The sequence below is a fragment of the Megalobrama amblycephala genome, linkage group LG2 (genome assembly GCF_018812025.1).
Source record: "Megalobrama amblycephala isolate DHTTF-2021 linkage group LG2, ASM1881202v1, whole genome shotgun sequence".
NCBI classification, from domain to species: Eukaryota; Metazoa; Chordata; class Actinopteri; order Cypriniformes; family Xenocyprididae; genus Megalobrama; species Megalobrama amblycephala.
The window spans coordinates 41,727,383-41,871,561 of NC_063045.1; the positions used below are offsets into that span (position 1 = coordinate 41,727,383).

At 36.3% G+C, this 144,179-nt stretch overlaps 3 protein-coding genes across 14 annotated transcripts in view; 2 read left to right on the plus strand and 1 right to left on the minus strand.

Annotated features, from left to right (window-relative positions):
- The window catches only part of arhgef3 (Rho guanine nucleotide exchange factor (GEF) 3), a 162,871-nt gene extending 134,654 nt beyond the window's left edge, over nucleotides 1–28,217 (plus strand). For 4 of the 7 annotated variants that reach the window (XM_048176146.1, XM_048176137.1, XM_048176164.1 and 1 more), the window contains 9 exons: nucleotides 15,411–15,518; nucleotides 16,784–16,954; nucleotides 18,647–18,709; nucleotides 19,423–19,519; nucleotides 20,857–20,933; nucleotides 22,170–22,427; nucleotides 22,765–22,935; nucleotides 26,329–26,515; nucleotides 26,652–28,217. In XM_048176146.1, the coding sequence (XP_048032103.1) occupies nucleotides 15,411–15,518; nucleotides 16,784–16,954; nucleotides 18,647–18,709; nucleotides 19,423–19,519; nucleotides 20,857–20,933; nucleotides 22,170–22,427; nucleotides 22,765–22,935; nucleotides 26,329–26,515; nucleotides 26,652–26,920 (1,401 nt within the window). In that variant the 3' untranslated portion in view covers nucleotides 26,921–28,217. Of the gene's footprint in view, nucleotides 1–1,506; nucleotides 1,557–6,819; nucleotides 7,641–15,410; nucleotides 15,519–16,783; nucleotides 16,955–18,646; nucleotides 18,710–19,422; nucleotides 19,520–20,856; nucleotides 20,934–22,169; nucleotides 22,428–22,764; nucleotides 22,936–26,328; nucleotides 26,516–26,651 lie in introns of those variants that run through there. The other 3 variants (XM_048176121.1, XM_048176130.1, XM_048176155.1) reach the window with 2 other exon arrangements.
- A 12,544-nt stretch (nucleotides 28,218–40,761) lies between these two features.
- tasora (transcription activation suppressor a) lies at nucleotides 40,762–89,796 on the plus strand. 2 transcript variants are annotated; one of them, XM_048176246.1, is made up of 23 exons: nucleotides 40,762–41,161; nucleotides 58,622–58,767; nucleotides 62,116–62,208; nucleotides 62,387–62,459; nucleotides 63,555–63,646; nucleotides 63,737–63,868; nucleotides 63,994–64,127; nucleotides 64,207–64,235; nucleotides 66,421–66,526; nucleotides 66,625–66,728; nucleotides 73,261–73,364; nucleotides 73,449–73,521; nucleotides 73,603–73,680; nucleotides 75,318–75,899; nucleotides 77,152–77,528; nucleotides 77,763–77,889; nucleotides 78,461–79,515; nucleotides 79,816–79,938; nucleotides 80,052–80,211; nucleotides 80,302–80,410; nucleotides 81,255–81,433; nucleotides 83,211–83,366; nucleotides 88,305–89,796. In XM_048176246.1, the coding sequence occupies exons 1-23, from the start codon at nucleotides 40,933–40,935 to the stop codon at nucleotides 89,516–89,518; spliced, it is 5,475 nt and encodes a 1,824-aa protein (XP_048032203.1). In that variant the 5' UTR covers nucleotides 40,762–40,932; the 3' UTR covers nucleotides 89,519–89,796. The 2 variants fall into 2 exon arrangements, with proteins under 2 accessions (XP_048032203.1, XP_048032212.1); XM_048176255.1 differs by having other exon boundaries at nucleotides 77,155–77,528.
- Nucleotides 89,797–90,005: 209 nt separating this feature from the next.
- Nucleotides 90,006–112,321, minus strand: ccdc66 (coiled-coil domain containing 66). Of its 5 annotated transcripts, none has more exons than XM_048176269.1 (19): nucleotides 112,185–112,321; nucleotides 111,712–111,770; nucleotides 110,478–110,518; nucleotides 109,173–109,509; nucleotides 108,965–109,079; nucleotides 108,056–108,162; nucleotides 107,611–107,711; nucleotides 104,690–104,800; nucleotides 104,421–104,552; nucleotides 103,477–103,697; nucleotides 101,938–102,022; nucleotides 101,684–101,845; nucleotides 98,017–98,179; nucleotides 97,825–97,944; nucleotides 96,068–96,537; nucleotides 95,418–95,458; nucleotides 91,894–92,096; nucleotides 90,457–90,566; nucleotides 90,006–90,241 (listed from the first exon to the last, which is right to left on the minus strand). In XM_048176269.1, the coding sequence occupies exons 1-19, from the start codon at nucleotides 112,304–112,306 to the stop codon at nucleotides 90,146–90,148; spliced, it is 2,796 nt and encodes a 931-aa protein (XP_048032226.1). In that variant the 5' UTR covers nucleotides 112,307–112,321; the 3' UTR covers nucleotides 90,006–90,145. The 5 variants fall into 5 exon arrangements, 4 of the variants coding, with proteins under 4 accessions (XP_048032226.1, XP_048032234.1, XP_048032219.1 ...); XM_048176277.1 differs by having other exon boundaries at nucleotides 91,894–92,093; nucleotides 108,965–109,082; XM_048176262.1 differs by having other exon boundaries at nucleotides 108,965–109,082.
- Nucleotides 112,322–144,179: the final 31,858 nt, after the last annotated feature.

The following is a 144,179-nucleotide window of genomic DNA, read 5'->3' on the forward strand; positions in this document are numbered from 1 at the left end:
AATGCTTAAAAAATACATTTTTGTATTTATTTAGGATGCAGTAAATAATTTTTGCAATCAAAAACTATTAAGTGTAACGACTCGGTCCATAGATGATCCATTTGCAGTTTATTCAGAAACAGGGGCAGTACAGGAATCATAAACCAGAATACAGGCAAAGGGTCGTGGCAGGCGGCAGACAGGGTAAACGGGGACAGGCAGAGGTTCGAGGCAGGCGGCAGACAGGGATAAACGATAACAGGCAGTTCAATAGGCAGGCAGCAAGAATCACAGTCCAGAATAACAGTCCAATCGGTAACAGGCAGACAATCAGTATTAAACACTCAGAAATGATAACCGTGGCTGATCAAGACATCGCAATGAACTTCTTCTTCTTCTTCTTCTTCTTCCCTTTTTTGGCAGATCGCACCAATTTTGTGCATTACCGCCACCTACTGTGTACTCGATCCAGAGGCTCTAACCACTACCCCAATTCCCCAAAACTCTATACTAAAGCCAGCGCTGCGTGTTCAGCTCCTCCGGCTAAAAAAAATAAATAAATAAATAAATAAATAAATAAATATTATTCATATCCTATTAATTAAATCTGTGTTCTCCAAATATTTCATTAACGCTGCTCTGTTATTACTTTTCTGTTCTGGGTTTAACAGATATCTCAAATGTATTTCCATATCCTCTTTCCTCTGAACCTCTTCTAATAACTTTCCTCTATCATCTTTATACTTTTCACAATACATGATAACATGTTCTACCGTTTCATTTTCTCCACACTTTCCTGTTGGATGCTTGGACATTAATTTCATTGTTTTATTAAGTCCTGTATGTCCTATTCTCAGTCTGGATAAAATATTTTCCTCTCTTCTACTTCCACCTGAGTACCTACTTTTCCCCACTTTTGGTTGTATTTCATACATATGTCTACCTTTATTTCCTGTTTCCCACATTTGTTGCCATCTTTGAATTATTTGTTTTTTAACTATAGTTTTAATTTCATATCTACTGTATGGTATTTCCATTTCTATTCTAGTGTTCTTTAAAGCTTGCTTTGCCAATTTGTCTGCTGCTTCGTTCCCTTTCACCCCCACGTGAGCAGGAACCCACATGAATATTATACTCACCCTTTTCTGCTGTAATGTATATAATTCTTGCAGGATTTCCACTAATAAATTCTGTCTAGTGTCTGACTGTTGTGCTTCAATGCACATGAGAGCAGAACTGGAGTCTGAACAAACCAACAAATTCTTTAATCCTGCCTCATTTATCCATCTTAATGCCATCATTATTGCTATTAATTCGCCTGAAAAAAACTGATAACTTATTTGAGATCCTTACCTTTCTAGATATTTGCATTTTTGGAATGACAAATGCTATCCCAACTTGTTCATTATCTGGATTTTTTGATGCGTCTGTATATACTTGTGTTTTATGCCCATACTTTAACCACAGGTATTCCCTTACCTGGATTTCCTCGAACTCACTCTGCCCTTCTTTTTCCCTCTGTTCCAGCATTCTTAAATCAACTAAAGGCTGTGGCAAAATCCACAAAGGGACTGCTGGTAACGCCACTCTTGGAGTAATATTTAACTCTTTAATATCCAATTCCTTTACTAAATTTCCAACTGTCCATCCAAAACTATTACACTCCTTTTTCGCATACTCCCAGCACTGCTCTAATACCCTTAAAGTGGGATGTGACTTGTCTTGCCCCCTAAGATTTGCCCAATATACTGCAGCTAATTGCTGTCTTCTCAATTTGAGAGGCATGTCGCCTACTTCTACTTGTAATGCTGATACTGGCGATGATTGATATGCCCCGCAACAAATCTTTAAAGCCTTTGCTTGAATTCGCTCTAATTTATCTAGATGAGTTTTTGCTGCTGATCCATATACTATGCTTCCATAGTCCATTACTGATCTAATTAATGTTATGTAAATAGTTTTCAGTGCCAGCCTGTCTGCCCCCCAGCCTTGCCCAGCCACACATCTCATTATATTCAACACTCTTTTACATTTCTCTTCCATTTTCTCAATATGTCCTTTCCATGTAAGTCTGCTGTCTAACCATATTCCAAGAAATCTTATTTTGGATACCCGATCTAGATTGTGATTGTATAGATTTAATTTGATTTCATCATCTATTCTTTTATTAGTGAAAAATACTACCTGAGTCTTTTCCACTGAATCGCAATGAACTGTAGTGAGAGTGCGTGTAAGTAGTGTGTGGTAATGAGGTGATTGGCGGCAGGTGCAGGCGTGATCAGTCCCAGGTATGTGGGTGCATGGGAAATGTAGTCCGAATGAAACTAATACTCCGGTGAGGGCTCCCTCTGGCGACCCGAGAGATCTGGTGCAGAGGACCCAATCGTAACATTAAGTCTGATTCATTTGAAATATTATTTGTGTGATCAAGTGTTTGACTGCTGGACATTTTACTTTTAAATTAAATTCATAATCTATTTGGAATTCAACAACCTGTCACATTTAAAAAGAACTCAGGTACACTGAAAAAAATGTACTTATTGTTTCTTTTGCAAGTTTTTGCATGCATATTTTTAGGTAAATTTCACATATGGAATTAAGTAAACTCTACTTAACTAAGTAAAGTAAAATTAACAAAGAAAATAAGTTATTTTAACTTATAAGTAGGCTAAAAGGTTGAGTAATTTCTACCTAGTTGAAGTTTCCTTTGCAATATATTTTACTCAAAACAATATAACACTGAATTAAACCACGATTTTAAAGTGTATGCTTTACTTAGAAATATCTAAGTAAATAATACAATAGATATTGTGTAGACACCATATCTACATATTAGAAGTAATGCAGCATCTGAACACAGAGACCTCAATAATTGGTACACAATACACAATGACAGTAACATTCGATGGATTGTTTTTGAGTATGAATTTGCCATTTTGAGTAGAAAATTAACTCCAAATGTCACAAAATGGCAAAAAAGTTACTAAACCTAACCACAAAAGCAATGATAAAGCAGTGTAAATACAGCTGGAAAAAACAGTGAAAAATCAACCTCATTAATTATTCAAGGCCCAGTGCATGATGGGAACACCGAAAACAGAAAAGTTGAGTAGTTTTACTTAATTTTATAATGTTGATATTTACGCTTTAATTTCTACAAGCTTGAATTGAGTACTAATATTGAATTTACATGTAGAAATTACGTTTGTTTTTTTCTACTTCACTATAAAATCATTTTTATCAGTGTAGGCTATATCTTCTCTACAAACAATGGTAACATTAAAACGTAATGTTAAACATGAATTAAAATGTTTAAAATATTACTTATAGGCCTAATGTTTAATAGCTGGTTTGCTGCTCATATCCGCCATTAAAATGTTTGAGTGTTGGCTGTTGCATGACGACAGTTTCATCTATTTCACAAACTCACATGTTTATCAAAAGGTGGAATTCAGTTAGTTAATAGCTGGCGCTTTCTGATCTATCTTGATTAACATGATGCTTCCATAAAGTGTCTGTATCCATAGCGTTGTCCCCATAACAGAGAGCACTGTTTCAAATGGCGCATAAAATATAATAGTTTGGCTTGGCTTGACCCACAGTCTAATGGTCCAAATCTACATATTAAACATCTTTTTAGTGTACCAATGTTTAAGAACCCTATACTTCCTAATCTAAGCCAATGCAGGACAAGACCGCCCACGATTGTAAAGCAAAAAGTGATTGGTTGTAGCGAGAACGTGCCGCGATTAGTCAGCGGCTTGAATAGACGGTGGGTGGAGCTGACCTGTGGATTTGTTTGCAGTCTTGACTAGAACTGTTTCAGAATCCACAAATGCATGAGGTGATTCACAAATGCGCAGAAATTGATTCACAAATGTACAGGTGGTGATTCATAAATGAATGCCAGGCAGAATTGTGCTTGTGACATAAAAACATATTTGTGAATGTAATTCATTTTTGTGAAATTCCTGACATATATTTGTGAATCTCTTTAAATTTATTTGTGGATCATAATCTATTTATCTGGAATATTGGAATGATTCTATCTCCATACTGCCAGGTTTGCTGAGAGACCCTGCTCACCAAAAGTGTGTGTCATTACCCCACACATTTAAATAAACAGCTTGAGATTTTTCCTTTTACTGTCATCCCCGTCATCAGCTATGCTGGAAAACACAGTGGAAATGGAGCATGATTGTTTAGTTTATCAGATGAAGCAAAATAAGTGTGATGATGGCTGGATGATGACTGTGTGCTGTGATGTTGTGTGACTGTGACTGCTGTTAACATGGTAAACTCAAGACATTCATGGAGTCAGTAAAACACCTGGAGGAACTTAAGAAACATTCATATGGACAGGAACCACTTGAAAGACTGTAAAGATTAAAAGATTGAAGTTTTCTCTTGAAGTCTTACCACATGATATTTTCTCTATAATGTTTTTTTATAAAGTGTACTATACCTCTGATCAATCTACTAGAAGTTTACTTGTAAGTGTACTATAATTCTGATCAATCTACTAGTAGTTTACTTGTAAGTGTACTATACTTCTGATCAATCTACTAGTAATATCCTTGTAAATGTACTATACTAGATGAAATTGGCCCTCTTTGTAGTTTCTAAAAGTATACTTTTATGTAGTTTTTCTTTTGCATTTCAAATACTGTGAACTATTCTACAAGTGAATGTATAGGTATACACTGAAACAAATTGGTGAAGGATTTACTTTGAAATATTTTACTGTGAAATTGCTATACATTTCACAAATTAATTACAAAGAAATGGAAGTAGAAAGACTGAAATAGTATTTTCTTGTAAAACAATAACAATTTGTTTCACATACAACTTCGAAAAATCATTTTTATGGTGTACTGTTAATTTACTTTATATTTCTGGACAGTTTTTAGATTAAGAAAGTACACTTTATTAAACCATTAACTTTACAATATTTTTATTTTATTATTCGGTGCAAAGATGACTGAGAGATTACTGCTGACCATCTTATTCTCAGTGCATCGCTGAGAGACGGTTTTCAGGAAACTGAAGAAGTAATGCAGCTTGTTTACAATATTTTAAGTAGACTTGAAGTTAACTTCTCTGTTAACTACCAGTGGATTATGCCAAAGATTTATGTATTGAGACTGGCACCTTTTTGCTTTATTTAGGTGTCGTGGTGAGATTTAAAATAATTAATCTGGTAATAGCTTATATGAATCAAGTCTGTTAAATACTCTCACATCTCGGAAGAATTGCCATAAAATTGCTGATTCTGTGTGGGTTAATAGAACTGTGTACAAAAAAGATCAGATTGTTACCACATCAACAATTATAAACAGATGATTGTTTCTGCAAGAAATGTGATATGTGATCCCTGCACAAACTCAGTGTTGTACACAGAATTTTAAAGACTGTCAGAAGGATGATGGCAAATGCTGTGTTTGGATTTTTTTTCATTTTTTTTTTCATGATGGTCAGCCATTTCCTTTCTGAAACATTAAATAAGACTCATTTCAGGAAGTTAAAGTATTAACATATTAAACCCTCAGCCTGTTTTTTTTTTCTGTCTTTCTTTCTTTCTTTAATTAGGTCTGCAAAAACTAGGTCACTTCATTTATGACTGACAACTTCATAAATGACAGCTGTCGTAGCCACAGAATTCAGCTTTTGTTCTCGAGCATGTTCAGTCTACTTGGCATGTGCATAAATTGTTGTGGACTCATGAATTGCACATGTCCAGAGGTCAGAAGGAGGGGTCATCCACCACCATTTAGGTGCTGTTTGGGCTTATTTGAGTGGCACCTTGTTGAGTGAATGTTAAAGGCTTCTGTTTGTTTACCGTCAGTGCCTTGGCTGCGGTTCAGCTGAGCGGTTGCTGCACTTCCACATGACTGATAGCTGCACAATTGCAGGAACCTCGCACACAGGGCTGAACAAAACCTGTGAATTTGGGCCTGATTTCCCCCAAATATAATCATACTAAAAATTAAAAAAACAGATATGTATATTCATGTACAAAGACCCAATTTATTAATAATTATAAATATACATAAAATATTATTTGGTAAATATTTAGCTTTCATTACATATTTTTTCTCACTACTGTACTGTTCTTTTAGATGTATTAATTTAAATACATAAATAATTTAAATAAATTTTATTTTTTTTTCTATTTATTTATTTATTTTGATCAAATTTATTGTTTATTTAATTTAATCTTATTTTTAATTATTTGGAAAATATTTAGTTTCTATTACATTACTTTTTTCCTACTCCCTGGCTTCTTTGCTGTTAGATTTTCTTATTTATTTATTAACGTATTTACATTTTTATTACTTATTTGAATAAAAAAATATTTGTTTATTTAGTTTAATCGGTTTTAACAACTTTTCCCCACACCCCAGTTTGAAATTTAAAAATTAAGGCTACGTCCACACGAAGCCGGAGCTTACCCTAAACCGATATTTTTTTTTCCTCGTCTCAAAAAATATCTGCGTCCACACGAAACCACTGAAACGACTCAAAACGATGTAGTATACATGCCAGACCATTATGTGGCGCTGTAATTCTGCCGCAGAAATGCACTTAAAGCAGCGAAGAAGACTTGGAGCATGCGCATAAACCTTGCGCGCTGAATACAAACTTTAGCAAAGCTTAGAAATAACACTTTATTTTGGTTCAGTAGCTTCTGCAGCATGAACGCAAGCATGTAGAGTCTGCTATTGCTGTTGTTGGTGCTGTTTTGTGGTGTTAGCGCGTCTGACTAGGGGTCGACACGTGGGGTGATGACATCATCGTTTCAGAAAATATACGGATTGCCCCGTCCACATGACAACGCCAAGCCGGCGTTTTCAAATTTTTCCACTCTGGGACCCGGTTTCACCTTTCGAAAACGCCGGATCCGTGTGGACGAAACGCCTATCCGATAAAAAATTTGTGCGGTTTCACTGAAACGCGTCTCCGTGTGGACGGGGCCTAAAGTATGAGAATCCCCCAGGCCACTGACCTCATGTTCAGCATTCAAAAATATAGCAGCCAATGAAAAAATGATAATATTTGTGTGCAGCATTATGACTGGTCTTTATCAAAGTTAAAGATCTGCGTTTATTAATTATCTAGTTTATATTATATTAGAAAAGTCTCACTCAGCTCAACTCACTCAAATACCTGCTGGCTGCCTATATGTTTAGATTTATTTCATTGTTAGGCTACCTAATATTACATAGTTATCTAATACCTAATATTGTTTGCAGTTAACGTTAATGGAGAAAAAGATGAATTCCCAGTCGTTTATTAAGCTCATTGGGCAGTAGTTTATCAGCTCCCTGCATGAGTCGGATGCGGTTTGAGTGAAATCGTTCTCTCCGTGCGCGTTCATGCTGCGCGCCTAGCTGGAGTGGAACATTACCTGCGCGCACCCGCGTGCTCTCAACTCTCAACTCAAGCGTTCGCAGCTAACAGACGTGCGTTCGAGAATGCCGCTGTAGTCCGCAAAGCTGGCAGGCGTCGCGTGCGACATTCCCCTCGTTATTCCCTCCGCCACAGACCACAGCGTCAGCATGGTGGCGAAGGATTACCCGATATACTTGCTGATCAAACGAGCCAACTGCAGCCTGGACGAGCCGAGCAGCCGCGGCTGTAACTCTGGGAGAGAGCTGGAGGTGAGATTCGCCCAGCTATTAAACTGCACTATGAGGATAGAGTTATTAAACGCAATAAAAACAGTACATGACTCAAGTGGATAAGTATTATTATTGCTGCTGTTATTATTATTATTATTATAAATATAAATTCAATAATAATAAAGTAATAAGTATCTACTTATTTGTAACTCTAATAATAATATTATTGAGCAAGCATTTTTTGTTCAGCGTGAATAATAAAACTTGACCAATAGTTTGCTACTGTTTGCATTGTTGTGGATATTTAAAAGGTGTATTTGTTTACATGTTCTTCTTTAAGAACATTATGTGAATTGTTTTGATTATTACTGTTTAGTCACCAATTGGCTTGTGTTTTATTGTTAACAAACTGACCATGTGTGTGATGCAGCTAACAAAATGTTTTTCTAACTTTCCAATTAAGTTATGAAATGTTATTTATCTCTAAATGTTCTCTGCACATCCTTCAAAACATCCAGTATTAAAATGTTGTAAAAAAAACTTTTGAGACCGTTTGAGAAAAACTTCGGTAAAGTTGGTTTTATATTCGCACATTCGGACTTCTGATAAATTCCGACTTTCCAATAAATGTGCAATAAATTAATGTTTGCGAATTTTAAGCAGCGACATTGGCAACCAACGATTGTCAACTTACAACATTTTTCACAGTCGATCAAAATAAGCAAGTATTGTTTTAATGGCATATTTACTTGTGAATGTCCACTGAATGTCCAATGTAGTGTGATTAACAAGGCTATTGAATACGAATGTGCGGATATAAAACCAACTTTACCCAAGTTTGAGAAAACATTAAGGGGACTGTCCATTTTATCATTTTGCAAACATCATGGTAACATTACTGTGATCTCTGAACATTCTGAAACAAGTAGTATCATTTAAAAAGTTAGACTAACATATAATTAAAATGTTTCAGAAAAAACCATGAATGATGTAATACTGTATAAATAATGTTTTTTTGTGCTAACGTTTTGTTAAATTTCAATTTAACATTTAAGAAGATTTGTTCATGTTGTTGAGATGAGAACCTTGCCAAAGTTCTAAGAACGTTCTGTGTTAGTGGGTTTGTCCATGCTTGCCTAAAATCCTGAAATCGCTGTTCTTGATGATCAGTTTGATTTGGTTGTAGTCTTGATCAAAGTACCTTGAAATACTAGACTGATATTTGAATTTGTAACTTCATTCTCAGAGAAGCAAATGTCAGATTGAGTTGAGTTTCATCCCAGGGCTCAGTATGGTGGAATGTATGACAGCTGTCAGTCTGTGGTGTTTGGCTTCTTCTGATGTGGTTTCTGCATCTGTAGGTCAGTGCTGGGTTTTATAATTTTTTTTTGCTGTGTTGTGTGCCCAGAAGCATCAGCAAAGTGCAATCGTAATGTCATTTAGAAATCACAATATGTGTGCTGTATGCTGATATATTTTTATCCTTCCCTCCGGTTGTTTGTAGTTTGATTTTGAGTTATAGTAACTTTGATTATAGTGTGAAGTCGGCTAAACATCTATAGTGACCCAAAGAACTGATAGAGAGTCTGGTTTTGATAAGAATGACTGGACAAAAAGCCTTGGCTTATGGTCATTGATGACAATGAAAGTACATATCTGTTGCCCTGCTGACTGCTCATACATACAGTGCAATGTGCTGTCTTTTTTATTAATGGATCGCTCAGTTTGTGTGATTTACTTTTTGTAATAAATCTTTTGACTGGTTGGTGAATCAGACTGAATTGCAGTCTTAAGTCTGAATCATAGACTGAATCAGTCAAACAACTCATTCAACTCAGTGAATCAGTGCAGAAACAAAGTGCTATATAGAAAACATTGGGAAATGTTTGCATATTAAATATATATTGCAATGGCTCTTTTATCCTGATCAGTGTCTATACAGGAATGTCAGCTCTGGATCACACAATGGACTGCACTGAGTTTGACGAACAGGCAAATGATGCTTTAAAATCATCTGCTTAGAAGCTTAATGTCAGAGATGAAGGGTGCACACACAATATGGTTTTGTGTGTTTGTCTGACTTGGGGAACTTGAGCTGTATGTTAACATTTGCATTCATCACAATGGCAGTTGCTCAGCTCACCCTGGAAACAGGCCTGGATGCTGCCGTTTTGGCTTTGTGGGTGCTCTATAATCATTTTATAGATATAAGCATTTAAAATTCACAGGAAATGCATCAACACAGGGGAAAAAACAGCATAGAATAATGAATGGATGAGTAGGGTGACCAGTCCCACTTTCATGAGGTGTAAATATGCCAAAGTTTCAGCTGTGAATAGGATGATTGACTGCAGAAAAGGAAAGCTGTTTTACTGATACATCCATGATGTGAAATTGCGAGGTAGTTTTTTTTTTTTTTCTTTCAAATTTTATTTTCTGTCACTTTCAGAAATAAATCATATATTATAGATCAAATTCAGTCGGTTAAGACAAGCAGCAAAAACAAACCATAAAGAAAATAATCCATAGAAAAACAGACAATGTCCTGTCAGAAAAGTTTAAAACAGTAAAATGCGATGCGTAATGCAAAATGAGAGTAAAACACCTGTGAAAACTCAACTCAATACAGAAAATTATATTAAATTATATTAACACGGAACTTTGAGCCCTATTTTTATGAACTTTTCTTTGAGAATTATATTTTACTTTTAAAGTCATTAGTATTGTTATGAATGCTTCATGTTAAACCTCTTCAGAATTACAAACTTATTTGTACTTTTAAAAAATTCCCAGAGCAGGACATCTCTCAGGACATATATAGCAGCTGCTGATTCTCCTATGATACGTGTGAAAATATATTTTTTCCTTGACTTTTGGGATACCCAGGGAATAATTGCAGTTTTGGTGGCTTTCCACCCTGATCAGTGAGAGAAGCACACTTTCTCACAGAAGCGAGTCCCTCTCAGCAGAGCACATCAAAAGACATGTCTAACCATCACTCCTCATGCTTTCATCTTAATTACAGTAGTTGTAGTTCAGACCTCTCCTCTGAACACATCTGCAGCTTTACTTTGATTGCAGCATAGACACTTTGACCTGATTCTGGACATCCCATTCTATAATGGACTTATCTGAACTTCTGCTGGTATCCATGAGAACTGCTTTTAGTTTTTATGGATGCAGTAATATTTGTTCCTCATGTCATTTGCTTTGTTCGAAAAACCTAGTGCGCTGCCTTCATAGAAAGTGTTATACGGCGTCATGGGCGCACTCTAGACAGACAGCAAAGGAAAGCAAGGTATGCTGCCTTCTAAGATTTGTCATTTTTGCCAACTTCTAAAGGTGCGGTCACATTACCAAAATTTTACAAGGAATAAAGGTCCATTGTCAGTAGTGAAATGATGTATGAAGTAATTTTCACCACAAGCAGTTTTTGTTTTTGTTTTTTTGTTTTTTACGTAACCAACTTGAACTCAATGTAAAATTCTATTCAAGTTTATTTGTATAGCACTTCATTTTAGGAAGTATTCAGTTATGGTGAACTTATTTTAACCAAGTACAACCTGTTGCTGGATCAGCACCTTTGTTGATCCATGGAACAACATTCTATTCAACCTATCAGATTTGAGGTAATTTCCATATGATAGTAATAAAAAGGTATAAGATTATCAAGTTATGTGGATAGTTAACATCATTGTTCAGTTAAGCAGACATAGCAAACAATAATTACAGCTTGTGACTATAAGGATTACAATGTAAGGATAATATTTAATAGTTTTGTATGTTGATCCAAAGTTGGTATATACTCTGGTATAAGTCTTCACAAAGACTGGACCATCTGCATAGGGAAGTCTTTCTCCTCACATGAAATTCCGGATTGTGTAGATTCCTTTTAAAATGGCTGGATTTTGCCAGGAGGAGTCAATCCCAGAAAGCATCACAATGAGTTCACTGATATGTTTATTTACAGAATGAGTCTAGAGAAATAGGCTTATATTTCATTTAAAGGTGCCCTCGAATGAAAAATTGAATTTATCTTGGCATAGTTAAATAACAAGAGTTCAGTACATGGAAATGACATACAGTGAGTCTCAAACTCCATTGTTTCCTCCTTTTTATATAAATCTCATTTGTTTAAAAGACCTCCGAAGAACAGGCGAATCTCAACATAACACCGACTGTTACGTAACAGTCGGGGTGTACGCCCCCAATATTTGCATATGCCAGCCCACGTTTCCAACATTATAAAAGGCATTAGACAAGGGCAGCCAGTATTAACGTCTGGATCTGTGCACAACCAAATCATCAGACTAGGTAAGCAAGCAAGAACAATAGCGAAAAATGGCAGATGGAGCAATAATAACTGACATGATCCATGATAACATGATATTTTTAGTGATATTTGTAAACTGTCTTTCTAAATGTTTCGTTAGCACGTTGCTAATGTACTGTTAAATGTGGTTAAAGTTACCATCGTTTATTACTGTATTCACGGAGACAAGACTGTCGTTATTTTCATTTTTTAAACACTTGCAGTCTGCATAATTCATAAACACAACTTCATTCTTTATAAATCTCTCCAACAGTGTGTAATGTTAGCTTTAGCCATGGAGCATACTGTCAAACTCATTCAGAATCAAATGTAAACATCCAAATAAATACCATACTTACGCGATTAGACATGCTGCATGACGAACACTTTGTAAAGATCCATTTTGAGGGTTATATTAGCTGTGTAAACTTTAAGGCACTGTTCAAGGCAAGCGCGAGCTCTGTGGGCGTGGACCACGGGATTTAAAGGGGCCGCAGCATAAAATTGGCGCGTTTATAATGATGCCCCAAAATAGGCAGTTAAAAAAATTAATAAAAAAAAATCTATGGGGTATTTTGATCTGAAACTTCACAGACACATTCAGGGGACACCTTAGACTTATATTACATCTTTTAAAAACATAATCTAGGGCACCTTTAATGGCAAAAATAGCTTCCAGGCTAATTCATAAATGGACTATATTACCTATGTTTTAGGATGCTTCCTGACCATATAAAGCAAGGCAGCTCTCTATGGTTTGGGACAGAAATTTAGAGAACAATCACTGGGCTCCACAAACGAAAAGGTTTCTTTGCTTCTATTAAAATTTGTAATGTTGTCATTCCTTTTGGCGCTGGTTTGTTTGGTTCATAGTATAGAACACTTAATTTGATGCATTTTTGAAATGGAGAAAATAACTTCAGCACTAAATTTGGCTGTAAATGTGGGTGATCACTGTTTATTTTTCGGTATTGTACATCTTACATGTTTGTGTTGGTTTTAACAGAACTTATTGAACTTATTTTAACAGAACTTCTTTCTGTTTGCTGACTCACACAGGTTAACCACTCAACCAAGTGCGGCTTGGTGTTTTGTGTTATGTAAGCTTTATTTTGGGAAATCTGTTGGTTTGCTGGCCAACAGTGAGATAGGAAATTAGAAGAAGTCAAATGTCAAGATTTAACAAAGAAACACTGCATACTACAATCATTACTGACAAGCAGTAATATGAACAGTTTGTTAGTTTAAAAGGTTTCCTGCTACAGCATAGAATATACAACTTACTAGGGAAAAATTCATGCACCACCGTATAATCACCTAATGAAGCATGACACATGGACATTGATCCTGTACAAATCCAGGCCACACATCTGGGAGGCACGATGAGATCTGCATAAGCAAATATTGAACAATCGCATACTTGTGTTTATTTATACATATACTGTATTTGGTGCATAGAAAGCATGAAATATTATAGTGCAGGGATGCGCCAATACCCATATCTACATGCATCTGGTCAAATAAGGAATTGAAACAATACTTTACATCAAAAATATTTAGTATATTTAGTATTCTAAAAAAAAAAAAAACTATAGTTTAAACTGGTTAATGACAGGCGTATCAGCCAGGCCAAATAATAGGCAACATGTTGCTATTTTGAGATTACGATCACTGTTCACTGGTGTATCATGTGTGGTAGATCTCCCCTACGCACCGGACTTAAGTTAACTTGGGGCGTCTCCTAATCTACACTTACAAAAAACCCTATTAAGCCCAAAATGCATGTGATGTGAATTTCGTCATCAGAAGAGTATGTGCGTACTGTACGCACAGCCGGATTTTTGTAACTGCGCGTACTTGTGAGACATACAGTAAATAAGTGTGTGTATGGCTTTAGTTAACAACAGCTTAGGGACAAAATTGTCTCCAGACTTTAGATAGTTCTGACAGAACCTTTCTTTGGGGACATCTGAGGACATCTTCAATTCAGCAAAAAAAAAAAAAAAGCTAATTAATAAATAAAATGTATGTTTTCTTAAAAAAAAGTGCATGCGTGCGCGTTCTCCAGACTCTGATATGACTGTCCTACATAGATATAAGGCACAGTGCTGATTGTGATGGATTGTCAATGAACACACACTGAAAGCTTTAAAATGATAACAGTTTGACTGTCTTCATGTTTTGCTTGTTCTACATCATTTCAGTCCTGAATCTTGATAGTTTGTGTCATGAGAGTTGAGATTATAAGGAATAAACATTAGGCTAAAACCACCAGTTGTTTTCTTTTTGTGCATGCAGAACATTTCATGGTTGAGTCTTTTTTTAACAGGGACAGGAAAGCGTGAGAGAGTGCAATGGTTTGAAATTCCCCTCAGTTTTGGGTTGATTATCTCTAGTGAGAGTTCTGATAGGAAGCTACAATTTTCACAGATATAATTGCATTTTGAAAATACAAATGCATTTTACAGTATATGTTTTTTACAGGTTTAAAACAGTGATTCTCGACCAGGACTTGTGGACCATTATAGGGGGCCTCTGCAATCTGACCTAATAAGTCTTAAATTATTTAAATTACTCCGTTTAGGCTGATATTTGAAGGCCCTTATTATTTTAAGAATATGTACCTTTTTTGCTTTTATTGTAATAAAAATAAATAAAATACTGCATATGATGTCAGTTTAATGTTGTACATCTTTATTTTTTAACCCTAACCCTCTGTCAATATCTGTTTTAGGGTTCTCTTGTTTATAGTGGGTGTCTAGATCTTATAGAGTAAACTGTGAATATTTAACCTGTGAATATTCAACCTCCTATGCTACATCGCCATTATGGATGGATGCATGGATGCATGGATGATAGATGGATGATAGATGGATGGATGGATGGATGGATAGATTACAGATGGATGGATGGATAGATAGATTACAGGTGGATGGATGGATGGATGGATGGATGGATGGATGGATGGATGGATTATAGACGGATGGATGGATGGATTAAAGATAGATAGCCGGATGGATGGATAGAAATAAATAAGTAAATTTTACAAAATATTTCCTCAAAATCTAAAACATTTGAAAACAGAAAATGTTTATAAATCTGAAATGTAAAGGAGGACCACAAAATCTGGCAGGGTTATAGGCCAATTCTGTTAATCTCGAAATGGTGAAATATCAGCTGATCAGCCTTTGATCACTGCTTTGTAACACAACTACATGTGAAATCATGTTCCTCTAGCTAGAAGCATTTATTTTCACAAACTTGCACAGACAGTTTGTTTCAACCCTAACATGTGTCTTAATGCTGATGTCATAGTGAATCAGAGACATCTACTCCCGGTAAGGCAAAAACTTGCAGAAACCTTTTAATCACAACCTTGACAGCGTATGCCTCACAGTCAGCCAGACTGAAGCCTCATGGCCTCAGGGCAGCAGGTGTGATCACTTCAATAGCTGCAGTTGTGAGGTGTTCATCTGTTATGTGTGTGTGATCTACAGGAGCCCAGCACCAAGCGGGTGAAGCCTCTGTCTCGAGTGACGTCGCTGGCGAGTCTCATCCCTCCAGTTAAAGCTGCTCCACTCAAACGCATCGGACAGACGCTGCAGGTACAGGCCTGAATGCAGTGCTGAATCTACTCCATTAACTCGATGTGCTAGAGTTTTATCCATTCTGCTCTGAAGGCATAATGGTTAATTTAATATTATCTAGGATATGTGCTATTGTATTAAAAATAAATAAAATGCTACATATGATGTCAGTTTAACATTGTACATCTTTATTTTTTGTACATGTTTACTGCAACTTAAAGGTGGCTTGTTAATGCTTATTGTGTTTAAATTGAGTTGTGGTTTCAGATGTTTCAAATGTTTGATGATTGATTCAAGTAAATACTCAAAAAAATTACATGGATTTTCAGAGATTTAGTCGATAATTGTATGATATTTTGCTGAGCGTGTTTTTGTGCTGGTCTTAATGAGTTGAGCCATTAATTTAAATGATTCATTCAAATGAGTGATTGACAATATTGTGTCTAAAGTAACTCAAAATGTTTATTGAACTGTTTTATAAAATCAATGTGACACTTTTACTCATATTGCTTAACTAAATCTAAAGAGTATAAAATAGCAAAAAATGGCCCGGGGTCATTTTAACAGCATTAAAACAGGCTACATCAGGCAGTGAATGCGTTCACACTCAATGTGTGTTTTGTTTGGTTTTTGCAAAGCAAGTGACCTACTGGGTAATGTCAGCTTCCACTACTCTAAAATTATAATCAGGATATTATCGTAGAAAAAATATACACCCCTACAAGAAATAGAACACAAAATATAGCACATCAAAAGGTCTTTTCCAATTTAAACTAGTTATCCCTGGGTCATTCTAAACCCTGGGTTAACAAAATTATCTAGATGGTTATCTAGCTTCACGTTTCATAATATTATTATTTACCCGATGTTAACAATTAATCCTGATTATTCATAATCTGATGTTTCACACTGTACATTCCTAAACCCTGGGTTAACGTTCTTATTTGCATATTTGTTGTGTCCGCATTTACATTAAGGCTACTAGTACTAGTATTGTGCATTCTCATATTATATATTGTCAACTGTTGGATCAAAATTATACAAATTTATACTGACAGGGTTAAAAGCAGGGTTTAGAATGAAGATAACCCAGGGTTAAGCACAAGCCCCAATGTAAAAAGCTCTCATGACTATTAATTGGCATTTAATTTACATTTATGCATTTATATATTAGCAGATGCTTTTATCCAAAGTGACTTACAAAAGAGGAACAAAAACAAAAGCAGAGTAATCGTCAGTATTCAACTATATTCTCAGTTTTTCTTATTCTCCTTCCTCTTCAGCGTTCCATTAGTTTCCGTAGTGACTGCAGACCAGAGATCATGGCACCTCGGCCGTGGGGCCGGCAGATCCCGCCAGCCATCACCAAACGCCGCGACAGCAAGCTGTGGAGCGAGACATTTGATTTAGGCCTGGGTCATATGCTGTCCTCCAAAGAGATCAAGAGACAAGAGGTGACTTCACTACAGTCAAATCCCACACTCAACTCTGACTGGTCAGTGCTGTATTTTGGTACATTGTATTTCTCACAGTATTTGAGCTGAAAGACTGGTTCAGAAAACCGTATTCGGCTGAAATCGAAGAATCTTTTATAAAACCAAAATCTCTTGAATGTTGAATATACCTCATTCTAGGCTTTCATTATGAGTGAAATTTCACAATTCTTGTTACAGTCCTTTATATAAAAGTTAATATAAATATAGACAAATTGCATGTAGCCTTTAGGTACTTCTTAATTAAGTAAACCTATAATTATCCTAATAACTGAATTAAATAGTCAATAATAATGAAAAATATGGCTGCCCACTGCTCTGGGTGTGTGTTCACAGTGTGTGAGTTCAATACTTACTACTGTGTGTGTACACTCGGATGGGTGAAATGCAGAGCAAAAATTCTGAGTATGAGTTCAAAAACCAAATGACAAGCATCAGAGTAAATTAAAACAACATAACATGGATACTAATTAAGTAAACAGCTTTTCCTGAAATCTAGCAGCATTATCAAGTAAAAATTAAAATGTTTACAAAAAGATATAGTAATAGCAATGCAAATTCAAAGTTCTTACAATATTACAGAAAGTACAAATGACTGCAAACTCAACACACATTTACACATTTATGTGTCTATGATGTCATTCATTTTTGACAGTTCAGACACTATTTGTTTAAACAACTAAAAATTAAACATCTTGTTTATAGACTAGCCAATTCTAGCCACTTACTGGCCAATTCAATTAAAAATAACAGTCTTTTGGGGAGATCGGGGTCATTTTTGTAGTACATTAAATATTTTTCAGTTGTCTTTGTCACGGGTGGCTTGATACTGAAAGATGCTAAAGCTTTTTATCAAAAAAGCTACATGAGCAAATAAGCTATTTGTTCATGTACACATACCGGATACTGTGCTAAGAAACAGATCAAACAGAGATCAGGATGGATATATCCGAGATTAAGGATGTCTATGATGTAAATGTACAATATCTAATTAATAGAATATTAAACATAAATATTCCACTATTCACATATATATAGCTGCTGTGGTGAAGCACGCTGCATGGATTAAGCGCAGTGTGAGAGTTTTGAATGCACATTCTTTTCTCACAAACATCGCTGAAAAGTTTGTAGTTAAATTCAGATATTTCAGTAGCACAGAAAGTAAGTTCACTCACTCAACACACAATCATGATTTGACTTAAAACTAAATCGTATATGTAAGTGAAAACATAAACTGTTACATTATTTATGTACAACAAGTGGATCCCTTTGTTATTACGTGAAAACGTCATGTGATATACCGCTGCATTGGAGCACCTCTAAATGTGCACTGTTCTATTAAATGAAAGATAAAATACAATAGAACAATAGACATAATAAGCCATTAAAATGACTAAAGGAACAATCTATTTACTAAACAAATATAGCTAATTAATATGATTCTTTTAGTTTTTCTACCCAATATTTTTTTTATAAAAATTGCAAATGCAGTGAAAATACTGGTATTCTGTATCACAAGTACATTTTAAACTTTTAAATTTACTTATAAATGGGTAAATAACCAGAATATCTGCAAGATGCATGTGATTTTTCGTATCTTTCATTGAAGTTCCTCTTTCCTTTGTTGTTGCTTTTCTGTCATCTTTTTGTCAGGCCATCTTTGAGCTGTCTCAGGGAGAACAGGACCTGATTGAGGACTTGAAGCTGGCTAAGAAGGTACACTCTTCTTTTCCCATTACTTCATACAGCATAAAAACTCTCCAGCTTTACCCCTGGATCTTTGTTTCTCCAGCACGGGGTTCCCAAACTTTTCTTTTTCTTTTTTTTTCTCAGCTCAACACCTTTGACATAAAATATTTTCTTGAAGTACCTCCTAGTTAAAGGGATAGTTCACCCAAAAATGAAAATTCTGTCATCATTTACTCACCCTCAAATTGTTCCAAACCTGTATAAATTTCTTTGTTCTGCTGAATGCAAAGGAAGATATTTTGAAGAATGTTGGTAACCAAACATTTTTCCATACTATGAAAGTCATTGGTGCCCCACAACTGTTTGGTTACCAACAATTTTCAAAATATCTTGCGTTCAGAATAACAAAGAAATTTATACAGGTTTGGAACAACTTGAGGGTAAGTAAATGATGACAGAATTTTCATTTTTGGGTGAACTATCCCTTTTAATAATAATCCATAATTTAACACATTCTACATTACTCTATTTAAAAAATAATTAGCTTTTAATCAAATCACGAACCCCCATTTGGGAAACCCTGCTCTAGCACATGAGATTATTTGGCGTTTGTTTCTACATTCTGTTCTCAGCTTGTTCTTAATATTTTTCAGTAAGATTTGCAAATACTTACTCAGTTCTGCTCGAGTAGATTTGAATGTTTGAGTGTTTTTTTGTCTGATTGTGTTATTTCATCATAGGCGTATCATGACCCCATGCTGAAGCTGTCGATTATGATGGAACATGAACTCAATCAAATCTTCGGCACACTGGACTCCCTTATTCCACTGCATGAAGGTGAGCAGATGCGTTCTCTCATCTCTGTGTGTTCCTGCGTGTCTTAACCCGGTGCAATACAACACATTTACTGCTGGATCCATTTATCCAAAGTGTAAATGCGATCTGACACAATAACAGCAAATCAGAACACAAGTAATGGAAATTGTACAGTAATGATACCACTCATTACATGACTGCTTAAATAAGTAAATGAGATAAATTGTTATTATGCAAGACAGCACAGAAGATCACACAAATAAATGCCAGAGCATCTCAAATCAGATCAGCACCTTGTTTCCATCCAAAGTTGTGAATTTAACTTGCGAAAATTGGAATATTGCATGAAACATTTGTGAATAAAGCAGTGCTTCCGTTCCATGTGTTCAAGAGAATAAAACTTCCTGGGAAATTGGCGCAAAATATCTAATGACAGGCTTTGGCTCAGGCATTTCAGATTGGTCCACTATGCTGAGGCCAAGTCACGTTTTTCGAGGGATTTATTTGGTAAATGTTTCCATCGTATGTCTTCTTATTGGTTAAAAAAAGATCCACCACAATTGAGAGCATAAGTATTTTATGCACATTTTTAGAATTTATGCGCGTCTTGGTATTTCTATAGACCGCTTTTTTTTTTAATGCGATATCCCAAAATGCACATAAAAATAGGTGGATGGAAACTAATGAGGCACAAAGTCGTTTTCCAGAACCTTCACCTTCTCTGCTCCTCTCTGATGGAATGAGCTGCCTTCCTCTACCTGAACTGCTGAAACCATCACAACTTTCAGGAAGCAGCTGAAAACCTAAATGTAGATCAAATCACATAAATAAGTTGACAAAAATCACCTCATATAAAGACTGTCATTTCCCTGAATCACTAAAAACAATACTTTATTGAAATATGAAAATATATGATATAGTATAGACCAATATACTACATACTGGACTTATGATAGCAACCTAAATTGTAACAAAGCACTGTTCGCCAGAGGAGAACTGGCCCCCTGACTAAGCCTGGTTTCTCCCAAGGTTTTTTTTCTCCATTTTAACACCTTTTTGCCACTTGTTTGCTACCTGATGCCACCTGTTGGAGTTTGGGTTCCTTGCCGCTGTTGCCTTTGGCTTGCTTAGTTGGGGACACTTGACATTTGACTTGACATTTGAAAATCAACAGTGCTTTGATCTGCCTGCATTGACACTATTCTTTAAGAGCTGCTGTGCAGCCAAAATAATGTACCAGTTATGCACAATCTACATTGTAAAAAGCGCTATATAAATAAAGGTGACTTGACTAATACTTTGTCAGTTATGTCACACATGGAAGAGATGGAAAAAAGTGTTTCTCTGTGATCTTGTAGATTTGCTGAGTCGACTGCGAGAGGCCAGGAAGCCGGATGGCTTGACCGATAATGTGGGCCATATTCTAGTAGACTGGGTAAGCCATGGTTTATTTTCAGCCATGTTTTGCACCAATTTACAGTCTGGACGACTCTACACTAGTTGCTGAAAGATTTCAGACTTGACCATGGGACCTTACCTCACTGATCACCTCACTGGTTCTGATATTTTCAGACAGAACATTAGTTCAAGGGTTAGTTCACCCAAAAATGAAAATTCTGTCATTAATTACTCTCCCTTATATCGTTTCTAAACCCGTAAGACTTTCATTCATTTTCGGAACACAAATGATGATATTTTTAACAAAATCTGAGCGATTTCTGTCCCTCCATTGACAGTTACGCAACTAACACTTTGATGCTTCAAAAGTTCACAAAGAGATGGTAAAACTAATCCGTATGAATTGTGTGGTTTAGTCCAAATTTTCTGAAGAGACACAATCACTTTATATGATGAACAGATTGAATTTAGGCTTTTATTCACATATAAACATTCATCAATGCACACATTAGTTATGATAAACAGGAGAACCAATAAGGTTCATTCTTGTTTATTATGCAGCACTTTTGAGCTTCCACAAGAATCAATGAGATTTGTTCTCGCTGGAAATAATGACTTTATTCAACAATTTCTTCTCATCCATGTCAGTCTGCTACGCAAGTTGACGTTGTACACACAGTGCAGTGCTTCCAGGTTGTACGCCAGAATGCCGGCTCGTTATTGGCTAGCTCCTGCATCAGCATTACATGCATGTGTCGTGGTGCTCACGTGAACAGAATCGGCCAATACCAGAGCCAGCATTCTTTTTGTTTTTTGTGCACACATATTCTCATCACTTAATAACATTAAGGTTGAACCACTGTAGTCACATGGACTATTTTAACGATGTCTTTAATACCTTTCTGGGCCTTGAAAGTGGTAATTGTGTTGCAGTCTATCGGAGGCCAGATAGCTCATGGATTTCATCAAAAAAAAAATCATAATTTGTGTTCCGAAAATGAACAAAGGCCTTATGGGTTTTGAGTGACATGAGGGTGAGTAATTAATGACGGAGTTTTCATTTTTGGGTGATCTAACCCTTTAAGTTAAACTTATGTCAAGCTAGCTTGTGAAATGGTAGTTAGTTACACTGCTAGTTAGTAGCAAAAAGCTAACTACATTGAACCTGACCCCCGTAATTTATATTAGCATCAAAAACACAGTGATGAACAGCATCCACAAGCAGGAATGGACCCCCCTGTTCATGAAAATGTCTCTTTGATTCTCATTGTAGCTCCCTTGTCTTGAAACCTACAACAGCTACTGCAGTAACCAGGTAGCAGCCAAAGCATTGCTGGACCATAAGAAACAGGACCATCGGGTGCATGACTTCCTTCAGCGCTGCCTGGAATCACCCTTCAGCCGCAAACTGGACCTCTGGAACTTTCTGGACATTCCACGCAGTCGTCTGGTCAAATACCCGCTGCTGCTCCGAGAGATCCTCAAACACACAGCCAATGACCACCCCGACCGGCAACACCTGGATGAAGCTGTGAGTTACTGTCACTGTAATTCACACCTTCAGATTCCTTCACTGCTCTTACACTGCAGCTCTTTAAATTAAAAGAAAATTTAAAGTCTTTTCTAATTTACTCCTGGATAATTCTGCTAGTTTACATTTAAATCTGCATAGTGTGTATTGAACTAAATTAATGTGCTAACATGGATGATTTGTGTTGCTAATATGTCATCAAAAATACTTAACACCAAAATAAATAACCTCTGGCGCCCATGTTTTTTGTTTTCAGCTGTGAGATGTCAAAACCTAATGGCTTCTTACACCTATGGCCTAATTGTCTCTTTTCTATGCTGCTCTTTGACTTTCATAGATTAACATGATCCAGAGCATTGTGGCTGATATTAACACACAGACGGGCGAGTCGGAGTGCCGTTACTACAAGGAACGCTTGCTGTATCTGGAAAGCGGCCAGAAAGATCTATTGATCGACAGCTCACGGATCCTCAGCTGCCACGGAGAACTCAAGAACAACAGAGGAGCTGTAAAAACTCTTATCATTTTTTCCGGTTTTTAGTCATTTTTTACTCCTATTACCCCCAAAAAGCTTGGTCTTTACATTCCCAAAGAACTGGTTGTCAGGTTTTTTTTTGTTTTTTCAGTTTTTTCTTTTTCTAGTGGCATCAAATCTGAGAAGTATTATAAAACTTCTGTTTGGTTTGACTTGTTCAGAAGCAAGTGAACTAGATAGTGTAAGAAAAAAAAGATGAGTTTGTTAAAGATCTCAACAGAAAAGTTTATTGCAGCATAGCAGTGACAAAATACATGAAGCACCATGGGTTCATTGAATGAACATGGGTTCGTCAGAATGATCCATGAATTTCATAAACTCAAACCTTTTATACAGATGCAATTTACTACCCCTAATGTAAATGAAGTTGCTCCTGTTGTAACAGCTGTGGTTTGTATATTAATGAAGTTCAGACACCCCATTGACTGAGGTGGATGTCAGTGTTTTATCAGGTGGATCAGGAAATGATCCACTCAAATGGTGCAGAAACAGTGAAACTGTTAACTTTGTCCTTCTCTATGATAATTAAGCCATTTTGATGAATGAGCATGATCAACAAACTATCTTGGAGAGGAATCTGGTTCAGGGCATTCTGTCATTTCTTACAATATTCAAAAGAAACTGTGCTTTGTTTTTCGAGTGAGTGTGAAATAGTCTATTTCCTAAAACTTTTTGACTTCATCTATTTCAAACCCTCTCCTAAATGGCAAATCAAAACAAAATAAGCTGTCATTGTTGCTTTACATGTCGATCAGTATGAGTGGGTGATTCCTTGCCAGAAGTTGCAACATGAAACACTGTAGTTTCATGTTGTCTGCGGTTTATTTGGATGTGGTCTGGCCGCGCAAAACCATATCTACTGTAGGCTCAGACAAAAACAAGCATGGACAGAAGCCTAGAAAAAAGCATGGGAAAAAAAACAAGCACGGACATAATTTCAGAATTGTGAGATAAAAGGTTGCAATTACCTTTTTTATTCTTTATTCCGTGGCTGAAATAAGCTTCCATAGGAAGTGACCTTTTTAAGGCCTCTCAAAGTTTTGCACATTTTCTTAGGGATGTCTGAAGAGCCTTCTAATAAAGTGGGTTTCAAATAGAAAATTATTCTCACATCTAAAGTCTCATGCTTTGACAAAAATATTTGTTTTATTTAATGGCAAACCTAAAATATATATTTCATTAAATGAAACCATTTTTATTCATTTTTAATTGCCCTAAATAAAGAACTGCAGAATAAACTGGACAAATATGGAGTACAGTTTTAGTATTTACAACAATAATCATACTGACAAACTGATCAGTCTGAATGTTTGATCTGGGTGTTTCTCTAATCTGTTCTTATATCATAGAAGTTTGTTCCCACAATGAAAATATTGAAGAATTAAAGGAAATGTTCTAAGCACAATTAATTCAATTAATGCTATTTTATTAGAGGTTATGAACAGTGTTTATCATTGTTATTATTACTTAAAATAATAAAAACAGTGTCTCACACTAGCTAGGGTGATTTTAATAGTAAAAAAACATTTTAAACATTAATCTATACATTTTAAAAATTCTATCGAATGTTGCCAGTTTCATTACCATATGCTAGAAATGAGTATAAGATCGGCTCCAAATAAAATGGAAATTAACAGGAACAACCGTGTACATTTGTGGTGACACCAATATTTTATCAATGTATTCTTTACTTTTTTAGTTCAAGACAAAAGGGGCATCGGTACATATTAGTATGGTACATATGGTACATATTAGTGTGTCACTTCACCTAACCTGCCTAGAGAAGGCATTTCACTGCTAAAGCTATACAGCTAAACATCACCATAAAAGGTTAGTTCACCGAAAAATGAAAATTGTCATCATTTACTCACCCTCATTTCATTCCAAATCTGTAAGACTTTAGTTCATCTTTGGAACACAAACAAAGACATTTTAATGAAATCTGAGAGATTTCTGTCCCTTCATAGACAGCTATGCAACGACCACATTGACACTTCAAAAAGTTCATATAAAGAAATCGTCAAACTAATCCATATGAATCAAGCCAATTAGTCCAAGTAAAGACACGATCACTTTATGCGTTGAACAGTTTGAATTTAAGCATATATTCACATATAAGCATTCATCAACACACACAACCGAAAACAGAAGCTCAAGAGTGCTTGACGTGTAAGAACCAATGAGGTTCATTCTCGTATTACATTTGAGCTTCCGCAAGAACCAGTGAGGTTCTTTCTTGTGTTACGCAGCACATTTGAGCTTCCTCAAGAACCAATGAGGTTCATTCTGATGTTACGCAGCACATTTGAGCTTTCTCAAGAACGAGTGAGGTTCATTCTCGTGTTACACAGCACTTGAGCATCCTCAAGAACAATGAGGTTCATTCTTGAGTTATGCAGCATGTTTGAGCTTCCGTAAAAACCAATGAGGTTCAAACAAGTACAGTTGAGCATCTGTTTGTATTCGCTGATGATTGTTTATATGTAAATAAAAGCCTAAATTCAAACTGTTAATCATATAAAGCAAACAAGTCTCTTCAGAAAATTTGGACTAAACCGCTTGATTTATATGGATTAGTTTTACTATCTCTATGAACTTTTTGAAGCGTCAAAGTGGTATTTGTGTAACTGTCTATGGAGGGACAGAAAGCTCTCAGATTTCATTAAAAATATCTTCATTTGTGTTTCGAAGATAAATGGAAGTCTTACGGGTTTGGAACGACATAAGGGTGAGTGATGACAATTTTTTCATTTTTGGGTGAACTAACCCTTAAAGGTGCTAAAGAGGATCTTTTCGTCGACTGAGAAACCAAAGACTTTCGAGACTTTCATTTCGAGGGAACGCCTCCCAAAACTTGTGCACGAGTATTAGAACACGAGTGTTTACCACCGGCATTCGCTGTGTCGTGTTAGTGAATTCATTATGTCGGACTCACCGCAAGTAACTCATAATCTGCAGTTGTTACTCTTGTCTCCTGACAAAAACATTGCATGCGGCGCCTGTAGAGTGTGGAAAGTTACTGGAGCTCGCAGCCGCGCACGTCTCACACAAGGAACGTCATGGCAGTGATTGACAAGCCAGAGAGCCAATCCACGCACATCTTTCAGAAGGAACGTAATGGCAGTGATTGACAAGCCAGAGGGCCAATCGTTTACGCGATCATCGGCTGATGTTTTTAAGGCCCTACCTCGTGCACAGATGATGTATATTAATATTATTCCTTTCAGTAAAGACAGTTTCAAGGAATATTGCAAAAATGTATAAAACAAAACATCCTCTTTAGCACCTTTAAGTTAGTGATTAAACATGATTAAAAAATTGTACCCAGTAACAAACCAAAGCCTTTCGCACTTTCTTGTTCTGCAGAAGCTGCATGTGTTCCTGTTTCAGGACGTGCTGGTGATCACACGGGCCATTACCCAGAATGAGCAGCTGTGGTATCAGCTTTACCGGCAGCCGATCCCTGTGAAAAACCTGGAGTGGGAAGACCTGCAGGACGGAGAGATGCGTCTGGGTGGCTCTATTAGAGGAGCCTTCAGCAACCATGAACGGAGTGAGTCAGAATTTAATCAAATTTCATCAAAAGTGACGAAAACGGACAGGTAATTAAAATGTGGGGCAAAAAAAATTGTGAAAAACTGTACATGCACCTGCCATAAACATGTCAAACTCTGTTTGTCCTCATTCAGCCAAGAACTTTTTCCGAGTGGTGTTTCGTAGTGGAGGACAACTGCAGTCACACTCCTTCCAGGCCAGTGATGCCTTCAACAAACAGCAGTGGCTCAACTGCATTCGACAGGCCAAAGAAGCTGTGGTATCTGCAGAATCTGAACCTGCCCGCGAGTCACAAGTGGACAGAGTGAGACAGTGCGCACCACCTAGAGACTGTTTAGACTGCAGCATGATGGACACCACTGAGGATAGCCTGGATCTGAGCACTGAATGCCCACAGATGTAAACACCACCCCTGTGAAAGTGTGAATGCCACGCTGAGCATAAACATTCGCAATTTTGCTTAACCAGCAGTCCTCTTCAGTATTGTTACAGAAATGCCGCTATTCACAGGAAGCACTTCTCTGGAATTGGGACTACCTTTGTTTCAATGTTCCTCAACTTATATGTTATACTTGTGCCTTTCTTTTATTGTGCTGTCATTTTGTTACGGAAACTGACAGTTTGTCCACTGAAAATCAATGAGGATGAGCTGTCGCCATTGCACATCCTGTAACACTGGGCGTTCACATCGCACTGCAACTTAAATGCACCGCTGTCTATTCAAGAAAATAGTCAAATTGGTTTGTAGGTGATATGTTGTCAGGTGTTCATTCATTAATCACCAAAAAAAAAAAGACCAATCGAATGTTTTCACACCAAAGGGCGATCATATTATTTGTGTGCGGTGCTCTGAAAAAGGAATGTATAATTACACATATTCATCTCATATGTCGCAGCATTTTTACATCAGTGTTGGAGCCAGTTGGGAACGGCTGTTTTCTTGCTTATCCATATGAGAGCAAGGATGAATATTAAAACTGGAGTCATATTGAAGAATTGACAAAACAAAATTTATTCTGTAAAGCATTTTGATTTGAAAGAAGCTCAATTTTATGGCATTGGAGACAGCTTGATTTAGAGTTATTTCCTGAACCTGTAATTGACATTGTGGCAGAAATATCGATTTTATACACATTCTTCTGTAGCAAGTTTTCTGTTGGACTTGGGACAGTGTAGCACATTACTCAAACTAAACATCTATTGTGCCATGTAGGTCAGCTAAATCTTTATCATAGAGTTTTTGTGTGCTGCTCTGAAATAGACAATCTGTGCTATAAAGAAATCAACCTTTGCCAAAACGTGTTTGGTGGTTTTAATTGTGTTCAGGTTTACTCACTAGACCTTGTGTTGTGTTGTCCTATGTGCAACATTCTGTTTATAAAAACTATCCAAAAAAGTCTTTTATTCTGTTTCTTTAGTATTGTATTGTATTGAAATGTATGATGTAAGATGTTTATTTATAGTTTGTTTTTCACCTAATTTACTGCTTTGGTTGCTGTTGGATTAAAAGGAATCCATTGGATGGGATTTAAGAGAGAATTTATGAATCAGAAATGATTAGAAAAGAAAGAGCACAGCCACATGGAAGAGTTTGAAGGTCAGCTGGGGTGTAAATGCTTGTTTAATCAATGGGAGAGATTGACTGATGGGCAGTGTGTAACAAAATGAAGAAAATCAAATAAACATTTTAGAAAACCTTATTTATCTCTTTTATATATTGTCTGTAATTACATTTTAAAATCATGTCATTATTTGAGAATAGTATATGTTATTTGTGAAACTCTGAAGTACCTTAGGTTTAGGAAATATTTTGATGCAAATGTGTGATGTTTTGAGTTGAGCTTGGAATGTTTACCATCTTTACACAATGGGAAATAATGGGCAGGGACTGCGGAGTCCCTCTAGTGCTCTAGCAGTGTATCACATGTTTATAATGAGGACCACAGGGAACTAACTGTTAAAAACACTCTTTACTTACCACTGATATGACAGTCAAGATACAACCTTTCAAAGTATTCACATTCAATTCAAGTTTATAGAAACCAATGAAAAACAGGAAATGCATGTTTACATTACATTACAAGAGTAATCTGTTGTCAGAGGTGACTGTCAAAGCAATGTCCAGTTGGCAGAAATGTACAGTTCTAAGATAAATCAAATCACAAAGTTATTTAACCTCATTCATTTAGGCAGGGGAAAACGTACATATTTTCTTTCTTCCATTTTCTTACAACCACCCATTTGAGTGCATATGGAATTATCAAACATTCAAAGGTTTGGCTTCCTTAAGATTATTGAGATGTTTTTGAAAGAAGTCTCCTCTGCTCACAAAGGCTTGATTTATTTAATCAAAATTACAGTTTAAAAAAGTAATATTGAGAAATATAAAAAAAAAAAAAAAAAATCTGTTTTAATATATTTTTTCAACATGTAATTTAGAGCTGACTTTTCATCATTACGGCAGTCTTCAGTGTCACATGATCCTGATTTTGTATGATTATCAATGCTGTAAACAATTGTGCTGTTTCATATTTTTGTGGAAAAAAATGTTTCTTTGAAGAACGGCGTTAAAAAGAACAGAAATACCCTTTTTTATAACAATGCAAACATCTTCACTGCCACTTTTGATCAATTTAAATGCATCCTTGCTGAATAAATGTATTTTAATCATTCTGACCCCAAACTTTTGAACAGTATTGTGTGTTAAAAAAATCCCAATACCGAGTTAATGTAGTACACTTTTAATAATTTGTATTTATTTTTAAGAACTTTTCATTTAAAAAATTGGCAATTGAAAGGTCTAATTCCATGTTTTGTTTTGTTTTACTACAGAATTAAACCCAAATTATGAAGTGAGAGCAGAACCTCTGGAACTGAACTAACTCCTTGGAAGATGATTACTATTGATGATGCAATAGCAGATCTGACATATGGCTGAGGCTTTGTGCCATATCCCCTAAAGAGCCCACTTATCTCAGGTGTGCTTTTGTCTGTCCTCCCCCTGACAGTAACACACCCTTTTTCACATGATCATGGTCATGTGTGCATATGGATAATTATTCACACATAGATGAGGCTGGAGAACAATAACACACAACAGATGAAAGACCATATAGCATTCTTATACCTCTTATACCATCTGCCTTTTTTATTTAAATAGTACACTAAAAAAAATTTTTTATTAGGCTATACATTCATTTTAAAGGTAAAACCGTTGATGGAAATGCATGTTAAAGACAGCCATTTCAGGCAGGTTAATATGTTCATAATGTTAATATGTTCATCCCAAATATGTGGTCACATTTACCATTGTTTGGCAAATTTTCGCAATTGAAATCAAATAATTTATATATAGAAATCTAGTTTGCGTGAGGTCCAAAGAGGTCACTACATTTTTGCAATAGATTGGTTGCACAAATTGTGTTGACCAACAGAAAGCTGCTTGGTTTGAATGTGATATCTCGCTTTTTGCAATTCTTTTTTTTTATATATATATATATATATATATTTTATTTAGAGTTTTTAAGTTATATTAACAAACACAAAGGTATAAAACAATAACCAACATAAGACAAGGACACACATTTACACAAAATAAAGGGGAAAAAAACAACAACAACAAAAACATCTGGATTGCCTCAGTCAGCAAATATATACAAAATAATTATTGAGAATAAACATAATTGACAATATTCACAGTTGTTTTTGTAACTCAGTTATATCACCAAAGGAGAAGAATTAATACTGATACAAAATAAATAAATAAATAAAAATAAATAAATAGAAGGGGATGATTACAGAGTATATTATTGTTAAACTTCCAGAAGTCTCAAGAGAGGTCCCCATGTGGCTTCAAATCTTTTTTGTGAGCCAAGCTCACCAAAACTTAACTGTTCCATTTGGATAATATAAAGCATCTCATTTAACCATCTTTGAAAACAAATAGCTTGTGAAGTTTTCCAATTGAGGAGTATTACCTTTTTGGCTGTGATTAAGCCTACCATTAGAGCTTGCTGATGAGTATGAGGGATAGTATCCATAACATTAGAATAGCCGAAAATAGCCAGATTGTGGTCACACTGAATGTTAATTCTGTATGCGCTTGAAAACAATTAAAAAATGTTAGACCAAAAAACATACAGAATAGGGCAAAACCAAAATAAATGTGCCAATGTCCCCTCCGCCATCTTGCACCTATCACACTTAGAAGAAATGGAGGGAAATATTTTGTTCAATCTAGTTTTAGAGTAATGAGTGCGATGCATAACTTTAAACTGGATTAATATATATCTCGAATTTACAGAACAGCTCTTTATTCTCGACAGGCCTTCTTCCCAGATCTCATCAGACATGTCGTCGTTCACGTCAGTAGACCAGGCTATTTTAAGGTGTTTGGTGCATATAGATATTGTAAAAGCATGAACAAATCGAGATACCAAATGTCTAGTTTCAGGATTAGAAGATAAAAGTTCATGAATAATATGGTTTTCAGGTTTATTTATAAAATGTAGAATATTTTTCTTAACATAATTTCTAATTTGCAAATAATGGAAGTGAGACTGTGGGAGTACAAATGTATTTTTAAGTTGCAAAAAGGACTTCTATATAGAGATCTCCTATACAGCATAAATCTTTTTTTCTCCATCCTGAGAAAGCTCCATCAATCCGAGAAGGCTCAAACGAAGGATTGCATGATATTAGTGATTGAGACTTTTGGTAGTTTATAACATTTTTTTATCTGATTCAAAATCTTCAAAGAATTTCTCAACACAAAATTACTGCTGACTAATTTACAGATAGATTTACACTCTGTAAAAAGTAAAGTTGGGAGAGAAGACTCTGGCACTGACATAGCCTCTGCACAAACCCATAAAGGAGAAGTCTCAGGTAGCATGTCATCCAGAATACCCCTTTGCCAGAAAGTGAGAGCCCTGGCATTTGCTGCCCAGTAATAATTCTTAAAATTGGGAAGCCCAGGGCCTCCACAATCAGTAGGTTTTTGGGCTTTTGCTATGCGAGGTGTTTTACAGTTCCATACAAATGAAAGAATAACTGAATCAAGTTGCTTAAAAAAGGTTGCAGGCAAATAAATAGGGAAATTTTGAAAAAGATATAAAAACTTAGGAGTAACCATCTTTATCACATTTACACATTACATTAAATTACACATCACATTACATTCAGTTCAAAAGAACTGGATCTAATACCATTGGTCAAAACAGATGAGGACGGATGGAAGTAAACAATTTTGATCCAGTTGATAAATCTGTCGCCAAATCCAAACCGTTTCAAAACCTCAAACATATATGGCCACTCAATCTGATCGAAGGCTTTTTGGGCGTCTAGTGAAATAATGGCTGCAGAATTGTTGGCTAACTGACGATCTGCATATAAAATATTAAGAAGTAGGCGGACATTACAGAATGAAAACCTTCCTGGAATAAACCCAGTTTGGTCAGGATGGATAATCGTTGAGATGTGTTGTGCTAATCTGGAAGCCAATATTTTAGTCAAAACTTTTTTATCAAAATTTAAGAGGGCAATGGGTCTATAATTGGCTGGATCTGTCTCAGGTTTTCCTTTTTTCAGAACTACACAAATATTTGCTTCATACAAAGAATCATGAAGTTTTTCCTTTTAAATGAATCCTGTAGCATTCTCAGCATATAAGGGGCCAGCCTCTACGGTGGCGCATTGCTGCCACATACATATTATTTTTTCCACTCAATTATGTCGTTCAAACGACATATTTTCTCGTTCAAACGACATATTATGTCGTTCAAACGACATATTATGTCGTTCAAACGACATCTTTTCTCGTTCAAACGGCATATTATTTCGTTCAAACGACATATTTTCTCGTTCAAACGACATATTATTTCGTTCAAACGACATCTTTTCTCGTTCAAACGACATATTATTTCGTTCAAACGACATCTTTTCTCGTTCAAACGACATATTATGTCGTTCAAACGACATATTATGTCGTTCAAACGACATCTTTTGTCGTTAAAACCACATATTTTGTACGTGACGTGTACGAGAAATACCTTTATCTGATCTATAATAGAGAATATAGACTAGGGGTGTGTCTCAATCAGTTCCCTAGCTCCCGAGCTCGTGAATCAGTATATCGTGTATACGAATTCGGGCACTGATAAGGACAGTAAAAGATACTGGTTCACTACACATTGGGACACTTATGACTCTATTTCCGGCGACGTGACAACGTCCTCATTGTACAACATCACTACTGGTATTTATGAACAACAACAGAGCTGATATTTTCTGACATTACTTGTAATGTTATTTAAAGTACATTGTGATTAATTATTTGCTTGTTACATATACGTGCAACATTTCAGCCGTGAATAAATTATAAACGTTAGCTAGATTATGTTCATTACCTGTCTAGCGATGTATGTTTATGCTGAAATATAATAAAATAACGGTTTGTATTTTAAAAAACATCTATCGCGCATCGTTATGTGTAGTGAGTTGGCTCACGTGATTCAAGTTTCGCGCTTCAGAACTTCCGTTAAGGGAGCATAGTGAGCATCGATGCTCCCTGGTTTTCACGGTGCATTGTGGGACTTTCCAGGGAGCGAACGTTTCAGTGCCCTGGAAGGATTCTGCGATTGAGACAGCCCTTAAAATGGCCGACTCCCTGGTCAGTGCCCTGACTACTGAACTATGGAGCTGATTGAGACACAGGGTAGATCAGTGCCTTTATCACACTTCCGCACTCGAAAAGCAGAAGCAAATATAGTGTAAAATACCTTTCGATGCCTGGATCGATGGCAGTGCAAAGTAATGAACACAATATTATTGTTTTATTGGCCTATATGCAGTTTCGAATAGCCTAATAAAGCACAATTTTATCATTTAGCATTCCTTATTTTCTGGAAAATATGGGTTTATTGGCCTCAATGAGTCTGAGACTCCCGGTCAGAGATTGTGTCTCAGACGACATTAAATATTTTGTGAATATTTGTAAATATTCGTGGCATAACAGGTGGAAAAATGACTGTACTGCAGTTCTGTGGATGTTTTGCCTAGGCAAGGTTATTAGCCTTTAGTTAACTAAAATAAATAAATAAACTATTAAAAATATTTATGCTGCAATATGAGAAAATATAAATATTAGTTGAAAATGCTATTTTTAATATAATTTCGTTTTTTCCCCCTGACCTTCAACCGATGCGATCCTTTCATTACCCAACAAGATTGTTAAATTAGAATTAAATGAAATTAGAATGAAGAAAAAAATCCCATGAGTTTAGTTTTAGGCTATAGGCCTACATATAGGCCTAGATGAAACAACAAAACATTAGGATTCTTTGCATCACATGCAGCGCTTCTGTGAACGGAGAAAAAAACAAGATGAAATCTTATAAAAGGAATAAATAGCCTATTCCTATATAGCTAGGCATACACGAAATATATTAAACCTAAATAATTAACATATTAAGAAAATGAAAGAAAAAAACTGCGACAAGTAGACCATTTCGATTCATTTTTGAGAAGCAAGTTCACGGAAAGGAATTGCTTATTTTTCAAGCAATGGTATGTTGAGTGTACAAAAATAATAGTTATACCTGCAGATTCGAATGGTGTTACTCTTATGACCATAAATGTCTGAGTATTTTAATTGTTTCCGCTTTTATAAGAAAATTCAAATGAACGCGCCGGCGCCTCACGCGCACACCATCAGTTAGTAGCACTTGGCATCGCAGCCTATTGTCAAAATAAACAAATTATATTTGCATTCATTAGCTAACCTATATTTTATGTGGCTAACATTTACTTATCATTTTCTCCAATATATGTAATCTTTTAAACACTATTTTTTTAACTCTGCATTTGTACAGTAAAATTAACTTGAATGAATATTATAACAAAATTTAGCAATTTTAGGCTGTTGTTGTTTCGCTTAAAATATAGGTTAATGAATGCCAATATAATTAATTTTATTTGCATAGAACAATTTAAAGGATTTGTTGTGGAAATAGCCTAAATTGCATGTTTTGCATATTTTTTGTAAAAATTTCGTTTTTACCGGCAGGCCCGGTTCCAGGTTGGCATTTTAATCCCATAGGGGGCATCACTACATAGGCTATTTTAGTTCCCCTTGCGCTACAAATCTTTTCAATTTAATGGTATTCAGAAAAACAGAACAAGAATGAAAAATATAATATATAAACGTCAAGCCAAAACGAATTAATTTAAAGCTAAACTGAAATAGAAACCCATTTGGCATAAATCCAAATGTGCAGTTTTTGGATGTTAAATAGCCTATAGCCTATTTATTATTTAGCTAAACGTTCTGATTATACACAGACTATAAATTAACAGAGTAACTTTTTCTATATTTGGCTGACTGTATTTTATGTTGACAATAAACAGGCTGCAATGTCAAGTAGCTACTAAAACTGAGCCTTGCGTGTGCGCGTGAGGCGCCGGTGTGTTCATTTGAATTTTCTTATAAAAGCGGAAACAATTAAAATACTCAGACATTTATGGTCATAAGAGTAACACCATTTGAATCTGCAGGTATATTATTTTTGTACACTCACAATAACAGTGCTTGAAAAATAAAGACAAGCAATTCATTTCCGTGGACTTGCTTCTCAAAAATGAATCGAAACTCATCGATGGTCTAGCCTACTTGTCGCAGTTTTTTTTCTTTCATTTTCTTAATATGTTCATTATTTAGGTTTAATATATTTTGTGTATGCCTAGCTATAGGAATAGGCTATTTATTCCTTTCACACAAGCGCTACATGTGATGCAAGAATCCTCATATTTTGTTGTTTCATCTATAGGCTATAGCCTAAAACTATGGGATTTTTTTTTTCTTCATTCTAATTTCGTTTAATTCTAATTTAACAATCTTGTTGGTTACTGAAAGGATCGCATCGGTTGAAGGTCAGGGGGAAAAAAACGAAATTATATTAAAAATAGCATTTTCAACTAATATTTATATTTTCTCATATTGCAGCATAAATATTTTTAATAGTTTATTTATTTATTTTAGTTAACTAAAGGCTAATAACCTTGCCTAGGCAAAACATCCACAGAACTGCAGTACAGTCATTTTTCCACCTGTCATGCCACGAATATTTACAAATATTCACAAAATATTTAATGTCGTCTGAGACACAATCTCTGACCGGGAGTCTCAGACTCATTGAGGCCAATAAACCTATATTTTCCAGAAAATAAGGAATGCTAAATGATAAAATTGTGCTTTATTAGGCAATTAGAAACTGCATATAGGCCAATAAAACAATAATATTGTGTTCATTACTTTGCACTGCCATCGATCCAGGCATCGAAAGGTAGGCTATTTTACACTTTATTTGCTTCTGCTTTTCGAGTGCGGAAGTGTGATAAAGGCACTGTCTATATTCTCTATTATAGATCAGATAAAGGTATTTCTCGTACACGTCACGTACAAAATATGTGGTTTTAACGACAAAAGATGTCGTTTGAACGACATAAATCTGTTGTTTGAACGAGAAAAGATGTCGTTTGAACGAAATAATAATTCGTTTGAACGAGAAAAGATGTCGTTTGAACGACATAATATGTCGTTTGAACGAGAAAAGATGTCGTTTAAACGACATAATATGTCGTTTGAACGAGAAAAGATGTCGTTTGAACGACATAAAATGTCGTTTGAACGAGAAAAGATGTCGTTTGAACGACATAATTGAGTGGAAAAATAATATGTATGTGGCAGCAATGCGCCACCGTAAGCCTCTTACTAAAAGCTTTAAAAAATTTCCCAGATGGAAAAGCATGAATTGCCTTTAATAAATTCTCAATTGAGAGTTCAGATTCTAGGTCAGACCTTTTGGAAGACTTAATTTAGAAAAAAAACTATCATAATTATGGTCTGAATCTGTAATTTTAGAAGTATAATTCAGAATAAAATTCCCTGAAATTGGGATTAGTTATTAAAACGCCTGTTTTTGATTTAATCATGTGAATTGCCTTCTTAGCTTGTTCTCCCCTCAGTTGGCTTGCAAGCAACCTTCCAGGTTTATCCCCTAACTCAAAATTCTTCTGCTTGAGTTTGAGGTTACTTATCTGGGCAGAGTTTCCCAAAAGCATCGTAAGCTTAAGCTGATCGTAGCTCCATTGTCACCAATGGAGCTACGATCAACTTAGACTTACGATGCTTTTGGGAAACACTGCCCTGGCCATTTAGGATAGAATTATGCTCATACTTTAATTTTAAGATTTTATTATAATCAGACTTTGAGAGTGACACTCTATATGCTTGTTCGAGCACTGGCAATGTTTCCTCTATTTTCCTAAGCCTACTATTTAAAGCCCGCTTTTTAGACGACTCAAATGATATGATATGGCCTCGCATTACGACTTCGCTTTTTGCAATTCTAAGGAAACTTATGGAAGCCCGTTTCCGCCACTAAAAAAAAAAAAAAAAAAAAAAAAAAAAAAGTTATAAAGTCAGAATTCTGAGATATAAAGTCGCAATTGCGTGATAAAAAGTCAGAATTCTGAGATATAAAGTCGCAATTGAGTGATAAAAAGTCAGAATTCTGAGATATAAAGTCGCAATTGCGAGTTATAAAGTCAGAATTCTGAGATATAAAGTCGCAATTGCGTGATAAAAAGTCAGAATTCTGAGATAAAAACTCGCAATTGCGTGATAAAAAGTCAGAATTCTGAGATATAAAGTCGCAATTGCGTGATAAAAAGTCAGAATTCTGAGATATAAAGTCGCAATTGCGAGTTATAAAGTCAGAATTATGAGATATAAAGTCGCAATTGCGAGTTATAAAGTCAGAATTCTGAGATATAAAGTCGCAATTGCGTGATATAAAGTCAGAATTGCGAGATATAAAGTCGCAATTGCGAGTTATAAAGTCAGAATTCTGAGATATAAAGTCGCAATTGCGTGATAAAAAGTCAGAATTCTGAGATAAAAAGTCGCAATTGCGTGATAAAAAGTCAGAATTATGAGATATAAAGTCGCAATTGCGTGATAAAAAGTCAGAATTATGAGATATAAAGTCGCAATTGCGTGATAAAAAGTCCGAATTCTGACTTTTTTTCTCGCAATTAACTGATGGTCAGTATCTCTGTCTGTAACAGTGCATCCAACGATAGCCGTGCTGCCGTGAAGTCTGAAGCTGTTGGTGTATAAAATGTGCCACTTCAGCTTTGTCTGATTTATTGCGCCTCCGCCACAGCTGATTCTTCTTCTTCTTCTTCTTGTGATTATTATTACATTGTTATTATTGTGTAAAATTCATTGGTGTATCCATTCTGTTAAAAACAACTTTTATTGCCCAAATACCTCGCCTGTAATTTGCAGAATTGCATGATTCTACCCTTGAGTTGCAAAGTTAATGAAACATGATAGGTATTGGTTGTTTTAGTATTAAGCCCACTAGATGGCAGTAAAAGCTGTTTTTTCTCCTTGAAACGCTGTGTACAAGGTTACCGTGGAAACATTCTATATGCATATTCCTGCATAATGCATATGTCCGGAGACTAATCTTTATGTGTCTCCTCCAGTAAAATCAATATTTCTTTATTGGTAAATCGGCGCTAAAAATAATCCTTTATGATGTCCTCTATTTTATGTATAATAATAACAAAGCAGCAATCCTGATGGTCTATTTAATGTATAATAATAACAAAGCAGTAATCCTGATGGTCAGTCGCAATGAAAGGAAACGCAAGCAAAGTAAGAACTGTGAGAAATAACGTTTCACAGTAGTGATAAAAAGTCAGAATTCTGAGATATAAAGTCGCAATTGCGAGAAATAAAGCCAGAATTCTGACTTTTTATCACGCAATTGTGACTTTATATCTCAGAATTCTGACTTTTTATCACGCAATTGCGACTTTATATCACGCAATTGCGACTTTATCTCAGAATTCTGACTTTATATCACGCAATTGCGACTTTATATCTCAGAATTCTGACTTTTTATCACACAATTGCGACTTTATATCTCGCAATTCTGACTTTATATCACGCAATTGCGACTTTATATCTCAGAATTCTGACTTTATATCACGCAATTGCGTCTTTATATCTCAGAATTCTGACTTTATAACTCGCAATTGCGACTTTATATCTCAGAATTCTGACTTTTTATCACGCAATTGCGAGATATAAAGTCGCAATTGCGAGTTAAAATGTCAGAATTCTGAGATAAAAAGTCGCAATTCATCCTTTTTTTTTTTTAGTGGAGTTTTTTTGTTTGTTTTTTTTTTTAGTGGCGGAAACGGGCTTCCATAGAAACCTGTATAAACCATGGGGGAAAAAATAGAAAATGTAGGCTAATTGGGACTTTTTGTCTGGCAATTCTGACTTTTTATGATTGTAAGTTACTCTGTGGCAAAAAAAAGCGTCCATACAATGCTCTTATTAATATTATATTTAAAAAAATAAAAAAATAAATAAAAAGGGTAATTGCTCAATTTTTTTATCACACGATTCTGTCTTTCTCAGAATATTTTTCTCAGAGTTCATATTCTATTTAGTATTGTCAATTGTATGAGATATATGAAAGCTTATTTCCACTACAATATTTAAAAAAAAGTACGTTTGCCTCTTTTTATCTCACAATTCTGAAAGTTTATCAAGTCTGACTGAGATATAACTTCAGAATTGCAAGAAAAAAAGTCAGATTTATGAGATAAAAATAGCAAATGAAATGACCTTTTTAAATGACCTCTTTTAAAATTTCATGGCGGAAGTAAGCTTTCATATATTTCACACTATAGACAATAAGTAATGGAAATTTTGCCTGTTAAGTTTTGCTAATGTGTATGCAGCCTTTTAGAAACATCCCCTGCCTCTTGCAGCACATCTATTCTCTTCTCTTCTGTTTACCGGCACAAAGGCGGAGCAACCTGTCACCTGTTGAGATCCACCAATAGCAAACCGCAACCATCCAATCAATTCCCCATGGACAAAATCAAGCCCACATTATTCATTGTGTTTACGTAATTTCCACTGAAACAGGAAGACAGAGCGGGACATATTGACAATTATATCACAGCTCGCCCAGAGCTATTGAGCTTGCCACATTTGACAGCTTATGGCAGCCACAGTCTAATAGATTCCCCTTTTAAATTTAATATGAAACTGTTAATAAACTTAATATGAAACTGTAAATAACTTTTCAAAGTACACATACTTAGCGTGATTATCTTCACTGTTTTAGTGAAGATAATCATGCTAAGGATGTGTAGTTTGAAAAGTGTGTAAGTTATGTTGGTAGCCTACATGGCGCCACCGGTGTCAAGCCCTGGTTATAGGCTACTTTCCACATACACAAGGGTCCGCTAAGGTCCATGTTATGTAAAAATCGGCACTGGAGGGTGTTGCATCCCATTTTTTGTGACCGTGTGGACAGGTACAGGTAGGCTACAAAAACACCAACTGCGCATGCGCTGGAAAAACAATATGGACGTTGAATTTGAGTCTGTCACTACCCTACATCTACAATCTGTTGTTAAAACAATATGAAGACAGCCAGATGTGCAACAATAATGATGTGCATAATCCATGTTTGTTTTCTGTTCAAGCCGATGTACTGAGCATGTGTGGAACACGTCCACAGAGCAGACCCCAGCATACTCTTTCAGTAGTATAAATACAAGTAGTCCGCATCTGTGCTGTCCACAGCTGTCCGTGTACGCGTACGTACTGGAGTATAACCAAGCTTAATGGTTATACATTACATTATACAATCAAGAAGAAGGAGAAGCTGAAGTGCAGGGTGATGTCATCAAAATCGTTGTTGATCCATATTGGATGAAGTGAAAGACTGCAAGTTTTGAATGCCTATATTCTAAATGAAATAAATTGTCATTGTTTTGGAGCACACTAGCTTATAGATAACGTTAAGGCTAACATATTCCTACTAAAAGACAAATAAATTAAATTTTGATTTCATGGGGACTTTAAATACTGGGAAACTGTCAGGCCAACTGTAACACTGTGGTAGTGAGTTTTGCAAGCACTGCTCAAATTTTTCAGACAATTTTTTATGTAATTTTCATATAAAATGATAATAAAATATTTTTGAATTTATAGGCTACTGTATATGTGCCGTTGAATATGATATATCGTTAAAATGTTTCTTTGTTGGTGGTGATAAGCTGAAGGGACATTCTGTAGTTCAGCATTGACACCTGCAGGCGGCGCTCAGATTAATATTATTCAGCAGTGTTATAATGGAGCCCGCTGGATGGCACTATTGCGATCCGGTTACATACACACATTGCGGCTATGAGTGGGTATGTACATGTGTGTGTGTTTATGTGTGGTGTGAAGCACATTCAGCAGACAGAAACCCCACGCTGCCTCCAGCTTTTAGCGCTGCGAGGAGAATCCATGTCCACTCATGTCTGCAGCTCATGAATAAAGCAGCGATGGAGCATCGAGGAGGGAAATTCAGCGACAAAGTAAAAGACAATCCTACTGCGCCTTCATGGAGCCAAAATGGCGCCACGGAGGAAGAGTATGGCTGTCCGGACGGTCCCGATGAAGATAAACGGGTCAAGAGAGTATCGTGGGCCGCGAAACCTGCCGAAGAACAGCCGCGACTGAACTTCCACATCCCCCGGAAGAGCAAAGAAAAGAGAGGTGCGCTGGCCCCCTTTGTTTGTCTTTTTTCCGTTACTGGTACTAAAGACACCCAGTCTGTGTCTCAAATTGTAGTGAGCTCTCAACCTAGACAACAACTCTATGCATCACAGGCGCGTTGAATGTGTTGCCCGGTAATGCTGTCTAGATGGGCAGCCCAGTAATTCATGACAGGATAAATGGAGATGCTGTGCATCAGCCTATAATATTAGAGATATTATAAAGTCTCTCTCTGTGTGTGTGTGTGTGTGTGTGTGTGTGTGTGTGTTTGTGGATGTGTTTGTGTTTGTGTTTGTCTGTGTCTGTGTGTACACCCTCCCTCAGGTAACAGGTTGCTGTGCCACACCCGTTGTGTCACTGGGGTACAGTGGGGAGCACTACATGTCATTCTTTTTTACGATTTAAAAAGACACAAATAATTATTCATTTTAAATAAAATGTTACTTTAAACGTTTATAGAATCGAATTTCAAACATTAAAATGTGTACACATTCAAAGCTTCAATTCAGATATTCTGTAGATAACTACAAAGATTTCTGTGCAGTTTTTAAAGGTTGAATATTCTGTTTGCACATTTAAAACTTTAATTCATGCATTTGGCTTTTTTTTTTCTTTTTTTTTTCAAATACTCCTCTTATTCAGAAGATTCTGTTGAAACATTTTAAAGGGAATATCGGATGCAAAATTCACTTTTACATGGTGTTTGGACATAAATGTGTGTTGGCAGTGTGTCTACACAACCACCCTATAATGATAAAAATCCACCCAGTGCTTTTTTATTAAAACCCACAAATCATAAGCACTTTGTTAGATCAAGCCATTCACAGATTCTTGGCAAAGTGACATAAATTTGCACAGGCCCCTCCCACAACTGTTGACGGACACTGCCGTTTTAGCATAGACACCTGAGTGCTGTAAACAATCCGCCATTGTTTCAACGCTGCGCAGGTGTGGACAAGAATATCTCCTAAGCAACTGAGGCGTTTTGATATTTTTATATAAGAATGAACATAGCAGTCATCATTTACTCTCGACATCTGAGCCGCTGAAGACGCTGTGGATTAATTTTGTTTTTTAAGGGAATGCGCCCCCGGATCTACCTATATGTGTTTATGTCTGCACTAAAAAGTTATTTTTATTTATTTATTTTTTTTTTTTTTTATGAATCTTTGCAAATCGCCTTTTGCTAGTTAGCAAGTTCCACGATGAATGTGGTTAAAGGCCAGTGAACACCGCAAAGATAAACGGCAACAGACACGTCTGTTGGAGTTTGTTGGATCAGGACGCAGTCTCCGAAATGAGATGCAGCTAGTGTGATACCCCTGTTGGCGTCTGTTGCTGTTGGTCGGAGTTTGTTTTCACCTGACTGAACATTTTTTTAATCACCGTTTGTTGGGTCGGGGATTGTCTGAGCAGAGTGGTAAGATTTTCTAGCAAACAGTCAATAAGGAGATTCAACCAACTCTGAGTTAAAACTTGAACTCTGAGTTGACTTACCCTGAAATGGGAAACTCTGAGTTTTCTGTTTCAGAACAGTTGAATTGAGTTATTAACAGTTGAAGCTGATATTCTCCCAGCTACATTCACTTAAAACATAACCAACTGTTACTTTACTCGCCAAAACGGACATTTTAACATTGTGTTTTTTTGACCGTTCAAGTGCAAAAAGACAAGAGAGCTCATTTCAGTACTTGTTAGGGACTGACACATACTTATCATTGAGATTAGGGCTGCACGATTAATCGCATGCTTTTGTCATGCGTGTCTCGTCCGTAAAGCCGGTTCTGTGATTAGCGGTAAATGTCCATCACCTGCTTTCAAATGGAGTGGCACTTAATATACAGAGCCGTAGTTCGCGGACAAGCTACGCAATATCGTGTTCATAATCGCAGATGAATCGCTTTCGATTACGAATGCGATATTACGTAGCTTGTCCGCGAACTACGGCTCTGTATATTAAGTGCCACTCCATTTGAAAGCAGGTGATGGACATTTACCGCTAATCACAGAACCGGCTTTACTGACGAGACACGCATGACAAAAGCATGCGATTAATCGTGCAGCCCTAATTGAGGTAATAGTTTTTGTTAAAAATTGATGAGATTTGATTTTTAGTTTTTCTGCTTTCATTGTAATTTTATGTTAAATTTAGTAATTTTGTGTTTGTCTTTTAGTTATGGCTTTTAAATGTCTATATAGTTTTTGTTGTTATGGTTTTAGGTTTAGTTAACTATAATAACCCTGATACTTATCAAATCTATATAGGCCTATTGAATAATGTGTCAAATAATGTTCTTATTCTTTGTTTTCTATGACAGAAGCTACAATAGTTTCTTATGAATTAAATGGAAACTAAATTAAATACAGTTTGTGTAAACAAAATAATAATGATAATAAAAAATAATAATAATAAAAAATCCTGGGCTATAATGCATGATTTTGAATTATAAACCAGCCCAAAATACACTGTGACTCTTATTTTGAAATGTCTGCACTGTAGCAGGCTGCTCACTGAAGTTCAGATGAGGGAGATAAAATATACTTTCTTACAACAGTCTAAAACAGGGCTCTTCAAGTAGTTTCGTTCGAGGGCTGTATTATCAAATCAAAAAGTTGAGGAGGGCCGGGGTCTCATTGGTAAAAATTATTTTAATTATTAGGCTTAAATGAAAATATTTTCACAGTAAGACTTGGTAACCACAGGTAAAACCATACATGGCTACTCACTACCACTGTCAAATGATATTCTATTATCAGTGCTTCCCACAGGTTTGAAATATACTTGCGGTGGTAGCCGGGCGAAAAATCCTTTTATTACCCACGGCACAAAAATCGTCTACTACATGTGACAAACAAATAATGTGTGATTTTTTTTTTTTTTTTTTTTTTAACAGTATTTTTATTTATTGAAATTAATTTTAATTACATAGCATATTACATTTAATTGCATACTAATATTATGCATTATTTGCATAATTTACAATGCATAAATTACAGTATTTAAATGGTTCACCTTTCTCTCAGTGAATGGGACACAGATTTTACTAGTAAAATTTATAAAATGAATAATATATGTGTCAAAAAATGTTCTTAGTCTTTTCTTCCTGTGGGGGAGACTACAATAATTTACTATGAATTAAATGGAAATCAAATTAAATACAATTTATTGTGTAACCAAAATACCAATAATGCCCAAAAGAAAAATAAAAAACTTAGCGTGTGACTTTTAATTATAAACAAGCCCGAAATACACCGGGACTCTTATTTTGAAATGTCTGTACTATTGCAGGCTGATCCTTCAGTTTCTTACAATCGTCTAAAACATTTTATATAAAGGCCATGAAGTAGACTTTGTAATAATTCATCAACTTGAGTTCATTAACAATCGCTTGGCATAAATCTGCGCTTTTTATTGATTGAGAATCACTTTGAAGCAGTCTGAAGCTCTGTTGCGCTAGCTTGTAGAACGCGCAACAGCGCCGCCTTGTGACTTTGCAACATGCACCGTCCGTGGGAATGCTAGCGGGAGTAAACAGTTCTGACACACACATAACGAGCAGGTACGAAACGACTAGTTATTCGCACATATAATTGCTGAAATATTCGCAAGGAAAATGTTTCTCAGGTCAGTCGGAGGAGCATGCATGGTACGAACAGTGCGTATATAGCCGTAGACCTACAGCTGCAGGCGCCACTGCCAGGAAAAGAGGAGGAGGGAAATCGGGGTGCCGCGGACTGGATGAAGATGATTGGTGGGTAGGGCTGGACAATTATGGCCTAAAATCAAAACCTCGATTAATTGAACATTTTACCTCGATTACAATTAATGAACGATAATTTTGTTTCTGTTTTTTGTTTGTTTGTTTGTTCGTTTGTTTTTTGGCCATCATAGTTCACTGACAAGGTTTGTACTGTAAATATGATTGACTATTAAAGGTGGGATATTTTTTCCTATTGAAAGAGTGATCTGACATAGCTCACTTTCAGCAGTTATTTATCTATGGTTCGTAACATTTCTTACAGATTTCTGCTCGTTGTAAATCAGATAAATTAGCACAGTACCACTAATGAGAGCGATTGCGTGTGTGAATTAGTCATACCGTCTCTCTATTAATTGTGAAGCTGTGGTAAATAGTTCCTTCAAAAGTAGAAAAATATATGCTATAAGTAGTTTTGAGTTTCTAAGCTACTTTAGTGATAAATCACAGGACAGCGCTGACAACTAGTTTCTGCGTTCCTTTCAGTGCGCGCGATCTTCACGTTTTGCGCAGCAGTGGTGTAGTCTACGTGATACGCGGGTATACGCCGTATACCCACTAGGAAAGGTTAAGGATTTCCGTATACCCACTTAAAAAAGCGCGAGGATACGTAACCATCCAATAAATCACAATAAGATTTGTGGTTTGTTGCTTTTGACATAAAAAAAAGTCTCATATTTCAAATTCTGCCCATTTTACTACATAATAAAAAAAAAAATACCGTTTTGGCGCTCTTTAATGTGTCGTGACTGCTGTAGTGCCTCATCAGTTCAAGAGAAGCGGCAGTGTGAAGCGCAGGTGAACTGGTTCTCTCCTCCGCTTTAATACAGTTACAGCACGAAATAAACATGAATGAACTTCTGAAGGTATGATAAAAGATACAGTTCAACTTACCGAAATCCTTATCATGTCTCGTGTATTCGCGTAATCAGTGTTTCAACCGCGGAAAGACATTAAACAGCTTGTAAACAATGTCATGTAACATCACATTAAGGCTAATGTTACCTCAGTATAAACATATTTAGTTACCATAAACTCATTAGTCAGCTAGAAAAATCTAGAGAGGAGCATATAGCTAAATATATGCACCATATATTAATTATAATTTTTAATGTTCTTCAATAGCTTATAATGCATGTTTGAATAAATCTGTCAAGTTGACAGCCACCATTTAAATGTTTATATTTAAAAAAAAACGAATTGGAGTAGAAATAATTTTAAAGTTAGTAGGCCTATTATAACATTATTATTACAAAAATTCCTTAAAGTCGCGCACACACTTAACGATTGTAAGGCCGATTATGAATGTAAATTGATACTTATGACTGATCGCGCTCAAACGCGTCCAGTCAGAGCCAGTTGCGTTCAGTCTGCGATTACAGTCGGTGTTCAGATTCCATGTGTAAGTATATAAATCAGCTCCAGTCGAAGGAAACAATCGGTATGTGTGTTCAGTTCAGTCTTAGAGTGTTTCAGCTAATCGTTAGGTGTGTCCCCGGCTAAGTGTAGTTTGTTTATATGCAAATCAGTTCATTTTACATTTTTTTTTTCTTGAGAAAATTTGCCATGTACTGATATACAGTATCCAAAATAACTGATATTGAATCGAATTTCAAGTTAGTGAATTGAAATGCATAACTATGATGACACACTGACAGGAAATGGTGCAAAACAGAAAACAAAGTCCAAACAGGGTGATATTGTGATATACTGCTAATCCTCATCTTTCCATTATTGTTACACTCTAAAAATGCTGGGTTAAAAAAAAAATGGACAAACCCACCGATTGGGTTGTTTTAACCCAGCAGTTGGGTTAAATGTTTGCCCATCCTGTTGAGCAGTTTTATTTAACTCAGCTATTGTTTAAAAATTACTCTGGCTGGCCAAAATGAACCCAAAATATGTTGGAAATTAAAAATCAGACACAATTACTAGAGGCAACAATAATAATTGAAAGGTGATCATTTATTCATAAACAGTTTAATAAATGTTTATTGTTTATGTTAATGTTAATTGTTAATTGTATATGTTAATTTCCAACATATTTTGGGTTAATTTTAAGCAAGCAATACAGCAATTTTACGTAATAGTTGGGTTAAATAAAACTACCCAGCACGCTGGGCAAACATTTAACCCAGCCGCTGGATATTGCTGATTGCCATGAATATAGCCATTGCTGCTGATATGGCATTAAATCATAAATAAATAAAATAAATAACCCAGCCGCTGTGTTAAAATAACCCAATCGCTGGGTTTGTCCATTTTCAACCCAACTTGGGTTGTTTTTAACAGAGTAGGAAAATAACAGTTGCAACTTTAACTCTTAAATGTGCATTGAAACTTGCCAGCTAATAAAATAAGGGACCATATTCATATAACATCTAAGGCTATCTTAAGTGAGTTAGATGGTGATTGACACTAAACAGTAGAAAATCAGTCCATAGTCTCTTCAGCTGTAAATGTCATTGGCTGTTAAGTCGTATGTTGCTTATAATAAATTTACCTGTTGTTAACACACATAAGCAGTCTTTCAGAATGCTCTCAATTACATTTAGCCTAGATCAGATACATATATGCATTAGCGAGTGTGGTGGTGCTTATGGGGTCGGGTGAGTATGAGGTTGGGAGGGAAAAATCACAGTATACTCACTACAAAAAACTAGACTTCACCACTGTTGCGCAGCTACTGTTTGTATGAGTGTTCGTGCCACAGTGAAGCTGTGCGAGCACGGTAGCTCGAAATAATACACATCCAAACCTCTAAAATCGCTTGAGAGTCCAAACTGGCAAACTATAAAATGAATACAACTGACAAAGTATGAAGATGCAAGGCTCACCACTCGCGCGCCATCACTATGCCTGTGTCTCAATGTGCATACTATCCTTCCTAAATAGTATGTGGCATTAGTAATATTCAATACTTTTTAGTGTGAATAGGGTGGATAGTATGCACATTGGGATGCAGGCTATGTGTTGAACTGGCATTCACCTCCGTGTTTTTTTTATGCCACTGACTGGACGGGGCGGAGTCACGTGGCAACACACGCTGTAGTATGTTTTAAAGGGGGAAGTATTAACAGGATTAAAAAACGAAATAACTGACATGGGAAAATTATGTCGGTTAGAAGTTCTGAATTTTGGTTTCGATTACTTTTCGATTAATCGTCCAGCCCTATTGGTGTGCCAGATTTGGCCCGTGGTCCGCCAGTTGACGAGCCCTGGTCTAAAACATACTACCATAAACATTGTATAGTAAACATTTTCATAAGTCATCAACATCAGTTCATAAGCAGTCGCTTGGCATAAAAGTTTCATTGATTGATAACCGCTCTGAAGCAGTCTAAAGCCTCGTTTACACTGCACGCGTGTGCGGCGCGTTGCGGCTCCGGCAAGGTTTTGTTCCGTCCTCTGCGCAGTGTCAGCTCACACCAGAAGCATTTCAGAAGCGAAGCGGCTGGATTCGCGAGACTACTAGTTGTGCCTGTCCAACGTTGTTTTCGTTGATTTTTTTTTCATGTTTTTAATGGCCAAATTGTTATATTTTGTCCGGTTTTATTGTGTTTATTGCTATGCCATACTTTATTTTGCTGTAGCCATACAGATGAAGTTAATACACTTCCAGTTATGGACAACAAAAAAGTTTTTCAACTTCGAATCTCTTGTCGTCAGTTTCTAGCATTCTAGTGATGTGAAATATGAGCAGGAGTTTACAGCAGGTGATTATTTTGACTTTATTTTGTATTTGAGCTGCACGTCTTGGACGCGGCGTCCATCAAAAATAGGCGAGGCGCCTATCTTTAGCGAAGCGGCGCGGCGAGCCGCTTCTGGGACGCTTCTCAAACGCACCACGACGCGGCTGGTGTAAACACGAGCATTGACTAGAGTGGCCGTGTATCAGCTCTCGTAACCGTGTCGCAGCCATAACGCGCCGCACACGCGTGCAGTGTAAACGAGGCTTAACGCTGGTTTCACACTGCAAGCGTAAGCAGCGCATGAGCAGCGTGTATTTTTTTCAGCGTACATGTTAACCAGTGGATGCATTCACACAGGCAGCAGGAGCAGTGCGTAAGCGTTAAGCAGGAGCGTCGCGTAAGCAGCAGTGAAGCGGGGGTTTCGTCGCCGAGTCTATTTTTGCTGCACTGCCGACACTTAATTAAAGTGTAACCACACTTTTGATGGACAAAATAAATATAATTTCACTAATAAATATAATATATAAATATAGTGTTCAAAATGCACAGAATAAGCATGTCTAATGTGTTTTGAAGAATTTGAGTATGACAGAAAAGAAAATTAAGAATCAAAAATAATTATAGAAGATTTACCCATTTTAAACACATTTTTAATTATTCAGTTTGGGTTAAAGTATGGTGTATTATAAAAAACTAAAGTAAACTAGCAAGAAAATATGATAAACATTGTTTTAGTTATTACACAGAGAGATATATAGGCTGCAGCATACCCAAATCAAACCCGAGTTTGCTGGCTTTTTTCGCCAAGTTTGCGGTCTTGTAAATGTGCACGCGGCAGATGATGTAAAACACAGCCTACCAGCAATGGATGACACAAGGCTTTTATTTATTTATTTTTTATTTATTTACATTTATATGCGAATGTTGTACACCTCCCCATGTTAACAAACTTTCAAGACTATCAAGTTTATAAATGACCAACTTTACAAATTTATAGCTGTCATATAAAGAAATGCTCACTTTATATGTAGCTTCGAGCCGCTGCTGTGACGTTGTACAAACACTTCTAGTGTGAATACTCGCGCGTCTCTGCAGCTGCAGTGACTATTGCTGTGTCTCATTTCATTTAATTTCGAAGGCTGCATCCTCAAGAGGACGAATCCTGTGAAGGATGTGGTATATGGAGTGTCCTTAGTCAGAATTAAATGAGACATACTTTGTAAGAGACACAGGCAGGAAAGGAAACGGGAAGCATATCATTGCTATGCCAACGCACTCACAGCAGCCATTGCACTCTCAGCAAATGAATGAAAATTATTAATAAATTTGTATGTTATTTGAAAAGAAAATGTATTTACTTGTTTTATTTTGGTTAATGCTTGAGGAGCTGGCTTATGTACAACAGATATCTGTTAAAGAGACAAAGGAGGAGGATATTAGGAAGAACAAAGTTTTAAACAAAAACAAGCTTGAAACTACTTGCATTTAAACACATCTTCGCTTGTACATTTGTCGACTGCGGCATTTATTTATTTTTATTTTAATTTTTTTTTCAAATAAATGACAGTTGTTAACAGTGACGCAAAGATTTGTGGGCTATCTGCAGTAGCGAAGGATACACTTCATGCATCCTCCGAATTCCTGTGAAGGAAAGAACGCATTCCAAGGTCGCGTTCGGAGAGTCCTACTTACTTTTCTGAAACGATACAGCCTCAATGACGTATTTAACCTTCGAATGCGACCTCCGGAGGACGCAGCCTTTGGAATGAGACACAGCTTATGTAGTTGTGCTCACGCACCGCACATGCTTGCAGTGTGAAACAGGCCTAATGCGCGATCCTGTAAGACGCGCAACAGCGCCGCATTTTCCCGCGGTTAGATCAGCACTTAACAATTCAAATGTGCGGAGTTTCCACACAGGACAACAGTCCTGAATGTATATCTTTGTCCCTCTGTATCACACAAAATGAGAGTAGATTGTCGTCATAGTTTTATTCAGTTAAAACTAGTTTTTTTTAGTAATCGTCTCGTTTTTGTCTGCGACAACTATGCTAAAAATTATTTGTCAACAAAATTAACACTGATTACACGTTTGTTGATGGTGTCAGCCAGACTAACTTCTAAACAGTGTTTTTGAAAAACAACTTACCCCACCTTTAATTTACACAGTAAATACTATGCATTGTTTTTTTTATATACATTTGATTGCTTTTCTAGTGCTTGAAGTTTTTCAGGTAGGTCTATTTCATTTGTGTCTTTGTTCTGTTGTAGTTTGTTTTCTTTGCTCTTTCTTTATCACTGTTTACTAGTTTTCAGTAAGCTTGAGAGTTTTTTTAGGCTTGTATTCATTTTTTAAAGGTGCATTGTGTAAATTGTGGTGGCATCTAGCAGTGAGCTTACGAATTGCAATATAGAGATGCTACGGTGGCCAACACAGGACAAATATGTCGTCGTCTGAGACAGCAGAGAGTAGCTAGTCAATCAAACACGCTCTGTAGAGCAGTTTGTCCATTTAGGGCTACTATAGAAACGTGCCGGCACAAAATGGGGATTTAACATGTAAGGGGACCCATGGTATTAATCGAATTTCTAATCGCGATTACGATTACGGATGCCACTATTTCGTAATCGTTCAAAGGCGCGATTACATGGAAAAATATCCACTTACATTATTCTACGTGTTTAAGAGGTGTGAGAGCATATTACGTTGTGAGAGGCGAATCATGACTACTTCAGAGTGTAACAGGTCTAACCAGCACAAAAGGAGCTACTAATGACATATGTGTATGCTGATGGGGAACACCATGACCCGCCATTTTCAAAAAGGCGTGTACACAGCCTAGTGTTGTCAAAAATATTGATATTTCGATATGTATTGATACTGAAATATCTGAAACGATACCAATACTCCTTTCTGCAGTATCGATACACGGATACCAGCTGCGCGTTCTTGCTGTCCTCTCTGACAGCGAGTTGAGATGCGCACGCCTACTCTCATTCAATCGTCTCATGCTCTCAGGTTTAATAGTGTTGGTGTCACAATGCAGAAACAATGTCACAATGCCCATCTTGCAAAACAGGTTAGGAAGAATGTGTCCGTGCGTTCATCACATCTTATAGGGACAGCAGGCGAATAAACGTGCCACTCTCTGTGTTGTTAATGTTAATCAAACGACAAAAGACAAAGAGAAAATCACTTACTGCTCTTGACTGATTAACTTCTTTAACTTATTTAATTTTTACAATGATTATCCAATGTTATTTTCATTTGATTACTTTTTCTTTATTCAGTTTCTTACCTGATTACTACTTTAGACATAACTGAAAAAAATAAAGCAGTCTATTTAATTTCTGTCTTTATTCTATTGTGTTTATTTGTGCTATAGTTAGTAATTTCTTAATTTGTTCTTATTTTATTACTGTTTACTTGTCTTTTTTGAATTCAAATTACCATTTAGAATCAAGCTTCCTTGTACTGTGTGTAAGATATTGGAGCAAAATTACCCCATTGTAAAAGCAAATACATTGAGTTGGTAAATATTTGTGAGATAATTGGGTAACACTTTATAATAACGTTCAGTTATAAGTCATTTGTGACTTATTAGTTAATGATTAACAAATAATTTACAAAACATGAATATACATTTATAAATGATTTATAAGTTATATACTAATACTTTATTAATGTTTTATTCATTCAATTACAAGTCATTTATAAATTATTTGTTAACTATGAACAAATCATTTACAAAACATGACTATACATTCGTAAATGATTAATAAGTGATATGTTAACATTTTATGAATGTTTTATTAATTCAGTTATGAGACATTTATAAGTTATTAGTTAATGATGAACAAATCATTTACAAAACATTACAATATACGTTCATAAATCATTAATACATGTCATGCTAACAATTTAAAAATGTGTTGTAAGTAATCTTAATTAAATAAATCAAACAGATCATTAGTAGTAGTTTATAAGTTATTAGTTAAGACATTATTTATCACAAAATAATTGAAGTATTTATGACAAAACCGTTTTAGTATCATTATCTCAATAAACAATTGTTAATCATGAACAAATGTTGAACAAACCATTAGTAAATGATCAGAATATGATTTATTGATGAAGTTGTAAGCTGGTCTGTGTTCAAAAGCACAAACATTCAGGTATGCTAAAGCACAACTTTTAAGAAGAGTAATTTATTTGTTTTGAAGTGGATAAACATTTATAAATGCCTTACAGTCAGGTGATTCCAGTGGGTTATATTAAATCCTTTCACTCATCAGCACAGCCTTGTGTTCTGTGTGGAGTGTTTGGGGTCTAGTGATGAAGTCATCCTCTGATCCAGATTTACCTTCCACTGAAGCTCACATCAGGTGCACAGAGTTAAACACTCCATATGTGTCAGAGAAGACAGCTGTCTATACCCTCACTAGTCAGCACTTACACTGCAGTACACACTACAAAGTGTTCAACACCTGTTATAGATGATGTGTAAATGCATGAATAAATCATTTGCAAAGCTTTCTGCATACCCTATTCTAAAGTGTAAACTATTCATCATTTATAAATGTGTTACACATCATTTGTAGACCTTTCTTACCTGTTACAAATTATTTGTATATGTATACAAGTCATTTATAACACTTTCTGCATACCCTATTCTAAAGTGTAAACTATTCATCACTTATAAATGTCTTACATATCATTTGCAGATCTTCTTTATAAATTATGTACAAACTAAAATCTGTAAATTTACCATTTATTTCCCTTATGCAAAGTATACCTTTCAGTTACAGGATCTAAAAATCTATACGAATCCCAATATTTAAATTATATATTTTTATATAAAATTATAATATTTTTATGCAAATATATTTTACTATTATATAGATATCTTTGAGCCCCTAACTCACCTCTTATATCTAAACATGACCACATTTAGCCACTTCACAAAAATAAAAACGCAATATTGATATATTTACAGTGACTGTTATCTTAGTTGATATACTGTTGTATAAAAAGAATAATTTTAAGCTCCCTACTCCACCCTATAACCTTAACCATAACCATTTTGACAATATACGTAGTATAACAGGCAGATAAATGTACGTTAGTCACAATCATTTATTTAAAACATTACAAAAAACAGTAACGTTATACAAATCAGACAAAACTACGTATGTGCTACATTACCAGCGAAATGACAGCAAATCATAAATTTGTGTGAGTTACAGAATGAAATTAAAGTGTTTAATCGCTGCAAACATTCCTCTGATCTGCATTTCCATCCTTTTAACCGTCGCGCTGAATAACACAGCAACTGAAATTCGGCATGTCGCAAACACTCTATGGTAGTCGCAAATCACATGTGACAGCCGGTGACAGCCAATAAGGAGCAAGGTTTGACGTCATTGCCGCAAACTGTGTCGTATTGTGAGAAGCGCCAATTTTGAAAGTTATGAAACGGTGGATTGATACGATTAATGTATAATGGTTATATTACTTTATAAGAATCTTTTATCGGTTAAACCGGTTAATCTTATCGGTTTATGGTGCGTTTTCATGTTATGGTGAGGAGCTGTTCCATTAAAAACAAAATAAAAATTAAATGATTAAGTGTTGGTTAAACGGTGGCAGAGTGACCGTGTTTTTTTTTTGTTTTTGTTTTTTTAATAATGTAAAGTTTAGGCTTGGGTAAAGTGATGGAATGAGATGGATCATGTAACAGGAAGGTCTACAAATGATATGTAAGACATTTATAAGTGATGAATAGTTTACACTTTAGAATAGGGTATGCAGAAAGTGTTATAAATGACTTGTATACATATATAAATAATTTGTAACAGGTAAGAAAGTTCTACAAATGATATGTAAGACATTTATAAGTGATGAATAGTTTACACTTTAGAATAGGGTATGCAGAAAGTGTTATAAATGACTTGTATACATATACAAATAATTTGTAACAGGTAAGAAAGGTCTACAAATTATATGTAAGACATTTATAAGTGATGAATAGTTTACACTTTAGAATAGGGTATGCAGAAAGTGTTATAAATGACTTGTATACATATACAAATAATTTGTAACAGGTAAGAAAGGTCTACAAATGATGTGTAACACATTTATAAGTGATGAATAGTTTACATTTTAGAATAGGGTATGCAGAAAGCTTTGCAAATGATTTATTCATGCATTTACACATCATCTATAACAGGTGTTGAACACTTTGTAGTGTGTAATGCAGTGTAAGTGCTGACTGGTGAGGGTATAGACAGCTGTCTTCTCTGACACATATGGAGTGTTTAACTCTGTGCACCTGATGTGAGCTTCAGTGGAAGGTAAATCCGGATCAGAGGATGACTTCATCACTAGACCCCAAACACTCCACACAGAACACAAGCCTGTGCTGATGAGTGAAAGGATTTAATATAATCCACTGGAATCACCTGACTGTAAGGCATTAATAAATGTTCATCCACTTCAAAACAAATAAATTACTCTTCTTAAAAGTTGTGCTTTAGCATACCTGAATATTTGTGCTTTTGAACACAGACCAGCTAACAACTTTTATAAATAAATCATATTCTGATCATTTACTAATGATTTGTTCAACATTTGTTCATGATTAACAATTGTTTATTGAGATAATGATACTAAAACAATTGTCATAAATACTTCAATTATTATGTGATAATGTCTTAACTAATAACTTATAAACTATCTACTAATGATTTGTTTGATTTATTTAACAAGATTTGTAAATTGTTAGCATAACATGTATTAATGATTTATGAACGTATATTGTAATGTTTTGTAAATGATTTGTTCATCATTAACTAATAACTTATAAATGTCTCATAACTGAATTAATAAAACATTCATAAAATGTTAACATATCACTTATTAATCATTTATGAATGTATAGCCATGCTTTGTAAATGATTTGTTCATAGTTAACAAATAATTTATAAATGACTTATAACTGAATGAATAAAACATTAATAAAGTATTAGTATATAACTTATAAATCATTTATAAATGTATATTCATGTTTTGTAAATGATTTGTTAATTATAATGGTAACTGATCAATGTTTATATATGAAAAAAGCTTAAAAGCTTTATCATATAAAGTGATTCTTCAGAAGAAATTTTTGATTGCCTAGACTTTCAATAGATGGACAAAAAAAATAAATAATATTAAAATTATCTATATGACAGTATATACGTTTTTTTCCCCCTGTGGTATCAAAAATGGTATGGAATATCAGTACTTTTCAAGGTATCGTATCGAAGTTAGAAATTCCAGTACCGTGACAACACCTCCACAGCCTATATATTTAGTCGATGAACTAACTCTACAAATATGGAAAAGAGTGATAGATGGACCTCTCAACCTTACGCTAAGGAGAAAATCCAGCACGACTTTGAGCAGACCAAGCAAAACATGATTATTGCTTCAAACAATGGTATAAAGCTATTCAAAACATCATTCAATGTAAATTGTGATAATCGTAATTAATAATCGCAATTACAATTTCAAGGAAATAATTGACAATTATGATTTTTGTCATAATTGTGCAGCCCTACTCTGTTGTTAATTGTAACTTTTAAAATTATAGTAATGTGCAAGAAAGTGCTGCCTATATAGTTTACAGCATTAGCAGAAATAGATTTTTTTTATTTTTTTTATTATAATTTAATTTGTTTAAAGACAGAGACACAATTTGTTCAGTAAACACTACATTCAGTTTTAATACATTGTGCAGCATTAGAAAACAGTCTAATGCCATCATGGATTCTCGTCTGTGGAATGCACCACTTCCGGTTTTGTCGGTTTATTTGACATGGGTAAATTGCAAAAGAGGATTTTTTTTTTAAACAGCCTAATGGGATTATTAAACTGCTGAGAACCATGGCTTAATGAGAGTTAATGTTAACTAAAGCCGAGAACATTACTGTCTAGGCTGATTATGAATGTAATTTGATCGTGACGACTGATCTTGCCCAAACGCACTGGTCTAATCTGTGTTTAAAGTCATGCAGTGTGCGGTGTCTAAAGTTTCTAGTCTTAATTTAAGAACCAGCTGTTGTCAGTCTTCCTCACAAAGATTTTCCTAAACATGTTTAATAATGCAACTGATGCCGGTGACTATGCTGTGGAGATGCATTCCTAGTCAAACATCAAACATCAAACAAAATAGTCTTTTATCAGTTAGTAAAGACAGTTTCAAGTAATATTGCAAAAATATATAAAACAAAACATCCTCTTTAGCACCTTTTAATATCTAATATATTTGAGGAAATATCATGAGGGAATACAGTACCTTGAATATCTCTGCAGCTCTTCTGTCAGATGAAGTCATGCTGTCAGAGTTTTAGTGTTAAAGGGATAGTTCACCCAAAAATGAAAATTTGATGTTTATCTGCTTACCCCCAGGGCATCCAAGATGTAGGTGGCTTTGTTTCTTCAGTAGAACACAAATGATTATTTTTAACTCCAACCGTTGCTGTCTGTCAGCTGTATAATGCATGTCAATGGGAACTCCATCTATAAGAGTAAAAAAAAAACACGACAGACAAATCCAAATTAAACCCTGCAGCTCGTAACGACACATTGATGTCCTTAGACATGAAACGATCGGTTTGTGTGAGAAACCGAACAGTATTTATATAATTTTTTTAGCTCTAAAACACCACTATGTCCAACTGCCCTCCACATCAAGTTAGTGAGGTCTGATTGCGCTCTGACAACAGAAGTGATGTCTCGCACTCATTGAAGCAAAGCGCGAGACATCGGTTCCGTCATCAGAACGCGTTTTTTGACCTCACTAACCGGATGCTGAACGCAGTTGGACATGGTGTTTTAGAGGTAAAAAATTATATAAATACTGTTCGTTTTCTCGCACAAACCGATCGTTTCGTGTCTTAGGACATCAATGTGTCATCATGAGCCACAGGGTTTAATTTGGACTTGTCTGACGTGTTTTTTTGACTCTTATAAATGGAGTTCCTATTGACACGCATTATACAGCTGACAGACGGCAACGGTTGGAGTTAAAAATCATCATTTGTGTTCTACTGAAGAAACAAAGTCTTGGATGCCCTGGGGGTAAGCAGATAAACATAAAATTTTCATTTTTGGGTGAACTATCCCTTTAACAGTCCCGTTAAATAGGATTTTGTGAGAGTTGTACATTTACTGTACCGATAACATGAAAATTAAAATATATAAATAGCATTTTAACTGACTTGTATTTTGAAATAAAGCAAGCAGTATTTTATTTCATTCTAACTGGTAGCTGGTAACTCTGGAAGGAAAAAATAGCCTATAGCATTTTTGCATCAAGCCCTGGAATATAATAATTACCTTGTTTTTAGCACACATGCATTGCTATATTTGTGTTATAGCTTTACATCTGCACAATATTTTCAAGAAAGAATGTGGAATGACACCTTTTTAAAATAAAATACGGAAAATAAAACTGGAATTTTTAATCTGATTAATCAAATTTTTAATCTTTATTTAATCTGATTAATTTAATCAGATTTTTTTAAAACGTCTACATTCTTCCCCATAAAAAAATTGAGGCTTTGATAAATAAAAATTTGTAAAAACAAAATTTGTTGTGCAGCGTGACGCAAAGATGGCGGCTGTGGTTCAACCAAGTAAATAAAAAAAAAATAAAAAAAACAACCCTGATGGTTTTGCAATACCACTACACTGATAGAAGTAATGCTCAAAAATGTAGTAACATTTAAAATGGACAAGCAACCTCAATGAGACCACTTGAGACTGGTTGACCCAGTGAGGTGTACCGTAAACAGCTTAAAGCTCATTAGTGGTGCTACATTGACAAAATGTATCAGCTACTTATGTCATTCCCCTGCCATATTTTCCGTGTATAAACAAGGCTACTTTCTAGGGCACAGACTGACTTTAACAAGAGATTGTAGTTGTATTGTGTTCTGATGGTTTTGTTCTCCGTTCACAGCTCTGTTTCAGTATGTGTCTATGGACTCCAGAGAGTTTTCTGACATCCTGCAGATCCTCACCTCCAGTTACAAGGACTCTTCCTCAGCAGGGACGTTTGTGTACTCCAAACCTCGCCTTGTCCACAGTGAACCGCTGGAGAAAGACGTAAGAGCATATTTAAGCATAATTATTTAATATGCCATATAAATGAGATTGAACACCTTTATAAAAAATAGGGATGCACCGAGTCCGATACCAGTATCAGTATCGGGCCCAATACCAAGCTCATGTACTTGTACTGGTACTCGTAAAAATACCCCCGATACCAAAGACCGATACCTCAACTGACAGAATTTTCCGTGCACAGAGACACCGGCGGCAGCAGCAGAAACAATGTCAGCCTCAGAGGTGTGGAAATGCTTCAAAATTAATGATGACAACACATACATTGCGAACTGCATGCTTTCAATCACAATTCGTTATCGATTAATGAAGGCGGGATAGGCAGAATTGCGCTGAATGACACAGACCAGAAGCGATCTCTTGCGTGCGCGATCCCAGTTCTCTCAGACAGCGCGATCAGTTCTCTTTGCGCCTGAATGGTGAAATGCACACAGTTGTCAAAATGTCCATCGTGTGGAGTATCTCACGTAAATACAGTTGGTTATGGCTTAAGTGGACGTAAACATTTGGGTGAAAACAGGATATGTGTCAGTATCCATGGAATTGGCCTTAAAGGGACCATAGCCTATATTTGTCATTAATGTTAATAAAACAACAAAACATGTTAAATAAATGTATACATGGTAAATAAACCTGTATCTGAAAAACAAGTTTATTTAATTTGTATATCTATAGTATTTGTTGTATTGTTTGTCATTTCTTTGTAAATTTCTTTTTATATAACAACAGTTATATATATATATATTGGTAACTGTGCCCTTTGAAGGTTATTGGACACTTTTTGATCTTTAAGTTTGTGACAAGCACATAAAAAGTATTACTTTTTTCATTAAAGTAATAATAAAGAAGCTGTCCTACATTCATTAGTCTCACTGTGTTGTGCTTGGAAAACTGCTACATCAAAAAAAAAAAAAAAAGAGAGAGAGAGAGAAATGAATAAATGCATAGACATCAGTATCTGTATCGGCGAGTACTAGAAAAAAAGTATCGATACTCATACTCGGTCCTTAAAAAAATGGTATCAGTGTATCCCTAATAAAAAATATACATGTTGAATTGTGTCTCAGAATCCGTGTGTAGCTGTCTAAAAGTAAACTCTCAGCATGATACACTTTCCACATGGCAAGTGGTGTTTTTGTTCTATGCTCAAGGTCAGCACATACAATCCTAACAAGAGAACAGAAATACCACACAAGTCTCAACAGTAAAGATGTTTTGCTAGGCCAGTAGTTCAGATTTTTGTTTGGACAGGGCCATTACTTCCAACAAACATAACTTTTTTTTTGCAGTTTATAGGTATACATATTTTTAAACTGTCATTACCTGTTTGAGCATAGATCTAAATTCACAAATGCTTTGGAATGCTGAGCTACCAGGGTTACAGGTGCTTGCACCATTGTAGATGCTCCTGACTTTAAAGATCATCAAACTGTGTGACGTAAATTATGTTAATGATGCAATTTCACATGCTTCAGTTTTTTACTTTCGTTAAATTGTTTTAACTAGGGATGTGCTGGTATCGGGCCCGATACTGCGCTTGTGTACTCATACTCATCAAAATGATCCGATACCAAAGACCAATACCACGCAGCATGTGGTGTTCGTGTCCAGACAAAGAATCACAGACAACAGAGCAAACATAGAGCACATTTGAGATATCAGAGAAGGATATCTATGAAGTAAATGTATCTAATTAACAGAATATTAAACAAATTAAATATTTGCACTATAGCTGCTGTGCGCAAGCTGATAAGCAAAACAAGCAGAGTGCATTGAGTACGCAGTGGCACAGATGCACAAAGTTGTCAGTTGCATCCCTTTTTCACAGACATCGCTGGAAAGTTAATTGGGTCAGATATGGGAGTAGCAAAGGACGTTACTAACGTTAACTGACATAGCGCGCACATTTCTGTTGCTAACAGAGCGCATGCAACTTCTGTTGCATGCTCTTGATTGCTGATCGTACACTCAGCACGCATGCGTCATTTGAATTAAAACCAAATGGTATATGTACAAGCAAAAACATGAACTGTTGCATGATTTATGTATAACAAGTGGTTCCCTACATTATTACAGGAAGGCGGTACAGTAATCATATGACTTTTTTAATAAGTTTTCTGTGTTTGCACAAACATCCGAAGCGCGCACCCAGAAAACTGCCTCTCAGACAGCGTACAAATAGCCTATTAAATCAAGTTCTTTTGCGCTTAAACGGAAAAATTCACACAAAATTGTCAAAATACCCATAGGCAAGCATCCTTGTGAAACATAGTCGGTTATGTCTTAAGAAAAAATCCTTATGAAGCCCTGCTGGAGCAGCTCTAAATATTTACTATGCTATTAAAGGAAAGATAAAATATGATATATGAAAATATGAAAGTGCAATACATTTTAACAGGCATAATTAGGCATGAAAATAACTGAAGGATATACCTATTTGCTAAGCCAACTAATTTGATTCATGTTCTTTTGTTTTCTCTGCCGAATATTTAAAGTAAAAATGCAACGAAGATACAGGTATCGGGACTTGGTATCTGCAAGTACTAAAAATGAAAGTATTGGTATCAGACTCTTTCTGGAAAAAGTGGTATCTAGTTTTAACACATTGAGGATTTTAAAATCAATCGTGTGTGTTAATGTTGACAGCCTTAATTTATTTATTTAATTTCTCTTCAGCTAAGGAAGGAAAGTCATAAGTAAATAATCAGGAAATTTTCATTTTTGGGTGAGCTATTCCATTAGCATAAGTTCCAAGCAAGTGTATCACAGTCGGATTGCCTGGCTGTGACCACATTATAAACCAAGTTGTACATGTACCCAAGTGACTGGATTGTGATCAGATCACTGAAAAACCACATTCAGAGGTGTTCAGGGAGGAATCGTCAGCTCACTGAGCAAGTTTGTTATTTGCATACAGTTACATGTCACTTTGATTAGATTGGGTTGTAAATGTTCTAACTTGTTGTATTAATTGTCCTAATAATTATGTAGATGTATTTATATTATGTATTCAAATTATGTAGATGTCAATTGTCTTCATATCTCCAATTAAAAATCTGTAAAAGTAAGGACAGCGTTATACACAATTAATTATCCCAGTCTACACAAAATGAATGCACAAAATCTCATTCTTCATTCCTTAGGAACAATTATTTTTCATGTGGTCAACTGAGATGCAAGCATGGCTTTAATCTGGAATCTGTAATTTTATTGCGTGTGCATATGCCTGTGTTTTTGAACAATGGTACTTTCACCTTTGTGATTTAGATATCTAGATTGTTCTTGGTAGATTAAGTACAAAAGTAATATTGTTATGTTTTGAATGTGCAGTTCATGGAGAAGAGAAGGGAACTCAAGCAGGATGGGCGCACAGAGAAAGAGCTGTCTGAATCATTTTGCTTCCTGCTTTGTGATGATCAAAAGGTAAACAGCTTCTTTTGTACAGCCTTTTATTAGTTCAGTACCTTCAGAATGATCTAAACGAATGATCATTTGTCATTCTTTGGTGGCGTCATTCATTTCTGAGGTGGTTTCTGCTGTGATAATTGGTCATGCCTGCAGTGTAATTATGCCTGTGTTTGTGTTTGTTTGCTGCTTGCAGATCTCAGTGGTGTGTGAGAGAGGTCTGTCTGTTGGCTGCAGCTGGATGAATATGTTGGGGAATCCATCTAAAGGTGAAATTGCCAAACCTTCACACTACATTTCATAACACACATTCTTGAGTTTTGGGGAAGTGGTCTTTGATGAATCACAGGAAATGAATACTGTGAGTACTACGCCTTGTCAGAAAAATACCTAGAGAGTATTAACTCTAAAACATTTTTATTATTATTATTATTATTAATAATAATAATATTATTAATATTAATATTAATTAGTATAAATATCATAAACATTAAGTTTTATTTGACAGTACAATAGTATTATTATTATAGTAATATATTTCTCAGTGGCATGCACAGGGAAAATAAAAATTTGTTTTAATTTTTAGAATTTAATAAAATAAATTAAATTATTGTAATAATAATAATAATAATAATAATAATAATAATAATAATAATAATAATAATAATAATAATGATAATAATAATAATTAGTATCACCAAAATTATTTTTATTACCAAAACACCAAAATTAAAGTTTTCATTTAGCCAAAAATGAAAATAAACTTTATTTAATAATCAATCAATTTTAATTTAATAATCAATTTTAATTTAATAATCCATTTTTATATATATAATCAAAACACTCAAATAAAAATTGAGTTGTATACAAACATTTAAATGGCACATAAAGCAGTTTTATATCAACTTTATAATATTTATAATGACGTGTCTACTCCAGTTTGTTGTTGAAATATAAACAGTGGCTGTAATAAATAACTTGCTTTCATGAAAGATTTATTCAAACATTAAATAAAGACAATGGGTTAAGTAAACATACACAAAATATGCAAAATAGTGTTTATATTTAAACACTATTTAAATCTAGTCTTATTTTTTCTAGATGACAAACAACCTCCACTGAATGGCTTTCATGAGGTTAATGCAACGTTACGTGACATAAGGCTGAATTGAGAATTTGACAGCTGAAACTTTGTTTCAGTTCAAAAGTAACAAAGCACAAAGCTTATTGCGATTATTGGATCAGAGGCTCGCTGCAAATTGTTTAGTCAAGCTTTGTTCATGCATCAAAAAAAAAGATGCATGACTAAAAAAAACTTGTTCATGTAGTGCCTCTAATAAATAGTAAATATGTTGATATTGCAGGTGTTTACCTGTGTCAGTTTTCTGATTTACTTCAAATCAGCCCCATCGAGCCTGGATCCACAGGAAACATCATCATATTTAAAGTTATAAAGGTACATCAACAGTTTGAATGATCTCTGTTATTTTCAAATGAAACTCGTAGTGTTTTTGAGTCTGAGAAATGTTCATCTTCTGTCCTTCAGGGAAAAGTCAAGAGTGTACATGATTGTATGTCAAGAAGTATGGATCCTACACCTAAATTTGACAGCCATTTCTCGAAGAACTCAACTCGAGTGACATCCTTACAGGCGTACAGGGCATTTGAGTATACTCAGGTAAAAAAGTGCTGTTTTCGTCATTCAAGTACGAGTAAAAAAATCTCTGACTAAAAATGCTTGATCAAATGATCATAAGTGCATTTATTTTTACTCTGAGATGGCTGAAGGGTCTTTCTTCACAGCAATATTTCTACGAGTATGTGGATTTCGACATTTCATCCAGGCCGAGACATGTGTGTCCGTATGCTGTGGTTTCTTATTACTTTAAAAGCAAAGAGGCTTTGACGGCTGCCCCCAAACCGCTTCCTCCTCTCAGGTACCTGAATGCTCTCCTTTACTTTTGGTGCTGTGACTCACAAAACTCAACTCTTATTAAAATTGTTTTTGTTCCTCAGGACCAGTCAGCCATCAGGGATGAGCAGAGGTGAGCGTCACTTCAGTAATGCAGCATTTGACAGCACATGAGATGGATTTTTCAGATATTAATGGTTTTCTGTGGAACATTAAAGCAGCATTTTTGAAAAATTTTCCAAGATCGCTTTTCCTTACTGCAACAGCTTACAGTGGGTACAGAAAGTATTCAGACCCCCTTAAATTTTTCACTCTTTGTTATATTGCAGCCATTTGCTAAAATCATTTAAGTTCATTTTTTTCCTCATTAATGTACACACAGCACCCCATATTGACAGAAAAACACAGAATTGTTGACATTTTTGCAGATTTATTAAAAAAGAAAAACTGAAATATCACATGGTCCTAAGTATTCAGACCCTTTGCACCCTTTTGATCTAATACAGCCATGAGTCTTTTTGGGAAAGATGCAGCAAGTTTTTCACACCTGGATTTGGGGATCCTCTGCCATTCCTCCTTGCAGATCCTCTCCAGTTCTGTCAGGTTGAATGGTAAACGTTGGTGGACAGCCATTTTTAGGTCTCTCCAGAGATGCTCAATTGGGTTTAAGTCAGGGCTCTGGCTGGGCCATTCAAGAACAGTCACAGAGTTGTTGTGAAGCCACTCCTTCATTATTTTAGCTGTGTGCTTAGGGTCATTGTCTTGTTGGAAGGTAAACCTTCGGCCCAGTCTGAGGTCCTGAGCACTCTGGAGAAGGTTTTCGTCCAGGATATCCCTGTACTTGGTCACATTCATCTTTCCCTCGATTGCAACCAGTCGTCCTGTCCCTGCAGCTGAAAAACACCCCCACAGCATGATGCTGCCACCACCATGCTTCACTGTTGGGACTGTATTGGACAGGTGATGAGCAGTGCCTGGTTTTCTCCACACATACTGCTTAGAATTAAGGCCAAAAAAGTTCTATCTTGGTCTCATCAGACCAGCAAATCTTATTTCTCACCATCTTGGCAAACTCCATGTTGGCTTTCATGTGTCTTGCACTGAAGAGTCGGGCTACTCTGCCATAAAGCCCCGACTGGTGGAGGGCTGCAGTGATGGTTGACTTTCTACAACTTTCTCCCATCTCCCGACTGCATCTCTGGAGCTCAGCCACAGTGATCTTTGGGTTCTTCTTTACCTCTCTCACCAAGGCTCTTCTCCCCCAATAGCTCAGTTTGGCCGGACGGCCAGCTCTAGGAAGGGTTCTGGTTGTCCCAAATGTCTTCCATTTAAGGATTATGGAGGCCACTGTGCTCTTAGGAACCTTAAGTGCAGCAGAAATTTTTTTGTAACCTTGGCCAGATCTGTGCCTTGCCACAATTCTGTCTCTGAGCTCTTCAGGCAGGTCCTTTGACCTCATGATTCTCATTTGTTCTGACATGCACTGTAAGCTGTAAGGTCTTATATAGACAGGTGTGTGGCTTTCCTAATCAAGTCCAATCAGTATAATCAAACACAGCTGGACTCAAATGAAGGTGTAGAACCATCTCAAGGATGATCAGAAGAAATGGACAGCACCTGAGTTAAATATATGAGTGTCACAGCAAAGGGTCTGAATACTTAGGACCATGTGATATTTCAGTTTTTCTTTTTTTAATAAATCTGCAAAAATGTCAACAATTCTGTGTTTTTCTGTCAATATGGTGTGCTGTGTGTACATTAATGAGGAAAAAAATGAACTTAAATGATTTTAGCAAATGGCTGCAATATAAAAAAAGAGTGAAAAATTGAAGGGGGTCTGAGTACTTTCTGTACCCACTGTATATAGTCTGCCAAGCTACAAAAAAGCACCATAAAAGTACACAAAGAATTTAGCAAAGACTGTAACAAAAACAGTGCACTCATATTATTATGAATGGGACAATGTGCAATATGGCAAAATAAGTCCTGCCTTCTAAATAAAAGCATTTAGAAACAAAATTTACTGTAGAATGAGAAAATTTATTAAATTTAATCATTACTTAGTTTTGGTGAACAACTTTGGAGAACTTTGTATCCCCATTCAAATAGATAGATAGGAGCTGTACTGTCACGACTGAAACAGCTGATCGAGAGGCGTTTCAAAGATGTCTGCCAAGTGAAATTACTTGCCTTATCGGGACTTTGGAATTTAGTCGTCATTAACTGTTGTTGTACGGAAAAAATTAAAATTTTGTGGAATAGGGAAAAAAAACACTTTCAACTATTCTTTTCCTTTGTCATTTTCATTGTTGTGATAGGTAGGCGCAGCTACACGGTATGGCGGGGACATTTTGTGAATGGAGGAAAAGACGTGTACCAGGCCTGCCTTCGATCGCTCTCTCAGCCTTTCCTGCCCTATAAACTGTGAGTCCCATGGACAACAGCAGTCACCTTGTGTATAGTAAATGGCATTGTGCATGTGGAATCACTGTGATAATGAATGCTGACTGTTGTTGTTTCAGGCCAGAGAAGATTGAGATCGGTAAAGTCATGAGCCTAATGCAGGTGAAGCAGAAAATCCCGCCTGCCCTTTTCTCCTGGAATCTCTACACGGGCAGCCATGAAGGTTTTACCACTAAAATATTGCTCAGTGCTTTAATCATCTTTATATCGGCCATTGGTCACCCTGCTCTCTAAGGGGCCGTTTACATGACACTGTTTTCAACAAAAAATGAAAAGCTTTTTATGTGTTTTGTTCGTTTTAACACTACAACAGTGTTTTGGGGGCCTGAAAATGCAAACTTTTAAAAAAAAAAAAGTACAAAGTTTTTGTACACATGTAAACTACAAAATGTGAATTTGTGAAAAAGGTGGTGTCATGCATATTATGTGTTTAGTCTATAGGCACGTAGTGTTTCTTTACAAAGATATCTACTAATCTACTGGCCTGGCATGAATAAAACAGTAATATTTTTTATTAGGGATGCCCTGATTATGATTTTTCATGGCTGATTTCGATTTAAAAAAAAGAAAAAAAAAGAAAGCAAATTGGCCAATACTGTTTTTTTTTTGTTTTTTTTTTTTCCTCTCTGTTCTAGCAAATTTTTTGTTTATTTACTCTCTTACAGGCCAAACTGTCCTTAAACAAAAAATATCTATAGCCAGCCATTTGAAAAATTAGAGGCCCACATTTTAATCTTGATGCAAACAAAGATGTTAAACACATGTAGAAGAGCAGTTATTTTTTTAATAATTGATTTAATTTAGATTTAATAATTTTGAGATTTAAAGCAAAAACAGAATGATATGACTTTTGTTGAGCACAAAAGAAGATATTTTAAAGAATGTTGGTAACCAGACAGTTGATGGTAGCCATTGACTATTTAAGCAACGTTAGCCATTATAGACACACTTATTCAAATCAGCTGAATCAATAGGCAGTGCAAGACCAATAAGTTCAAACCTAATAGCCTATTATAAACATAAGTTTTATTCATAATATTTCTCCTTTAATCTGATATAAAATTTCATACCGTATTGTCTCTCATAACCGGTAATATAACAAGCCTATAAAGCAAGCTTAATTGTTATATACAAGTTTGACATGACATAGAAGAAAATGGAAGTTTTGTGTAGGCTGTCAAAATACTCCCTCACCTTGCTCATCTTTGAGTGGACATTTCTCTGAACCTGCCGCGAGTTCCACAGAGAAAACCAGCGCATGCAAAATCTGAGGTAAAATGAAATATTTTTTTCTAAATGTTTATTTTAAGATGTAGCATTAACATCACAGTAATTTAAACATAGCCTTTGTAAAAATATAAAGCAAAACATTAAATGTGCAAAATAAATAAATAAATGACTAGTATTTTAAGTCGGCTAGCAGAATCAGTATCGTTTAATCGACTAGTTGGCACATCCCTAGTTTTTAGTCGTTTTCACAAATGCGTGCGAACAGGGATCATTTTGACAATATTGTCGTCTGAAACATATGAAACACCTTAACTTGACAATGTGCCCCTTGGAAGAAATGTTGTTTATTATTACTATTCACATTTGTGTTGCAATCAGTGGGCTTTACGATATTTATATGTGAGAGTGAAAGTATGCGACCCCAAGCAAGTCAAGATTAGTAGTCGACCAATATTTGATTTTTGATGGCCAAAGCCAGTATCTTAAAGAGAAGGATGGCTGAAGTTGTACTATGAATGAAAATAATTTTTATTAAATACTTAATTTCTTATTTTACAGTACAACAGATACAGGTCTTATAATATATTTTTTATTTTGTTTGTTTAATTTATTTTATTTATTATTTAATAATATTCACAGTTATTTTTATTTTATGCTGAATTGGTCAATAACGGTGGGAGTGTGCCCTATGGTAAACTGGTACCCTTTGTAAAAAAAAAAAAAAAAAAAAAAAAAAAAAAATTAGAGAGATGTTTTGTTCACATTTAGGCATGAATCTTTGTTGCGATAATTTCTGAAGCTTTTATTACGGTATACGGTATTATCACGATATTGAAATAAGTTGCAAAAGTGTTGTCATAGTATAACAGGTTTAAGAACTCTTTCATATAACAAAAGAACTCTGAACATTTAAATATAATAACGCAATACACAAAAATATATATATAAAGTATAATGTTTCAAACAGATTAATGTGCAAAAGAATTATAAAGAGCAACAGGTAACACTTTACAATAAGGTCTCATTATTTAATGTTATTTAATTCATTAACTAAGATTTAAAGGTGCCATCGAATGTTTTTTTTTTTTTTTTTTTTTTTTTTTTTAAACTGCCTATTTTGGAGCTCCCCCGGAGCTCGCGCTTGCATTAAACAGTGCATAAACAAAGTTTACACAGCTAATATAACCCTCAAAATGGATCTTTACAAAGTGTTCGTCATGCATACTGCATGCATGCGTCGGATTATGTGAGTATTGTATACTGTTGTTTACATTTGATTCTGAATGAATTTGAGGCTGTGATCCGTGGCTAACGGCTAATGCTACACTGTTGGAGAGATTTATAAAGAATGAAGTTGTGTTTATGCATTATACAGACTGCAAGTGTTTAATAATGAAAATAGCGATGACTCTTGTCTCCGTGAATACAGTAAGAAACAATGGTAACTTTAACCACATTTAACAGTACATTAGCAACATGCTAACGAAACATTTAGAAAGACAGTTTACAAATATCACCAAAAATATCATGTTATCATGGATCATGTCAGTTATTATTGCTCCATCTGCCATTTTTCGCTGTTTTCCTTGCTTGCTTACCTAGTCTGATGATTCAGCTGTGCACATCCACATGTTCTGCCCTTGTGTAATGCCTCGATCATGGGCTGGCATATGCAAATATTGGGGATGTACACCCCAACTGTTACGTAATACTGTTACGTTATGTTGAGTTTTGCCTGTTCGTCGGAGGTCTTTTAAACAAATGAGATTTATATAAGGAGGAAACAATGGAGTTTGAGACTCCATGTACTGAACTCTTGTTATTTGACTATGCCAAGATAAATTCAATTTTTAATTCTAGGGCACCTTTAAGAATGAGCAATAGCTACATTTGTTAGAGAAAGTATTACTTTTTGTTAACGATAGCTAAAAAATACAACGGATCATTGTTCGTTTTAGCTCAGGTCCATTAAATAATAATTACCACCTTTGATTTAGTAATGTTATTAAACATTAACTAAGATTAATAAATGCTTTATAAGTATCTTTCGTTGTCAGTAATGAATTAACATGTTAACTAATGAAGCCTTATGTCACTTAGTGTTAATGAACAATAATCAGAACATTTTCAGTCATTATAGGGCATATTGTAGTCCAGATTAAAATATAAAAATGTTTAAGTTTGAAAATAAATAACCTATTAAGTATTTAAATATTAAGTATTTGGTGCTGTGATGAATAACATTGCGAGTATAAAAAAAAACTGAATGGCTGTTTGAAGCATTAGCACAGCTGCTTTGTTTACGGGTTTCTGGGGTAACTGCAGCATTTCTGCTGTTCTATCAGCGCCCTCTGCTATCAGAGAGTGAACGTGCACTTTCATTCAGCGCATCTCTTTCAATCTTTCCGCCACGTGCTTCTCATGCACGTTGGGCTTGTTTACATCAGTGCGTGTGCCTCTTTGATGGAGCATACAGCAGTGTTGAGCATTTTAAATGGTTTATGGGTAAAGTATTTTTAATGTATTTTAAAAATTTTAATAATTCATAATAAATAATTATTCACGGTATAGAGGGTATGCACATGATGTCACTGTCGACTATTATGACTGCGGTGACGCCCACTGAGTGGCAAAAGACTGAGTGGCAGCATTGGTTTTCAGCGTAAATGCCGTGAAAACACACACAAAACACATCTAAAACGGGAAAGAGCTGTACAAATAGCTTTGACACAAAATCTGAGGTATATTTTTACAAACTGCAGAAAGCTACAGAAAAAAAGAAGCAAATAGGTCGCTGCAATTCACAGAAACAGCTGGCTCTAGGCAACTCTAGGCAAAGAAACATGTTTTGCAGTTATCATTTTGTGTCAAAATGTTGGATTTTGGAGTAAAATCATACCCTTACATAGTATTGTTATATATTGTGTTGACAACTCCTCAATTAAATACTCATCAATGCGGCGTGGCATGAAGGCAGTCAGCCTGTGGCACTGCTCAGGTGTAATGGAAGCCCAGGTTCCTTTGATAGCGGCCTTCAGGTCATCTGCATTGTTGGGTCTGGTGTCTCTCATCTTCCTCTTGACAATACCCCATAGATTCTCTATGAGGTTCAGGTCAGGTGAGTTTTGCAACTTCTAACATTGATATAAGTGATCACTCCGATTTAGACCTACCTATATTGTATTTATGTAAAGCATTCACATGTCAATTTGCTTTATGTATTTCCCCGGTGTCAAAATCAGGCACATATAAATGTCAGGAAGCATGATTCCTGGCTGCATGTCAATATCCATGTATTATGTTTCTTTGACATGTCATAAGGAACACTTTCGACCCCAACCTTTAGTGTAATGTAGTCTATGCATACCCTCTATTTTTAAGTGCCCACAACAACAATATTGTGCATATTCATTAACGTGATATATTGTATTACCGAATATTGGCACGTCTATTCACCTTATCGTTACTGAAAGATGGTTTGTGTTAGTTATTGTAAAGAGTAAAAGTGTGAACACCCCCCCCCCAAAAAAAATCTCAAATTGTTCAGCCCTAAAAGGATTGTTTGCACTCGAAATAGGATGAAAAAAGCATTTTCCAGCTTTTTAAATTTTTTTTATATTGTATTCTCCTACAAAATCACTCCACTCATTCTAGAATTATTCATTCTTTCCAAATAGAGCTATTCAAGTGATCTGGTGAACATTCCTGTATTTCCTCATATTGCAGAAAAAGTAAACACTACATTGTCAGTGGGTCTTTGAACAGGGTTACGTTGAATAAAATCATGGGAATCACACCTTTTTTAGCTGTCCCAAAAAAAAAAAAAGAAAAAAAAGAAACGCTTCTGGCAAGAGTGAATGCATGCGTCTCTGCTAGTTCTGCCTTCATGCCTTAATGTAAGAATCTCGTAAAGTAGCATTAGGATAACCTTAATTTAACTTTCATATGTAAAGCTTGGGACTGTTAATAAGCCTGACATAGCTGACTTGTTTTAATTTTAACGTTGTTAGCTTTATTTGGCGGGTTATGTTTCACAAATTACGTTCACTCAATTTTTTGTAATTTCATGTAATCTGCGCAGATTTTGCGAACATACTCAACTCATAAGTCAATATGATGAATATTAAATATAGCTGAATTGAGCAGCACCTGCGCATTTCTGGCTTACTTCAACACATCCATCACATCCACAAATAAAGATGCGCTGATTTGTTTGCTTTGAAGGGAATAGTAGACCCAAGAAACATAATAATGTGGGGTAAATAACCCCAGTGTAACAATGATGCACATCTGCCAAATTTTAGCAGACCCTGGCCAGATATAAACACTGATTTTGCAGCAGCGATCAAAATGAGTAAATTTCACCCCGATGTTTTTGCATCCCTGATATCTCTCCGTCCAAGGGATACAATAAGATGTCTTACCTGCGTGTCAACATATGTTTTACTTAGCCTCGCGCAAACATTATACATATGTTTTTCAGTGCGTTTCATGCTAGGTCTGTCACTAATGATTGGTTATTTAGAACAATGTTAAAATACATGTAAATGTACATTATGTATTATGACAAATGCCTGCTGCAGGCGCCAACGGCCTGGTGTTGTTACACTTAAAAGCAGATCAAATCCTCATTTAATATTGGCCAAATCTGATGAAATGGCACACATTGCATCCCCAGATGAACATTATAAGCAACCCAAACTCGCAGCATATGCAGATATGGAGTTTGAGACGTACTCCACGTATGTAAATGATAACAGTTCATGTGGAGCAGCATTTACTGTGAACAGAGCTGCTCTGAGACGCACGCAACCTACTCGCATGTAAATAAAGCGACTTATATTAAACCCGCACGGCATATATTTATTTAATTGAATCGCAGCCTTCGTGAATTCACAATAGCACTATGCTATATTATGGTTTTAAATGGTTTTAAAACATCGTGCAAAAAAACGGTCTAATGATGCGGTTCATAAATCCTTATCCATGAAATGCACCACTTCTGGTATTTTGCCGGTTACTAGCCACGGGTAAATTATTGCAGTCTAGGATTTTTCTAATTTAATCGAGGAATTGTGACAGCCCTATTTCATGCTATGCATAGTTAAACAGATGCCAGTCATGAGCACCACAACCAAAACAGCAGCCACGTTTTACAGTTCCTCCTGAACCAAAACAACAAGCTTATGCAGCGTTCACGTCATAACTACCATAATTTGGAATAGATTAGGGATGTAACGATATCAAAATCTCACAGTACGATAATACCTCGGTATAAAGTCCATGATACAATATTTATTGCAATATTTTAAAAAAGAAAAAGAAAAAAAAAAGAAGACAAATGAAGACTTGGGAAAAAAAGTGCCATAAGTGTTTAAGCATTATTGTGGGAATGTTAAAGTTGCATTGATTGTGCTTGTAGAGATGTGATAATATAATGTAAATAATGTCTCTTGTATTTATAGTGTCTAAAAGTGGCATGTTCTGCAGTCTGTTTGACGTGGTGGAGAAAGACAAATCTCCAAAGAGTTTGACTGCACTGCTGCAGAAACTGGAGGAAGAGGGTCTGGTGAGTGTCAGATTGGGCGTCTAATCCGGACTCATGTTGCTTTGGCAGTTGGTATATGAGCTGAGTGTTGTCTTGTCACTGCAGGTGTTGGTGAATATGGTGAAGGACAGAGGTTTTCTCTTCTTGCTTTCTGGCAGTCAAATGGCCAACTCAAGTGGTATGATCTAATGATGGTGAAATGTCATTGTAAAAAAAAAAATCGATCTTTGAAATATTTCAAATGTCTTTGATTTTATAGAGCGACGAGGCGGTTGGAAAATGTCCTGTATACAAGCACTTTTTATTTACCGTGAGAAGCGTGACTTGTTAAAGAGCTGTGAGTATTTGGAGAGATGTACACGGTTAAAATTATGTGCACCTTCTTAAAGCCAGAAACATATTTTATGCAGACACGTGAATGCTTGGCCAAAATATTGCAAGCCCATTGTCTCGTTTAACACATATGAAATAAATTTCATTAAATCAAGGAAGCGATCTTATTAGATTCAAATGCCTGTGCTGTTAAACATACGTTATCATTCATGTAGTTTGTCATAAACACAGTTTACCTTATTTCAGCTAACTTGATCAGCGAGCTTCTCTTCAAACTAAAACAGTTTACTGTAACAAAAATTATAGTAGTGAGTACCAATAGCCATGTTTCCATCCAAAGTTGTGAATTTAACATGTGCAAAATTGAAATATTGCATAAAACAGTTGCGAATAAAGCAGCATTTCCATCCCATGTGTTTCCTGTGAAATTGGCGCAAAATATTTTTAATATAGTTGCTGCAGTCGGGGAAGAAACTATGGCCCTTTTTTCCCTACATCATGAATGACTCAGAGCGGCACATGAAACGCAGTAAACACTGTCATGTTCTCTTGCGTTCGGGTGCTGGTGTTTGTGAGCACAATCATGTGAGACACTTCTGGGTGGCAATTAAACCAAATCTTTCTGATTTCAGAACCACCAAACCAACATTTGATATGCTATAATGCGATTGATCCACTGGTTAGTCCAGTTAACCAATCTGGTGAGGCATAAGTCGCTTTTCCACCGTCAGGTGCTCAACAGTTCTCATTGCATAACCTTTCCATTCCGTGCTGATCTGGGCCAACTGGTTTCATGTTCCACTGTGGGGCTGACAACGTCCGCTCTTTGGAATGTAATACAAAAGTGTCAGTCGTTGCCTTGGTAACTCAGCGATTTAATGATGATAAGCGATGTAAATAATGACCACGTTATGGAGGATGATCATGTATTTCTTATTATTAATTTGCGTTTACGTCGCTCAAATAGAGTGCTCTGAAGGGAGCCAGCTACAGAGAAACTGGTATCCAGGCAACAAACAAGTGACCAATCCTGGTTGGCGACATCATTTCACGGATTCTACCAGCGCATTGAGGGAATTATTCAGTAATTGTGTTTCCATCATAGATTATGCACATGTCTTCTTGTGTTATAAAAAGTGTATCCACCTCAATTGTTGGCAGATTATTATTTTTTTTTTGAATTTATAGGCTTTTTAAAAAAAAATTGTATTTCAAGATAACTTGTTAGCATTTATTGTGTTTCATCTGTCATTTATGATTTAGGTTAAAAGAGCCACAGTTTCTTCCCTGATTGCAGCAACTTAAATATTTATTTCAGGTATTTTGAGCTAATGTTCGAGGAAATAACAGTTTTCTTCCCTTAAACACATGGGATGGAAATGCTGTTTCATTCGCAAATGTTTAATGCGACATTCCAATTTTACACACTATTTAAATTCTCAACTTTTAATGGAACCCACAATATTGGCATTCAGAACACAACTATATACGAAAAGATAAAATTTACATTTTCATGTTAGCGTAGAGTATGTTTCAGGCTTAAGTCTCAGTCACTGATCTAATCTTATTTTTGATCTTATTTTTGATCTTAATTTTTATTATTTAGTAATGAAACTAATTAATTTGTTTGTGTTTGTAAAGCATCAACTCCCTGCAAGCCTGTGTCATCAGACCATTGGGGTCCCATCATGCCCCAGCATGATTTGTTCATCTCCGCTCTTCACTACACCCTCAGCAAGGCTCGTAGTGACCCTCCTGCTGACCTCAGTGCCACCATAGAGCAGCAGGTTTACGACTACCTCACAAACCACCATGAAGGCAAACCAATACAGCGCATTAGGACAGACTACGATCCCAAACTGGATGTCAGGGAAAAGCTCTTCCCTGCACCCAGACAGAAGACAAACTGGGAGGCCTTCATGCGGCCCTACATCTACAACCCTGCCATGTTTGCAATGGTTCTGGAGAACGTGAAGAAGAAGGTGGAGGAGTTCCAGGTTCAGACCAACCTGAGCGCTGAGAAAGCACCCCCTCATGATAACCCAGAAAAAGTAAAAGAGCTACTGAAGCTCATTCAGCTGAACAAGAAGAGCTCAAAAGGAAAGGCAGGAAGTCCAGAGGCAATGGAGGACACCTATGCACTTAAGAGGAAGGTAGATCTTGACGCCCTTGAAGGAAGCTCAAAACGACAGAGAAATCAACCCAATGAAGAATTCAGGGAAGGTGAGGCGAATGAGGACAATCTTGTGAAATAAACATAGAATAAAGATTCAGCTTAATTTTAAGTTTATTGGTGCAGAGGTTCTATTCAGAATCTTGTTTGCACTGAATATTCGCATTTGAATTGTGTAACAGCCAGGGTAAGAAAATAGCATTTCCAATATTTGGCCCTTGGGATTGATTTCAACTGACTTTTATTACAATTTAGGGGCAGTTTTTATAATTACTCTATTAAATGTATCTGTGTTGTCTTTTAGGGCTGCCCCATCTGAAGATTTTCCTCGTCGGCTGGTAGTCGTTACATTAGCATTTTTCTACAGTACAGTAGATAGTTAAACCATAATAATGAGCTTTAAAATATAAATTCCCAATTGGCAAAAGTAATGATTGTGAATGTGTCGGAAAAAAGGAGACTGTCTGAACATTTTAATAATTTATTAATAAGCTAGTGTTTTCTGAATCAGTGTTGGCTGCAAAGATGAAATTGACGAAACTGACACTCGCCATCTCCGAAGTATAAGTGGATGTGTCTATAGAGAGAAATACACCTTAAGTTAAATGTCATGCAGTAAAGCGCGGCACTAATTTAGCTTCCATAATCTGCACGAACACTTGGATATACATGCGTCTAATAATTGCCCACATCTATAAAAGTTAATGTTAAAGTGAGCAGCCATGTAAAATGGTTTACGTTAGGGTACTACTAACATGTTTCAAATGATAATCCATGTTTGAAGATGATTAATGATAGGCGAATGTTTGCACATCACCTTTTTGGGGTCATCCTTTACCCTCTTGAAATGATTCCATATTTTGGATTTCCTCCCCAACATAATGATAATAAACATAATAAATATACGTTTTTAATAGTGACCTAATCAAAACACCTCTGATTGGCCATTGCATTCATAAACTCAGCAGAAACGTGTGATTGGTTATAATGCTTAATGCTGGAAAAATGCATAAAAAGAAATGTCATGCACCATGAGCAGATCTAAATGTCACAATCAACACTTTTAACTTTTAATTTACACATTTTGCTTTAAGCGCAACAGCCATAATCAGCCATAATCGCAACAGCTGTTTTTTGTTCTGTTGTTTTTTTTATAGTGTAATTGTGCAGTGGCATTCCTTATCTTGAATTTGGGGGCATTTTTGTTAATTTTGGTGGCTTCGTCCCATGTTAATTTCTGACCCTGGTTATAGCTGTATGCAGGTTGCTGTCAGTCATTAATTTAATGCTCTCCTTCATCAGCAGACGAGAGGCAGTCCACTCCACGTCTCGCCAATGTTCTGAGCAGTGTCGGCATTCAGGACACAGACCTGAGGAAGGACAAATCTCAGAGTGCGCTGAAAGTCATGGAGATGCTAGACAGCCTTGGAAAGACCAGTCTTGACACAGACTTGCGCAAAGACAAGACCCAGGGGGCGCTAGAGGTCATTAAGTTGATAGACAACCTGACCAGAGTCACCACAGAATCACCTGAGGACACAGAGATGAAGGACACAACGGACATTTCTGACGCCGCTCTGTTCGACAGCATGTTAAGACTCGGCCTCCCGACTGACCGTGACATTGACCTGAGGAAAAGATTCATGGATGATGAAACAGAGAGGACTGACTGTCTTGAGGTAGATCACTGTGCTCAAGCAACTCAACATTTCCACATTAAAGATCAAAAAACAGGAGCAAATATTTGAATACTACTGTACCTGGTATATGCTCTTTACTTAAATATTAGTTGCTAGTTTTGCATCTAGCCAAAGTATTGTTTCTTTTTATGATAGTTTGCATTTCTCCAGTAATTTGGTTAAAAAGCCATGAAGTCCAGGTATGGATTTTGATGATGTTTTTTGCCATTTCAGGAGGAGACTGCTGGTAGCTTGAGTAGTTTAGAAGCATTTAGCCCTTGTTCAGATTCTGGTGGACAGCAGCGTGGCGTTAACCTGCTCGGGGAAAAGACAATTCCATGGGTACTAATACCCATCACAGGTAAAGTCATTAATGAAGAAGTGAAGAACAGTGTAAAAATGTCTAATAATGATCTTGCAAGTCAATATCAGCAAAAAAGTTTTTTATGGTCAATTACATTATATTATATTATTATATTAGTTAAGAAGCCCAGTAGAAGTTCTAACATAATGAAATATTGAATATCCAACTCCCGAAACAACACACTTCACTTTGGCCAAATTTTGTTTTGAAATTACGTCACACCAGTTTGTTCTCTGATTTGCTATCAGGGTATTAAGAGAAATTACCTTTGTTTGAACCATGTGTCAGATTTTTGACTGCATTTACGTAGTTGGAGGGAAACTTAATTTGTTTGAATGACCTCCAGCCGCAAATCAAGTTACCTTAAGCTGGTTGTGGGACACCACCTTAAACTCAGTACATATATATGTTCATTATATCAATAATGCACACTTAACACTGTTTCTGAGAATGAGTACTACACCGAGATGTAAAAAAAAATAAACTATAAAATGTAAACCTCAGCAAAGATGTGTATGCACATTGTTTATAGTTTTTAGAATCTTAATTTTCTTAATTGCTTGCTTAGGTCTGAAAACAGAAAGATATTCCCAAAGAAAGATGGACTATCCTGAAGATCCACGTTTCCTTCAGAGCCCAGTTGTATCTACACACACCACACCTGACAAGAAAGATCTCTCACCCCCCTACCAGCCTGACAGCAGCAACATAGTAGTGGATCTGGATGTACAGACTGCAGCAGAGGTTGAGGATGAAGACCCTGTTCCTGCTGCTGTGAACACTTTTAGCGATTGTCCTGCAAATGAAGTTGACCACATAGTTGATGAGCAAATCTCTGGCTTTTCCAGTGAGGTTGAGCAGCTGTTGAGGGGCAATAATATTTATTATGTTTCTTGCTTAAGCACTCAGGGCTCACGAAAACCTCCCCAGACTGCAGTTCTACCACTTTCTGATTATGTCTCAAACTTCAACACTCCATTTCCTGTCTGTAACTACATCAGCTCTTTCCAGGACAGTCTGAAGATGTTCATAGACTCTCATCATGCCAGTGGACCCCATGCAGCTCAAGAAGATGTGTCTTCATCATCTTCTGCGACAGAAGTTACTTCAAATGTCCCTGATACGTCCTCCAACATTAATCCTTGTGCTTCCTCATCTTCAACCACTAAACCCAACACTTTTGATTCATCTCTGAGACCAGGTTCCCCTTCTATTGCCCTACCTGACTCAATGACACAACTGCAACATCGGTCAAGTTTACCTGAACCTGATGTCCACGAACCTCCCCAAAAGATGTGTCCATTAGAGCAGGACTCAGTGTGCCAAAAGACCCTGAAAACAAACATCTCTAATAATCTCCATCAAAGCTCACATGAGATGAATGGTAGTTCATTTGCTGAGACTACGGAAGCTGTGGAGGGGCAAATGGCACACTCTGCCGTACCAGCTGAAGTCGCCCCGATGGAACACGCACATTCCGCCATCAGCAGTATCATTGATCAGCTACAGCCAGAGGTGATTAGTAACCTGGTGGAGATCCTTAAAGGAGTACAGAAGAATTCAGTTCACTTCTACATCCATTCCATGGATGAGGAGGAGAGTGACGTCTGCTGGGAAATAAAGGTACATCTTTCATATGTGAAAAAATATAGTTTGCTCTTCAAACTATACTGGTTTGTTCTGCTGTTTATGGACCAGCTTTACACCTGTATTTAGTGCTGTCTACATGAAATTAGATATTGATAGTAGGTGTAAACATGGCCAATTAGGCATACATTTTTCACTGACTTGGAAAAAAGGTGGAACTGTAGCTCCATTGTTGGTAAAACTTACTGTCAAGTGTTAAACGAATTGAGATGGATGTTTAAACTTAAGTTAAACTTAAGTTAAGACGTACTAACCTTGTACTGATATTTGTAACAGGAATATTTGAAAAAGTTGGGGGATTTGGAGTGTAACCCTCATAGTTTCCTTGAAAAAAGCAGTAGTCAAGATAAACTACTGGTCATCATTCAGAATATGGACATCGCCACACAGGTTCACAAGGTAAATCACAGCCCAGCGCTTAAAATGGATTTATTGAAGAAGTTGATTCTGTTTGAATTTGGGAACCAGTTCCGTAAATGGAAAACACCAGATGTTGTGTTTTATACCCATAGATACCTTCATTAGTTTCCTTGAAGAAGCATCCATCTGTGAGCTTTGCTGGTGTAGACAACCTGAGTGACATTCAGAACCACACCTACAATGAACTCTTTCAGTCTGGGGGTTTCATTGTGTCAGATGAGCACGTTTTGAATCCAGCCGTCATCACAGCAGGTAACTCATTTTCAGGATGTTTTCAGGTATCCAAGCAAATTTAACAAGCATTTAACAAGCATTTCAGCTAAGCCATTTTTCTATTTTTAGATAAACTTCAAGATATACTTCAGCACATTGAGCAGCTCAACTCTCCTCTGAACCCCTGGAGGTGGAGGATACACTTCAAATCGCACAAGAAACTCAGAGAGCACAGCAGGTTTGCCTCTAAACCATCACCCTTTTTTACAAAGTGGTGACACAAACTATTTTTCTTTGTAGGGGATTTTACAGTTAAAGACCCAAGGACCAGATATGATGAATGAAGACCCGGAGTCAGTTTAAATAAAAATTTTACTGAAGAATAGTTTGCAGTTTCATCAGCAGAAGTCAGTTTCAACACTCAAAACTTCTGTTCGTAGGCCGCTCTGCCATACATTCTCAAAACAGCAGCAATTATACTCTTAACATACAGTATGTCAGGTTCAATGATTCTGATCTGTTAAGAAATAGATAAAATAGATACAAAAAATCTCCACACATGGACTGATAGACAGAATCATATCTCCATTGAATATCCGGATGACACAAGGATCCTGGCTTGGGCACAAAGTGACCCACCAAGGTCATGTATTAGCATTTCTAGGCTCCAGTTTGTCTAAAAGATGGTCATTTCATCTCGCCTGGATACCAGTTGTTCACAGTCAGGACCTGTAACTATGGATACTGACACACGCACAGATAAGCAGCTTCTTCAAGGTCTGAGCTGCTTGAGCTCTAGCTTTGACCAGGAAAAATTTCCCAAAACATACTGATAACATGCACTTTCACTCAGTAAGAAGTTCAGACAATATTCCTCATTCTCTAGTGATTGGAGGGTGAAAGTAAAATAAATGCTTTAACATACGCTTGAAGAAGTCATTCAAATCATTTAATATTTAGAAGGTTAAATGGTGATTTAATAACTTGATTATAAATCACTCCGGAATCCACCCCCTTCATCTTCATGATTGTTAGCACTGCAAGAACTCACCATGACCATGTTTTGCTTGTTCTGTCTCCAGGCTTAAAGCTGATGCTTTGAACCTGTACGAGATCCTCACTTCTTATGAGAAGAGACATATTGTGGAAATCCTGTCGTACCATGACTGTGACACTCCATCACGTAGAGCACCTGACCTTGATTGTCTAGTGGATCTGCAAGCAAGATTCATCAAGCAACGACACCTGATATTTCTCACAGGTGCCCTTAGACCTTTTTGACAGTTTAAATACATAAGTGGACTGTATTGTTCATAAACCCTAGTGAGCTACATTTGCATATTGCATTATAAGTAGGGCTGTGCATGACAGTGTGACTACCGCCACACCACAGTTGCAGAGTATCACCAGCAGTGTCTGTTAAACCGAGGTCCTGACTCTTTGTAGTCATTAAAAATCCCATGGCACTTAAGAGTAGGCGGTGTTCTGGCCAAATTCCCTCCATTGGCTCTTATCAACCATGGCCTTCTAACAATCCACATCCAATAATGCCTCCACCTGGTTATGTTCTACATACAACACTCACATTATGTAACAGTGACTGGCTGTACTATAGTTTGGATTTTAGTGTTTTTTTTTTTGTTTGTTTGTTTTGTTTTGTTTTTTTAGAATTAGGGGTGGGATTCGCAGGGTACCTCACGATACGATGCGATCACGATACATGCCTCATGATAGCTATAATATCATGATACAGCGATTCTGCGATAATCGATATATTGTTAGACAATCCTGTAATGATACATCATGATATGTCTAACTATGAAAACAAAATGCCAGTGAAAAGGTTATTTGCAGGTTTTCTCTTTTCTCACCACAAAAAGTTTTTCAGTCTGTAAATTAAATTTTAGCATTTTAAGTAAATTAAACATTTTATGCTTATACTTTTTAAAATTTTAAACTTTTAAAAGTTTAAACTTTTAAACTGACACATTAAAATGAAAACTTGTAAACTGACACATTTAGCCTAAGTCAACTGCTTATCGACTTGTTTTAAATAAATTTACCAACCTCTTTTATTTAAACCTGGGAACATCTCAGTGTTTACCAGCTTCCTTAAAATAAACCTGGCAATAGTGTTGTCAAAGGTACCGACTTGGGTATTTTAAAATGTTAAAAATGTGACGATACCAGCATAGCCTAATATTTTGAGCACTATTTAGCGGATTCTTAAACACCTCTGATTGGCCATTGTGTGTTCACACGCTCAACATATGTCTCTGACATATATGCTACAATGATCAACGCTTCCAAAACATATTGTAAATAGACATCTTTGACGCTCTTCACCGAGCGCTTTCAGATTCACACGGGAGCGTTGAAAGCAGGCGTCTGTCAGTGGATCCCTAATATATCCGATGATGGACGAATCCGCTGATAGACGCCTGCTTTCAAATGCTCCCATGTATATCTGTGTATATCTGCTTGGTGAAGAACATCAAAGATGTCTACTTTTGTCACATCAATGGTATAAAAGCCTAAATGCGTCCAGACTTTGAACTTTGAACGGGGCTGGGGCATCTATTTTGCTCACATTGCTGTCTGCCATCCCGTTAAAATCCTCTTTTTCTTAGGCTAGTTAACTTATGTTCACGTTTCCCTCATTCATGTGTTGAGCAAGGTTTTGAAGTAGCGACGCTGGGAGCAGGGAAGTCTTTTTAGAGCGCCTTATTTTATTAATTAAAATATCGATATTTGGCACCAATGTATTGATTCTCGTATTGCACAGAGAAGGACAACGATATATTGCCCTATCGATATTTTGTCCCACCCCTATTTAGAAAACATAGTTCAAAATTCTGTTCTAGGAACCAGAGGCTGCATTTTGCTATTTTAGAATGTTTTTGTAGTGTATTAATCAATTGTTATTGTATTTATCAAAGGTAAACTCTAGCATGATTTATGGTTATGGAACTATACTTGCCTGAAGTATGGTGAATGCATATAACGAAAGTAATGTTTGTTTAAATCCTGTCCAACAGGCTTCCAATTTGAGATGTTTCCCCACTACTCAAGCAGTGGCATCGTTATTGCCAATGTTGATGACATAAAGTTTGTAATAAGCAGTTTAGCCAGTGGAGAAAATGTGGACACCATTCCGTCTGCTGAGATTTACCCCACTCCTGATCCAGCGTCATGTAAGTGATTCTGTGGTAAAACCATCTGACAACATCAAAACTACGTCTTGCTCTCATTGTGATTGTACGTGGAATCTTAATGAGTATCCCAGTCGATCTGCTGCCACCATGATCCTTCCATGTCTCCTGAATGACCTTTATTATTCATCATAGAGGCAAGGCCAGCTAAAACTCAATGACTCCAAGTCCAGGAAATGCATGTAATGTCCATGAACTGATGAACAATCAAAATAGAAAATAACAGGACAAAATGGTGTTTTCTGAAAGTTAAAAGAGGTACTGAACAAAAACAGCTCACAAACACAGTTGCATTATGCCATGATAATAACGACCACAATAGAAAGCAAGGCTGAGGAAAGGATTGGAAGGACATGGATGAACACCCAATAGATATCTTGTTTACCTTTGGGATCAACAGGTCTTTTGTATACATTCACCGCTGAATATAACCATGGCATTTTTGTAACCACACTTGCCAATGAATGTAAAATTTTAAGTACTTTGAAACTGTATCAAATATTTTTTATCCTTTATATTTTTTTGTCCTAATAATAATGGGATTATAATGTTTTCATACGAGATGAGCCAACAACACCTGTCGCAGAAATGTTAAGACGTTGTGAATTTCTTCCAAATATATTAATTTTGGTATTTAAAGGGGCTATATGTAGAATTCAGAAACCCTTGTTATTAGTGACACCAGTGGCCGTTAAGTGAACTACAGCCAGTAACTTAATGCTTGTGTTTGCACTTGCGCACGTAACTTATAAGAGGCTGTACGCGATTCAAGGCCCTGATATTCTCGCAGTGAAGTTCTTTTTCGTTCTTTTGTTGCATGGCACATTGTTATTACAGTACAGAATGACTCTTTAGGCACATTGTATGGTTTCATGTGTCACTGAACGGAAGAGAGGCTCATTGGAGTGTTAAACATCATATCCTGTTGATTTTCCTGGCAGTCCTTCAAATAAAAATCAGTCTACAGGCTTTCATAGACAACCTAGGGAAGTCGGGGAAGGTTTAATTTTTTAAGTTACATTACAAGCTGTTCACACATTGGCAATAAAAAGGAATTAATACATTTTAAATTCTTACATATAGCCTCTTTAAGATGTGGAGTATTCATGCCTCATTCATTGACTTCTGAAAAAAAAAAAAATAAATAAATAAAAATAAATAATCGGGCATCCTAGATATATTTGTGGTGATAAACTGATGTTAAAGTTTTCTTAGTAGACCTGTAGATCATTTGCTTTGTTCTGAAACAAAGACAAATTGTTATCATGTGGCATTTTTTTTCTTTGGTTTGGTTCACTTTCACAAGGCAACAATTCAAACAAAGCTCACCAAAATACGTTTATGCAAGTCACATGTGAGACTTCTCATTGGTCAGAGTGCAACCTGTTTATGTCCAGGGATTCTGCTCATAGTAGCCCTCCTCTAACTGATAAATTGCATTTTATATAGTGATCTCAAACTGATTATTTTGATGCGGATCCGAGCATGATAGCCATATTCGTGTATGCCTTAGCACACCAAACTAAGGAAGAAAATGCTCCAGATTTAAAAACACTCCAAACAAGACACCCAAGACATTTATTATGCTGCAATTACTGAAATATACCAGCCAGCTGGCCAGTATCTTGTTTCATTTACTTGTCAGAAGCCAATTTTTACTCTCTTTTGGCTCGAGTGTTTGTTTTGAACCCTGTGTGTGTAACCTTTTGCAGGTGTGAAGACCGTTGTCTGAAGATTTTGATTAGTCGGATGTAAAAGTTTCCAGAATGCTATACATGTCTTAAAAACACAAAGTAAAGAAAAGTGTTATTTTAGTGTGTAAATACAGAAAAGTGTTTGTATTTGGACCCATAACTTTGTAACTGTTACAACCAAAAAAACAAAACAAAAAAACAAACAAACAAACAGAAATAACCCCTAAAATATAGGGCATTAATAAAATCTTTTGTATCTGGTTAAAAAAATTCAATTGTGTACATACAAAATTCTTCCAATAAATATATTTTGATAAAACTTTCACAATTTGTCTTAAACTTGCTCTATGTATTTATGGTAGATGAAAATAAATAATTGCAAATAGCATCAGAGCTAAAGCAGATGACAGATGCTAAAGCTTAGTACAATAACTTTGCAAACCACAAAATGAATTTTAATTGAGGTTTAACATGTCCATTACACAAGGTGCATTAAAGTTATTTTCGCATTATAAACATTGGCAAAATGTAATTTTCTGAATTTTGCCAATAATTTTGAACCTGAATGTTATTTATTTTGTTCACCAACATGCTGGTAGCCATTTTGTTGTCTGTAACTGTACGGGTTTCAATTCCATATTGATATGGTTAAAATATATGTTAAAATATGATGTTAAAATGGATAGTTCACCCAAAAATGAAAATTGTGCCATCATATACAGTGCTCAGTGTAAATGAGTACACCCCCTTTGAAAATTTTAATCCCCATTTTAAACAATATAACATCTGTTTAACTTATAACATGAAAGTAAGGTTAATAATATAACTTAGATTACACATTTTTCAGTTTCACTCAAATTAGGGTGATGCCAAAATGTGTACACCCCACAACAAAAACTACTACAACTAGTACTTTGAATGGCCTCCATGATTTTTAATGACAGCACCAAGTCTTCTAGGCGTGGGTTCATTCCATTAAGTTGGCAACATTTTGCAACATCTATCTTTTTCCATTCTTCAAGAATGAACTCTTTTAGAGACTGGATGTTGGATGGAGAGTGATGCTCAACTTGTCTCTCCAGAATTCCCCATAGGTGTTCGACTGGGTTCAGATCAGGAGACATACTTGGCCACTGAATCACTTTCACCCTGTTCTTCTTCAGAAATCCAACAGTGGCCTTAGATGTGTGTTTAGAATCATTGTCATGTTGGAAAAGTGCATGACAACCAAGGGCATGGAGTGATAGTAGCATCTTCTCTTTCAGTATAGAGCAGTACATCTGTGAATTCATGATGCCATCAATGAAATGCAGCTCCTCGACACCAGCAGCACTCATGCAGCCCCACATAAGGACACTGCCACCACCATGTTTCACTGTAGGCACCATGCATTTTTCTTTGTATTCCTCACCTTTGCGACGCCATACAGTTTTGAACCCATCAGTTCCAAAAACATTTATCTTGGTCTCATCACTCCAGAGTCCCAGTAGTCTTCATCTTTGTCAGCATGGGCCCTGGCAAACTCTAGGCGGGCTTTTTTGTGCCTGGGCTTTAGAGAGTCTTCTTTCGTGGACGGCACCCATGCATTCCATTCCTCTGCGGTGTACACCGTATTGTGTCACGGGAAATAGTCACCCCAGTTTGGCTTTCTACTTCTTTAGATAACTGCAGTGAACTTGCATGCCTATTTTCTTCAACCCTTCTCATCAGAAGACGCTCCTGTCGAGGTTATAATTTCCGAGGACGACCTGGACGTCTCTGTGAGATGGTTGCAGTTTTTCAATTTAAATTTATATTTTTGTACCACTTTTGCTACAGTATTCTGACTGATAAGTAAAGCTTTGCTGATCTTCTTGTAGCCTTCACCTTTCTGATGTAAAGAAATTATTTTCTTTCTCAGGTCTTGTGACATTTCTCTTCCATGTGGTGCCATTGCTGACAGCATGAAATGGGAAGGGGGTTTAACACCCTTTTATAGTCAACTGTCTGCTGGACACCTGTTTAATGAATAATTAGACACACCTGTGGTTGAATTCTTGTTAAATTAGACATTTGTAGTCTAAAATTTAGCTTTGCTCCAGAGACTTTCAGTGGGGTGTACTCATTTTTGCATCACCCTAATGTGAGTAAAACAAAAAAATTTGATCTCTAATTTATATGGTCCCACTTTATATTAAGTGGCCTTAACTACTATGTACTTACATCAAAAAATAAGTACAATGTACTTATTGAGTTCATATTGAATTGCAAAACACTATTGCTGCTATTGAGGTGGATACGGGTAAGGTTAGGGAAAGCTTTGGTGGTGTAAGGGATGGGTCAACAGTGTAATTATAAATGTAATTACAGAAATTAATTACAGATGTAATTACATGCAGGTGTTTTTAAAATATAAGTACAATGTAAAAACATGTATGTACACAATAAGTGCACTGTATCAAATTATTAATTTAAATGTAAGTACATAGTAGTTAAGGCCACTTAATATAAAGTGGGTCCATTGGTTTTGTGTTCATTGAGATATTGTTTAGAATGTTACTTTTCAAAGGGGGTGTACTCATTTACGCTGAGAACTGTACTTGACCTCATGCCGTTCCATACTAGCATGATTTTCTTTCTTCTTTGTGTTTACAGCCTTTGACTATTGAAAGGAATCTTGATAGGAATTATGAGTTTTTCTCTGCATTTTAAGTAACTTGATTTTATGAAGTTCATGGAGAATACCAAATTGCCTTTATGCAAGTCACATCATTGGTCAGTGTTTTGTCCAGGGTAGACCTGATTTCAAGCAGGTATCCAGAGTGCCAGGAGAAACTCAGTGGATTGAAGGCAGTTAGCTTTCATTAAAACCAAAATAGACATTGACGAGCTGACAGTAAAGATAGGGATGTCTATACTTGCACAGATGATGTATTGTGTTTGGAGAATGATTGACATACTGGAAATGTAGAAATGACAATTAAAATGGTCAATTAAGGTACCCAAAGTTGTGTACCACTGTGTACCAGTATCCTCTTTAATGGTATATTCTAGAACTAAAACTTATTTCCATCAAAAAAGTTATCAGGAAAAAAGGGTTGTCTCTGTAGAGGTGCAGAATTTTGTAGAACAAAATTAAATCTTTGTTTAAAATTCTGGTTCAAATTTCCTACCTACTATTTAAATATTGCATTTCATTTGAAATTCTGACTGTTGATGGCCTGTAACCTCTCTCTTGTCCCTGTAGTGAGAGATGATAGCATGTCCATGGACTCGGACCAGGACTCTACAGATAACAGTGTATCTGTCACAACTAAGTTGAGCCATGTTGTTACAGACCAACACCCGTCACTTGCGACTGATCCGTACCCTCCTGTCTCCGAACCCTCTCTTCAAGACCAAGCAAACACAATTCCTGGGCCCACAGCAACCAGCGATATGCCAAAACAGTTAGACTTTAAAGCTCTCAGCGAAGCAATTTCTCAATTCAAGGCTTCCAAGATGCTTGTGGAGTCTGACGCAGGTGAAACTTCTTTTCGAGTCGATCCTCATCAAAGTTTCCTCAATCTTGGTGATCAGACAGATTCCTATCCTCAGTACTCCTCGGAAACCCACAGTCTGTCAGCTACTCTATCGGAGACACTAGTCTCCTGCATTTCCAGCAAAATTGAATCAGCTGTCCCAACAATGTTCACTGGGGCTCCATTGAGCTGTGCTTCTGGAAATGCAGAGTTGGCATCTTCTGTTGAAGCTAGCCGTGAAATGGTCATGGCTAGCGGAGAAACGCCATGTAGCTTCAAACCAGCCACACCTACAGCTGTGCCTATCATAGCAGCTGAGAATGCCAGCGATATATTGAATAATCCAGAACATTGGGAACAATCAAGCACAAGCTCCATGGACAATCGGTCAGACACGACTAATGCTGGGAGCAAAGTTGATAGTGGTCAAGCATCCAATGGAAGCAGTGTTTCGGAGAACCCCCCGATGACAGCAGTGGTCAATACTAGTTCCTTTGATCCACCGGTCAAGAACCAATGTGGGAACAGAGGTTTTCTTCCCACACCTGGCAATTCTAGATATGGCATGGATTGTTTTTATCCAGCACTAGAGGGAAGTGGCTTAATATCATCTACACCTAGATCTATGGGTCTGAACTGCCCTAGATTTGCATCTCACAATGGTGCTATTGGATTCAGACATCCTCTTCTGAACTGCACGGTTTCCAACAATCTCGCAGTGGTAGGACCTCCAGTCTTGACAGGATTCTTGCCTAGTAATAACATGCATATGACGTGGAACAATTTGGCACAGGGGTCCGCATCAGGCCTTTGGGCTGCTCGCTATGGCTTGGATGCACAGCAGCTCCATAGGTCTCAGTTCATCCAGAATTGGCAGGGAAATCCTGCGTTCCAAGGAGATAGTTATCGTCCCAACAGGGGAGGATTTGGTGGCTGGTAAACCAGCAGTGTGTGTAGATAGTTTTCAAAATGTTTACAACTGAAAATCTGTTTGTCTTTTGTATGAGAGAAATGAAACATTTCCAGGTTTTCACTGAAAGTGAATTAAAAAGTGATTCATTTCATATTTTTCAGAGAACATTATATTTGTATTTTGCTTTTGCATGTTGGTCGGGCTGAACATGTTGGTTTTTTTTTCCCTTTTGTGAAAAAGCTCAAGGCCTTGGTTTTAGTATTATTTTTATAAAGCCGATTAACATTAAACAACTTTACAACCAATCTTTGAAATGAATGTGTCCAAATTGCTGAAATATTTCGTCAACTGAGACACAAGTAATATTGAGCACTGATTTTACCAGGGTGAAAAAGTATCACAATAGTAGACAAGTTGAGCAACTTCAAGTTTAGGTTTAAACACGTCATTCACATTCAAGCCATAAAATCAAAATACAATTCAATACTGATGCATTGCACAATGAGTCTCTAAGTGTCTAACAAATATTTTATTAACAGATATTAGTTTTTCAAATAGGAAAATCTCCGTTTTTAAAAAACAAGATTCAGTGTTCACATCTAACAGTATAAAGTGCTGGACCGGGTTTGGTCTTGTTTGGGAAGCAGCTTTGGGTCACACATGTTTAAAAGGTGAAACGTAGTTTCTCTGTTGTGTTTGCAGTAAAGGGTTTAAACTAGTTTCTAGCTCTCTTTGTCTCTGCAGCAGGCCCTGCAATAGAAGAAATCGACATTTCATATGGATTTCAGTGTTTTATGCTAAGTTCACATAACACAATTTGACATTTAATTTAAATATTACAACAAAAAAAAAAAAATCAAATATGTACTTCTAACTGCATCAAACAACAGGAAATGGCTAATGTATCAAAGAACAAAACGGTCCTGAGCTTGTGCACAGTTGGACATCTTGGGTCAGAACATTACCTGTCTTAACTCGGACAGACCCTTCAGTATAGCCTGCTGCCTTTCAGTGCTTTTAGGGGCGTCGGGGTCGTGCTGGACCAGAGGTGTTGCCTGCCTCTTGCTGCTCACAACTGCAAGTAAAATCAACAGTCTATAAAAGTCTTCATTACAGAATATTTTGATTCTTGAAATCGGTCTCTCACCAAAAAGACCCAGTTCTTTGCTCCTGCATCAAGCTCCAGCAAGAACAAAAAAGCACCATAAAAGTATCATAAACTTGACTTGTGCACTATATTCACTTGAAGTTAAAATCTACATTTTGTTCTGCTTTGTGTGACGAATTATGTCGTTATTCACTAACAACCTTTTCCTCTGCCAAAATGCAAAAATATTGTGTATGCCCATTAAGATTTAAAAATAGACATTGTGTGAACAAAACATGACACGGCAGTTCATTTATAATGCAGAATGGATTATTTTGGGAAGATTTTCCATGAATAATGACTCACAAATCCATTGTATTCCAGAACACTTGGAACACAGGTAGTGTATTCCTATTATGATACTTTTATCATTAAAAAAAAAAGCTCCTTTTTGGAGCTTAACAGACAATTAGTATGAAGTGCTGTATGGTAATGAACTGTGTGAAGATCTTTCAAGAATTCTCCTTTTGTGTTCCACTGAAGAAAATAAGTCACAATGTTTGGAACAACATAAAGGTAAGTAAATCAGCAAAATCAAGTTGTGCAAACTTGTTGCATTAGACTAACTGGGTGAACTTTTTAGAGCAACTCTGATGGGTTGGGATGTTTTACAGCAGATATTTCACCAAATAAAATTTTCAATGTTGAATTTTTGTTGTCATAAAAGCAAAAACATACAAAGAGGACAGAATTATGGGTAAGGCTTAAAGTAACACCCAAGATGTAACACCTGTAAAGGAAATTTCAATTTAATTCATATTATTCATTCATATTTACTCTTATATGTATTTACACCATATATTTACTGCAATATTTCCCTTTTTGTTATGTGAGTGTATATGTTTGAGGCCTGTGAGACCTGCTTTGGCCTGAATATGAGATGTTGTCACAATGACCTGCTTGTGTTTGCATGCCTGTGCTTGTTTGGGAACAAAGTATCATGAGGATTCTGTCAAGAGACTATATGCAGAATTGAACATATCAAGTGCTTATCACACTTTCTTTGTCCATATTAGGGAGAGTTACTGAAAACAGTGAGCCAAAAGCATATAAAAACAGAGAAGCAAGCTGCTTATTTTCTGTCACACATATGGCGGAGCTCACTGCTGCCTGTCTGACCTTCTTGCAAAAATAAAAGATTATGTCTCTGACCTTGTTCTTTATTTGAGGGGAAATTTCTTCAACACACCCAAAATGGGTTTGTCCAGTATAGTGACACCAAGCAGCAGAGGGTTAAACGCCATATTTTGCTTACCTGCGTCGCCTCTCTGCTGGACTTCGTTTGTTGAGGGTCTGGAAAGAGGAGCCAGGGGGTCCATTTGATAAACCTCGTCTGTACGCACATAGGGCACATAGTCTAATAACGGAGGGCGCCCCATATCCTTCATTTGACGAGAGGCCTGTTGTGATGGCTGATGTGCACGGTTCTTTACTGCAGGAATGGGAGACGTCATCCTACTGGAGACAAAAGAAATTAAGAAATTTTAATCCACTTTATTATGATATGTATTCACATTTATTCACAATTTATAAATCACATGAAAACACATCAAGCATAGTAAATACTTTCAAAAGAAGTTAACCTTTCGAATGGTAAAAAGCCTAATTTCCAGCAGCCTTTATGTATGTTAAATAATCTTTAAGAAAGCCTTCTAATGTACTGATCTGGTACTCAAAAAATGTTTCTTGATATGTTAAAAATGATTGTGCAGCATAAAGAAGTATGGAAACAGCAGTGCAGTGTCTCTTAACAGTTACCAGTTTGATGAAAAAAAAAAAAAAAGTATTATAGATGGATGAATGGACAAATACATTAAGATTTTTTTTAATTGACCTAAAATGTGTACCTAGGGGATTTTGAGACTTTTTCATGTTTTTTTAATAAACTTTAATAAAGTACTATATAAATAATGTTGAATTGACAAACTGCACATGGAGGATTCTTTGATGAACAATTGCATTTTTAACAGTGTTTTTAGTTCATTTATGCATCCTAGGCATTGATTTCTTTTAAAACAAAGTCTTAAGTGTTTTCAAACTTCTGAATGGTGATGTATCATTATTACAATATTAATTGCATTACATACAATACATTCAAAAGGTATTCAGTATATTTTTACATTTTTATGCTGCAGCTATTATTTTAATTCTTGTATTTTACTATTATTGCTAAGCCCCAGTACACCAAGACAAATTCCTTGTACAAACTGACAGTACTTGGCAATAAAGGTGATTCTGATTCTTATTTATGTTAAAATGCTTTATTTTTTCACATCATTCTACACTCCATACCCCATAATGATGCCGCAAAAAACACATTTGTGATAATAGACCCTTTGCTATGATACTTGAAATTTAGCTCAGGTGCCTCCTGTTTCTCTGGATCATCATCTTTGAGATGTTTGTAAACTTTGACTTGTGGCCATTTCAATGGTCATGATTTGGAAAGGCACATGCCCAACAGCTGAAAATACATATCAGAGTGAAGGTCAAGTCTGGGGAAGATTACAAAAAAAACATTTCTGTTGTATTGAAGTTTCCCAAGAACACAGTGGCCTCTATAATTCTTACTGGAAGAAGTTTAGAACAGAGCTGGTCTCTTCCTAGAGCTGGTTGCTTGGCCAAACTGAGTGCACAATCTGGGGAGAAGGGCCTTTGTAAGAGAGGTGACCAAGAACCCAACTGTCGCTCTGGTTGAGCTCCAGTGATCGTGTAGATAAGAGAGAAACTTGAAGAACAACCATCACTGCAACACTCCACCAACCTGAGTTTACGGCAGGGTAAAAGCATCAAATTAGTTTTTCAGACTGCCAAAAACAACATTCTCTGGTCTGTTTGGCCTTTATTAAAAGGGTCATGTCTGAAGGAAACCAGGCATCGATCATCACGTGCACCATACCATCCCAACAGTGGAGCATCATACTATGGGAGTGTTTTTCACAGGCAGGGACAGGAGGACCGGTCAAGGTAGTGTTATGGAAAATGTCAATGAAGCTCAAGAGGGAGAATTCCGGAAATCAAAATAAGACTTTATTGAACAAAGCAACAAAATCGAGAGGACAGCCGCTGCATCTGAATTTGTCTCAACCAAGTGACATATTTCTCTGGTAAGATTCACCCCTCCTGTTTTCACATAATTAAGTTTTACATCTTTTGACTTTCTCTCTAATTGTGGAATTTTGCCAATTGATGGTCAACCCTTTCTCATAGGCAAAATGTTTTCTTTTCTCCAAGGACAATCAACTCTTTCCAGAGGCAAGAAGCTTCCACGTGACACCTTTTAACAATGGTCTTATTCTTTCCACAGCTAAATGTTGTTTACTAAAAAAATCCCTGACTAAGCAAAATATGCTCAAGGGCCAAACTAACTTCTCAGATACAATTGTAATTCTACAATTGTTTTCTATAGGATAAATAAAATAGTTTATCAGTAGAAGGTTAAAAGAACCTGGTCCAGAGCATTTAGGACCTCAGAATGGTCCAAAGGTTCACCTTCTAACAGGACAATGTCCCTGAGCACACAGCGAAGACAACACAAGAGAACCACTCTCAATGTCCCTGAGTGGCCCAGAGCCCAGACTTGAACCCAATCAATCATCTTTAGAGAAACCTGAAAATGGCTGTCCAACGATGGTCACCATCCAGCCTGAACGAACTTGAGGGGATCTGTAGAGAAGAATGGCAGAAAATCTCCAAATCCAGGTATGCAAAGCTTGTAGCATTTGCCTCAAAATACTTGAGGCTGTACAGACAGTCCCAATGGCCAGCTTCAACTCCTCCTCACTCCATATGCCGGCGAAGTATCCCGATCTTCAAGCAGAAGGTCCACAACCTGACTTGTGATGGAGCCTGGAATCATAATCACACCAAATTGCTTTGTTTGGCCAGAGGAGGACTGGTCCCCCAACTGAGCCTGGTTTCTCCCAAGGTTTTTTCCTGCATTCTGCATAATGAACAGACCTCAGCTGAAGAACTATTGTCTTTTCAGAGCTGCTTTACAGCAGAATTGAATTACAGATTACATCACTGAATCATTATTTTCCTGTTTATCACAGTTTCTTTGAAACAATCTGTATAAAGCTACAGAAATAAAGGTGACTTGAGTTTACTGTAATTGTTGCCAAAGGTGCTTTAACCAAGTTCTGAGGTAAGGGTCTGAATACTTATGTCAATATGATATTTCAGATTTTTTTTCAGCCAAGATATCACAAATCTGATTTTTGGTTTGTCATTATGAGGTATTGGGTGTAAATATGAACTGTATGCACTGCATTCAAATATATTCAATGATTTTAATGAAATGTCCCAGAGTTATTACAGCTCACTGCAAATGTCTGCATTTCCTACATCTAATTCCAAATCTATAGTTCACAAAAATTTCACTATTTTCATTTGTGGAACAAAAATAAAACATCTAGCAATATTTTGTCTGAGATATCAGTTAATCTATATATATATATATATATATATATATATATATATATATATATATATATATATATATAATATCAGCAACTACATGAAATTGCATATTTTTGCTCAGGTTGGGCATCTAAACAAAACCGTGGTGTTATTCCTCCTCGAGGATGATTATCATACTATATGAGCCATTATCGCCTGATGTATCAAATATGATAATAAAATTTGCAAATATTGTTCTGACCCTAAATAGTTACTGTAGAACATCACAGTGACATACATTGAGAGAGAGTAAAGCATCTGTTCATTTCCTAGAAAAGAAATCTAAAGTAGCTTCATGCATCTGGCTAACAGACTCACCTAGCACTGAAGGCTGATGGTTCTTGGAGTTGATTTTCACTCTGAACAAAGAGAAGAAACAACATCAACACTCTAACATGTACAAGTCTGCACTATATTCATTTATAGGGGTGGGGACTATAGGGAATTTAAAGCTGCTGTCTGTAACCTTTTTTTGGTTAAAAAATGTCCAATCAATTTGAGCAAGTAAATTTTTTGACATGATCCGAGCTAAGCAATCGTTAGATTTAATCACCATTGGCAGCGTGATTTATTGTTCAGTGATTTATTGTTTGCGTGTTACTTGTTCAGATGACATTTTCCAGTGTAAATTCTTACTTTGGTCGTACTTCAATCTTCATCTGTGATTCTGAAGTACAGTATCCACACCAGTGCGGTGACAGACAGCAAACATTATATTCATCAGCACTAAGGAGTCACAACCCACGTAAAGATGATAATTCCGCAAATAACTGCAATTGCAGGTTTCAAACAGAGATGGCGACAAAGAGGCAAAACTTACAGACTGCAGCTTTAACAATAGTTCTGGTTCCAAATACTTTAATTATTCTTTTAGTACTTGACAAATGACTGGTCATTTTTTTTTTTTAAATGGTTGGTCCCCCACCCTACGTAATTATTCCTGAATACTATGAATAGTGAACTGGCACCTGTGGTTGTGGTGACTTTCTGTGTCTCTGCGTTTGAGGTTTTTGATTATTAACAGCGCATGCTGGTGGTAGCAGCTCTTGCTGCGGTGTTCGTGAGAGCGTGTTTCTTTCCACCAGTGTCATGAGCTCTATCTGCCTCTGTCTCCTGCTCTCCTGCCTGTGTCTCTTCAGGGCTTCAGGGTACCTCTCAGAAGCAGGGACAAACGCTTTACTGGGTCGCTGTGTGTTCCACTCAGGCCTTTTTTCCTGTTTGTGGTTCCTGCCGGTCCGTGCGTAAGGCTCATAAGGGTCGGCTCTGACTTCTTTAGGTGCAGTAGACAGATGATCTTTGCTCTTTTTAGATGCTTGTACCTCACCATGATGGGATTTCTTGCCATTTAGAGTGTTGGGAGGAGCTGTGTGTATTACTGCAGCAGGAGATTGTTTATATTGATCTCTAACAGTCTCATTCTCAGGCTGATGACTGATCTCTGCAAAAGATTGATATTATGCTAATGCTGATACATTTGTTTGTTTTTTTTGTTTACTCTTGTTCACCCACAAATTTGAATTCTGTCATTATTTACTTAACATCCTGTTATTCCAAATGCTATTTGTTTTGTTAAACAATGGGAGAATTTTTAAAAATAATTTTTCATACAACAGTTCATAGTGCCAAGGCAAAAACCATTAAAAACACCATAACGTGTGTGTGTGCGCATGTGAGAGAGAGAGAAACAAAAATTAGAATTCACAAAAATCCACTCATAAACCATGTTCTGATTTAAATTACATTATCAGTGCAGGTTTGTCATCATTAGCCATGTTTCAAAAATCCAAAGTTGCGAATTTAATCTGTGCACAAAACTGAAATATCGCATAAAACATTTGAGAATAAAGCCTTGTTTCTATCCCATGTGCTCAAGAGAACAAAATCGTCACTTCCTGTGAAAATTGGCGCAAAATATCTGTAATAAAAATGGAAGTTGCTGCAATCAGAAGAGAAACTGTGGCTCTTTTATCCTCCATCATAAATGAATTAGTGTCTCAGAAGTGGCAGACAAAATGCAATAAACGCTATCATGTTCTCTTGTGTTTAGATTCTGCTGTTTGGGAGTGCAATCGTGTAAGACATTTCTTGGAAGAAATTAAACCAAATTATTCTGAAGACAGACTTTGGCTAAGGCGTTTCAGAACCACCAAACCAACATTTGAGATGCTGTGATGTGATTGGTTCGCTGCTTAGGCCAGTTATCCAATCACATCCACTGTTGAGGCAAAGTCATTTGAGTTTTTTGTTGCGCATCGAGGGATTTATTCAGTAAATGTGTTTCCATCATAGTTTGGATGCGCATGTCTTCTTATCAGATAAAAAAAAAAGATCTGCCTCAATTGAGCGCATATGTTTTTAGAATTTATGCTCATCTGGATGTTTCCATCCACTGTTTTTTTTAAGCGATATCCCAAAATTCACATAAAAATAAGTGGATGGAAACATAGCTAATGACACATCAGATCAAACGTAAAGAATGAATAATTAGATTTGAGAGCAGATATTTTCCATGAATATTCTAAATTACAGTCTATTTCTCACTAAAGGCTTCTGAAGGCTTTTTGTCCCTTTTGGACCTTGACAGCCATTGTCATTGATTGTCTACAACCTGTCATTTTATGAAAAAAAAAGATTCATCAAAAAATCTTCCAGCATATAAGCATGAGTAAATGATGACAGAATTTTTCATTTCTGGGTGAACTATCCCTTTAAAAGACAAACAAACCTGTCTGAACAGCAGTGTCTTTTCTTGGAGATGTTGTGGAAGGAGGTGCCATTCTCTGGGTTTGACTCTTGGACGATGTTAAGATTGCTGATGAACCAGGTAAATCTGGACCCCTGAAGGCTAAAAGACTACTTTATAATAATGCATACAAAATGTTGCAAATACAAAGCAAATGTTTCTTTACTCCCATACCCTGTGAGACTGAGTCTCCTTCCAGGCTGTGCAGTAGTTTGGACACATCATGGCCTTTCTTGGCCAAGTCTCTGATTCTCTCGAACTGTCTGTCTTTAATCGCCTCCTCTTGGGCTCTTTGAATGCTCTGATACAGCTCCTCAGTTTTACGTGACTTCACCTCCTGGAATACATTTTACAACTTTCATATTCAAAATATTTGAAATTTGAAATAGATCCTACCATTTTTCTTATTCTTTTGAAACAAGAGCTCATATGATGTAATTCTTTTACAACTAAAAGTGCCCTCCCAAGACTAATCAAGCCATTTAGTGTGGTTTCAACCAAGCAGACTTTGTGCTGTGCAAGGAAAACCTGTCAGTGACACTTTACAGTCATTTTACAGTTGTAAAAAACAAACAAATTGGAAAAATATGTAAATAGAGTGAAAGGGCCACAGTGCAAGTTGCCCCAGAAAAACGGTCATGAACAGTTTCATTTGATATTTTAAACCATTTTTCGCACACAATGTATACATTACTTATATATAGACTTGATTTTTGTTTGAAGGAGAGCACTGGGCAAGATAATTCCAAAAAGCAAAGAGTGTTTCTGATTGGCTAGTTTTCGCAGGAAACAGGAAATAGGGACATTTCATATGTTCATATGTATCACCTTTAAAATATCAATAATAAGTACAGGGAGTGCAGAATTATTAGGCAAGTTGATTTTCTGATCATATTTTTTTTCCAAGCACATTTTACCAATTCCAATCCACATCAATCTTAATATCTAATATTAATATTGTTTTTAATCATTTATAAGTGATATATAATTGTTCATGAAGGCTGGAAATGAAAAATGCCTTATATTCAGGTGTGCAGAATTATTAGGCAGGTTTTCTTTTACAGGCAAAATGAGCCAAAAAAGAGATTTAACTCAGACTGAAAAGTCAGAAATTATTAAATACTCATGAGAAGGACGCAATACTAATTCAATACTAGAAATTGCAAAGTTAAAGCATGACTAATGGACAGAAAAATGCTCATTGGGTCAGCGGGGTCAAACAAAAACAGGTGGAAAAGAAAAGACACATGTTAACTGCAAAATAATTCAGAATTAAGGTGAAGAATAAAGTGTGAAACAATCAGGAACCCTTTAGTCTCCAGCAACACCATTTTCCAGAACTGCAACCTACCTGGAGTCTCCAGAAGTGCAAGGTGTCAGGATCTCAGAGACTTACGTTAGCTAAAGAATCCTAAAAAATAACCCACTCTTAATAAGAATCACAAGCTGAAGTGTTATAAAATACATGAAGACTGGGTTTTTATAGGCCTTATAGACAGACAGCTTGAGAGTGACTCTTGAAGGACCAGCACCACATCCTCTTGTACCACTGTTTGAAGAATTTATCTTCCAGAATCTGGCAGTAAGGTGTGGGAGTTCACTTTTAGTCCATCTCTTATCCTGAAATGTCCGTCTTGCAGAGATGGACTAAAACTGATCTTCCAAAACTTACTGCCAGATTCTGGAAGATGAATTCTTCAAACAGTGGTACAAGAGATTGTGGTGCTGGTCCTTCAGGAGTCACTCTCAAGCTGTCTGTCTATAAGGCCTATAAAAACCCAGTCTTCATGTATTTTATAACACTTCAGCTTGAGATTCTTATTAAGAGTGGATCATTTTTTAGGATTCTTTACCTTCGTAAAGTCTCTGAGATCCTGACACCTTGCACTTCTGGAGACTCCAGGTAGATTACAGTTCTGGAAAATGGTGGCGCTGGAGACTAAAGGGTTCCTGATTGTTTTACACTTAATTCTTCGCCTTAATTCTTAATTATTTTGCAGTTAACATGTGTCTTTTCTTTTCCACCTGTTTTTGTTTGACCCCGCTGACCCAATGAGCATTTTGCTGTCCCTTGGTCATGCTTTAACTTTGCAATTTCTAGTATTGCATTAGTATTGCGTCCTTCTCATAAGTATTTAATAACTTTTGACTTTTCAGTCTGAGTTAAATCTCTTTTTTGGCTCATTTTGCCTGTAAAAGAAAACCTGCCTAATAATTCTGCACACCTGAATATAAGGCATTTTTCATTTCCAGCCTTCATGAACAATTATATATCACTTATAAATGATTAAAAACAATATTAATAGTAGTTATTAAGATTGATGTGGATTGGAATTGGTAAAATGTGCTTGGAAAAAAAATATGATCAGAAAATCAACTTGCCTAATAATTCTGCACTCCCTGTATAGCTGCAAACAGCAGTTAAGGGGCCAAGCACCACAGATGCACAATGAGGAGCTAAAAATCAAGGCAGCAAGCATCAGATCACCTGCAAAAATGAGTAAAGACATTTGGAGACCATTTTAAGCTAAATGGTCGAAAGCCCATAAATACAATCACTTGTAATGTGACATGACTGCTTGTTACTTTTGACACCAAATTGATGTGGTGTGGTCAGTGTCGTGGCAATGACATAAAGTTTGGTGTCAATATGTCAAATCTTTCCAGAGATATATCCTCAGATACAGTTTGACATTATACCATCAAATTTGTTGATGTGGTATAAGAAAACAGTTTCATCTATCAACACGAAATCCATACGTTTTTGGATGGCGCTGTCTCAAAAAATTGAGTACCTTCAGGTAGTGTTGTAGTACTTGAGATTGTTCTTGGTCTTGAGACCAGTCTTAAGACCATTTTTTGAAGGTCTTGGTCTTGTCTCGGTCTCGACCACATTTGTGGTTTTGATTCAAGACTGGTCAAAACCACAACTGCGATAGCTGCAGAGGATATCACTAAACTGCCAGTGCATTGTCTCATTTATTTATTGTGCCAGTTCAGAAATTAAAGAGGGACTGTGTCAAAAATGTCATCAAAATTAATACAAATGCTCACATTTCATTCAAGATATTGAAATCTGGATTTTTTTTTTTATTATAACATCATGTGACATAATTAAGCAATATCACAAGAGCAAGAGAACTGTTTTCACAAATTTAAAGCATGATTGCAAACATGATATTGCTTTTGAACAAACTTTCAATAAAAACATTATTTAAAACATTATTCTCAACATTATTTATGCATTTGTAATTTTACCAATCCAGATGCATCTTCTATACCACCTCTGCAGTGCAAAGATGAATTTTGTTAATGATTTCATTTGACTGGTAACAGCTCTATATAGTCTTATTCTAATTATATTTACTGATTAAAAATAAGTAATTTATCAGGCAGCAATGTGAATCTTTATGAATTTAAGGAGTGCTGGTCTGGTCTTGGTCTTGACTCGGACTCGCCCTGCCTTGGTCTTGGACTTGGTCTTGGTCTCAACCCCTCAAAGTCTTGGTCTTGTCTTGGTCTCAACACACATTGGACTTGACTTTGTCTCAGATTAGGTGGTCTTGACTACAACACTACCTTCAGGGAATGGTGCTGATGACACTCACCAAGTTTCGTAACGGTGCGCCAATGCATTTGTAAAATATAGCATTTTATGACCAAATTCAAAATGGCCGATATCGGATAATTGGGTATCGTTTGATTTGGCATGCTGCACCAAATCTAAAGAGACCAGCTTTGCCAAACCATTCAGAAGTTATAAGCAAAAATAGCAACTTTTCATATCTCCTGACCACTTTGTTGCTTAAATTTGTGCAGTAGGTGTGCAGGCTAATTTTACCTTTCTGTGTCTCTGTCGCTCTGTGTCATTTATATACTGCTGCTGGAGTCGTTCTCGTTCTCTTTCAACCCTCCTTTCTTCTTCTTGTTCCTGTGCTCGTCGTGTGGCCTCCTCTTTCTCTTTCTGACGTCTGCGCTCCTCTACTTGAGCCTCAATTGCTCGCTACACATATGATTTATAGAGCTCACAATTGTATAAATATAAAGGTACATACTATACAGCAGTGATTTCCTTGGTAAAGGGATGAATCCTACCTGGTGCTCAAGCTGTTTGAGTCTCTGGCGTTCTCGTTCCTCGATCTGAGCAGGGTCCAACAAGGCTGTCATTGTGCGAAGATAACTAAACAACAAATTACAAGGGCATTTTTATTTTCAAAAAAACTTTGAACAAGCCAGACTTAGAATATTAAGAATTTGTTTAGTTATTCCAAACAAAGAATAAATCATTTTTGTGCATGATCATAAAACACTGAAGACAGTTCGTAAGGCAAGGAATGACCAATGAGATTCCATGGCCTGACACACTGGGAAAAAAAAAAAAAAAAAAAAAAAAATCTATGAAATTTCCAAGTGGTACTCACTGCAGAGTCTACGATAGCCAGCTCCTCCTCTCTGCACGTCCAGTGGGGTGGAGGGATAGAACTCTCCACCTCTCTGGACGTTGAATGGGGTGGAGAGATAGGGTTAGGGTAGGATTAGGGTGTGGTTGTACATTCGCTCCTCCTCGCTGGACATCTAGCGAGGGGGAGCTAACATAAGCTCCACCCATTTGCTCTGCAGTGAGCACCTTCTCGAAATTTCGAAGTTATTACATAAATAAAACCATAATGTACATATTTGATAAGAAAATAAAACAGCTATTTCACTTCCAAAAACAGTACATTTAACAATATTTTAAAGGTCCCGTTCTTCGTGATCCCATGTTTCAAACTTTAGTTAGTGTGTAATGTTGTTGTTAGAGTATAAATAAAATCTGTAAAATTTTAAAGCTCAAAGTTCAATGTCAAGCGAGATATTTTATTTAACAGAAGTCGCCTACATCGAACGGCCAGTTTGGACTACATCCCTCTACTTCCTTCTTTAATGACGTCACTAAAACAGTTTTTTGACTAACCTCCGCCCACAGGAATACACAAGAGTTGCTTTTGTAGAGTGTGTTTGTCGCCATGTCGTCGAAACGCTGTTATTTTCATCCCGCAGTCCAATCACCGGGTCTGATTCCGGCTCAAATTGATAGGGTAAAATTAAAGACATGTTTACAATAACACTGAGCGCGTGCATCTCCACGTTATGGTAAGAGGCGTGACCTTTCCGGGCAAGGAGCGCTCAGCTGCTGTCGAATCACAACACAGGAACCGCTGGCACAATCAGAACTCGTTACGTATTTCTGAAGGAGGGACTTCATAGAACAAGGAAGTCATCAGCCCATTTTTATGACAGTGGAAACAGCGGTATACAGATAAGTAAATTATGTGAAAAATACTGTGTTTTTTTACACGCGAAACATGAACACATGTTATACTGCACACTATAAACACAATCAAAGCTTCAAAAAACCACGAAAAACGGGACCTTTAAAGTAAAATTACATAAACAGTGTCACAAGACACTTAGTTTTTCACTGCATAGAGTAAAGAAATTACAGTTCATAAATTTTTCACATTTTCAGTCTTTTTTTCAGTCTAAATGATGATCATTTTTATGCTCAGTATAGATCTATTTTCTGACCTTTGTCAACTCAGAGTATATGGTGTAATAATGACCTGTGTGTCATGAACCTGTCAGCTAACTAACCTGGATCTCTGTTGGTTTCCCTGAGTGGTGTCAACGCTGGCCCTCCCCAGACTGTCCCCTCCAAATGTGCTCATGCCCTCCCATGCAGTGGACCGGGCTCCTGAAACAGATCGATGATGAGATAAACAGCTGCTCATGTCAGGCACCCCTCGATCAGGGCCTACTGTTGAGGGCTGATGCAGAGAGTCAAAATGAACGGCCCACCGCTCGATGTCCTCGACCTGTGGAGACAGAAGTTACAGAACACTATGTGACAAAGAGATTAACACTGATATGATTTTGAAAAATCATATCAGACCCAACGCACTAGAGTATACATTTTAAGTGTTGACTGTAGACACTTGGGTGTCAATTGGAGACGCCCCAGGTAAACTTAAGTCAGGTGCATAGGGGAATTTCTAGCTAAATTCTAAATTCTGGCTGTCAGAAGATTTGAAGCACAGTCCTGCAGTGTGACTTCTCCTATGACAACCATCAAATCAAAAAGCAACAGGAGCACAGAACGTGTTGATACAATTAGTGAGACAACAACAAACCACTAACTGCTCCACACACATCGTCTTTGTTTATTCTTTTTAAGACAAAGCCATGATTAAAATTAATGCTAGAGATTGTTTTTGTTTGCTAGCTACCATTTCAATGCCACATGTAAATGCAGCTAATCATCACGAACACGTCACGGATTGATGATGTAAAACTCTGGATGAGTCTTCCTGCGTGAGTCAGTTTTTAACGCTTCTTAACTGACATACAGTCTGACATTAATGACAACTGAGATCCTATAGTGCTTACAGTGGCTTACAACACGGATCATGTTCATACGAAACTGAATTGAGATACTTATGTTTTATTGTAAAGCAACTTTGAAGCAATTTGTATTGTTTAAAGTGCTATTCAAAAAAACTTGACCTGTCTTGACTGGAATCACTGTGGGATGAGTTCACCTGGCTGTTAATTTCTTTGTCTTTTTGTCGGCGTAGTTTGGCCTCTTCTCTTTGCTGGTCCAGTTCCTGTAACCATCGCCTCTGCTGTTCCTCTCTCTGAGTGTTGAACACGTTCTCCATAGGAGCTGCTTCCTGTACACGCATCAAACACCACAGATACAGTCAAACATCATTCAAATCAATCAATCAATCTATTGTAGAGACATTGCAGCAGACATTATTTTGAGTTTGCCAAAAAAACAAGATGGGAGTAAATGCTGAAACATCACCCCCACTATAAAGGCCGAGCGGATGGCAGCGGGCAGCTCTCGCTGTGTCTGAGCTAGAGCTCTGCACTTTGAACTCTCTATTTCAGCAGCATTCCGTGTGCTCATCCCATCCTGCACCAAGACATGGGGCATACATCCACATCTCAATTATACATGGACAATGGCCCTTTTTACACCTGTTGTTAAGAAGCGTTTTTGTTGATCGGATCACAAGTAGACAAGGGAGACACATTCTCATTTACACCTGGGGCCCTATGATACACCCGGCACAATGCAACGGCAGGAGAGTTTTTTGCTAGTTTCAGCCCGACGCAGTTATCATTTTCACATCCAGCGCCCACGTTGTTTAAATAGCAAATGCACTTGCGCCCATCTGTTCGCCCATTGGCGTGCTGGTCTGAAAACGGTGTGTTCAGACGTATTGTTGGCTTGTTGCTATTTTAAGGTAATTGCTATTTTGAGGCAACTGAAAAGGACTGAGCCATTGACCAACAAAAACCTGGTCTAAAGTCAATGGCGCAGTATTTATTTATTTTTTGTTTGTTATTTAAAGGCCACGTTAGTAATATGCGGCTATAGGCAGGTGCACAATGAGCTTACACTGTTCTTGTTACGCACAAACAAAAATCCAAAAGTGGACATGCCATGTGTCAAAGAGCACCTGCGCCATGTGCTTCAAACCATGCACTTAGATTGTTAAAATAGGGCCCCTGGTGTTTAAATCCGTCTCTTTTGTCCACTACATCTGTCCTGATTTTTTTGAGGGGAGGGTCTGTGGGCGGGTAAATATATGGGCTTTTTTTTTTTCAGATCTAATGGATGTTCACACAATTTACATATGAACTCAAGACAACGGAAAAACATTTTGGAGAGCAGCAGCTTTCGTTTCTGCTCTGATAGCGGCAAGACCACGGAGAACACAGAGAGTGTATGTTAGAAATCAGGAATGATGTGAGAACGTTGTGCTTAGTATATTTTTATTCTTTAAACCAAACTTAGGTCTTCTGCTGACAAAGTTTAAATCCCGTCTGGCTTGTGCGCTTTCCATAATGTTTAAACAATTGGTCAGTAAGTGGAGAGTAGACGAAAACAGACACTTCGAAAGCAATCCGATCAAATGCGTTTTCGACTACCTCTGGAATTGGTCGAAAGTGGACAAGCTCAAAACTTTTACAGCCCATTTACACCAGTATTTAGTGTCGTCCACTTGTGAGCCAATCAAAACGCATCTCAACACCAGGTATAAACAGGGCCACAGATGTATACAGATAGACAGATGTGTAAAAAATGTTTTTTAATGATAATCATCAGAATTTTAATGTTGCACTGTCATGGAGTGATTCTTTATTAAGGTGCAGTCACATTTACTGAATTGTTCGCCTAATTTTCACGGGCGGAAAGATTCCCCCACACAGATTTCACAACAGGGTTAAGTTGTTCAAGTGAATTTGCCACACTGACCTGATTTGTTTGAATGTGACTTTGGTGTGACATACATCACTACACTACTGATAATAGACACTGGACCTTTTTTGCCTGTGAAATTTCGCTAATGTAACCGCACATTCAAGAATACGCCGCCTTTAGTCATTTTGATGTCTCCATGTTTGTCGTTTTTTTAGTCAGATGCATTGCAGGTGTCCTTAAGCATCCCTTCGCAAGTGTGTGAGAGCTTTTTTTAACAAAGCACTTCTCACTTGTGAAGAGCCTAAATAGAGACAGCACATCAGAAACAGACTGGATCATTGTTACACTATATCAAGAGGAGCATACCGTTCTGTTTCCTGGGCGGTTTTGGGTCTCTCTAATCACTGCCTTGTCCACTTCCTTCAAAACTTACAGGCTATAAAAGTAACGGCTCTCTGCAGTTACTAGGCTATAGTATGAAAAAGTAACTGCTGTACTATAGTAACTACAGTGTTATGTGTTTGTTTTTTTTGTTTTTGTTTTTTCTGTAAGGTTTATTTTTGGTGTTTTTGCCTTTCTTGCAATAGGAGTCCAAGTAGTCTAGAGCAGACAGGAAGTGAAGTGGGAGAGAGAAGGGTATGGGATCAGGAAAGTTCCGTAAGCTGGGACTCAAAGTCGGGACGTCAGAGCACTGGCCATAGGGAAAAAGGCTCAGCCTTTAAAAGGTAATTTCTGATGACATCACAGAGTTTATGGTTTTTGTACTGATGTGTGAATGTTATCTTACTGGTAAAAAGACAGATTTCTGTTACTTGTGTGAACAGCACATTTGTGCATTTACCGGAAAAGTCAGTCTGGTAATTTTAAGGTAATTTACAAGGATTAATGTGTAAAGGGGCCACTGAATCAGCGTGTCAGACATTAAGTCAGGGCTCGGTGGTGCAAGCGTTTCCCTCGCATTTGTGACTAAAATAGATGCGTACGAACTTTAAAACATATTTAGGAACACGAGTGCGAATATAAAAAAAAAAATCCTTCAATTCAGAATTAAAAAAAAAAAAAAAAGTAAATTATCCTTGTGAGATTTATACATATGAAATTGCAATGTAAATGCACAAATGAACTTGAACTAGTCAGAATGTACAAAAAAGTCTAAGACCAAAAACTGTAAAACTAAACAATGGAACTAGTCTGAGGGTCTAGGTTAAACCTTTTGATTTTATAATACTCTTTAATTTCAAACAAATGCATTTTTATCAACAGTCAGGTTTCTTCTTCATTAAAAATATTATAACAAAGTGCTGTATAATTTATATTTATTTGTTGCACCCTCTTGTGGACTGTTGATTTTAAAAAAAAATGACAGCCCTAAAGGCATAGCAGAATCTTTATTGTGTGTCACAGTATATATGGTTGTACTGGCAGCCTTAACTGTGGCGAACTGAACAGACACAGATAGGTATGAAAACGTTTCAACGGCAAAATGAAATGCAGAGAATATAATAATTACTTACTGTTTCAGGCACGTCTTTCAGTCTCGCTTTACATGATTCATCATGAGCTCTCATATGTTTGACACTGGCTTTTTGCTGCCTTTTTAGAGCCATCTGCTCATCTGTAAAGTAACAAACTGATCAGCCATACATTTCATCACCGATAATTCAACACACTCTTGTTGCAATTTGTTTGCTTTTTTTTATCTTTCTAAAAACCGTATGTTTCTGTACGAATCACATACAAATTCATACAATCGCTAGTTTTCCCATGATAATTGGGTTCATTAGATTAAGGTCAAATAAGTTTTCCCATGATATTTGGGTTCCTTAGATTAAGGTCAATTTAATGTAAAGAATTTGTCCATTGTATTCATAGACTTTCTATGCCACACTCATTATTATTTAAACTCTTGTTACTTATAGTTGACACAGAGGTTTATAGTGTCTAATTGCACATCAGTACCCAGCTCTCTCCTCCATTGAGCTTTTCTGGCTTCCAGTTTGTCTTTGTCCCTTTCCCTTTCTCCAAATGTGCTGAACAACCCTGAATGCTGCCCATCTGATAGAAACCTAAATCAAAACAAAAGAGAACAAAATAATTGTTTATCATGGTCAAAAAATATTCATCAATTAACGCAATGAATGAATCTTACCAAACCTAGCATCAAAAGCAAGCAATATTTCATGGCACTGGTCATATTTTACCTTAAATGCCCTGATATACTTCATGCGAAGAACTGGTGTGACGTAATTTTGAAAGAAATCAGGCCAAAACTAAGTTTATTTCGGGAGTTCGAAGCAGCTTGCCATAGCAAACTTTCTGAAAAGTTTGCATCTCCTGGTAAACACCTTCAAACCCCCACTGGTCTGTGGCAATTATGTAATAGATGGGTGTGGTTTTGAGGCTCTGCCTTCTTTGACATGGAAATCTTCTCCAGTTCATTTCTTCTGTTCAGTCCGTTAAGGTCAGACATGAGTAAAAACATGAACACATTGGAGAGCCGCTTTATAATATAGTAGAAGTTGTAATTCTAATTGAAAGGAAATTGAGAGGAAAGAATATACATATTAGAGTAAAGCATATTTACATTTTTTAATCTAAACTTCGTTCTCAACAGCTTCGGCACATTTGATAACAGTATAATCGCTGCAAAGGTATTTTCAACTCTTTTTTTTTTTCTACCTCTAAGCAAAGAATGAAAAAGAACTTTGCAGAGAGTATATCAGTGCTTTAAAAAAAAGAAAAAAAAAGAGAACAAACGAGACTTTCAGAAAATTTCCTGTCATTCCAACATTATTATTACAACTAAGCACATTTTTGAAAAGATTCACCTCATCAGATACAGGTCTTAATACAAGTTACTTTTCTTACTCTCTGTCTGTCTTTACTTGTGACACTCTGTGTTCATAATGACGGCCATCCGGGATGAAATCTTTAGCTGCTTCTCTAGTTCCATGACTGTTTTCCTCTGAGCTGGCAGCAGGTTCTGCTAACAAGAAAATAAATGTTGTACTTAAGAATGTTTTGCATTAATTTATTAAAATGAATCATACCCCTAGGCCCTACTGTATACGCTCACCTGTGTGGGTGTGTGTGTTCGGTCCATGCAGTGCATTTGCAGCAGATTTGCTGTTGATTGTGCTCAGTATCTGCTGAAACTGCTCCTGTGTCAAACATACTACACTCTCTTTCTGCTGTGTGACTATGCAAGAATCATTCTTGTTGCTCCCTGACTGGACTCTCAGAGCCTCCGTGCTATGCTTTGCGTTGGTCACTCTGGGTCCGTGAGTGATATTCTGCTCTACAGAACTAACAGCTGGTGTGTCTTTGCTCTTTCTCTCCTGTTCAGCTTTGTCTGGTTGAGGAGGACCTTGTTTTGAGCTGATGATTTTCTGTGTTTTTTTCCTTGGAGGAATCTGAAAACAAAGGATATAGATCACATACACAAGTAACCAGCGTTAGGGGTAACGCATTACAAGTAACAAAAGTTATGTAATCAGATTACTTTTTTCAAGTAAGGAGTAAAGTAACACATTACGTTTAGTGCAGAGGTGTTGTGTGCACTGTGTGAACTTGATGGTTATTGTAATTCTACATAGACTGAACATGTAAACATGCATTTACTCATCTCACGTGCACAAAAACATTCAATATTCCTCAAAATAAATAAAAAACAGTGAAATGCAAACTCAGAATATTACGCAAACCTGCAATAATTAAATGTTAAATAACAAATATTGAATATTTATATTGTGAGATTAAATATAAATATTTAATCTCACTTTATTAACCAGTGTATTTGCTGCTGACCTTCGATGATCCAATTCAACCATACTAATAAGCAAAAACATCACATTTGTTTCATTTTTTGTTTTTATTGCTTAAGTAAGAGTGTTGAACTTTCTGCTCCTGGGTCCTATTCTTCTGCGGTCAAGAATGGCAGCACAGCTAAAAGGTTTGTTTGAGCTGCACCCTCTACTGTACAGTCTAGAATTTGCATTTCCTTCAGCCTGAGGCTTATTAATTTCACTTTTGTTGTGAAAAAGCCTTTACAGTTGCCAAAAATATAACTTTTTTTTTATCTTTTGTTATTAAAAAAAAAGAAAAAGACAGCCCAGCCCAGGAGAGAAAAAGTAACGCAAAATGTATAACTTTCCATTAAAAAGTAACACAATTAGTTACTTTTTTAGGGAGTAACTATTATAATATTGTTATAATATTGTAACACATTACTTTTAAAAGTAACTTTCCCCAGCACTGCAAGTGACACACATTTCACAACAATAAATTCTAGAATTTAGATGTCAAATTTACACACACTTATTTATTTTATTTTTTTTTTTTAAATAGTTCCTGCATAAAGGTTGCATAGAGGTTTACTTACCCGACAACAGCCCTTCTTATTAGAAGATTTAGATTCAGCACCTGTATAAGATGAGATTATCAGCCAAAATACAGACAGAGAGTCTGTTTCCCAACTGTATAGTATGCAGAATGCAGTATGTCAAATGATTAGTAGTGGTAATATGCAGTGCTCATAAAGCACAAACATTAAGTGGGAAATATCGTGATGACCTGAAGAAAACTCCTTCCACCACGATTATGAAGTGTGCAAAGGTCCCTTTACTATCCCATTAAGGGCCACAGGAGGGCCATTATATATATATATATATATATATGTATGTATATATATATATATATATATATATATATATATATATATATATATATATATATATATATTAACACTTTACCAGTAACACTTGGTGGATTAGCTAATAATAACTAACAAGAACAGTACATTATACATTGTTACATTATATATTAATTTTGCTAATATTAGTTAATAAACATTTTAAACAACACTTTTTTGAGTAGGCGATATGACCATATTAGATTTTTGAACTATTAAAATGTCTCCACAATCTGCCTTCACAGAGAGATTGTTAATATTGTGCTACAGTGCACATTCAGGCTTCACATTGACACAGTCGGTCATGTCTTAAGTGAATGTAAACAGTTGGCATTATAGATATCTGCATTAAGTCTTAGTGACAGTAGCCTAATAAACCTGCTGCTGTTTATCATAAATGTTAATCAAACAAAAGACAAAGAGAAATCACTCACTGCTCTTGACTGAATAACTTTTGTATCTTCAAATAACAATCAATGTATATTTAGTTAATGCAGTGAAAACTTCAGTGTTTTATTTTTTTCTTTAGATTGTTTAATTATAAATACTGCTTTTAAACTGACCTACTGAATATTGGGGGGAAAAAATGAAAGCAGTTTATTTCATTTGTATCTTTCTTATATTGTCCTATTGTTTGGAATTTTTATATGAAAAATATAAAATAAAGGGGGGGGGGGGGGGTGGAATTAGATTTTGATCATATCATCCACCCCTAGTTTGACCTTTTTGGCCATATGTTTTGTAATCATGTAGGGCTATATTTTTAAAATAGGGTATTAGTTTGGCTAGTTTGACCCTTACTTTTGAGTGTTAAGTAAAAAAGTACATTACTGCACATATTACAACAATGTGAAATTGAATCTTGATGCAACTGATCAAAGTTAGTGGATTATCTTCAATGAAGTGATTGATTTCATGTTCTTACCATATTTAGCCAACACAAGCCTGGGCTTGCCATTCTCCAACTCAAACAACAGACCATCACTGAAAAAAAAAAATAAAATACACCTGAGAAGAACACTGATATTCTAACAAGTAACGTTACCATGTTAAAACCATGGTATTATTTGAAGAGCCATGATTATTACAATCATTTATTACTAAGGTTTGTATATGAAAGTGCCATGGGATAACCAGCATATAGTGCACCTTGTTACCGCCACAGTACTTTATTGCACAGATCAATCTAAAATAAACAACAGAGCTTATAATAGATGTTTCAGATTACGTTTCATGCATACCATAAAATATGGCATCCTTTAATCACCCGTCTTTGCAAACCACTAAAGCAGCGTAAAACGCTGACTGTTCAATGTGACAAATTACTGCATAACACGATCAAAGAGAGCAGTTTACTAATCTATCAAATCATGTAAAGTCCATTAAGATCACACTCACCCCAGATTCATCATTTTAAGCCTCCAATATTTTGATGCCTGTGAGTTCTGTTGAAACGCGTGTCCGTTGCTGCTCGCGACCAGTAAGCGCTCCTCTGATTGGCTGAGGTGGCTTCTCTTCATCTACAGCCGAGCAGCAAGGCAGCAAACATCAGGAGGCGCTTTGGCGCCTCTTCAGGTGGCGTACGGAAGTGCGACTGTGTTTACAGTCTGACACCGTCTCGCTATAATTTTTGGAAAATGTTGTAATACTGTTGTAATAATTTTCATCTTAAAGGGATATGTATGAAATCAATTTGACATTAAGAAAAAGGAGTGTGTTTGGTATTTGAGTAGTTACAGAAAAGAATATTTTTTTTTCAGTGTTATTTATCAACAGTAAAACAGGTGAAAGAAAAAGATATAGGCCCTATTAATTTTTGTCAAATATTTGAATGTTATTCTTATATACAGCATATAAAACTGAAAACCTTACAATGAGACAGATGCTAAGAAAATATAAAAATTGGCATCCCAATCATCAGTTATAATACCCATTGCACAATGAATTTGAATTCTACTGCCCATTCACAAACCAAGAGCTCACTAAATGGGACCAAAAAAAAAAAAAAATTGGAATATACTACGATATCCTTAAATATTGCCTCAATAATAATAATAATAATAATAATAATAATAATTACATTCAATAACCATGTTATGCAACACTAGAGTGGTGACCTCACTAACTAAAACATGTCAAACTGATCACTGGAATAAAAACTCAGCTAGACCAAATTATTAAAACACAATAAGAAGAATATATACATTGTAGTGAACAGTGTTGGGAAAGTTAGGCTACTTTTAAAAGTAATGCTTTACAATATTGCTTGAACTGCTAATAAAGTAACTAACTGCATTAGCTACTTTTTATGGAAAGTAATGCATTTACTAAAAGTGTTTTGTGTTATTAATTAGATGAATTAACTGCTTGACAGCCCTAATTTTTAGTATATATTTTGTTGTCATTTTAAAAGTGATAAATTACTTTGGAAAACATAATCTGATTACTAACTTGTAATGTGTTACCCTCAACACTGTTTATGAGGATCTAAATTTTTCAGTAAATTTCTTGTTAAATTAACTCACCTTGAGAGTGGAGTCAACCTTTTCAAAAAGTCAAAGTATATATTTAAGTTGTTTTGTTGTTGTAAAGTGAAACCATGTCTAGAAATGTGTTGGGAAAATACTATTATTCTAACTTAATAAGATGAGTTGTTTAAACTTCAGCACATTTGTTACCCTTAAAAGTTATCCAATCTGCCGGCCTCATCATATAATACAGGAAGACACAGACAGTCCAGGCTAGCAGAAAAAGACAGACATGCTGTGTGATCAGTGCACACAAAATGCACTCTTTAGCATCCCACCCTAAAGATTGTTATTACATACATATTAAGGACACCTGCTTCCCACACTTCACATAGCTACTTTTGTATTTGTATGAGAGAAACACAATGTATTGTTTTACTTATCTTTGTTATCTTATTGCCATTCATTTCTTTTGCATGTACATATGCCTGTAAACATGTATGTATGTGTAAATATAGACGATGATGATGCCAATAAAGTTTGAATCTTGACAGACGTGGTTCTGGTAGTTTTATCAGTAGGGGGCAGTATATGAATGATGATGATGCTGGAGTCTGACTTACTGTCAGTTTGTTCTGCTATTTCAGTATCTCAGGCGCTTGCACATACTCAGTGCGTGTTTTTGTTTAGCTAGAAAAAGACTTTAAATGCGAGTTAACGCACTAGCTTGTCGGATATATTAATTAGTTAGTGTTTATAATACGATATTGCACCTTTATTTGATGAGGTTTATTATAATAGTATAGAAAAAAAGAGAGGCCAGGTTAAATGAGAGTCCCTTAAATATCATTATATTCTCTGTAAGTGACAAAGCAGGGTTTGATAAAGTTAAAGATAAAGAGGCAAATCGATATTTTATGATTTTATTTGCTAGACTAAATACGTTAAATTTCTCAGGATTAGCCATCAGAGCTACATGGACGAGATGAGATCGTGCACCGCTATATATATCTGGCAATTTATTCAGCATTTAAATTCTACTAAATAAGCCAGTTAATGTGTTCTCAGCTCCTTATTTCAATTATTATTTTTTAAATCTGGTGATAATTTTTTAACAGGTTTGTGAGTTCTGTTTATGTGGGTTAGCATCAGCTTTAGCATCCACATACTAGACGAGTAAAAAAGGTTTAGAAGATAAAATATTAAAACTGTACTTGAAATCTTTACATTATTATCAGGCGTTTATTTACTGTTTTGAAATACAGAGGGTCAGTGGACAGTGTAGTTAAATCATATTAAATCGGTTTAGTTGAACACATCTAAAGATATTAGCCGGCGTGCTAACACGAAGGACATCAGGAGGATTTTATACCAAAATATTTAAGTATTTATTTAATCGTGTATTAATAAGGAAATATATCAAATCGTCGTGAAAGAAGGAAGAGGTATAAACAAGAGGGCTTTCCTTGAGGAGGAACTGACATCAGGTATGTACATAAATATAATGACCTCATGCTCATTTCCTATCATTGTCTGTTTTTAAAGGTTTATAATTATTGTTGTGGATTTTTGAGTGGATAGATGGGATGTAATGCTTGATTAGCACATGTATGATGATATTATTAATTGATGTTTGATAAAGGTCACTGGTATAACAACATGTATTGAGTTTATTTTTGGAAATAATTATTTTTATATACCTTTTGTTATATAAATATTTATTTCATCATCCCTGTGTCCATAATAGATGATTACGTTGATGATGGGCATATGAACGCTGCATGGATCGTTACATAAGTCTCACATTGGAGTAGAAACGTGACTTCATCTTTGCGTGTAAAGTTGCCTGTATGTTTATATATACGTGTCAGAGTGTGTTTTGTTTTGATGTTAAAAACACAAGGTTGTTAAATGCACATGAGCTGGAATTTGCTTGATGATCGTTTTTAACGTCGACACACACACTTCATTGCCGATTAATAGTTGCTATTTTGAGTGCATTGTCCTAGAGATGTTTGTTTTGACATTTTCAATTTTGCTGTCATTCAAGGACATTTCAGTCTGAGACTGTATGCTTGATTGAGGATTTAATTTGCTGTTGTTCATAAAGCCTATAAGACCTTCAAACTGGGTTTGCGGATGCTGATGTTGGCTAACCCTAAAAAGACAGACACTTGGCATTATTGTTTTACCTGAAATATTATTGGACAGTTACATTTGAGTTTTATTAAAACGTTAGGAACGTAATAGCGTCCCCTGACTAAAAAGCCACATATTTACATCTTGCTAAGAGAAATAGAGCTAGAATGAGATATCGCACTGTAGTCAGTTTATAGCTGCTGCAAACACTGGCAACGTCAGATGAAATGAACAAGCCATTTTCTGTAATAAACTATCCTTGGTCCTGCATTATTGATCCTTTACAAGACAATCAGTCAGATATCTAGAAATCTGATATATGAAATTCTAAACCTTCATGTCACGATATGGCCATCACCTGTAACTTGAGATGTCAGTTCGTCTGTGAGGATTTTTATTCACTGAGGTCATTGTGGAATGTCTGCTGGACTTTCAGTTGTTTTCAAGCAACTGGACTTGTTTAGTGGCTTCAATCTGTTGCTCATTTTAAATTGTTTTTATTGGCTGAGATGTTAGCGTAGTTCATTTTTTATTAATTAATTAATTAATTAATTAATTTTTATTTTTTCACAGTTTTAGATGACTTCCTCCAGCATGCTGAATGCATATATAGAGAGTTTTTTGAGCTTTTCAACTCTCTTTAAAACTGAACTTAAAATTATGCCATTTAGTTCTGATATGTTTGCATAATGTCCACAGTAGTTCCCTTTTTTTATTATTTTTTCTTTGCATATAAATGTAGGTGGTGTGCTGGTTAGGGTTGGCAGTATGACTAAAATCCCATCTGATCTCCCAGAAACTTTATCAAACTACAGCATACATCATGATATACAATACCGGTCAAAAGATTGGAATAATTAAGATTTTTTTGTGTGTTTTTGAAAGAAGTCTCTTATGCTCTCCCAAGGCTGCATTTGTTAAAAAATACAGTAAAACAGTAATGTTGTAAAATCTTATCACAATTTTGAACTGTAATTTAATATATTAAACTATCATTTATTCCTGTGATCAGTGCTGAATTTTCAGCATTGTTACTCCAGTCTTCAGTGTCACATGATCCTTCAAAAATCTAATTTGTTGCTCAAGAAACATTTCTTATTATGTTGAAAACAGTTCTGCTGGACGAAAAATGTAGAAAAATCCACTTCCACTGTAGAAAAATGAAGCCGAAATATCCCAGAAATGGTCATTGCTGATGACTTCATTTGGAGCCCGAGTCTACGCAGTAGTGATCCTGAGGTGGAGCTGTGGCATCAAGGTCCCACCCACACTCCTGCTCCCACAGACTCAATCACAAGCACAGCTGTCAATAATGACTTGAACTCCGGTTTTTGGCAACAAATAACTAACTAAAACCAAACTTGTTGGAAAAACAAACATTTGATTACATGGAGAGGACCGGGTTTAATATGACCTATACTGCAGCCAGCCACTAGGGGGTGATCAACGTTTTGGTTTTGGCTTCACTTTTCATTATGCATGTGACACACTTGCTGTAATTTCACAAAAAGTGCAAGTAAATCAGCTAAATGCATCTCTAGCTGCGTCCCAATTCAGAGGCTGCATCCTTTGAAGCATCCTTTCAAACCAAGGCCACCTTTCCAGGCCGCATTCAAAGGAGCCTTTGAATTGGGGCAGCTTCAGTACTCCGCTGTGACGCAATCTACCTTTGAATGCGACCTTCGAAGGATGTAGCCTCTAAATTGGGATGCAGCTTTTCTCTTTCTCTCTTGGACATGCGCAGTGAGCTGTGTGTAAAGGAATTGGGTTCTCACATATTTCTGAACATTGACTTCTCACTGAAGGCTAAATAAATGTGTTAATTCGACACGCAAATGCCGTCACACCACGTATGCATTACAAGCCAGCTGTGCTCTGTGCTCTATGCAACAAAACGTTTGCTCATGATTAGATTTAAAGAAGCTGTCTACATGATGCCACATCTACACTGTCAGCGTGCTTGTTCAGAATACAACATGAAAGACAGCAGCAGCGGTAGAAAGTGTCTAATGCTTTAAGGGGGTGAAGGATACTTAAAACAGCCTGCATCTGCTCACAATAATGTCAGTGATACAGGTTATACTTTTTTAAAGAACAAACATTGCATTATTGTGTAGGGCTATTTCACAACAAAAATAACCCCATAGCACCATCTGTCGTCCAAGTTGTACACTTTTAAGTTTCTGTTAGTGGCATATTTATGTATTTGTCTAAAACAACAATACAAATATGATTAAACACACAATTACATTTCATTACCGAAAAGAAGCTTAAAGTAAAGTGTCACCTTTGACTTGGACATTAGGGTGTTTAGTAAGGTTATTCTTTGTAAAACTGCTTAAAGGTCCCGTTTTTCGTGGTTTTTTGAAGCTTTGATTGTGTTTATAGTGTGCAATATAACATGTGTTCATGTTTCGCGTGTAAAAAAACACAGTATTTTTCACATAATTTACTTATCTGTATACCGCTGTTTCCACTGTCATGAAAACGGGCTGATGACTTCCTTGTTCTATGAAGTCCCTCCTTCAGAAATACGTAACGAGTTCTGATTGTGCCAGCGGTTCCTGTGTTGTGATTCGACAGCAGTTTAGCGCATCTTGCCCGGAAAAGTCACGCCTCTTACCATAACGTGGAGATGCATGCGCTCAGTGTTATTGTAAACATGTCTTTAATTTTACCCTATCAATTTGAGACGGAATCAGACCCGGTGATTGGACTGTGGGATGAAAATAACAGCGTTTCGACGACATGGCGACAAACACACTCTACAAACGCAACTCTTGTGTATTCCTGTGGGCGGAGGTTAGTCAAAAAACTGTTTTAGTGACGTCATTAAAGAAGGAAGTAGAGGGATGTAGTCCAAACTGGCCGTTCGATGTAGGCGACTTCTGTTAAATAAAATATCTCGCTTGGCATTGAACTTTGAGCTTTAAAATTTTACAGATTTTATTTATACTCTAACAACAACATTACACACTAACTAAAGTTTGAAACATGGGATCACGAAGAACGGGACCTTTAAAATTATGTGTATTGTAAAAACAAATGCAGTGAAAGTGCACTGTGTGCAAACATTTATATTTGACAACTGTAATTTTTTGAGAACTTTATCTTATTAGATAAAACTTTTCCACATATGTTTTTTTCTTTGGGGGCATTTGCAGGTGAACAAAAGGTAATAAAGTGCAATATATTGCAATATATAAAATATATGCAATGATCAGCATATCACAAAATGTTTAAAATCGCAATAATGTTGTATTGTAGCATAAGAATCATGATACTCGTATCATGGGACATTTGGTGATTCCCACCCTAGAAAGCATATACTAGCTTTCGCTTAAAAATGAAGTATACTTTTTTGGCTTAAAATATCCCTGTACTTGTGTTCATCATGCGTAATGGAGTGTCTTGGCACAAGGTCCAACAGTAAAGAATGGTGTGATGACAACGTCAAGGGAAACTGTCTCTCATGGAGTTTTTGGTCCATTTTCTTTATGCTGAAAGGGCAGTGTGCATTGTGAATCACACCCAGTCATCTCAGGTACGACGTGTCAGCATGTAGACAAAGATCTGCAGATACAACCTAGTTTTGTGCTGTAGGGGAGCACTTGAAATACCAGTGTGTTGTGTTTAATATTCTTTAAAGGAATGGTCATTCTGTCATCATTTACTCACCCTCATGTAGTTCCAAAACTACAAAAAGACTTTTGAGAAACACCTCAAAATATGGACAAAAAGTGTTTTTTCACGTTCTTCAAAATATCAGAAGAAAGTTTGGAACCACGTTAGGGCAAGTGAATGATGACAGAATTTTTGGGTGGAGTATCTCTATAGCTTCACAACCTTCAGCCTACATGTTTGTATTGACCCTGTGAACAGAGGTTGAAAGCCAGCACATTACACAGTGTCATATTTTCCATGACCATGATGTTTGATTATCTGCTTAATCCGTTGTGCCCCTGAAATCAAATGACCAACGCTTCTGCATCAGATGGACAAGCATTCAAATATTCAAGACTAGCATTCTCTCTGCTTAATTGTGTTTTATGGCTCTGCTCCAGAGCCATCTGGAGCGTGTTTTTGCAGGCACTCGTACTAAAGTGGCACCCACAGGATGACTGGCTCTGAGGTCATTACATCAGGGTCTCTGAAAATGCACAACAGTTTCAGTAATTGTTGCTTACTGGCCTGTAGCCGCTTATACAGAATTGTCCAATTGTAACAGTTTTTTATACTTCAAGTTGGTGAACCTAAGGATTAGGGGTGTGCAATATAAATTGTCTATGATAATATCGTAGTTGTTGTTTTAATGATGTGCAATCTGACATTATCGAGTATGTCCCTCACTTTGTAAAAGCCAAACAAAAACAGGCCTAGAGAGTCAACGCATGAACTGCGTGATGAAGCCAGTTCGGTGTAGGTTAGAATATTGTGCATGCGCATTTAGAGTGCAAGCTCTCACTGCGCAATTTACTCTATAAAATGCAGTAAAAATGCTCCTGCTTGAGTATTAGTGTTTTAGGCTATATTTATATCACAGGGCTTGAAATTAAGCCTTGTCATGTGCTTGTCCTTCAGACAAGTAAATCAGTCATTCACTTGTCCAAGTAAAAAAGTTGCTTGTCTGGAAAAAATTGGATTTAAAAAAAAAAAAAATTAGTGTAAATGTATCCAAATTTATTCTGAAGCAATATTCTCATCAATGTTCTATCAGCTTTGACATTTTTAATCTGCATATTTGTGCAGATATTTGCACAAATATTTAGGAGACTGACAGGGGAGAAACGAAATTGTTGAATAAAGTCGTTATTTTTGTTTTGTTTTTGCACACAAAATGTAGTCTTGTCACTTCATAAAATTAAAGGCCCACTGAAGAGTGTTGGAACGCTCACCATTATTCAACGTATTGACGTAATTTCAACTGAAACAGGAAGACAGGGTGATATATCGAACAGCCCCGCCCCTTTTTAAAAAAAAAGCCAATAGCGTATTGTTTGTTACAGCTCGGCCAGAGCCGTTAGACTCTGTAAAACCTGTTACCTTCTAATCTCTAACCGTTTCTCCTCATAATGTCCTTTATATATCTCTTATAGCCTATACAGCATTCTGTGCAGAATTCAGATGGGTTCGATACCTTTTGTGGTCTGTGCTGACGTGCGCATATGATCCGCTCTGTGCTCTCGTGTCTCTGGACTGGAGCAGACTGCTCGCGTTGTGGCGGTTCATGTGACACTACTCGAAAATGGACCTCACAAAGGAAAGCTTACTTACATTGTCTGAATCGTTCCCTATTCTCTATATAGTGCACTATGTGCCATTCACCATGTAGAAACTAGTAAATGTGTGAGCAAATGACCGATTTAAGCCGAGGCTTCAGCATCTGCAGGAGTATAGGAGGAGGTGGGACTTCAGATTCTAGAGAGCATTTGATTGGACCGAAGATTTGACGAGAAACTGAAGTGCGATGTGATGTCATGAAAATCCGTGATCCATTTTACCGGAAGTGAGAGACTTTAAGTTTTGAATGCTTATATATCCTAAATGCGGATTTTGTTTTTATTAATACAAAAAAATCTATGGGGTATTTTGAGCTGCAACTTCACAGAGACTTTCAGGGGACACCTTAGACTTATATTACATCTTGTAAAAAAACGTTCGATGGCACCTTTAAATTTTGATTTCAGGGGGACTTTAAAGGTGCCGTAGAACGTGTTTTCAAAAGATGTAATATAAGTCTAAGGTGTCCCCTGAATGTGTCTGTGAAGTTTCAGCTCAAAATACCCCATAGATTTTTTTTTATTAATTTTTTTAACTGCCTATTTTGGGGCATCATTAACTATGCGCTGATTCAGGCTGCGAAAGATTTGTAAATCTGATACAAACTGGAACGGTCAGATAAGTATGATTTGAACCATGCCAATGCAATTCCACTAATGCCAACATAATTTTCGAGTCTATTCAAAAGAAAATTGTGGTCGCGATAGTGTCAAATGCAGCACTAAGGTCCAGTAACACTAATATAGAAATACAGCCATGATCTGATGATAAGAGCAAATCATTTGTAACTCTAATGAGAGCCATCTCAGTACTCTGGTATGGTCTAAATCCTGACAGGAAATCCTCACAGATACCATTTCTTTCTAAAAAGGAGCATAGTTGCGAGGATACTGCATTTTCTAGTATCTTTGACAGAAAAGGTAGATTTGAGATTGGCCTGTAATTAACTAATTCTGTAGGATCAAGTTGCGTTTTTTTAACAAGAGGTTTAATAATAGCCAGCTTAAAAGTTTTCGGTATGTATCCTAATGACAAAGATGAATTAATGATATTAAGAAGAAGATCTATGACCTCTGGAATCATCTCTTTCAGTAGCTTAGTCAGTATAGGGTCTAACATACATGTTGTTGATTTAGATCATTGGTTCCCAAACTGGGGTATGCGTACCCCTGGGGGTACGTGAGGTGACAAAAGGAATTACGCGAACAAAATGCTGAGTAGTTCATTTAATTCTACCTTAAAATAAAATTAAAATTGAGCATGTATTTCTAACTTCCAAAATGTCGTAAATCCAGTACATTAAATCAAATTACCTCATCATTTGCAGTCAAAAATTACTGTATCCACCATAGACTGTAAAACAAGCAGCATGCAAATGATAGATTGCGTGCAGAATCTGCTGCCTTAAATTGTGTTAAATTACTGTTGTTCTCGAGAAATGCACCTTTGTAAAAGTAGAGATTTAGCACTTACTCGCATGAAGAACAAGTATAGACACAGATAATGGGTTAATTTCGATTTAAGACTCAAACTCCGATACAAAAACATACCTTGTGTGAGTTGTATTTAATGATGATAACGAGCAAGAATGCAATTGTTCCCAAATATCCACATGACTGCAAATGTGGCATTATTATACAACAGGTCAAATAATAAAATGTATATTTTAAACACAGTACTGTCAGTATTTACTCTTTTTTCAATTAAATAATAGTTCTAACGAAAACCACAGCAGAACTACAACACACGTCTGTGTTGTAATTCTGCGGCTTTGAACGAATCGTGAGAGTCAATGATTCAATGATTAATTCACAGCCACTTGCTTCGTTACTGATTGAATGACTCGATGACTCACTCATAAAAACAGTGACTTGCTGCCACCTACTGGCAGTTTTAGTTTTTAGTTTAGCAAATATTGTCCCTTAATTTTAAAGGTGTGACTGCAGTCGAAGTGGAAGAGAGGGGGTACGCAGAAGGATATTAATCCCTTCAGGGGGTACTCCACTCTAAAAAGTTTGGGAACCACTGATTTAGATGATTTAATGAGTTTAGTTTATAATTTTTCCTCTCCTATAGCAATGAATGAATGCCAGAGTTTTTTTTTTTCTCAGGGACACTACAAAGCACTATCTGATGTGATACTGTAGTAGACGGTTGTATAGTTATAATTTTCTCTCTAATATTATCAATCTTGTAAATAAAGAAGTTTTCTTCCAGCTGTGCTCCATTTTTCTGGCTGCTCTCTGAAGGGCCCAAATATTTTCTTTAATCATTTTGAACTGATGCCATGGTGTTTCTTATTTGTCGTGTCTGATATGTTTAAAGGTGAAGTATGTCGTTTCTGTCCTCTGATATTATATATATAATATCAGAGGTCGCGTTAACTGAAAATTTGCTGTCGTTGATGGAATTTTTTTTAGCAGTGACGGAAAAAATCTGCAGCCCGTCCGTCATTTTGACAGATTATGTAGCTTGTAACTGTAATTCCCACCCCTGTCCAGTAGGTGGTGACTGCGCTCCAGTGTGGCAGCAGAGCGCGAGTTCAGTCTCCAGAATAAAATGAAAACAATGCGCTTGATTACACACAGACGAGCACCCAGTTTAAGTCAATTTTATAAAGGCCAGAACACACCAAGCCGACGCCGACGAACTAGCGGAGACGAAAGCAGACTGCGGGGTTTGCTCACGTCGGCAGCGTCTGTGTCCAAAGTTGCCCTGCCACACCAAACCGACGCTAAACAGCAAGCTATTAAATTACTTATCATTAAAATATAAGAACTCAAATGATTTTTTTTTTTTTTTTTTTACAATCCTGTCCATCAAAATGACAGCGAAACACAAGTCTAATTCAACCTCTGATATATATATATATATATATATATATATATATATATATATATATATATATATATATATATATATATATACAACCAAACCCTGCCCCACTTTGGACCCCACCACCGCAACACCGGCGGTTGTTGGTGATTTACCACCACGGTAGTAAAAATTTGCCACCGTCACAGCCCTACTCTTAACGTTTGTTTGTGAAGTCACGTCTCAACAGGTAAATGTAGGGTACTCTCAATAAAAGGTTCAACATATTAGAAATACATTTCGCTATGTGTCATGAGTAAGCAAATGATTAAAACTAACACTGTCTAGAGAGAATGCGAGCGTCTTGCTTATTAGCTATAAAGCCATTCGACGTAACTGCATCAGCCACATTTTTTACATGACGCACCACCCAGCATACCCGGTTAAAAAAGTAACCGCTCGCCACTGATGTATGTGCTTTTTATATATATATATATATATATATATATATATATATATATATATATATATATATATATATATATATATATATATTAAACCTAATATAACAATTTAAAAATGCACAAAAGGCTGCGAATGCACAAGTGAACTTGACTGTGCTAGTCATGAAGGTGTAACCTTGTTGTGGATGCGCTCTTCCTGCAACAACGCGCTAAAACACAGGCGCACAAAGAATTTGCAACATTCTTTCACATTTGTTCTACATTATTCTTATTTATAATATGAAAAATAAACACATATCCTCTGATATATCTTGCATTCCTACTGCTGGTCCAATGTCAGGCCCTGCTGGACTCCTGGTCGGAAGTTTAATGGTGCAATGCCGAAATATAGTAGTGCGTAAAGCCGAGGACACACTTAATGATTGCAAGGCCGATTATGAATGTAAGTTGATACTTATGACTGATCACGCTCAAAAGCGTCCAGTCAGAGCCAGTTGCGTTCAGTCAGTGATTACAGTCGGTGTTTAAATCGCATGTGTATGTATTTAAATCTGCTTCAGTCGCAGGAAACAATCGCTGTGAGTTGAGCACAGTCTTAGAATGTTTTAGCTAGTCATTAAATGTGTGCCTGGCTTAAGCTGTTACTTTGTGCTTCTTTTCATCAAAACTAGGCTGAGTTGCAACTTATACACAGTTGGTCCAACCAGCCCATTCAGTGTTCCTTAAAGTGTCAGTTCACCCATAAATGAAAATTCTGTCATTAATTACTTACCCTAATGTTATTCCACACCCGCAAGACCTTCGTTCATCTTCGGAACACAAATTAAGATATTTTTGATAAAATCCGATGGCTCAGTGAGGCCTCCATTGACAGTAAGATAATTAACACTTTCAAATGCCCAGAAAGGTACTAAAGACATATTTAAAACAGTTCATATGACTACAGTGGTTCAACCTTAATGTTACGAAGTGATGAGAATACTTTTTGTGTGCCAAAAAAAAAAAAAAAAAACTATTCAACAATATCTAGTGATGGCCGATTTCAAAACACTGCTTCATGAAGCTTCGAAGCTTTACGAATCTTTTGTTTTGAATCAGTGGTTCGGAGTGTGTATCAAACTGCCAAAGTCACGTGAACCATTGAAAATTCGAAACGTTTCGAAACACTTGTGACGTAACAAAGCCTTGTTTACTGAAGTCACATGACTTTGGCAGTTTGATACACGATCCAAACCACTAATTCGGGAAAAAAAAAGATTTGTAACGCTTTGAAGCTTCAAAAAGCAGTGTTTTGAAAACGCCCATCACTAGATATTGTTGAATTAAGTTATTTTGTTTTTGGCACACAAAAAGTATTATTTCCAACTGACCATCTAACCATCGGGCAAAAGCAAGCCACTTTTATGTTGATTGTGGGCTTTGCTGGAGTTGTTGGAGCCATTGATGGAACTCATGACACATCATTGCTCCAATTGTAAATGCGAAGACATATATCAATAGAAAAAGATTCCACACCATCAATACTAATTTGTGATAATTTTGCACAATGCAAAGCTATTTTTAAAAATAAATTTAAATATTAAAACGTTTCAGTGTCCTTTTAAATGATTTTTTATTTTTTTTTTATAATAACATTAAATTATTGATGTTGTGCTGCTGTGACTTCACCCTTGCAGGTCCACTATTGGCTGATTCAGAGGTTGAGGGCCATTTTGTAGTCCTTGGTTCACAACACTTAAGTCAGCACTTAAGAATCAGTCTTAGACTTTACTAAAGGTTGCTTTTAGCTTCTTTATAAAAGTCTCCTACTATTAGAAAAGTCCTACTTTTTACTAAGAATTTTTTGACACTTAAGTCAAAAATTAAGACTATTAAAAATTAAAAATTATTCTTAAGAACATTTCTGAGAGGTTTTATACATACGGACCCAGATCTTTGCACACAGTAACTGTGGCTTCTTTGGCATCATTACCCAAACATAGCTTCATGCTATGGTGTGAACATTAGAAAAACAGCTTGAGTGGATCTGATCCATCATACCTCCTTTAGCTCCATGATAATCTTCCCAGCCTTTGATAGCAACCCTGATTCATACTTTGTCCTTGTAATCCAGTCATGACAAGGGCTAAAATTAACCATATAATGGCATGCAGCCAGCAGTCAGTGTAAGGCTCTAATCTACCCACCCTTGCCTGCAGACACCCAGGTGGCCATTCAAAGAAGCTTAGTGGGGTCATCGGTCTTTCAAGTGTCTGTCTCACACTTTTATTCTGTCTCAGTCTCCTCCCCATTGAGCTTCCTTATCCTGAACCACTCCCACTGTTGTGTCAAAACAGATGCGACCTTGAGATGTCTTTTTTTCCAGACGCTGAACTGCTGCTGTGTGTTTTGGAATGAGATATAATATGTTTGACTGAAATATTCCATTGAGACTTGTACGAATATCAACACACATTCATGCATGCAAAAAGATGCATGCAGGTAGGTATGCATGGGTGAAACTTGGCTCAGATCTTAAATGGACACTTCTGCATCCTCAAATTTTCTGCTGGATCTAGTCCCATATTCAGTAAGTAGAAACTATATTGAACTATAGTGGCTGACCATGTTATTATTCACTGAGATTGCCTAGTTATACATGCACAATCAGATGTGATTGGGCATCTTTGCTGCAGTTTAGAGTCTAATAAAGTTGGCAGACAGGTGTATTTGGGAGACTTATTTGAAAACCCATTTGGTGGCACTGGTGGTGCTGAAGTTTTACAATTCATCTTTAAGGTTGCTTAATGCTGAATTCTGTGTAAAGAACACTTGCAGTTTCAATTCTGTGTGTTTACATTGAAAAACAGTGAAAAAGTAGCTCAGTGGAATGGTTCTGTGTGAACCTGCCCTAACGTTTTCTTGATATAAGAATGTCAGATGGGACTTTGTAGCTAAGGTTCTAGATAAAATAGTGTAGGCCTGCATGTTTAGTTTTATTTTTAGTTCAAAAGTAAATTCTCTCATTACTTGCCACAGGTTAAAAAAACAACAACAACAAAAAAAAAAAACGCAATAGAAACATCATCAAGTAACATTTATTTCTATAGCGCTTCATACAATACTGATTGTTACAAAGCAGCTTCACAGTAATAAACTTATCCTGCCCAAAAAGACCATATGCCTAAACATTACAGTTAAAGCTGCTGTAGGTAACTTTTGTAAAAAAATTTTTTTTACATATTTGTTAAACCTGACATTATGTCCTGACAGTAGAATATGAGACAGATAATCTGTGAAAAAATCAAGCTCCTCTGGCTCCTCCCAGTGGTCCTATTGCCATTTGCAGAAATGCACCGCTCCCGGTAAGAAACAACCAATCAGAGCCAGGAGGAGTGTCTTAGCAGTGTCAATCAATCAAGCTCGCGTGCGCGCTGATCTCACCCCTCCCATGCACAGCGCCAGCGCATACAGGCTTCAAGATTACCGGTGTGCCGCAGCTTTGCTTATGGCGGAAAAACAATCCAAACTGCCAATTCCTCGAGTGGCACCTGCTCATAAAATAAAGACGGGTAAACGGAAAAAGACAGATGACGATGATAAAAAAGCCAAAAAGAAAGAATTAGATAGAGCCCGAAATAAAACGAGGGTAAATATCGGAGCGGCTTTTCCGAGGTGGAGGGAGCTACGTGTCCTGAACGGATTAAAAACCAATGCAGAGTTAGCCACATTTCTGCTTGACAAGTAAGTATCCCTGCTTGATTTGTTTAATTTTTTAAGAACTACACAACTAAGATAATTTCAAAACAGGACTGACAAATTATGTATGGCATTTCTTGTAGATTTCAGGGTGGTCCTTTGCATATAACATTGTTTTATTTCGCCATAAGCAAAGCTGCGGCACACCGGTAATCTTGAATTTGACGCCTGTACACTGTGCATGACAGGAGTGTGATCAGCGCGCACGCGAGCTTGATTGATTGACACTGCTAAGACACTCCTCCTGGCTCTGATTGGTTGTTTCTTACCGGGAGCGGTGTATTTCTGCAAATGGCAATAGGACCACTGGGAGGAGCCAGAGGAGCTTGATTTTTTCACAGATTATCTGTCTCATATTCTACTGTCAGGACATAATGTCAGGTTTAACAAATATGTAAAAAAATTTTTTTTACAAAAGTTACCTACAGCAGCTTTAATTACCAGTAAGAGATCATGTGTGAACAGGACCTTTTCAAAAATACCGGTAAATTGGTTCTGGCAATTTACCAGTACAGGAAGTTGTAACATTGCTAGTAAATTACCAGAAATATGCTCTGTGTGAACACAGAATGAAGATTACCAGTATGAGCATGTACGAATTCAGAACGCGTTGACGTAAGAATTCTGCTTTGAGCCAATCAAAGTTACTATAGAGATTACGTGATTATTCCACACAGTTTACAGTAAGCTTTTTAATAGTTTTTCTATGTAAATATGCACTAGTTGATCATTCTTGACCATTACACCACGTCGTGCAGACCCAGCCTTCTTTTCCATCCATCATTGTGGCTCTGCAGTTGGATACTATTATGCGCGTCTTATGTTTTTAAGAGCAAAAACTCATTCTGTTTGATCATCCGTTATGCCTGCCACTCAGACATCAGACAAAAATGTTGTCAAATTGAACAGATGGGAAAAACTAAAGTGCTTCTCCTCATGCGGGCAAATAAAGACAACAGCGCAGCATTTAAAGATCATTTCCGATGACTGACATCACAGAATTTACCGGTATTTTGCTGCTTATGTGTAAATGGTCTCTTACCAGTAAAAAGCCAGAACACTGTTGCTTGTGTGAACAGCATATTTGTGTATTTACTGGTAAAATCATTCTGGTAATTTTACAGTAATTTACTGGGATTACTGTGTGAAAGGGGCTCGAACACTTCCAGTGGCTTTAGCCGTAGATCACTGAAAAGCCACGCAATATCGCGTTCATTATCGAAGGCGATTCATCTGCGATATGAACGCGATATTGCGTGGCTTTTCAGTGATCTACGGTTCTGTCTATTAAATGCCGCTCCATTTCAAAGCAGGTGATGGCGATTTAGCGGTAATCAGGGAACCGGCTTTACTGACGAAATACGCGTGACAATCTCATGCGATATATCGTGCAGCCCTAATATATAATGTCAGTTAGGGGTGGACCTGATACAGATACAGTACATGGAAAGTATTCACATTTTGTTATGTTCATTATTTTCCTCAAAATTCTGCAAACAATACCCCATAATGACAAAATGAAAGAAGTTTGTTGCTTGGAGTCCACCTGTGGTAAATTCAGTTTATTGGACATGATTTGGAAAGGCACACAACTGTCTATATAAGGTCCCACAGTTAACAGTGCATGTCAGTGCACAAACTATTCCAAAGAATTGTCTGTTGACCTCTGAGACAGGATTGGATCGAGGCACAGAATGGGGGAAGGGTACAGAAAAATTTCTGCAGCATTGAAGGTCCCAATAAGCACAGTGGCCTCCATCATCCGTAAATGGAAGAAGAGTCACCAGGACTCTTCCTTGAGTGGGCTGCCTGGCCAAAATGAGTGATCGGGGGAAAAGGGCCTTAGTCAGGGAGGTGACCAAGAACCTGAGGGTCACTCTGACGGAGCTCCAGCATTTCTCTGTGGAGACAGGAGAACCTTCCAGAAGAACAATCATCTCTGCAGCACTCCACTAATCAGGCCTGTATAGTAGAGTGGCCACTCCTCAGTAAAAGGCACATGACAGCCCACCTGGAGGACTTTCAGACCATGAGAAATAAAATTCTCTGGACTGATGAAACAGAGCCTTTGGCCTGAATAGCAAGCTTCATGTCTGGAGGAAACCAGGCACCGCTCATCACCTGGCCAATACCATCCCTACAGTGAAGCATGATGGTGGCAGCATCATGCTGTGGGGCTGTTATTCAATGGCATGAACTGGGAGACTAGTCAGGATTGAGGGAAAGATGAATACAGCAATGTACTGAGACATCCTTGATGAAAACCTGCTCCAGAGTGCTCTGGACCTCAGACTGGTGCGAAGGTTCATCTTCCAAAAGGACAACAACCCTAAGCACACAGCCACGATAACAAAGGAGTGGCTACTGTGAATGTCCTTGAGTGGTCCAGCCAGAGCCCAGACTTGAACCCTATTGAACATCTCTGGAGAGATCTGAAAATGGCTGTGCACTGACGCTTCCCATCCAACCTGATGGAGATTGAGAGGTCCTACAAAAAAGAATCGGAGAAACTGCCCAAAAATAGGTGTGCCAAGCTTGTAGCATCATACTCAAAAAGACTTGAGGCTGTAATTGGTGCCAAAGGAGCTTCAACAAAGTATTGAGCAAAGGCTGCATACTTATGTACGTGATTTTTTTCTTTTCATTTTATATATATATATATATATATATATATATATATATATATATATATATATATATATATATATATATATATATATATATATACAGTACAGTTCAAAAGTTTGGAACCACTAAGATTTTTAATGTTTTTAAAAGAAGTTTCATCTGCTCACCAAGGCTACATTTATTTAATAAAAAATACAGTAAAAAATTTCACAAAATATTGTGAAATATTATTACAATTTAAAATAACTGTGTACTATTTAAATATATTTGAAAAAGTAATTTATTCCTGTGATGCAAAGCTGAATTTTCAGCATCGTTACTCCAGTCTTCAGTGTCACATGATCCTTCAGAAATCATTCTAATATGCTGATTTGCTGCTCAATAAACATTTATGATTATTTTCAATGTTGAAAACAGTTGTGTACTTTTTTTTCAGGATTCCTTGATGAATAGAAAGTTCAAAAGAACAGCATTTATCTGAAATACAAAGCTTCTGTAGCATTATACACTACCGTTCAAAAGTTTGGGGTCAGTAAGAATTTTTATTTTTATTTTTTTGAAAAGAAATTAAAGAAATGAATACTTTTATTCAGCAAGGATGCATTAAATCAATCAAAAGTGGCAGTAAAGACATTTATAATGTTACAAAAGATTAGATTTCAGATAAACACTGTTCTTTTGAACTTTTTATTCATCAAATAATCCTGAAAAAAAATATTGTACACAAATATTTTGTACAATTGTACACATTAAATGTTTCTTGAGCAGCAGATCAGCATATTAGAATGATTTCTGAAGGATCATGTGACACTGATGCTGAAAATTCAGCTTTGCCATCACAGGAATAAATTACTTTGTGAAATATATTCAAATAGAAAACAGTTATTTTAAATTGTAATAATATTTCACAATATTACTGTTTTTACTGGATTTTTAATTAAATAAATGTAGCCTTGGTGAGCAGACGAAACTTCTTTTAAAAACATTAAAAATCTTAGTGGTTCCAAAATTTTGAACTGTACTGTATATACACTGCGTTCCAAATTATTATGCAAGAGACAAATCAGTAAGATTTCTGTACAATAAACATTCAGATTTTAGTTTTTCTAAGAAAATGTTTGTTTGTTTATTTATCCATGTCTTATTAGATAACTGGTATCAATCTCAGACAAAATAATTTGCCAGATCTATGGAAACCCTACTTAGAGGTTGTTCCACATTATTAAGCAAGTCACAGTTCTCATGCAAAATGGGGAGGAAGAAAGATCTTTCTGAAGATGAAAAGCATGAAATGGTGCAATGTTGTGCAAAAGGCATGAAAACAACTAATATTGTGTGAAACTGAATGGAGATTATCAAATTATCATAAGATTTGTGAGTGATTTAGAGCACAGCAGAACTCGGTCAGATAAAGGCTTATTAATTAAAGTTCCTATCAAAAAAATTAATTGTATTAAAAGGGCAGCTATAAAAAAAGCCAGTGTTGAGCAGCAAACAGATATTTGAAGCTGCTGGTGTCTCTGGAGTCTTGAGAGCCTCACCATGCAGGCTGGCAGTTGTGCATAAAGATGCATTTTAGACACCACTAACCAAACCAAATGTGGAACAACCTCTAAGTAGGGTTTCCATAGATCTGGCAAATTATTTTGTCTGTGATTGATACCAGTTATCTAAAAAGACATGGATAAATAAACAAACAAACATTTTCTTAGAAAAACTAAAATCTGAATGTTTATTGTACTGAAATCTTACTGATATGTCAATTGCATAATAATTTGGAACGCAGTGTGTATAATATATATATAATATATTAGTAGTCGTCAACATTTGAAGTGGATCAAAACCTTTAATCAAAGTTGTCCTAAAACCTTCTTTTTAGGACAACTTAAAGGCAGGGTAGGCAAAAAAATGTATAAAAAACTTTTTTTCAAAATTTGTTTAAACTTTATTTATATATCAATACATAATTAAAATGTAAGTACTCTGAAAAAGAAAGTATAAAAATCGAGTGTCTGTAGACCTCTCACGACTGTTTTAAAGACAGCTCATTATTTCCATTCACTCCACCCCCTCCCTTCTGGGCTCCTTCCAAAGCCACGCCCCCAAAACGCATGAACGTGTGACTCCGACCACTGAGCTGGAAGACGCATTATTTACCTGAGACGAGCGGAGAGGAAGGAGCACAGTGCATGTAGTGACATCATGTCAGAATCACATGTAATAAAAATAACTTTAAAATTATGAAGATAAACAAACAAGATGTATTTTAGTACTCACTATCAAGCTAGCATATTGATATTGGTAAAGTTTAAAATATATATTTTTTGATTCGCTAACGAGCTAGTTATCTATAAGGCAAAGCTAAAAACAGGTTGCATGATACACGTTTTTCCATTACCATCATTTACACTGTGATGAAGATGAATTTCGTGTAAGATTCATAACATATACGTTGTTCTACAGATCAACAGAGTAACATACACTCAAATATCAACTCACAACTGCATTGCAGACACAAAATAATAACACACACATACAACAAAGTGTGTACGACACACACAGATACAAGATAAAGACATCAGTAAACATAGGTAGAGAATATAAAAACAAAACAAAGGCGAAAAAAACGTGCAGGTAAACTTACAGGTGAACATGGTAAAAGAGTTAGACAGAGGGTAAAATTATGCACAATTCAACACTATAGCTATCATTATTTATCGTCTCTACTACGGCTCGCTAAGTAATGTTATGTTAGCTATATTACGCAGCTACGTGTGCTAATGACACATGCTTCATGAAAAAATAAACAAAAAAATATGTATGATCAAAATACAAAAAGAAAGATTTACCTGTCCAGCAGAAATAAAGCCATCAAGGAGTCACTTTTCAGCCCCTTGAGTTCCCTCAGTTCTCGCCATCGCTGGAAAGCCACGCCGATATTAACTCGCGTTTTATTTCTTTGTTTATCCAAAGACTTTTTGTTCATTGCCTTTTCTTGTACTGTTACTGTCTTCCTTTTTTTGCCTGGTTTGCCTTCACTAACTGCATAGGCCGATACTGTGAATTTAGCTTGCTGTTTCTCTGCCATTGTTTTGGTATTCCTAGGATCCGTGCCTCTTGGATTCCCCAAATCAAACGTGCGCGCGCAAGTGGGCAGGTCATGTGTGGCAAAAGGGTGGTTGCCATGGTTGCGAGAGAGTGACAGCCGCCTAAGCCAATCCTATGTTTCGTCCCGGATGGAAATAATGAGCTGTGTTTAATACAGATTAAACGGTCTAGAGTCACTCGATTTTATACTCTTTTTACCAGAGTTCTTACATTTTAATTATGCATGTATATATATAGAAAGTTTAAACAAATTTGGAACAAAATTTCTTACCTACCCTGCCTTTAATTCTTAGGACAAATTTGATTAACTTTTTTGATCCACTTCAAATGTTGACTACTATATATATATATATATATATATATATATATATATATATATATATATATATATATATATATATATTATGGGGTATTTGTAGAATTTTGAGGAAAATAATGAATTTAATCCCTCTTTGAATTAGGCTGTAACATAAAATGTGGAAAAACTGAAGCACTGTGAATACTTTCCGGATGAGATTTTGGACTATTGTCTCTATCGTGGTTTTGCTCACGTGATGTTGCTGTGCTGTGCGGCCACGAAAACATATGCGTTTGCATGCGTTTTTAAGCACTGCGGTTTAAAAACATTTCAGTATATGCGCATGCTCTCTGAGAGACTTTTTCTCAGCGCTGTCTGAGAAACGTGCGACTTGAAGCTGCTGCTCATAAAGCGCATGAGAACTGAACTGAGTGCTTTTTGCTGCCTATTTGGGCTTGAAAGATTAAAAACACATACCTTTGCCAAAGTGGCATGTATTTGCAAGTAAACAAAATAATTTGTCTTAAAGGGTTTGTTCACCCAAAAATGAAAATTCTGTCATTTATTACTTACCCTCATGCCGTTCCACACCCGTAAGACCTTCGTTAATCTTCGGAACACAAATTAAGATATTTTAGTTGAAATCCGATGGCTCCGTGAGGCTTACATAGGAAGCAATGACATTTCCTCTCTCGAGATTTATAAAGGTACTAAAAATATATTTAAATCGGTTTATGTGAGTACAGTGGTTCAATATTAATATTATAAAGTGACGAGAATATTTTTGATGCACCAAAAAAAAAACAAAATAACGACTTATTTAGTGATGGTCGATTTCAAAACACTGGTCCAGGAAGCTTCGGAGCACAAATCATGATCATGATTCGAATTACGTGTCAAACTGCCAGCACAAGTAAGAACAAACCTGTTACTGCACTAGAAAAAGCAGTTATGGCTCATTGAACAAAGCAGCATGCCTTATATTATGCAGTTATTCACAGCCTAACTCATGCTCTACTCTTCTGCACAATGGTAATGATCAAAACTTCAACATAACAGAAACTCTTTCAAATGTCAAACATAACTGAACATTAAAGGATTAGTTCACTTCTGAATGAAAAATTCCTGATAATTTACTCACCCCCATGTCATTCAAGATGTTCATGTCTTTCTTTCTTCAGTCAAAAAGACATTAAGGTTTTTGAGGTAAACTTTCCAGGATTCTTCTCCATATAGTGGACTTGCAGTTTCAGTGCAGCTTTAAAGGGTTCTACACGATCCCAGACGAGGAACAAGGGTCTTATCTAGCAAAACGATTGGTCATTTAAAAAAAAAAAAAAAATGTATATACTTTTTAACCACAAATTTTCATCTTGCATTAGCTCTGCGATCCGCACGCATGACATAATCACGTTACAAAGGTCATGTGTGACATGGGCGGAAGTACCAATCCAGTGTCTACAAAGCGAACGTGCAAAGATTAAGCTAAAAGCCCTTTACCAAAAAAAAGGGTAAAACAACAATATTGGACGATTTTGAAGTTGGAGGACAAAATTAGATTACGTTTTTTGCCCTACTGTGGTACTTCCGCCTATGTCATGCATGACTGATGTAATTCGTGGCGCATCGCAGTGCAAGATGAGCAAGACAAGCATTGTGTTTATCAATTTATTTTATTTTATTTTTTTTAAACAAAGAGCAATCGTTTCTCTAGACAAGACCCTTATTCCTCGCCTGGGATCACGTAAAGCCCTTTGAAGCTGCACTGAAACTGCAATTTGAACCCCACTGAAGTCCACTACATGGACAAAAATACTAAAATGTTTTCCTCAAAAACCTTAATTTCTTTTCGACTAAAGAAAGAAAGACATGAACATCTTGGATGACATGGGGTAAGAAATTGTCATTCAGAAGTGAACTAACCCTTTAAACATTAACAGATGTTTCCCTTCACTCAAAAACACATCAAATAACACTTGATTTCAATATTTACTCTCCATTTCCAGCCATATGCAAAGGATGCTGGGAACTAACAATGGTGTATCTAAATAAAACGGCATAATTTAACTAATTATTTTATAATAAATATGTATCCTTCTTTCCTTAATTTTATTAGCTTAATCGGTCCCTCAATTCAAGCCTCAAAACTACTTAAGTTTCCTTAAAACAATAGGAAAAAATATCTCTTGATTTTATTAGTGAAATGTTTTATTTTCTCATTATTTTCTATACAACACTGAACCCCAATTTTATTAATAAAACATACACACTATTTTTAATTATCACCCTTTTTTTTTTTTAAATGAAAATTACAAGACCGATTATTCATTTTTTCAGTGCACAGCACTAATTGCATCAGGCAAATAGCTGTGGCTGTGATAGTGGCAGTCTATTTAAAATAGTTTTTTTTGATCACGTCTGCTTTGAAACAGTCTGTATTGTATAAAGCTGTATATAAATAAAGGTGACTTGACATGATCAAGGTCTAGGTTAAATAATCTGTTAATTAGGGCATATTTTATCTTTGTGCTTTTATTTTAATGGAATGTTTTCCATATTTAAAAAATTGTGCATAGCCCTTCAAACATCAGGTTTTGGCTAATAAAGCAGAAGATGAGAATTGAATGCTGAGTTCAGCGAAAACGGGCCCTAAAATAGTCACTAAATCTGATGCTTGTGTACTGATGAGACAAGTGATGTAAGCGGACGAGCCCAACAAATCTCATTTACTGTAGGGACAGCCCACATTCAAGCACGTTGGAAAGTCTTAAGAGCAGATTAATGTTGTTTGTGAGTCTCTTTCCAAACAACATTTGGCAGATGAGCCGACCCTTGACAATGAATCCTTGACAATGAAAGTTCCCTTGTTCTGAAAAAAAAAAAAAAAAAAATATACACACACACTGCTGAGTTTTGTTTTCTTGTTCCATAACAGTATAAGAGTATCCATAAGAGTCCAAGAGTATTCCACATCCATAAGACCTTCGTTCATCTTCGCAACACAAATTATTTTTGATGAAATCCAAGTGATATCTGACTCCTCCATAGACAGCAATTTAACCACCACTTTCAAGGTCCAGAAAGGTACTAAAGACATTAAAATAATCCACGTGACTGCTGTTTTTATTATGCTTGTATGCTGCAGTCGGACACTGGCACTCCTTTCTTATGTTTAATTTATGATTAAAGTTATGTTTAATGTCTGCCTCCTTCTTTCCTGAACTGGAACTTTGTTACAGTTACGTTTGATCATTTAAATTCATGTTGTTTTATTTCATTCTAATAAAACGGCCACATGTGCTGAATTACTACTGGTTACTTTATTTGACGAATTCAAATTGTGTGTACTTGGTCAAAACAGTCATACTAAAAATATATTTGATTAGGGCTGCACAACGATTAATCGCGATTAATCGTTTGCAAAATAAAAGTCTGTTACGTAATATGTGTGTGTTCTGTGTATAATAATTATGTATATATAAGTACATGCACATACATGTATATATTTAAGAAAAAAATTATATTTATATATAAAATATCTATATATGAAATATATCTATATAATAAAATATATATAAATATGTATATTTATTTATACATGTATATATTTCTTAAATTTATACATTTATGTGCATGTATTTATATATACATAATTATTATACACAGAACACACACATATATTACGTAAACACAGACTTTTATTTTGCAAACGATTAATCGTTGTGTAGACCTATATTTGATTGTGTTGAAAGTTACGCTATAATGTTACTCTGTGTGGTCACTCAGTGGCTGGTATGAGATACTTGGTGAACACTGCAGTAAGCTAGATAGATATTAGAATATCGTATTAACACTCTGGAGTCGGCGGTATTGCCGGCGATACCACTTAGTTTTTTTTCTTACCAGTGTGAAAGAGACTAAACATACTCTTTCAATTTTGCACATACAATTAAGAGTTATACTCCATTTTAATCTATGAAATATCTTCTTTTATTTGTGTACACTCAAAATGTTGTGCTTTTAAAGGAAACTAACATGATGCGTGATCCGTCGTCTCCCACTGAACAAAGTCCAATCTGATAGTTCTCAGAAACTGTAACTTAGTGAATACTAATCACAAAAAAATGACACTTATGTCTAAACAAACGTTGGAATGTCAGGTTTTAAATCGTGAAAAAATTATCTGTTTATGTAATCTGTATGAAAAAAGAGACATGTCAGATGTCTGTGAGTCAGCTAATTAACCATTATTGCGGCCACGCCCACGGAGCGAGCGCTATTCAGACGCAATTTCTGAGGCAATACATGTATACATCGTCGCAATTGTGTTTTTATTATCTTCAAAAGTGTCTATATGCATGTTATAGCCATTGTTAGCGAGCTCTGGAAGCCTCTGTTAGTTCCTGGAATGTCACATGGTATGCCTGTTCTTTATTAGGAGTCATTTGCGGACTAAATGTGCACAGAGCCCCCTTTGGCTGCAAGTATGAATTGAAAACACAGTATCCAGTGCACATAGTGATGACAATAAATATTGAATAAATATTACTCCTCTGTATAGAAAATTGACATAAACATATGAGAGTCCATCAATATTTCTCCAAATGTGCATGCTTTTAAGCTAAAAGCCCTGATCGATGTTTTGTCAAAGGTTGTTTTGACGCGCAGGCTATTAACAAATTATGGTCACTATAAGAGTAAAACAGGGGTCTAAATGTGAAGCTTGAGTCTTAGATCTTTTTAATGATGTATAGTTTGTCAACTGCACATTAACATTTAGGCTATAGCCTATATAACAAATATAATAGCCTATATGAAATGCCATAGAGGTAACATAAATGCTTTGCACCACGGAAATACATTGTATCGTAAAGTACATTAAAAGAGAAAACCATTATTTGGTTTGAGACTTGAGACTTCTTTTAAAAATATTATAAAAGTAATGTGTCCAAACTTTTGACTGGTACTGTAGTTTAACATAGGCCTATACAAAATTTTCTTCACATGATGTGCAATAATATGTGCATGCAGGCGATCACAAAAATCATGTTTTTTTGTCAAGAGTGGACTTTATATTAACATATTCCTGTTATCAGCATGATCACAGAGGGTTTTTTCACATAGCCTACCTGACTGAAAGGGCTCATTATGCTGGTCATTATGCAGGTCATTATGTCGGTCTTTGTCTTCTCAGGTGTGAAATCAATATATTGTTTTATATGAACGAGTAGGCAGGATAATTTTTACATCACTTTGAAGCAAAAACTCTAGTCTACAACCTCCAATACCCAGAAGTCTTGTGGACACATATTTTGTATTTATTTTGTGCCTTATTTCAGTGACTTAAGTTTTTTGTTTTTTCAATAACCACGCATAAACGTTATTCCTTCAAAAATACAAACATGTACATACATGTTTCTCACATATTATTGTAGCCTAGTTTGTGCTGAATACAGTGTAGTGACACTTTTTCCATTAAATTGTTTATGAACAACTGAAAAAAGCACAAATGTCAGGGCATGTCAAAACTTATCCAGGGCCCCAAAAATCCCGAGACCCCAGAGGGTTAATAAAAGCTGGATGACTTGTGTTGCTAAATGTCATTTATGCCATTTATGTCAATTGTCATTTTAAAATATATTGTATAGTGAAGAAAGATTGTATTAGAGAAAATACTGTATTACTTTTAGGCCTACTACAAATAAAGCTCTTTTTGATTATGTTATGTTAGCCACTTGACAAAATAACATTGTCTCTGAGGCATGGTATACATATTACTCCCCATAACATCAAGAAAAGAAGAGATTCAAACAATACGACTTAACCGTGTTGAGCTATATAACAGTGATTGGTTTTCTGTTTTTTACGGAAGTAAAACATCACAAATAATGGATATGATGTCATTGGCAGGCGACGTAATGACACGGGCTGTTACACTGTTAAAATAGCTTATTTCTCTGGATTTGGATCTGGATAGTGTAAGTACACAAGTCAACAATATATAACATTGTTCTAGTGGTTTTGGATATTTTAATCAAAAATCTTGTTGTGCCTTTAACTCCTTACTGCACACCCCTCATTTTGCAAGTAGGGCATAAATGACATACCCAAAATAAAAAGGTTGCTGCTCATAAGTCATTCTGGGTAGACACATAACCAACATATATTTAGAAAGCGAACACTTGAGAGTTTACAGTTCAATACTCAGAATTACTCAGACTGGAGATATATACGCTCAAACATAAAAATAAAAATACTAAGAATATAATTTTTAAATGTACAAAAAAATTAGGCTATATAAATGTGGTATAACAACTTATAACCACAATTTAAGTGAAGCCACAAGAGTGGTCATGCTTCTTTCAAATCTGAGGATTATATCTCTAAAACTATGCATTTTATTAATCATTTGCAGATTATTAATATTATTAATAATATTATTAATAATCCAATATAAAATAACTCTACATATCCTTAACTGTATAAATTAATGTATAACTGTATAGATTAATCCTTAATAAAGATTTACTTTTGTTGTTTGATTTTGACAGGCAATAATAGCAGGTTTAAAGGTTGCTGTCTTTTTAAAGACATAAAGGAATATACTGTACACTAGTGTTGTCAAAAGTACCGACTTCGGTACCTAGTTGGTACTGAAATTTAAAAAATGTGATGCTTTGAGCGCTGTTGAGTGGATTCGTAAACATCTCTGAATGGCCGTTGTTTTCACGGCTCATCGGATATGTCTGTGATAGGCTTCAATGATCAACGCTGTAAAAACGTTGTAAATAGTCATCAATTAATCTCTTCACTAAGCGCTTACACAGATACACACGGGAGCGTTTGAAAGCAGGCGTCTATCGCGGATCGGTCCACTGTTAGACACCTGCTTTCAATCACTCTCGCTCCCACTTTCAAAACGCTTTCAAATTCAAACACTTCCGTATGCTTTCAAATGCTCCCACGCGTTGATCATTGTAGCCAATCACAGGCATATCCGATGAGCGTGTCAACACAATGGCCAATCAGAGATGTTTACGAATCCGCTCAACAGTGCTCAAAGCGTCACATTTTAAAAATTTCAGTACCGATAGGTACCGAAGTCGGTACTTTTGATAACACTACTGTACACATGCTGTTCATATTCACTGAAGACAACCGATGTGCTCACGTGTATACTTGCCAGGACGTTAGAGTGCATTAGAGCTACAATTAGCATCAAGCTACAGTTTTAATATTACGATTTTACTCAAACTCACTTTAAACCACCAATGAGTGTTTGTAATAACTTCTGATAGCGATTTAAAGGGCACCCATTATGCCCATTTTTACGAGATGTAATTTAAAGGGGCTCTATGTAGGAATGACACCAAGTGGTCGAAATAGGTACTGCAATCCAAATCCAAAATATTGTTTGGCCCGCCCCCTCAAGTCAAGTCAAGTCAAATTTATTTATATAGCACTTTTACAATTGGTAATTGTTTCAAAGCAGCTTTACATATTAGAAGCACAGAAAAAAGGGAAGTGGTTAAAAATAAGCTGTACAAACAAGCGTGGTAATATGTAACATATACAAGATGGTGCTACATTAAGCCAATGTCGGCTGACTCCCAGGGGTGGAAAAAACCCCCTAGGAGAAAAACCCAGCGTGCTAACACTGGGAAAAAAGTCCTAGGAGGGAAAAAACCCCTTGGAAGATATATATAATATATGTAAATGGATATGGAGATCAAAATCTGAATTATACATTTTTATTATAGAGATTAAAAATAGATTATATATAAATATATGTAAGCGGATACGGGGATTAAAAATCTGAATTATAGATGCAGCCAGAACTGGATCTGTAGGCCCATTGTCTCCTGGGCTACGTTGTAGTCAGGTCCAGACACAGGTTCTCCATCTGATCTGGATACGGCCTGGATCCAGCACCCGGAAAACCTCAGGATAAGCAGAGAGACAGATATTAGCGTAGATGCCATTATTATTCTGATGTACAGGTATATCTAGTGTTATAAGGAAATGTTCTCGGTTCCGGCCGACCTAATTATTGCAGCGTAACAATCCTTTAACGGATTTGAAAAATGTTAATGTATTGATAATGTGTTATGTGTATGCAAGAGCAAAGAGATGTGTTTTTAGTCTAGATTTAAACTGACAGAGTGTGTCTGCTTCCCGAACAATGCTAGGAAGATTGTTCCAGAGTTTAGGTGCTAAATAGGAAAAGGATCTGGCGCCTTCAGTTGATTTTGATATTCTGGGTATTATCAACTGGCCTGAATTCTGAGATCGCAATAAACGTGAAGGACTATAATGCATTAAGAGCTCACTTAGGTACTGGGGAGCTAAACCATTTAGAGCTTTATAAGTAAGTAGCAAGATTTTAAAATCTATACGATGTTTAATAGGGAGCCAATGTAATGTTGACAGAACTGGGCTAATATGGTCATACTTTCTGGTTCTAGTAAGAACTCTAGCTGCCGCATTTTGGACCAACTGTAGTCTGTTTAAAAGCCGAGCAGAACAACCACCCAGTAGAGCGTTACAATAATCTAGTCTTGAGGTCATGAATGCATGAACCAACTGTTCCGCATTTGTCATTGAGAGCATATGTCGTAATTTAGATATATTTTTTAGATGGAAGAAGGCGGTTTTACAGATACTAGAAACATGACTTTCAAATGAAAGATTGGTATCGAAGAGCACACCCAAGTTCTTAACTGAGGACGAAGGTTTAATGGAGCACCCGTCAAGTGTTAGAGAGTATTCAAGGTTTTTTCGTGAGGAAGTTTTTGGTCCAAAGATTAGGATATCAGTTTTTTCTGAATTTAATAATAAGAAATTTCTTGTCATCCAGTTTTTAATGTCAGCTATGCATTCTGTTAGTTTTGTGAATTTGTAGGTTTCGTCAGGGCGCGAGGAAATATAGAGCTGAGTATCGTCAGCGTAGCAGTGAAAACTAACACCATGCTTCCTAATTATCTCTCCTAAGGGCAGCATGTACAGAGTGAAAAGCAACGGTCCTAGTACTGAGCCTTGTGGTACTCCATATTGAACCTGTGATCGATACGACATCTCTTCATTAACTACTACAGACTGATAACGGTCAGATAAGTACGATTTGAACCATGCCAAAGCAATTCCACTAATGCCAATATAGTTTTCAAGTCTTTTTAAAAGAATGTTGTGATCGATAGTGTCAAAAGCAGCACTGAGATCTAATAACACTAATAGAGAAATACAGCCACGATCGGATGATAGGAGTAGATCGTTTGTAACTCTAACGAGAGCAGTCTCAGTACTATGGTATGGTCTAAATCCTGACTGGAAATCCTCACAGATTCCAATTCTTTCTAAAAAGGAGCACAGTTGTGTTGAAACTGCCTTTTCTAGTATCTTTGACAGAAAAGGTAGATTCGAGATTGGCCTGTAATTTACTAAATCTCTCTGATCTAGTTGAGGTTTTTTAATAAGAGGTTTAATAATGCTGCTTAAAGGTTTTTGGCATGTATCCTAGTGTTAAGGATGAATTAATTATATCAAGAAGTGGACCTACGACCTCTGGAAGCATTTCTTTCAGTAGTTTAGTCGGCATTGGGTCTAACATACATGTCGTTGATTTTGATGATTTGATAAGTTTAGATAATTCTTCCTCTCCTATAGCGGCGAATGATTCTAGTTTTACCTCAGGGACACTACAGTGCACTGTCTGAAGCGAAACTGTAGACGGTTGCATGTTTTTAATTTTCTCTCTAATATTATCAATCTTGCAAGTAAAGAAGTTCATAAAGTCATTACTGCTGTGCTCTATGGAAACGTCAGCAGTTGAATCTCTGTTTCTAGTTAATTTAGCCACTGTGTCAAATAAATACCTAGGATTATGTTTGTTTTCTATTAAGAGATTTGAAAAATAAGTAGATCTAGCATTTCTTATAGCCGTTCTGTACTCAATCATTTTTTCTTTCCACGAAAGGCGAAAAACTTCTAGTTTTGTTTTCTTCCAACTACGTTCAGCTTTTCTAACAGCTCGTTTTAGAGCCCGAGTGTGCTCATCATACCACGGCGTTGGATTAGTTTCCTTAATCTTCTTTAGACGTAAAGGAGCGACTGCATCTAATGTGCTGGAAAAGAGAGAGCCAATAGTTTCTGTTGCAGCATCGAGTTCTTCTAAGTTGTCAGGTATACTAAGGCGATGAAACTGCTCGGGGAGATTATTTATAAAGCAATCTTTAGTGGTAGACGTGATGGTTCTACAATATTTATGGCTGGGTGGTGGTTGTGTAGCCTTGGCTAATTGTATTATACACGAGACTAAATAATGATCTGATATATCATCGCTCTGCTGTAGAATTTCAACAGCATCAATATCAATTCCATGCGACAGTATTAGTTCTAGGGTATGATTACGACAATGAGTGGGTCCTGACACGTGTTGTCTAACTCCAATAGAGTTTAA

Bases quoted from the DNA above. Each gene is read 5' to 3' on its own strand.
- tasora (XM_048176246.1), top strand. From the start codon at position 40,933: ATGAATAAAGCAGCGATGGAGCATCGAGGAGGGAAATTCAGCGACAAA. The intron at 73,681-75,317 runs GTGAGTATTTGG...GTGTTTGTAAAG, and splicing joins GCGTGACTTGTTAAAGAGCT to CATCAACTCCCTGCAAGCCT. The intron at 75,900-77,151 runs GTGAGGCGAATG...CTCCTTCATCAG, and splicing joins CAATGAAGAATTCAGGGAAG to CAGACGAGAGGCAGTCCACT.
- ccdc66 (XM_048176262.1), bottom strand. From the start codon at position 112,306: ATGAAGAGAAGCCACCTCAGCCAATCAGAGGAGCGCTTACTGGTCGCG. The intron at 104,553-104,689 runs GTGATGTTTCAG...ATGCGTGTACAG, and splicing joins GCTCGGCCTTTATAGTGGGG to GAAGCAGCTCCTATGGAGAA. The intron at 97,945-98,016 runs GTATGGGAGTAA...GTAGTCTTTTAG, and splicing joins AGGAGACTCAGTCTCACAGG to CCTTCAGGGGTCCAGATTTA.